This window comes from Narcine bancroftii, chromosome 4, assembly GCF_036971445.1.
Source record: "Narcine bancroftii isolate sNarBan1 chromosome 4, sNarBan1.hap1, whole genome shotgun sequence".
In the NCBI taxonomy this organism is placed as follows: domain Eukaryota; kingdom Metazoa; phylum Chordata; class Chondrichthyes; order Torpediniformes; family Narcinidae; genus Narcine; species Narcine bancroftii.
The window spans coordinates 202,452,264-202,596,442 of NC_091472.1; the positions used below are offsets into that span (position 1 = coordinate 202,452,264).

The 144,179-nt window shown below is 41.3% G+C and overlaps 1 protein-coding gene and 2 long non-coding RNA genes across 4 annotated transcripts in view; 1 reads left to right on the forward strand and 2 right to left on the reverse strand.

The window, feature by feature from the left end:
- Window positions 1–18,101: 18,101 nt before the first annotated feature.
- ppm1f (protein phosphatase, Mg2+/Mn2+ dependent, 1F) lies at window positions 18,102–117,405 on the forward strand. Of its 2 annotated transcripts, none has more exons than XM_069933665.1 (7): window positions 18,102–18,574; window positions 66,902–67,023; window positions 80,140–80,339; window positions 85,313–85,501; window positions 88,113–88,256; window positions 92,061–92,154; window positions 112,564–117,405. In XM_069933665.1, the coding sequence occupies exons 1-7, from the start codon at window positions 18,387–18,389 to the stop codon at window positions 112,716–112,718; spliced, it is 1,092 nt and encodes a 363-aa protein (XP_069789766.1). In that variant the 5' UTR covers window positions 18,102–18,386; the 3' UTR covers window positions 112,719–117,405. The 2 variants fall into 2 exon arrangements, with proteins under 2 accessions (XP_069789766.1, XP_069789765.1); XM_069933664.1 differs by lacking the exon at window positions 112,564–117,405 and adding an exon at window positions 97,772–103,469.
- On the reverse strand, window positions 92,505–103,893 carry LOC138761473 (uncharacterized). Its single transcript, XR_011356338.1, has 3 exons — window positions 103,724–103,893; window positions 93,799–93,956; window positions 92,505–92,993 (listed from the first exon to the last, which is right to left on the reverse strand). It is a non-coding gene; the product is annotated as an uncharacterized lncRNA (long non-coding RNA).
- A 24,021-nt stretch (window positions 117,406–141,426) lies between the features above and the next one.
- Window positions 141,427–144,179, reverse strand: part of LOC138760027 (uncharacterized) — a 19,319-nt gene continuing 16,566 nt past the window's right edge. Inside the window, exon 3 of the long non-coding RNA XR_011355343.1 lies at window positions 141,427–141,531. This is a non-coding gene — a long non-coding RNA (uncharacterized lncRNA). The remainder of the gene's footprint in view (window positions 141,532–144,179) is intronic.

The following is a 144,179-nucleotide window of genomic DNA, read 5'->3' on the forward strand; positions in this document are numbered from 1 at the left end:
AGCAGCGTCTTCATTGTTGAGGTCTTTCATGGCTTGGTTCAGCATCATGCTGAAGAAGATTGAAAAGAGGGTTGGTGCGAGAACACAGCCTTACTTCACGCCACTGTTAATGGAGAAGGGTTCAGAGAGCTCATGTCTGTATCTGACCCGACCTTGTTGGTTTTCGTGCAGTTGGATAACCATGTTGAGGAACTTTGGGGGGCATCCGATGCGCTCTAGTATTTGCCAAAGCCCTTTCCTGCTCATGGTGTCGAAGGCTTTGGTGAGGTCAACAAAGGTGATGTAGAGTCCTTTGTTTTGTTCTCTGCACTTTTCTTGGAGCTGTCTGAGGGCAAAGACCATGTCAGTAGTTCCTCTGTTTGCGCGAAAGCCGCACTGTGATTCTGGGAGAATATTCTCGGCGATACTAGGTATTATTCTATTTAGGAGAATCCTAGCGAAGATTTTGCCTGCAATGGAGAGCAGCGTGATTCCCCTGTAGTTTGAGCAGTCTGATTTCTCGCCTTCGTTTTTGTACAGGGTGATGATGGTGGCATCACGACAAATAGTTACACAACTAAGATTTAAAAAGAATATAATCAGGAAATAGAATGGTTGGAAAAAGAGATAGTAACTATAGAAAAAGATTAAACAACATTGCCTGAAGAGGGCGCACAAAATCAGTGAACCGGTGCGGACTCGAAAGGCCAACATGGCCTGTTTACGTTCCGTATATGGTTATATAAGAAGGGAAGATCTTGAGAAGGAGAGAGAATTGGCAGAGAAACATTACAAACATACAAAGAGTAGAAAAACATAATGAAAACAAAGCAAAGATATGAATTAGGAGAGAAAACCCACAAAATATTGGCTTGGTAACTTAAAACAGAACAAGCAACAAGAACTATCTTAGCAACAAGGAAGGAGGATAAACAGATCTCATATAACCCATTATAGAATCATGGAAATTTTAAAAAAAATTATAAGCAATTGTATCAAATTAAAAATCCAGGGAAGAATGACAAAATAGATAAATTTTTATCAAACATTGAATTACCCTAATTACAATTGGAAGATCAAAATAAATTAATAAAACCCTTGAAAATTGCAGAAATACAGGCAATTTTTAATTTAATGACATTACCAAATGTTAAAACTTCAGGTGAAGATGGATTCCCTACAGAGTTTTATAAGGTATTTAATAATCTATTAAAGCTGCCCGTTTTAGAGGTAATGAAACAGGTGGAAGAGACCCAGAATTTGCCTGACTTGTGTCTTTGTCTTGTCTTTGGCTTGGCTTCGCGGACGAAGATTTATGGAGGGGGTAAAAAGTCCACGTCAGCTGCAGGCTCGTTTATGGCTGACCAGTCCGATGCGGGACAGGCAGACACGATTGCAGCGGTTGCAAGGGAAAATTGGTTGGTTGGGGTTGGGTGTTGGGTTTTTCCTCCTTTGCCTTTTGTCAGTGAGGTGGGCTCTGCGGTCTTCTTCAAAGGAGGCTGCTGCCCGCCAAACTGTGAGGCGCCAAGATGCACGGTTTGAGGCGTTATCAGCCCACTGGCGGTGGTCAATGTGGCAGGCACCAAGAGATTTCTTTAGGCAGTCCTTGTACCTTTTCTTTGGTGCACCTCTGTCACGGTGGCCAGTGGAGAGCTCGCCATATAATACGATCTTGGGAAGGCGATGGTCCTCCATTCTGGAGACGTGACCCATCCAGCGCAGCTGGATCTTCAGCAGCGTGGACTCGATGCTGTCGACCTCTGCCATCTCGAGTACCTCGACGTTAGGGGTGTGAGCGCTCCAATGGATGTTGAGGATGGAGCGGAGACAACGCTGGTAGAAGCGTTCTAGGAGCCGTAGGTGGTGCCGGTAGAGGACCCATGATTCGGAGCCGAACAGGAGTGTGGGTATGACAACGGCTCTGTATACGCTTATCTTTGTGAGGTTTTTCAGTTGGTTGTTTTTCCAGACTCTTTTGTGTAGTCTTCCAAAGGCGCTATTTGCCTTGGCGAGTCTGTTGTCTATCTCATTGTCGATCTTTGCATCTGATGAAATGGTGCAGCCGAGATAGGTAAACTGGTTGACCGTTTTGAGTTTTGTGTGCCCGATGGAGATGTGGGGGGGCTGGTAGTCATGGTGGGGAGCTGGCTGATGGAGGACCTCAGTTTTCTTCAGGCTGACTTCCAGGCCAAACATGTTGGCAGTTTCCGCAAAGCAGGACGTCAAGCGCTGAAGAGCTGGCTCTGAATGGGCAACTAAAGCGGCATCATCTGCAAAGAGTAGTTCACGGACAAGTTTCTCTTGTGTCTTGGTGTGAGCTTGCAGGCGCCTCAGATTGAAGAGACTGCCATCCGTGCGGTACCGGATGTAAACAGCGTCTTCATTGTTGGGGTCTTTCATGGCTTGGTTCAGCATCATGCTGAAGAAGATTGAAAAGAGGGTTGGTGCGAGAACACAGCCTTGCTTCACGCCATTGTTAATGGAGAAGGGTTCAGGGAGCTCATTGCTGTATCTGACCCGACCTTGTTTGTTTTCATGCAGTTGGATAATCATGTTGAGGAACTTTGGGGGACATCCGATGCGCTCTAGTATTTGCCAAAGCCCTTTCCTGCTCACGGTGTCGAAGGCTTTGGTGAGGTCAACAAAGGTGATGTAGAGTCCTTTGTTTTGTTCTCTGCACTTTTCTTGGAGCTGTCTGAGGGCAAAGACCATGTCAGTGGTTCCTCTGTTTGCGCGAAAGCCGCACTGTGATTCTGGGAGAATATTCTCGGCGACACTAGGTATTATTCTATTTAGTAGAATCCTAGCGAAGATTTTGCCTGCAATGGAGAGCAACGTGATTCCCCTGTAGTTTGAGCAGTCTGATTTCTCGCCTTTGTTTTTGTACAGGGTGATGATGGTGGCATCACGAAGATCCTGAGGCAGTTTACCTTGGTCCCAACAAAGCTTGAAAAACTCATGCAGTTTGGCATGCAGAGTTTTGCCGCCAGCCTTCCAGACTAATGGCAATAATCACACTAATTCAAAAAATGGGAAAAGATCTGATGTCACCAGCATCATATAGACCAATATCTTTGCTAAATACAGATTATAAATTAATTGCAAAATCACTATTAAATCGATTTTCAGACTGTGAGCCGATATTAGTGAAGCTAAATCAGACAGGACTTGTTAAAAATAGAAGAGTGGCAGATAATGTCTGTAAATTTATTAATTTAATCCATAGAGCACAAATAAATAAAACACCAACAGTGGGAGTAACTCTAGATGCAGAGAAAGCTTTTGATAGGGTGGAATGGAATTATCTATTTAAAGTAGTACAGAAATTCAAATTACTGGAAAAATATATTAATTGGATTAAAGCATTGTATAATGGGTCTTTGGCAAAAGTGGTAATAAATGGGTACATTTCAGGTCACTTCAAATTGAGTAGGTTAACTAGGCAGGGATGCCCATTATCACCTTCCCTGTTTGCTTTGGCTATAGAACCATTGGCAGAGCTGATAAGAAGAGAACCTTTGATAAAGGGAATAAAAGTAAAAGAGGAAGAATTTAAAATTAGTTTATTTGCAGACAATATTATAGTATATTTAACAGACCCAGACAAATCAATAAAAAGGTTATATATAAAACTGAAAAAATATGGAGAGATATCAGGATACAAGGTTAATATTAATAAAAGTGAAGTGATGCCAATGAACAAAGTCAATTATACAAGATATAAAAGGGAATCCCCTTCTAAATGGCAATCACAGGCTATACGTTACCTAGGTATCAGGATAGATAATAATTGAAAACATTTGTATAAATTAAACTACCAATTGTTAATTAAAAAAAATACAGGAATATTTAGAGAAATGGAAAGATTTACCATTAATTTTAATAGGGTGAGTAAACTGCATCAAGATGAATATATTTCCACAGATACAATATTTATTCCAAATGCTACTGATTCCCTTGAAGGGAATTTTTTTATGAGACTGAACAAATTAATAAGAAAGTTTATATGGAAGGGTAAAAAAAATCAAGAGTAGCTTTGGAAAAATTAACTTGGGTGTATAAACAAGGAGGATTGTAGTTACCAAATTTCAAAAACTATTACAGGGCAGCATTGTTAAAATATCTATCAGATTTTTATCAGACAGGAGAAAAACTGGCTTGGCTCAAGATAGAATTATACAAATTAGGAGAAAAAGTCCCAGAACATTTACTCTATAAATGGGATGAGAAACTGGTGCAACACAACAATTCACCAATACTACATCATATACTAAAAAAAATGGAAGAAAATACATCTGGAGTGAAAGATGATAAATGATCTAATACCAAAAATGTTACTAATGCAAAACCCATTAATTCCTTTTACATTGGACAATTTATTTTTTAAGGAATGGGCTAGAAAAGGAATTAAAAAAATAAAAAATCATCTTTTGCGAAATAATTTATTAACATTTAAACAATTAAAAGACAAATATGGAATATCACATGGTACAATATTTTCATACTTATCAGTTGACAACTTATTTAAAAGAAAAGTTGGGAACGAGTCTACGATTACCTGAGAGTAGCTGCTGTGAATACTTAATTACAGTGCGATACTAAATTTGTTACAAATGTACAGCAAATTCCAATACAAGGAAAATGATGAAGCAATGTACAAACCCAAACAAGGTTGGGAAAAAGATTTAAATATACGAATAAAAAATGAAACATGGGAGGAACTATGCGCAGGTACCATGATTAATACAGTAAATACTCGGTTTTGTATGATACAATACAATTGGCTACATAACTGTATGTTACACCTCAAAAGTTAAAAGAATGAAATCCAACAATATCAGACAGATTGTAAACAAGAAATTGGAACAACATTACATGCAATTTGGACATGTACGAAAGTGAAAACTTTTTGGGATTATTTAAACTTAATATTAAATAGAATTACGAAAAGTAATATATCAAAAGATCCAGAAATCTTCCTGTTAAACAACACAAAAGACAAAGAATTCAGCGTAAAATTAGACAGGGCTCAAAGAAGATTTATTATGATTGCGCTCAAAAAAGTGCATAATGACAACTTGGAAAATGGATCAACCTTAAAAATACAACAATGGTACATAGAAATGAAAAAGTGTATTCCATTAGAAAAAATTACCTACAATCTAAAAGACAAATAAACTTTATTTGAACAAATTTGAGAACCATACATAGTTTATATTAGAAACAGCCAATTTCAGACCTCCATCTCTTAAAGTGTTAAGATACAAGTACAAAAATACTTAAATATGGAATTTTGGACGGCATGATTCCTTTCTCTTTTGTGTTCTTCTATTGTTTATTTATTTTTCTTTCTTTTTATTTCTTGCTTTATGTTATAGGGGGTGGGGAGGGTGGGAGGAAGGGGGGGGGAATGAAAATGTCACTGTATATTTAAATGATGAATATTTGTATATATTGTTATTCACATGGTTCACAGTGAAGTATTAATTTTTTTTAAATTAAAAAAGGTAAGTCAAGGACCCGGTTGGATCCAGTCGGGGTTGACCAGGTCAGACCCTTTCTAACTGCCATATAACTGGGGTGCTAACCAGGAAAATTGCCTGGTTAGCCCCATTTTACATGGCAGTTTGAAAGGATCCAGTGATTCTGTGGGGATTCTTACTTCTCTTTCTCTGTAAGACTAAAATCAATTTTTTTTCAATATGACAATAAAGGTATCTTGATTTTTGTTTTGCTTTGGGGGGAGGTCTTTGCAGAATTTTTTTTGTTATCAAATTCACAATCTTGTTATGTATCAGTAATATTTGTCTTCACATGGACCACCTGTAGCCCACGGACCACCAGAGACAGTGTAAAGACAAATGGAACAATTCCTTGATTCTTTTTACACTAATAAAGACTAATATCAGCTTCAGAGATAGAATGAAACAAAAAAAATCTTATCCCATTCATCTTGTATCAGGGAAGCAGAGAAAACCCAAGAACTCGTCTGTAACAGGCCAGTTCTGTTATTCAGTTTGAGGATGGGAAGCAAATAGATCCATGTCTTTTTGAGAGAATAATCAGGGTTCAACTAACAGCAAGGAAGGGTTGAGAGAAAAAAAATACCATCCTCATGTCAGCTATCACATTAAAGTCACTGTGGTGGGGCAACACTGTTGGTGTAGCGGTTAGTGCAATGCTGTTACAAAGCCTGCAATCGGCACCGGGGTTCGAATCCCACACTGTCTGTAAGGAGTTGGTATGTTCTCCCCATGTCTGTGTGGGTTTCCCCAGGGGCTCCAGTTTCCTCCTACCCTCCAAATCCCTGGGAGCTAATGAGGATCTTGAAGAGTACAGAAAATACTTAAGAAGGAAAGCAGGAAGACAAAAAAAAAGACACAAGGCTGCTTTGGCAGATAATGTGAAGGTAAACCAGCTCCCCACCATGACTACCAGCCCCCCCACATCTCCATCGGGCACACAAAACTCAAAACGGTCAACCAGTTTACCTATCTCGGCTGCACCATTTCATCAGATGCAAGGATCGACAATGAGATAGACAACAGACTCGCCAAGGCAAATAGCGCCTTTGGAAGACTACACAAAAGAGTCTGGAAAAACAACCAACTGAAAAACCTCACAAAGATAAGCGTATACAGAGCCGTTGTCATACCCACACTCCTGTTCGGCTCCGAATCATGGGTCCTCTACCGGCATCACCTACGGCTCCTAGAACGCTTCCACCAGCGTTGTCTCCGCTCCATCCTCAACATCCATTGGAGCGCTTTCATCCCTAACGTCGAAGTACTCGAGATGGCAGAGGTCGACAGCATCGAGTCCACGCTGCTGAAGATCCAGCTGCGCTGGGTGGGTCACGTCTCCAGAATGGAGGACCATCGCCTTCCCAAGATCGTGTTATATGGCGAGCTCTCCACTGGCCACCGTGACAGAGGTGCACCAAAGAAAAGGTACAAGGACTGCCTAAAAACATCTCTTGGTGCCTGCCACATTGACCACCACCAGTGGGCTGATATCGCCTCAAACCGTGCATCTTGGCGCCTCACAGTTTGGCGGGCAGCAACCTCCTTTGAAGAAGACCGCAGAGCCCACCTCACTGACAAAAGGCAAAGGAGGAAAATCCCAACACCCAACCCCAACCAACCAATTTTCCCCTGCAGCCGCTGCAACCGTGTCTGCCTGTCCCGCATCGGACTTGTCAGCCACAAACGAGCCTGCAGCTGATGTGGACTTTTACCCCCTCAATAAATCTTCGTTCGCAAAGCCAAGCCAAAGAAAGAAACCAGAAAGGTTTCTACAAGTATATTAAGACTAAAAGGATAGTAAGGGACAAAATTAGTACCCTAGATGATTAGTGTTCAACTATGTGTGGAGCCTCAAGTAAAGGGAGGGATCTTAAACAGTTTTTTTTTTACATCATTATTTTCTCAGGAAACTGGCATAGGGTATAAGGAAGGAAAGGAAACAAACAGAATGGTCATGGAACATATGGAGATTAAGCAGGAGGAGGTGCTTGCTGCCTTACAGTGAAATTTCAGGGGTCCTGGGAGATATATTCAAAATGTTCTTAGCCAAGGGTGAGGTGCCAGAGGATTGGAGGGTAGCTCATGTTGTCCCATTGTTTAAAAAAGGCTCCAAAAATGAACCAGGTAATTATAGGCCGGTGAGCTGAATGGCAGTGGTAGGTAAATTATTATGAGATCTGAGAGATAAGATATATAGGTATTTGAACAGCCATGGGATGATTAAGGACAGTCAGCATGTACATTGTACATTCATGTTTAATAAATCTTGTAGAATTTTTTCAAGGAGATTACCAAAAAGGTTGATGAAGGAAAAGCTGTGGATGTTGTCTACATGGACTTTAGTAAGGCCTTTGACAAGTTCAGAAATTTAAGACACTGGGAATCGATGGAGAGGTTGTAAACTGGATTTGATATTGGCTCTATGAGAGAAGGCAGAGAGATGGTTGCTTATCAGACTGGAGGCCTGTGACCAGTGGTGTGCCTCAGGGATCAGTGTTCGGACTATTGTTGTTTGTTGACTATATCTATGATCTGGATGATAATGTGGTAAATTGGATCAGCAAGTTTGCAGATGACACTAAGATTGGAGACGTTGTGGACAGCGAGGAAGGGTTTCAAAGTTTGCAGAGCGATCTGGACCAGCTGGGAAAATGGGTCAAAAAAATGGCAGATGGCATTTCTTTCTTTTTTTAAATATCTTCATTGCTATTTACAGTGTAAACAATTGAATGGTAAAATTATACAATGTGCCACAAAATTAGAAAAAAATTGCAAATATGATCATAATTAAGGAATCTAACACATATTCTTGATAATAAAATAAGTATATCATAAAAAAAAACAAAAGGAATAATGGGGAAAAACTCCTTCCTCAAATCAAGGTTGAAATTTGACATGGATGAATTAAGTAACACCTTGGAGAGGGACAACACAGTGCCAAAATTCCAGAACAACACTAAATCTTATAGCAATCCATAAATGAGCCCCGTGTCTTTTGGAATTTAATATCTGAATCCTTTATAACATATCTATTTTTTTCTAAATTCAGGCAAGACATAATATCATTTAGCCACTGTGCATGTGTAGGTGTGGTTTTGTCTTTCTATTTTATAAAAATTGCACATCTGGCTAACAACGAAGTAAAAGATAAAATTTGGCTCTGAGTAGAAGTCTGGAATACATCATCCTCTTGAGATATTCCATAAAGAGCAATTAAAGTACAAGGGTCCAATTTTAAATTTAAAATCACTGATAAAAGTTTGAAAAACATCCTTCCAAAACTTTTCTAAACAAGTGCAGGCCCAGAACATATGAAGCATCACCTATTTTATATTTGTCATATAAAAGATTCATATCTGAATAAAAATGGGAGTGTTTAACTTTAGACATATGTGCTCTGTGGACTATTTAAAATTGCAGCAAACAATGTACAAAAGGAAGTAATGTTAATCAAATTAAAAATAGAATCCCAAACCTCATTGGAGAGCAAAAAGTTCAAATCCTGCTCCCAGGCATTTTTGATTTTGACTAACGGGGCTTGTCTTTGTTGTAGATAAGAGATATTAAGCCTTTATAAGGGGCTTGTAGTTAAAAGATATTATCAAGAACATTGCCCCCAAGGATTACAGGAAAATCAGAAATCTGTGATCGAACAAAATGTCCAATTTGTAAATATCTAAAAAAATGAATTTTGGGTAAGTTGAATTTTACTACCAATTGTTCAAAACATGCAAAATTGTTGTCTATAAAAAGGTCTTTAAAACATTTAATATCCAATCTGTGCTCCTCTTTAAAGACAGAGTCTTGAAAAAAGGGTTGAAAAAGGTGATTGGATATAATTGGGATGGCAAAATAAAAACTTTGAAATAAAAAAAAACCTTCTAAATTGTGCCCCTATTCTCAAACTATGTTTAATTATAGGATTATCAGTTAATTTATATGGAAAAGAGAATAATGAAGACCCTAAAATTGCCAACATGGAAGTATTCTGAACAAAATTTAGTTCCATTTCTACCCATGGAGGGCGGTCAACTCAAATATCAAATTGTAACAAAAGAACCAAGTTACATATATTGACCGCCCAGTAATAGAATCTAAAATTAGGAATCACCAAACCTTTCTGAAGATGAACTTTATTTAAGCAGGGGAGTTTTCCTTGCCATATATAAGATATAAGTGAATCAAAAAAATATTTAGGGATGAAAATTGTTATAAATTGGAAAAGACACAAAAATGTAGCTAAAGGATTCATTTAATAGAATTAATATGATCAATCATAGAAATAGATAAGGGTGACCATCTCGTTAAGAGCAATGTTATTAGATTAAATAAAATAGAAAAGTTTTCCTTTAAAAGATGTAATACCTGTACCAAGATAAGTACATTTGTCCTTCATAATCTTAAAAGAAAAATTAAAATACCTTGGAACAGGACCATTTAAAGATAAAAGATCACTTTTATGCAGATTCAACTTGTACTCTGAAAACTGATGAAATTGTGATAACATAGATAGTATGCTTGGTAAAGAAGCATCTGGATTAGATATGAAAAGCAAAGGATCATCTGTACATAAGGAAACTTTATGCTCAATACCCCCTTTAGATCGCTGAAAAATATCTACACTCACGAAGAGCCATTGCTAGTGGTTCCAAAACCAAATCAAAGAGCAGTGAACTTATAGGGCAATGTTGCCAAGTACTCTATTGAAGATTAGAAGGTTTTGATTGTTGAAGATTAGTAAGAATTGAAATGGTAGGACATATATATAATAATTTAATAAAACTTGGTCCAAAATTAAATTCTTCTAGGATCGCAAATAAATAGCCCACTCCATCCGCTCAATATAAAATATTCAACAAACAATGTATATTAAAATAAGAATAACGAATAACCAGTTTGATCTTCAGGAATGATTGGTGGTAAAATATTATCCAATCTATGGGCCAGTACTTTAGATAAAATCTTCATGTCAACATTCAATAAAGAAATAGGCCTATGAGAAGTATATTCAAATGGATCTTTCCCCTTTTTCACAATGAGAAAAATAAAAGCTTCATTAAAAGATAGTGGAAGATTGCCTTGTTTAAATTAATCATTAAGGACAGAACTTAATTGAGGCACAATGAATTTAGAAAAAGATTTTTAAAATTCCATGGGATACCCATCAGGTCCTGGGGATTTACCTGATTGTAAAGAAAAAATCGCAAAAAGTATTTCCTCAGGTGCCTCCAGACTTGTACATTTATTCTGGGAAAGTGTGGGAATGTTTAGGTGGCCCAAAAACTCCATCATTAAAATATTATCAATAATGGATTCAGAAGTATACAATCTGGAATAAAATTCTCTAAAGGTATAATTTATTTAAGAATTAACTGTGGTAACCGTACCATCATCCATCTGAATCTTAGTAAGTTCTTTCAATTGATTGACCAAAGGTTTACTGGGTTTTTCACCATGAATGTAAAATGGACTTTTACCCCTCAAAAGTTGCTGTTCAATTGGATAAGTAGAAAGGAGATCCAACTTAATCTTAAATTCAACTCTCTTTTTATATAATTCAGGTTTTTTTTTAAACCTGTGCATATTGTAAATCAATTTGTTTGATCTGATTAATTAAATCTAATCTTTCCTTATTAGTCTTCTAAATATTTGCTGTATAAGAAATAATTTGTCCTCTAAGATATGTCTTCATAGTATCCCAGACAATCAAATTAGAAAATGTTGAAAAAGAATTTGTATAAAAGAACATTTTAATTTGGTTTTTCATAAATTTCTAAAAATCATTATCTGAAAGTTTCTTTCTTTTCTTTGGCTTGGCTTCGCGGACGAAGATTTATGGAGGGGGTAAAAAAGTCCACGTCAGCTGCAGACTCGTTTGTGGCTGACAAGTCCGATGCGGGACAGGCAGACACGATTGCAGCGGTTGCAGGGGAAAATTGGTTGGTTGGGGATGGGTGTTGGGTTTTTCCTCCTTTGCCTTTTGTCAGTGAGGTAGGCTCTGCGGTCTTCTTCAAAGGAGGTTGCTGCCCGCCAAACTGTGAGGCGCCAAGATGCACGGTTTGAGGCGATATCAGCCCACTGGCGGTGGTCAATGTGGCAGGCACCAAGAGATTTCTTTAGGCAGTCCTTGTACCTTTTCTTTGGTGCACCTCTGTCACGGTGGCCAGTGGAGAGCTCGCCATATAACACGATCTTGGGAAGGCGATGGTCCTCCATTCTGGAGACGTGACCCATCCAGCGCAGCTGGATCTTCAGCAGCGTGGACTCGATGCTATCGACCTCTGCCATCTCGAGTACTTCGACGTTAGGGATGAAAGCGCTCCAATGGATGTTGAGGATGGAGCGGAGACAACGCTGGTGGAAGCGTTCTAGGAGCCGTAGGTGGTGCCGGTAGAGGACCCATGATTCGGAGCCGAACAGGAGTGTGGGTATGACAACGGCTCTGTATACGCTTATCTTTGTGAGGTTTTTCAGTTGGTTGTTTTTCCAGATTCTTTTGTGTAGTCTTCCAAAGGCGCTATTTGCCTTGGCGAGTCTGTTGTCAGATGGTCAGAACAATTCCAATCTCTTTTCAGTGCCAACCGCTCAGTCCAAGATTCCGCCCTGCTCCAGCTCCCTCAACAGCCCCCAAGGCTAGAGCTGGATGAGGTTCCCACCCTGGATGAGACATATAAGGCAATCGAACAACTGAAAAGTGGCAAAGCAGCAGGTATGGATGGAATCCCCCCAGAAGTCTGGAAGGCCGGCGGCAAAACTCTGCATGCCAAACTGCATGAGTTTTTCAAGCTTTGTTGGGACCAAGGTAAACTGCCTCAGGATCTTCGTGATGCCACCATCATCACCCTGTACAAAAACAAAGGCGAGAAATCAGACTGCTCAAACTACAGGGGAATCACGTTGCTCTCCATTGCAGGCAAAATCTTCGCTAGGATTCTACTAAATAGAATAATACCTAGTGTCGCCGAGAATATTCTCCCAGAATCACAGTGCGGCTTTCGCGCAAACAGAGGAACTACTGACATGGTCTTTGCCCTCAGACAGCTCCAAGAAAAATGCAGAGAACAAAACAAAGGACTCTACATCACCTTTGTTGACCTCACCAAAGCCTTCGACACCGTGAGCAGGAAAGGGCTTTGGCAAATACTAGAGCGCATCGGATGTCCCCCAAAGTTCCTCAACGTGATTATCCAACTGCACGAAAACCAACAAGGTCGGGTCAGATACAGCAATGAGCTCTCTGAACCCTTCTCCATTAACAATGGCGTGAAGCAAGGCTGTGTTCTCGCACCAACCCTCTTTTCAATCTTCTTCAGCATGATGCTGAACCAAGCCATGAAAGACCCCAACAATGAAGACGCTGTTTACATCCGGTACCGCACGGATGGCAGTCTCTTCAATCTGAGGCGCCTGCAAGCTCACACCAAGACACAAGAGAAACTTGTCCGTGAACTACTCTTTGCAGACGATGCCGCTTTAGTTGCCCATTCAGAGCCAGCTCTTCAGCGCTTGACGTCCTGCTTTGCGGAAACTGCCAAAATGTTTGGCCTGGAAGTCAGCCTGAAGAAAACTGAGGTCCTCCATCAGCCAGCTCCCCACCATGATTACCAGCCCCCCCACATCTCCATCGGGCACACAAAACTCAAAACGGTCAACCAGTTTACCTATCTCGGCTGCACCATTTCATCAGATGCAAGGATCGACAATGAGATATCTGAAAGTAAAGTCGAATTAAAATGCCAATGCCACTTAATAAAAGGAAAATCAAGGAAATTCAAAGACAAACTAATAGGAGCATGGTCAGATATCACTATTCCCTGATATTCACATGATTTGGCCAATAAATTCAATTGATTATCTATTTAAAATAATCAGTCCAAGAATAAGAATGATGAACATTTGAGAAATAAAGAGTACTCTCTACTACTATTAGGATGAAATAAATGTCACACATCAGAAATACCAAAAGGAATACTAAAAGGAATGAATTACAGCAGCAGATTTACTCAGGGTGGCAGTTAGGGGATGATCGATCCAAAACATTATTTAACCAACAATTAAAATCACCCCCCAACACTAGTGAGTAATGACTTAAATCTGGTAAGGCTGAGAAAAAACTTGCAAAAAATTCTGAATCATCAATGTTAGGGGCATGTATATTAGCAAAAACTACCACTTTATTGTATAGTTTACTTGTAAGAATAATATAATGACCCTGTTTATCTGATATATTGTGTTGGATAAAATGAATATTTTCATTAAATAAAATAGACTCCCCTAACAGAAGAAGAGCGGAATTGTTGTCCTTTCCACTTTGACATAAGGCTGGCATTTTCACAATTTCTGATACGAGTTTCTTGAAAAACAATTTCAGCTTTAAGTTGCTTGACATGCACAAACACCCATCTGTGTTTAACTGGGTTATTTAAACCTCGTACATTCCAAGAGATTAGTCTAGTAAGAGTAGTCATGAGTTTAAATTAGTATTATGAAAATAACTAGGCACTGTGTGTCATCATTTCCCAAGCAGTTACCTTGAATCTATGCCAAAATACAGCTTGTATTGAACTTGAAGCCAAAACAACCTTGCAATTCTATGAGCCTACATACCCTCCCAAACTTCCCTGGACTGAAGATTGCTAAACCAAGCAGCAATGAGCTGAAAAAAGAAACATTGTAAATCATTATGCTTCTGCTGAAGGTCTCAAGTATAACTCCTTATTTTAAAAGAAAAGAAAACCAAAGTGAAAAAAGTATACAATAAAAATAAACAATACTTGCACATGCGTAATGAGTTCACCTCTCCTTTCCTATTATCAGCAAGAATAAAAATTCACAAGCATTCAAAATATATCGTAGGATTTACAGTTAGAAAAAACCCAAAAAAATCTAAAGATCCATTTTATACTTTTCAACTCAAAAGAAGAACAGGTATCTAGAATCTATATATGGTTAATAGAAAATTGCCCACACTTGAATAAACTATGCGTGAATACAATCATTTAACGTTAACCTTATTTTCTCACGGTTGTATTTTTCTTTGGCTTGGCTTCACGGATGAAGATTTATGGAGGGGTATGTCCACGTCTGCTGCAGGCTTGTTGGTGACTGACAAGTCCGATGCGGGACAGGCAGGCACGGTTGCAGTGGTTGCAAGGGAAAATTGGTTGGTTGGGGTTGGGTGTTGGGTTTTTCCTCCTTTGTCTTTTGTCAGTGAGGTGGGCTCTGTGGTCTTCTTCAAAGGAGGTTGCTGCACGCCGAACTGTGAGGTGCCAAGATGCACGGTTGGAGGCGATATCAGCCCACTGGCGGTGGTCAATGTGGCAGGCACCAAGAGATTTCTTTAAGCAGTCCTTGTACCTTTTCTTTGGTGCACCTCTGTCTCGGTAGCCAGTGGAGAGCTCGCCATATAACACGATCTTGGGAAGGCGATGGTCCTCCATTCTGGAGATGTGACCCACCCAGCGCAGTTGGGTCTTCAGCAGCGTGGATTCGATGCTTGCGGACTCTGCCAGCTCGAGTACTTCGATGTTAGTGATGAAGTCACTCCAATGATTGTTGAGGATGGAGCAGAGACAGCGCTGATGGAAGCGTTCTAGGAGCCGTAGGTGATGCCGGTAGAGGACCCATGATTCGGAGCCGAACAGGAGCGTGGGTATGACAACGGCTCTGTACATGCTAATCTTTGTGTGTTTCTTCAGGTGGTTGTTTTTCCAGACTCTTTTGTGTAGTCTTCCAAAGGCGCTATTTGCCTTGGCGGGTCTGTTGTCTATCTCTTTGTCGATCCTTGCTTCAGATGAAATGGTGCAGCCGAGGTAGGTAAATTGGTTGACCGTTTTGAGTTCTGTGTGCCCGATGGAGATGTGGGGGGCTGGTAGTCATGGTGGGGAGCTGGCTGATGGAGGACTTCAGTTTTCTTCAGGCTGACTTCCAGGCCAAACATTTTGGCAGTTTCCGCAAAACAGGACGTCATGCGCTGGAGAGCTGGCTCTGAATGGGCAACTAACGCGGCATTGTCTGCAAAGAGTAGTTCACGGACACGTTTAATAAACACATAACTCTATTTCCCACAGTCGAATTAAACTGAACATTCTAAGTGATTACGCTATTAATAAATAAGTAAGCAAAGTGGATAATTACTGTCAACATTAATTAACATTAACCCTTTACAAAAAACATTACCCCTTCAATTACATAGGCAACAGCCAAACTTCACCCACACAAAAAAAGATTCTCAACCACAGAAAAACCTCAGACAGCAACAATAATTCAAATTATTATCAGATTTGAAGTTAAAGAAATATAATTCTTTGTGCCTCTGCTACCAATTGCAGAAATTCCTCGTATGTTATCTGCAGATATGCTGGATATGATTACGCCGGCTTAAAACCTTTCCTATATAGCTCAACCATGACTTCTTTGTATTCTTTGCGCATCTTCAAAACTTCAGGACAGAGATCTTCAACATCTTATTCGTTGCCCCAGGTAGTTCTGATCTCTCTTCTGATGAGCCTCACAAATTGCATGGTCTTTAACTTGATAATGATGGAATCGGAGGATTACCAACCATAGTCTTTGCCCAGAAGCTCAGGATCAATATGCTCTGTTGAGCTCGGGTTTGGTAAAAAAGAACTCCCTTCCAAAAACCTCCAAAAGTAAGTGTGAAAAGCCTAAGATTTGTATGTTTTGACACCTGCTTCTACCCTCCAAATCAACCACTTTTGAAACTAACTTGGAGGTGTTAGCAGACATTTCAGAGTATAGAGTCTATAGGTTTACCACACTGACTCCAAGCCAGCCTCCACTCTTCCCAAATCGGCATCAGTTGCTGAAATTGACTGTTGAACCTTTTCAATTGCAGATGTGATTTCTTTAACGTCAAGTCTCTTTAAGTGCTGCAGTTACTGTGCATGAATATTCAGCTAGTCAGTAATGAAGTCTGCAGTTAAAATGGCTGTATCTTCATCCTTTTTGCCTTCTTTGCCATTTTTAATCACTTCTTGTAGCTGCCATATCAAAGTGCACAGCAGTATTAATTATTAAAGGGACAAAATAAAACACTTTGGTTGCATTTAAAGATGCATAAATAGGAGAAGTTTCAAAAAAGAGCAGGACCACCTAACAACTGCTGTTACTCCATAAGATGGAGTTTAATGCAGACAACTGTGAGGTGATGTATTTTGGAAGGGCAAACCAAGGTAGGACATACACAGTAAATGATAGGGCAATTTTTATGGTCATGGTTTCCGTGGTCGTGGTTTTCATGCCATTGTAATTAGCTGAAGATCGTGTTACTGAGACAAAGGTGCACCAAAGAAGAGGTACAAGGACTGCTTAAAGAAATCTCTTGGTGCCTGCCACATTGACCACCGCCGGTGGGCTGATATCGCCTCCAACCGTGCATCTTGGTGCTTCACAGTTCGGCGTGCAGCAGCCTCCCTTGAAGAAGACCGCAGAGCCCACCTCATTGACAAAAGACAAAGGAGGAAAAACCCAACACCCAACCCCAACTAACCACTTTTCCCTTGCAACTGCTGCAACTGTGCCTGCCTGTCCCGCATCGGACTTGTCAGTCACCAACGAGCCTGCAGCAGACGTGGACATACCCCTCCATAAATCTTCGTCTGCGAAGCCAAGCCAAAGAAGAAATAATTAGTTGGTGAATTGAATATTTATTTAGATTGCACATTTGAAAAACAATGGAACAACAAACACAAAAGACTAGATACTGGACAAGAGAGTCATCTCACAGAATAATAATGGGTTGGAGAAACACATGGGCAGCGACAGACCACCTAAACTCACTGGTCCGGCTGACTCAACCCCGTGCCCTACAAGCACGAACTATCTGGGTTGGCAGTGCAGTTCCCTCGACAACCATGACGAAAGCGAAGCCAGGCTTTTATCTGAGGTCAAGGGATCAATACAAATTCGAACCTTATCATCATTTTTTAAAGTTCCACAGTTATGAATCCTGCCAATAAACACTTTCCAAAGTGCATCACATTTAACATGTGATTTAATGAGACATTTTATTTAATGTTTTCATTAAATTAAATCGGTGGTTCTCAAACTTTTTCTTTCCACTCACAAAACACTTTAAGTATTTCTTATTCCATAGGTGCTCTATCATGAGTAAGGGATTGCTTAAGGTGGCATGTGGGTGGAAAGAAAAAGGTTGAAAACTACGGTTTTAATCAAACCTCACTGACTCATTATGTGGATGGTTTCATAACTCCAAAGGAAATGGGCCAATGACAATTTTTCTCAAGCAAAATTTTTCAGTAACAAGTGGGTCTGGAGCAGTGGTTCTCAACCTTTTTCTCCCTCTCACATACTGTATTAAGCAATCCATTACCAGGTAATCATCGGGCACCAGTGGTGTAGGGATTATTTAAGGTGGAATATGTGGAAAGAAAAAGTTTGAAAACCACTGGTTTAGAGGAATATGAGGCAGAGGAAGACAAATGGGACTAACTTGTGTACGCACTTGGGTCAGCATTGACCAGTTGGGCCGAATGGCCTGTTCAGCGCAGGATCACCCCCTGACCCGGCTCCTCACTCGCCAGGGGGCGCCATTTTCTTGCGCATGCGTACCGACGTTCGGCGGGGAAAGGCTGTAATCGCCAGTGTTTGAAACTCAGTCCATGTTTTCTCCAGCCGGGACGACGTGTCGCGGCACACGGAGCAAATTATTGAAATATCAGGAGACGATAAGCGGGGCCCGCGAGAGAGAGAGAGCCCGAGAGAATCTCTCTCACATATACAGACGGGGCGCGCATGCGCGTAGAGAGGCGCCCAGCGCTGGAGTCGCGCATGTCCGGTGTCGCGCGCCGCCTGTCTGGCCGTTAGTCCGGTACTGGCAGCGGCCGGAGGAGGCAGCGGATGATGAGCGCTGCGCCGGAGAAGACAGAGCTCGAGGCGCGCCACGTCCTGGACTCCTTGCTGCGGGAGTTCCCGACGCCGCTCGGCCCCGAGGACTCGTGCCCAGCGCGGCTGCAGAGCACGGGGTTGAGCTGGGAGGAGGTGGAAGGAGAGGGCGTCGAGATGGGGCTGAAGCTGCTGCGGGACAGGTGAGGAGGCGGGGGTCGTTCTCTGCTCGCCCCGTCCCTCTGATGGAGCAGTAGCAGTCCGAGCCGCATTCATGGGCAGCCCCATCAGCGTGCAGGGCAGAGGGGCCGCGTCAGTAACAAGTGTCCTCTCTCCAGAGTCCAAACTTAGTTAAATTATAACCAACTTTCGTGTGGAGAAGCAGTGAGGGTGATCACTGTTCCTTCCCACTCACATCCCACTGTAAGCAATCCCTATGCCAGAAGTGCTTTGTGATTAGTTAAGGGGTTGTTTAAGGTGGGATGTGGGTGGGAAGGGAAGGTTGAGAATCACTGCTCTAGACCCAATTGTTATTGAAATATTTGGCTTGAGAAAAATTGTCCTTGGCCCATTTCCTGTTGAGTTATGAAACCGTGCACATAACGAGTCAATGAGGGACGATTAAAACCGTGGTTTTCAAACTTTTTTCTTTCCACTCCCATCCCACTTTAAGTATTCCCTATGCCATCGATGCTCTGTGATCAGTAAGGGATTGTTTAAGGTGGGATGGGAGTGGAAAAGTTTGAAACCTACTATTTTAATCATCCCTCATTGATTTGTTATGTGCATGGTTTCATAACTCTAAAGGAAATGGGCCAAGGACAATTTTTCACAAGCAAAATTATTTCAGTAACGATTGAGTCTAGAGCAGTGGTTCTCAACCTGTTCCCCCCACTCACGTACCAGTTTAAGTAGTCCCTTAATAATCACAGAGCCCCTGTGGCATAGGGATTACTTAAGGTGTAAAGTGAGTGAAAAGAAAAAGTTTGAAAATCACTGATTTAAATCAATGCAGAGGACATGTAACTAGAATGCTACTTGGGCAAGAGATTAATGGTAGTGAAAAAAAAGTTCAACAGAAATCTTTAAAATTTAATTCTAAAGTGTGTTGAGTTGCAAGTTTAATTCATAAAAATGTGTCTTTTACATTGGATTCAGTATTGGAAAAGAAGGGTAGGGTATTGATGGTTAACTGTAAGATTTTTTTCTGAATTATGGACGTTGTTAAATGTTTATGCTCCTAATGTAGATGATGAAAAGTTTATTACTGAAGCTTTTTTGGGATTGAATCAGGCAAATGTATTGGTGGGAGGAGATTTTAATTGTTGTTTAAAACCTTTATTGGATAAATCCCCAAAGTCTGTAAGAAAATTAAAGATGGCGGATTGTTTGGCGAAAGTTATGAAGGACTCAAATTTGGTGGAGATTTGGAGAAGGATGAATCTGACTGAGAAAGATTTTAAAAAGTATTTAAAATCATGTACTGTTTTGGTTGTAACCTGAAGAGGCCAAAAATATTGGAACTGCTTAGCAGGACTGGTGACAACCTGTGGATTTGTCAGATTTCTGATAACTGCAGCTATTCCTTTCCAACCAAAATTCAGTCGCTAGCATGGGATAAATGACAGGAGACCTGAGGGAGCCTATTTTACATTGGGTTGTGATCTGAATTACACTGCAAGGAGAGCATAAATGTTTGAAAGGGAAATTAATAACTTGTGAAGAAATTGGCAAGTGTAATGAGACTTTGAGAAAACAACAAAGTTTGTGACTTGTTAATGACGTTCTGATTCTGAAGTATATGCCAGTTTGATTTTTTTTTAATTTTAAAAATGTACCATAATTCATTCTTGCAGCCGACAGGTACTTCAGTTGCACCAAGTACAGTAGTGTAGCATAAAATTGTTGTCAAGTCAGAAAAAGTTATAGTAAATATAACATGATAGATATTCACAGTTATGGATAGTGCACGGAAGAAAAAATACAAGTGATGTCTCTATTGTGCAAATGGTCCTTTGGTAGTCCTGAACTAGTTTATTGTTAGGATAGTACTGGGAGGTTCAAGAGCCTGATGGCTGTGAGGGGAGGTGGGGAGAGGTGAGGGGAAATCTGTCTCGAAACTTGGGATGCTTAACTTCAGGCTTCTGCATCTTCTGCTTGAATGGAACAGCAAGAGGAGGGTGTGCTGAGGGAGATGGGGCCTTAAAAAAGTTGGCTACCTTCTTGAGGCAGTATCTCCCATAAATATCTCAATGGATTGCTTCTCTGTGGTTGGTCGAGAGGTTATCATGAGAAAAATAGCGAGTATTGGAGGAGATGAAAGAATGGTGCAGGGAGTTGTAGGAGTGCACCTTACTTTTGAAATGCAAGAGAGATTGTGGCAGTGGTTTCTCTTTGAGGGATGCAAGTTATAGAATTTGGAGGTTGGTGTGGTGGAAGGTGAGGAGAAGTGAACCCTATCCGTGTTCTGTGAGAGATTAAGAGCAGAAATGCGTGAAATGGCATGCAACTGGGTACTCTCAACTGTGGTGGAGGGCAAGCTCTGGTGAAGGAGAAAGGAAGCATTTGGAAGCACCAGTGTTTAAAGTCATGCCATTAGAATGACAGCTGGAGAAACTTAGAAAGGAATGGAGTCCTTTAGGGGGAAAAAGCACAGGAGGAGGCATAATCAAGCAGTGGAATCTTTAGACTTCTAATGCATATTGGTTGCTAACCTATCGATGGAATTGGAGGTCAAGAAAGGGCAGTGACAGAGAGGTGGCATTCAGCCTCTGCAAGGTAAAGGAACTCCACGAGTAGATCTGAAAAGAGCTGGTACAGACAGTGAGTAATGTCGTGCATTGTATAATTCAGAAGTTGATTTTTTTTTAAACAATTTCTAGCTGTACTTAAGGTGTTTGACTTTTAGTCCTTGTAGTTCATTGCTTAGTGGGAATGATCGTTAAAGATTAGAATAGCTTTCAGTTAACAGCTTTTATATTTATATAACTATATAATTAGCTGCATCTTCCAATCTGGTTGTCTTTGCTTCAGCAGTTTCCAACTGTTTCTTACATTGTTGTTTTCTACAACACCAAGCTGATGTTTTGCATGATTAATGCCAACTACACTTTTAAAATAGGGTTACCAGACTCGAGCTTTGAAAGCTCAAAATGATGAGTGCTAACAACTACGTGGGACACTGTCCTTGTTATTAAAAAAAATTTGAATCTTGAGGAAACTTTTGTAACTCTTTCCAAATATAAATCCAGTTCTAAAAGGGTCTTAATTTTGAACAATCTCATGTAGAATGTAGAAAAGTACCTACTTCTTTATTGCATCTAAAACATTTATTTGAAAAACTAGAATATAATCCATTTAATTTCTGTGGAGTAAGATATAGTTGATGTGAAAAATTATATTGTACCATTCTGTACCGGACATTAATTGTTGTAGTCATATTATCTATCCTGACAGAGTTCTAACAAGTTTCCTCTTGAATATTTATTTTTGTCTTTCTCCCATTTTTTTTCTTGACTTATGAACTCCTGATTTATATATAAATGGAATGATAGGTTCTTTACTGGAAATAAAGATAGTCCTTTGTTAAAACGTCTTTTTAAATTGTGGAGTAAAATACATTTAGAAATGGGAATAATAAATTTTCAGTTACCAGGAAAGATAATGAATCAGAATCAATGTTCCTTTTTCAATAAATAATAAACTTTTTTATATTTGGTTTAACAAAGGAATTAAGACAATAAAAGTTTTAACTTTAATGATATTTGAGCAATTGAAAAGTAAGTATGGAATGATAAACAGTACAATATTTTCTTATTATCAATTAAAGGCATATATAAGAGAAAAAATTAGGTCCAGATGTGATCATACCTGAACAAAATTATTTGGAACTATTAATCACAAATAAAAATATTAAAAAGTTTATTTCATTTATGTATACAATTTTGCAAAATGAAAACTGCCATTCTTGATGGGGCTCTGTGAGACACCATCCCCCCCTCCCCCAACTACAGGGGGCCACAGCACGTTTAACTAAAAGCCTTGTTTTCTTTACGCCTCCTGTAACGGATGTTTTTATGTAGTTGGTAGGAGAGAAATACGGAGCAAACCAATTACGGTATACTTGATGGCCTTATAGGGAAGGGGACCAGTGAAATTTGAGCAGAGTCCAAGAGGGGACAAAGCTGAAAAAGGTTGAGAATGGCTGCAATAAAGTGTTCAAATAAAAAGATATTTGGTTTTCACTCATCCTTTTAAATTAAGGAGGAATATAAAACCCTTAAGTTTTTACTTTGGGCTCGTACCTAGTGGTTCGGGTGAGGAATCTAAAGGTGTCCAGTAGAGGAGGAACGAGCAGAGAGTGACGGGGGTAAGTACTTAAAAACTAGGTTACTTACTGGGGCTCGGGACTAGTGGTTCGTGCGCAGAGTTGAAGGCGTCCAGTAGAGGAGGAGCGAGTGATGGGGTAAATTGGTAGAAGGCCAATAAAAGGAGGATAAGGTAAAGGAGCGGCCAGAGAGTGAGTGGGGCACCAAGGCTTTGGCTCGAGAGGCATAGGCACAGGTAAAAGAGGTGAGTTTTTCATTCTTTTCATTTAATTTAGGAACAAAAGTTTGCTTTAGGCATGGCAGGTGAGCTCAGACCTGTGTCATGCTCCTCCTGTTCTATGTGGGAACTCAGGGCTACTGTCAGTGTCCCAGGGGACTACGTGTGCAGAAAGTGTGTCCGGCTACAGCTCCTGATTGACCACATGACAGCACTGGAGTTGTGTGTGGACTCACTTTGGAGCATCTAGGATGCTGAGATGGTGGTGGACAGCACCTTTAGTGAATTGGTCACACCGCTGTTTCAGAGGGTAGAGAAAGATGGGGACTGGATCACCCTCCAAAACAGATATGCCGCTTTGGATATTGTTGGGGGAAGATGACCCACCAGGAGAAGGAAGCAGTAGCAAGGATCATGGCACTGTGAGTGGCTCTGCTGTGCAAGAGGGCAGGATAAAGAATGGTAGGGCAATAGTTATAGGGGATTCCATTGTAAGAGGAATAGACAAGAGTTTCTGTGGCCACACAGATTGTATTGGCTCCCAGGTGCGAGGGTTAACGATGTCTCGGAGTGGCTGCAGGACATTCTGGAAAGGGGAGTGTGAACAGCCAGCTGTTGTGGTCCATATTGGTACCAACGGTATCGGAAGAAAATGGGGTGAGGTCCTACAGGATGAATTTAGGGAGCTAGGAAATGAGGAGTAGGACCTCAAGGATAATAATCTCTGGAATATTATTGGTGCCATGAGCTAGTTTGAGTAGAAATAACAAGATAGTTAGAATGAATATATGGCTTGAACAGTGGTGTAGGAAGGAAGGTTTCAGATTCTTGGGACATTGGAATAGGTTCTGGGGTAAATGGGACCAGTACAAACACATTTGGGCAGGGCTGGGACTAATGTTCTAGGGAGTTTGTTTGCTAGCACTGTTGGGGAAGGTTTAAAGTAATGCATCAGGGGGATGGGAGCAAGTGCCATATCAGGGTGGAAGAAAAAAGTAGCAAGGTGAAAAGCAAAAGTGGCAGGCAGGTAAACCCAGGACAAAAATTAAAATGGCCACTTTTCAACATGATGGTGAAAGGAATTACAGTGTGGCAAAAACAAGCCTGAAGGCTTTGTCTCAATGCAAGGAGCATTCGTAATAAGGTGAATGTGCAGATAGCTATTAATGATATAGTTGGGAGACATGGCTTCAGGGAGACTGAGGCTGGGAGCTCAACATCCAGGGATATTCAATTTTTCAGAAGGGGTGGACAGAAAGGAAAAGGTGGGGTGGCATTGTTGGTTAGAGAGGAGGTAAATGCAATAGAAAGGAAGGGCATTAGCTTGGATGATGTGGAATCAATATGGGTCGAGCTGCGAAACACTAAGGGGCAGAAGACACTAGTGGGAGTTGTGTCCAGGCCATCTAACAGTAGCAGTGAGGTTAGGAATGGCATTAAACAGGAAATTGGAAATGCATGCAACAAAGGTACAGCAGTTTAATCTACATGTAGATTGGGTGAACCAAGTTGGTAAGGGTAATGAAGAAGAGGATTTCTTAGAATGTATGTGGGGTTTATTTTCTAAACCAGCATGTCAAGGAACCAACGAGGGAACAGGCCATTTTAGACTGGGTATTGAGTAATGAGGAAGGATTTGTTAGCAATCTTGTGCGAGGCCCGTTGGGCAAGAGTGACCACAATATGGTGGAATTCTTTAAAATGGAGAGTGACAGAGTTAATTCAGATACAAAGGTTCTAAACTTAAAGAAGGGTAACTTTGAAGGTATGAGACATGAATTGGCTAAGATATATTGGCAAATGATACTTAAAGGACTAATGGTGGAAAGGCAATGGCAATCATTTAAAGATAGCTTGGATGAAATACAACAGTTGTCCATCCCAGTTTGGAAAAAGAATAAATCAAGGAATTTAGTGCATACGTGGCTAACAAGGAAGTTCAGGGAGAGTATCAAATCCAAAGAAGCAGCATATAAACTAACCAGAAAAAAAAGTATTCCTGAGGACTGGGAGAAATTCAGAGTTCAACAGAGGATAAAGGGATTAGGTGAGTGGATATAGGAAAGGTAAAAGTGATTTGTGAGAGAAAGCTGGCAGGGAACATTAAAAAAATAACTAAAAGCTTTTATAGATGTGTAAAGAAAAAGATTAAGACAAATGTGGATCCATTACAGTCAGAAACAGGTGAATTGATCATGGGGAACAAGGATATTGCAAACCAATTGAATAACTACTTTAGTTCTGTCTTCACTAAGGAAAACAAATAATCTTCAGGAAATAGTAGGGAACAGAGGATCTAATGTGAGGGAAGGACTGAAGGAAATAAATGCAAGTCGAGAGGTTGTGTTGGATAAATTGAAGGGATTAAAGGCAGATAAATCCCCAGGCCCAGATAGTCTGTATCCCAGAGTCTTTAAGGAAGTAGCCCAAGGAATAGTGAATGCATTAGTGATAATTTTTCAAAACTCTTTTAGATTCTGGATTAGTTCCTGAGCATTGGAGGGTGGCTAATGTAATCCCACTTTTTAAGAAGGGAGGGAGAGAGAAAACGGGAAATTATAGACCAGTTAGCCTGACATTGGTAGTGGGGAAAATGCTAGAGTCATTTATTAAAGATGTGATTGCAGCACATTTGGAAAATAGTGATATCATCGGACAGGGTCAGCATGGTTTTATGAAGGGAAAATCATGCATGACAAATCTTACAGAATTTTTTGAGGATGTAACTGGTAGAGTGGATAAGGGAGAACCAGTGGATGTGGTATATCTGGACTTTCAGAAGGCTTTTGATAAGGTCCTGCACAGGAGATTAGTGTACAAACTTAAAGCACATGGTATAGGAGGTGTGGTATTGAAGTGGATAGAGAATTGGTTGACAGGAAGCAGAGTAGGAATAAATGGGTTCTTTTCCGAATGGCAGGTAGTGACTAGTGGGGACCGCAAGGGTCAGTGCTAGGACCCCAGTTATTTACAGTATATATCAATGACTTGCATGAGGGAATAGAAAGCAGCATCTCCAAGTTTGCAGATGACATGAAGCTGGATGGCAGGGTTGGCTGTGTAGAGGATGCAGGGTAACTTGCAGACAAGTTAGGTGAGTGGGCTAATGCATGGCAGAGGCATTATAATGTGGATAAATGTAAGGTTATCCACTTTGGAGGCAAGAATAGGAGGGAAGATTATTACCTAAATGGTGTCTGATGAGGAAAAGGAGAGATGCAACGAGACCTGGGTGTTGCTGTGCACCAGTCATTGAAAGTGGGCAGGCAATGAGGAAAGTGAATGGTATGTCGGCATTCATAGCAAGAGGATTCGAGTACAGGTTCTACTGCTGTTGTACAGGGCCCTGGTGAGACCACACCTGGAGTATTGTGTACAGTTTTGGACTCCTTATCTGAGGGAAGACATCCTCGCCATAGAGGGAGTGCAGAGAAAGTTCACTAGATTGATACCAGGGATGACAGACCTTTGAAGAAAGGCTGGATAAACTAGGCTTATACTCACTGGAATTTAGAAGATTGAGGGGGGATCTTATGGAAACTTATAAAGAGATTGGACAGGCTAGATGCAGGAAGGTTGTTCCCATTGTTGGAAAAGACCAGAAACGGGTCAGAGTTTAAGGATAAGGAGGAAGTCTTTTAGGACTGAGATGAGGAAAAACATTTCCTCTCAGAGATTGGTGAATCTGTGGAATTCTTTGCCATAGGAAGTAGTTGAAGCCAGTTCCTTATCTACATTTAAAAGGGAGTTAGATTTGGTCCTTGTGGCTAAGGAGATCGAGGGCATGGGGAGAAGGCAAGTACTGGGTACTGAGTGGATGATCAGCCATGTCATAATGAATGGCAGAGTAGGCTTGAAGGGCCAAATGGCCTACTCCTACACCTATTTTCTATCCTGAATTCAGGAAAGATAAAGGATATGTGCTGAGAACTTGGAGCTAAAAAAGAACCAGAAATATTTGAGACCAAGTTTCTATTTTATAAAGTGAAGTATCAGTAGAATGTCTGGTATACCTAGAATTCTGGATGCAGACTGAAGGTTGGGTTGAATTTTGACCATCTGTTTGTCCCTTTATCCAAATCTTGTTTATGGTGGGCCTCATGACAGTTTGGCAGCCTATTAGGAACATGCTTAACTAGATTTTCAAGAAGTATAAAGCTATTATTGGGAAAGCACAATGAAATTACATTAAACCTTCCTGATCATGCTTAAATCTTTCCCAAATTGCTGGAACTCTATTCCAATACCGAGTCCAATAGAAATGACAGTTACTTGCAAATTTTAAATTTAGACATACAGCATAGTAACAATCTCTTCCAGCCCACAAGCATGTACTGCTCAATTACACCCAATTAATTCACAACACCCCCCTCACCCCCGTATGTTTTGAAGTATTAAGTAAATTAATATTGTTTAGTAAATTTACTGTCAGACTTTTGTATATTGTACTCAAGATTCACTCTGCAGATTATGTATTGTGTTCATACTGTTTCCTCAGTTTTGACTTAAATGGATAAGCAGCAGGTAGTGCTCAGTCATAAAAGAATTTCCATCCCCCTTACAAGTTTTGTTAGGGTTGGAGCCCTGCTATTTCCTTTGTATATTGTTTATTCTTATGTTCTAAAAGATAAAGGAATTTACTTCCTTTGGGTCAGGTGGCTTTTTTGTCTCAAAAGTAGCAACTATTCTATTATTTCCTTTTTCTGAACTGTGCTTGCTTGTAATCCACGTACTGAGTGCCACTGTAATCAAGAGTTTGAATAGCCTATGAATAAAGTTTAGCTGGAGAGGAAGGGATTTGTGTAACTTGCAATTTTATATCTCTGATTATGATGTTGGCAAAGTGATGTGTCACATACAGAAGTGAACCAAAGTGTTAATTTCCAAATATTTATTGTGTAGTGCAATTTCCAGGAATGTTTACTTTCGAAGTGCTGCCCATTCAATGTTTGACCTTGTGCTCAGAAGCAAATCAGCAGTGGTTAGCTCAACTGATATGAGTGAAAATGCAAAGCAAGGTTAGCAAAACCCCACTAATTTATTGAATTAATGAAAAACATAAACTCAAAAATTCTGTTGATCTAAAATACACAGGATTACCTAACATAAATATAAACAATCTTAGCTGTGCAGCTCTTAAACTGAGTGCTCAGATGTGTTCTTCACGTTGATTTAAAAATTGTGAATTGAGAGGAGTCACGCGATGGAGTAGTGGCCGGACGGTGAACTCCAGCCCTCTCCAGAAAAGTCGGGAAAAACAAGAGAAAACACAAAGGCACAGAAATAAAAGTTACAGAAAAGTGAGTATAAAGGTGGAAAGAAGATGGCGACAAAAAAAGAAAAGTCGAAAGCAACGGTAAGAAGAGAGGAAGAGAAGACAAAGGAGGAAAAAGGTGAAGGCCTTACCTGTCCGAAGAGGCCCGCTGCGGAGAGAGAAACCCGCTCCCTCAGGTCGGTAAATAATGGACTACAAAAATGGCTCGCAGAGCCGAGTAAAAGTGTGCAACCGCGCATGCGCGAAGTTTCGCGCATGCGCGATGCGAATGAAAAAAAACACACCGACGGGAGGGGGGACCAGCTGGGGAGTCGATCTCCACAGCCGGCAACGACAGCCGCAGAACACCTGCAGCAAGAAGAGACCACAGAAGACAACAGAAACAAGAAAGAAGAGGAGGAAAGGGCAACAAAGAAACAACAGATGGCCAACCCAGAGGAAGAAGAAGAGGAAGAGTATGGTGAAATAGAAGAAGAAAAGAAAGGCAAGGTAAAGGATATACTTGCTCTTATTAGAGGATACATGGAATCATTTAAAGAATGGCAAACACAGGAATTTAAGGATTTAAGAAAAAGAATAAACAACACAGAAGAGAAAATAAATAAAATGGAGATGACCTTAACAGAAATGGGAAAGAAAATGGACAAGATGGAAGAGCGGGCAGTAGCAGCAGAAATGGAGGTAGAAGACTTAAAAAAGAAATTGGAGAAATCTAATAAAAAAACTAAAGAGACACAAGAACTACTAGCTCAAAAAATAGATACAATGGAAAACCATAACAGAAGAAATAACATAAAGATAGTGGGCCTTAAGGAAGATGAAGAAGGCAAGAATATGAGGGAGTTTATAAAAGAGTGGATCCCTAAGACCCTAGGATGTCCAGAACTACAGCAAGAATTGGAAATAGAAAGGGCACATAGAGTATTGGCCTCTAAACCACAACCACAACAAAAACCAAGATCTATTGTAGTAAAATTCCTAAGATATACTACAAGAGAAAAGGTACTGGAGAAGACAATGGAAAAAGTAAGAGAGGGCAACAAACCACTGGAGTATAAAGGGCAAAAAATCTTCATTTATCCAGATATAAGTTTTGAACTCCTAAAGAAGAGAAAAGAGTTCAATACAGCAAAGGCGATTTTATGGAAGAAAGGGTATAAATTTATACTAAAGCATCCAGCGGTATTGAAAATATTTATTCCAGGACAACAAAACAGACTATTCTCGGATCCAGAAGAAGCACGAAAATTTGCAGAACAATTACAAAAATAGACTGAGGGAGGAAGACGGGTAATGAGAGTTAAAATGATCACAATTGATATGTATGTGGGTAAAGACAAAAATAGACTGAGGGAGGAAGACGGGTAATGAGAGTAAAAATGATCACGATTGATATGTATGCGGGTAAAGAGGTATAAGAGAGAATAGAGACAAGGAGCATACGTGAATGTATCTGTACTTAGAGGAAAATATAGATAGTATAGACAAGAATTAATAAGGGAAGGTAATGGAATAGAGAGAATAAGGAGGGAATTAAAAGAGTGACCTTTGTGACATATGAAAAGTGAAATCTTTTCTGGGGGAGGCGGGGTGGGGGGAAATAGCGGTCACTGCAAAATCAGTTGACGCTTGCGAGTGGATTCGCAAATCCAAATGGAGAGGGGAGATGTGGTTGTCCGACAAGGGATAAAGGACAACTCAGGAGGTGAATGGGAGATTGGGGATAAATAAGATAGAAATAGGAGAATAAGGAAAATGTTGGATGTTGTAGGAATGTTGTCTTATAAAGAGTTGAAAATAAGAAAACAGAAATGGAAAAGGAGGAAAGGTAATGATGGAAAAACGGAAAGAGAAGATAAACAAAATATAAAAGGGCTACGCTGAACTATATGTCTTTAAATATTAATGGAATACATAACCAAATTAAAAGGAATAAACTACCAAATTTAAATGAATAAATGTATTCCATTAGAAAAAATAACATATTGGTTAAGAAATAATATTGAAATATTCGAACAAGTATAGGAGCCTTACATTAAATACAATAGCGAAAACCTACCGGGGACAAACATTACCTAAGTTGATGGAAGGAGAAGGAAAGAAAAGAATGGACTCAGTAGAATTTCTGGTGTAATTTTGTTGAATGACAACATTGTCTGACTGGATTAATGCAACCTAGATTGTATACCTAAAATGGATGAGAGGGGGGGTGGGGGGGTGGTTTGGGAGGAAAGGGGGGGGGGGGAGAAAAAGTCACTGTATATGTGTGAAAAAGAAATTGTGTATATCATGGCTAATGTGATTTATGGTGTGAAAAATAAAAAAATTTAAAAAAAAAAAAAAAAAAAATTGTGAATTGACATGGACCTGTGGGCATCTGCTGTCTGAGTGTGCCATGAATGCACCTGCTAGGGTGAAACTAGTCAAGCCTAATCAAAAATCTCAACTCTGAATTCGTTATAAACACGCAGTGCAACCAAGGAATCATTACGAGTATGAAGCTCTATAAATGACATAAAGTAATGTCATGAGCCCAGAGGACCCTAAAACCCAGCAGCAATAGAAATGGTTACTTAAACAAAAGTTACTTTTAATTATCTTTAAACATGGAAACTGGATCAAACTTTAACTTGTTGCTATTAACTTAACCCCCTTCTAATTCTAAGTAAGTGTACGTAATGTGTATACAAGTTTTTTAAAAAGTTCTTTGATTCACAGTCCAATCTCACTTCTCAGTCCTCCAAGTATCAGGCAATTCTTATACAGTGCATAGAATTTAACATTTATGAAGTTCACGAAAGGTACAAGAAGGTTCTTGTCGGTTTTCAGAGAGAGGTTTGTTGCTCATTGGACACCCACAACTGATTCCTTCTGATCAGCCACTTCAGTATCTTGCCGAAGAAACTTTCCCCATCAGGGTTTTCCAGAGGATAACTGCTTTCTTTCAGGTGACCACAGAATTCCTTTTCTGTTTCCCTTATTTCAAATTAAACATTATACAGCCAGCCATCTCCCCTTGTATGGACCACAAGGGCTTTGACCAGGCTGAACTAAGAACTCACAACCAGTCTTCAAAATGGGGTTTTTCCACAAGCTTGCCATCTTTGCATGTTTCAGTTCCAGCTGCTGAACTGTAGAACTGAATTCTCTCTCTCACTCAGAGAAAAAACCACATGACCCTCTGAGAACAGCCAACTGTACTCTGACAGACTGCTGCTCCGGACCTAATCTTCTGAGTTTGTTCATCTATTGCTTTCCAAAAGAATAATCCATTACTCCACAGCATGTTGAATTAACACCTACTTGTGAAGTTCATATACACATTCTTCAAAGTTTGTGCAAAGGCACCTGGAGTTTGAACTGTCTGGCTTGAGCAGAGCTCTGGCATTTTAAATGAGATCTGTTTTGAAGGGTTTGTATCTATCTGACCTAAACTAAAAAACCTGCCACAATTTATCTCCTTTAAAACCTATCTTTATACAATATAAAATATAACATAATCTGTCACAGTACTACACAAAATTATGAAATTGCAAAATATACAACATATTGTGCACTGATTTCTTCACTAATGACATGAAACTAATAATGTAGCCTCAACTTCCTTGTACCTCCCCCTAATTCTGATTTTTGAAGACAACTAATTCCAATGATCATTCTCGGTTCAAATTTTCAAGTTTACATTTATTGTCACATGAGCTGTACAATGAGAAGATTTGTTTTGCTTGCTATCTGGTATGTGTAATGCAGAAGAATAAAACAATACAGAGTCAAGTTAATCTGTGATCAGTTCGAATGAGGAAGGCAACATTATTTTACTCAGGTCAGGATCATTCTGTGGTTTGATAATGGAGGGAAAGGAGCTGTTTTGGAATCTAGTGGGTATGATTTCAAACTCTTGAATCATCTTCCCAGTGGGTGGAGGGAAAAGTGTTGTCTTTGGTGGTATGTTGGCTGCTTTTCTGAGGCATTGGTCGAGGTAGATAGAGACAATGGAGAGAAGGGAGGTTTGTGTGATGCTCAGGGCTTTATTTGTAATTTTCTGCAGCTCACCTTGGGCAGAGCAGCTCCCGTACCACCCAGCAATGCGTCCTGACCAGATACTCTGGTCAATCCGTAGAAGTTGTTGAGGAATGTTGGGGACATGCCAAATTAACTCAAACTCCTGAAGAAGTCAATGTACCGCCTTGGTGTTGTATTGCTATGGTTTGTCTCGGACTGGTCTTTGGAGATATTTACATAGATGCTCGATTCTGGCCACAGTCCCTTGCAGGTGCCCCAAAAGCTTTACTATCAAACCTTTTTGTATTATGAAAACCACGTCCATGTTCATTGATAGGAAACTTCTCCCTTCTGACTGCCATCGATGTCATCTAAATAATTTAATATGTTGCTTGGTTTAATTTGTCCTCGTAATCTATTTTAACACATTGTTTTGATGTGGAAGAATTCTTTGCTTATCACCACCTTAAAAGTCCTTGCTCGAGTGAAAACTTGCCTGTTAACTTGAGAATTGACTTGCGGGTAATCTGAGCAGGTAAGTAAACTATCTTTGGGAGCCCACGAAGTGCAGGAGGTTCTTTGTGCCTATGCAGTAGAAACTGAAATGTGATACTGTAGAAGGATGCTTGTCCAAGTTTCAGTACAATGAAAAATTAAACAAGTTAGGACTTTATTCCCTGAAATGTTGATGTGATAGAGGTTTACAAAATTATGAGGGGGTATACATAGAGTAAATGCAAGAAAGCTTTTTCCACTGAGGTACAAACTGGAGGATATAGGTTAAGGGAAAGAGTGGTGGGAGTGTGGAATGAGCTGCCAGCTAAAGTGGTCAATGTGGGTTCATTTTTAACGTGCAAGAAGAATTTGGACAGGTACATAGATGGGAGGAGTATGGATGGCTATGGACTAGGTGCAAGTCAGTGGGGATAGGCAGTAAAATAGTTTGGCACAGACTAGAAGGGCCAAATGTTCTGTGGATGCTGCATGACCTGCTGAGTCTCTCCAGCACTTTAATGTACTGTACTCAACCTCAGCATCTGTAAATTTCTTGTTTACCAATTTGCTATCCTTGGGAAGTCTTGTTTATTTACATTCATTCCCTCTTTGCAGATTCTTCAGCTTGCAGTCTAGTTATAGTTTCTTTTCAAGGTCCTGATGCATTTGTGGGATCCAAGTTTGGTTGATGAGCACGAGTATACATAGCTTTAGACCTTGCTGAGCGAGAGAGGTTTCCTTTGTAGTTTGTCAAGCATGTACCCCTGTGGATTTTGCTGTGATTTTATTGTGTAGAGGGCATATGTTTTATTCTATATGTTGAAAAAACAAAATATTAATATATTGAAAGGCTATTGAATGTAGATGCATTTGAGTTTTTTCATACTGGTGAATGTGTACTTGGCAGTTTAGACCAAATGGTTGAACTGGGACTGAGGAATTAGAATTAGCCTTCTGTTTTGTTAATTTTAACAAAATTCTGTTATAATTCTAGAGTTAGGATGTCTTAACAGTTTTTTTTGAAATTATGGGAAAATGAGTTCTATACTTTGTTTTTGATCTGTGATGATTGAAGCAAGATGTGATGTCACTTCATAAACAATCATATGACATAACCTTATAACCAAAGTCACTACTATGTGTGTGATTGCATTGTAGCCAGTCAAATTTTTACCTCTTCAAAATTTGATTCCTCTATTGTCATACAGAACATTTAATATTACACAAAATTGCCTGCAAAAACATCGTCAGCCCAAGCTTCAGATCCAAACCTCTGATGCAATCAGGAAGCCTTCAGCGCTTGAGGCCCTTCGGGAGCCCTGTTTGTCATCTTGAACTCTGGCTCTGATACCTGGATCCTATGCGCTAGTCTCCAACAGTCCACACCCTGTGTGGATCCCCTGTCAGCAAGTAGCCTGCAGCCTGTGTGGGTCCTTTGGGCACTGAGGCACTTTAGAATTTTATTAAAAGATCAATGGATTCTTTTATATGTCAACATTTTTAAATTCTGGAACCATTAAAACTGATAATACAGTACATTCCCGATCATCCAAAATGCTTGAGACCAGATGTTTTTCAGATAATCGAGAAATGACTTTAAGCACCCCAGTAGCATCAGCAGAATACTTGTATTGGCTATCATTGACCCTCGTTGCTAATTCCCTGACACCTCCTCACCACTGTTGCCAATCCTGCGCGGGAGCCCAAGGTCCCCTTCCTGTCACCGATCCCTGACACCTCCCCACCGCCATCACTAATCCTGCCTGGGAGCCCGAAGTTTCCACTCCTGCCACCATCACCGATCTCTGAGACTTCCAGTCACCACTCCTGCCCGGGAGCCCGAGGTCCCGCTCTTGCCTGGGAGGAATTTCTCCTTGATACCAGGACAAAGAACCAAATACAGTGGAGGGTAAAGAAGAAATGGAAAGAGAGATGGAGGGAATTACCTAAAATGAGGACAATCTCCCCATGCATTTGGCTGCCTGACCCGCCAACTACTTCTAGTCGCTTACTGATGGCTTGTGATTCCAGCCTGCTCCTTTAAGCCGGCATCCAGCATCTCTCTTTGCAGCTGGTTCTGTTGTTACTGAACTGCCGCTAACTGTTTTACAGCTCCACGGGAGCATGTTCGGTGAATATTTTTTCAACTGTGACGTCATGTTGCCACTGAAAACATTTCAGATAACAGATTTTTGATTGTGATTTTTCCGATAATTGGTATTGTGTTCTGCGATTAAAAATGTTGTATTGGTAGATAAGCCTAAGTTTCAGTTTTGTGTGTTGGAATATTTAGGTAGTTTCAGAAATATATAGTCAGAAAACAGTCCCTGTGATCAACCAAGCTTACACAGTAAAAGTCCTAAAACTGCTCAGGGATTTGGCAGGTCCAAAATCGCTGGCAGTACTTTTAAAATTCAAATTTAAGGAGAATAAACAGGTAAATTTTGATAGTTTATTAATTAAATATTTTTTTCATATAAAATACAAAGTGTCAAGATACAAATAAACATTTTTTTCTTACATTTCCACAACTTCAGCATGGTCGCTTGCTGCTGTGCATCTGTGGCACTTAACTATGCACGTATGCAAAAGCCTAGAGTTTTTGAGAAGTCTATATTCTCTGGATTTCTGGCATTTGGATTTTGGACTTTTACTGTAACAACTTTCAAGTATTCATCCTTGTAAACTAATCTTATATTAATACCACTTTTTAAAAATCCACCCCATATTCCAACAAACTCCCTGAATCTACCACTTGTAGGAGCAAATTACACAGTTGAATTAACCTGCCATCCTGCATGTCTTTGGAATGTGAGAGGAAGTTCATGTCGTTACAATGGAAATAATGCAAACTCTGCACATCATCATAGGGTTGAACTGTAGCTGCTGTCCTTGTGCATCCCAGATAAATTGCCCTATCTAGATCATGCTTTTTATTTCCTCATATTACACTTTTTTATAGTCACTAGATGCTGGAAAATCCTCCAGATGTTGGTGGTAGCCAAATCAGTTTCTAGGTTCCCCTATTAAGGGAAGAACATGATGGATTTGAAGTAATGGAGTTACAGGAAGGTGGTAGTAGGTAGAGGAGGGGATGTATTTTTATAGAGGAAGGAGAAGGCAGAGATTTGACTTTGGCAGTAAAACAAAATGCTGAACATATTCAGCAGGTGAAGCAGCAATGTGGTGAGTTGTTTCAGGTCAGTGATTCATACTGAAGTATGACCATGTGAAAATTGAATGTTCATGAATTTTTGTTGCACAGCATAAATTAAATTTTATCAATTTATTGAACTCTGTGCACACCACACACTATTCAATAAAAATCTTTTTGACTTCTTAACTTGACCATGTGGTATAGTTTTTCAGACAACTGTGACAGATTATGTTATATATTGTATATAGATATGTTTTAAAGGAGATAAATTGTGGCAGTTTTTTTTAGTTTAGGTCAGACACAGAATCAAACCCTTCAAAACAGATCTCATTTAAAATGCCGGAGCTCTGCTCAAGCCAAACAGTTCAGGCTCCAAGTGCCTTTGCACAAACTTTGAAGAATACCTATAAGGACTTTATAAGTAGGTGTTAATTGGACATGCTGTGGAGCAATGGATTATTATTTTGGAAAGTAACAGATGAACGAACTCAGATTAGATCCAGACCTGCAGTCTGTCTGAGTGCAGTTGGCTGTTCTAAGAGGATTGTGGTTTTTTTCTATGTGAGAGAGAGAATTCAGTTCTACAGTTCAGCAGCAGCAGCTGGGACTGGAACAGGACAAGCTGGCAAGCTTGTGGGAAAACCCCATTTTGTTTAGTTCAGCCTGGTCAAAGCCTCTATACAAGAGGAGATGGCTGGCTGTATAATGTTTCACTTGAAATAAGGGAAACAGAAAAGGAACTATGTGGTGGCCTGAAAGAAAGCGGTTATCATCTGGAAAACCCTGATGGGGAAAGTTTCTTCGGCAAGACACTGAAGTGGCTGATTAGAAGGAATCAGTTGTGGGTGTCCAATGAGCAACAAACCTCTCTCTGAAAACCGACAAGAACCTTCCTGAGCAGTAACCATTTACCCTTCAAGCACCAAAGCCTGGTGAAATTCATAAATGTTAAATTCTGTTCACAGTATAAGAATTGCCTGCAAACAGTGAACTTGGAGGAATGAGAAGTGAGATTGGACTGTGAATTAAATAACTATTCTGAACTTGTATGCACATTACATACAAGTGTGCTTAGAATTAGAAGGGGTTAAGTTAATAGTAATAAGTTAAGGTTTGATCCTGTTTTCATGTTTAAAGAAAATTAAAAGTAACTTGTTTAAGTAACCAGTTGTCTTGGTGAATTTCTATTGCTGCTGGGTTTTGGGATCCTCTGGGCTTGTAACATTTGGGGATATTGCTGCTGGGTTTTGGGGTCCTCTTGGCTCATAACACATCAAATATTTTGTATAGACCATATGACCAGATTCATATTTTGGCATTGTTCACTGATAAGTTGATCACTCATCTGTACACTATTCTTTCCTCACCCAATATCTACAAAAATTTCAAGCTGAATCACTGAATAAGAATGAAGAGTGGGAGTCCTACTGTTTGTTGTATTGGCTAGTGTTCTAATATGCTCCTGAACTTGTTTTGGATGATGAAAAAGCCTCAGAGTTTCAGTAAGTGAGTTGCTTGTTGCCGGATACCCAGCCTTTTGAACTGGATTTTCAGTAACTTACTTTCATTCCCATTCCAGTTGAGTGTGATCAGTGGTGACATCAAAGTTTTGGTACTGAAAGAGTTGCAAATGCCATTCAATGTCAAGGGTGGGTTCTTCGATTTGCAGGATGGTGATTTTTTAAAAATCTAAGTAACTATATGGTTTCAGTGTGATTAGCATTTTACTGTCCATTCTTGCCCATTTATAAAGTTGTTTTCAAATATGTTGCTTTCTGGAATTTGGATAGGTAATTGGATGGGAGAAGAATGGAGGGCTGTAGCCCAGGTGCAGGACATTGGGGCTGGGCAGAATAATAGTTTGGCACAGTTGAGATGGGCTGAATGGCCTGTTTCTGTGCTGTTGTGTTTTATGGTTCTATGGCAAAAGAATGTTGGTGTAAGTGATAGCCGTATTTATTTTTTAAAAAGTCAAAAGAACTGAGCTCTGCCTTTATTCTGGAAATGAATTTCTGCAGAGGTACTCAAAAATGTTGAATGGTTATGATTAAGTAGAGAGAAACTATTTATTTTCATTAACTGGAAGATGCAACTTTAATCATTACCGATGAAAGGATTTTAAGGCTTGGAATGATGTCAGAATCAGTAGAACAGAGAATGCCTTCAAATATTGGAAGAATTTATGAGTACGTGAATGAAGATGTGGTGGATAACTCTTTCAGAAGCTGATTTTAGTGCCATGGAAGAACTGACCTTTTCCTATCTTTAATCTTATTTTGCAGAGGAAATGTTTTAATGGAGATCCTAATTTTATCTTGCTTTGTTGGTGCTATTGTGAAAGGGAAACCTTAACTAATTTATCTTTCACTTGCCTGATGTCAAGCATCTCAAGGTTCAAAAACTGTTTTTCCGACAGCTATCAGGCTTGAACTACGATAACCACAAGCTACTCAGATCACCAAAATATCTTTCTGTCACTTTTATTCTTGAACTTGATTCATCCTTTTGAATTGATTTCTTTTTGTGGGATATTGTTGTAATTTAATTTGTCATTTGTAGTTGATGTATCCTATGTACCTATTTGGCTGCAGCAAGTAAGAATTTTGGTTCGAGTTATGGGGAGAAAGTCGGGGAATGGGGTTGAGTGGAAAGATGGATCAGCTCATAATTAGAATAGCAGAGCAAACTTGATGGGCCAACTTGTGCTCCTATATCTGTCATCTTTGTATTGAAAAACTATCAATCACCATGATCTTGGTACAAGTTTTCAGCCACCATGTTGAGCACAGTTTTTGGTTTAATGAATGGAGTAATATGGTCTTGATTAAGATGCATGCTTCAATGACAGTTTACATTTTTGTTTTCTCACTTCCAAGCACCTGTGTCAGTCACTTCCCCTTTAACATGTGCTGTATATTGCTTTTGCATACATCAAGAGAGAACGTCCACACACAGCTGAGTGAATATCACCCTGTGCCTCGTTGAGAAATGCTGATTACTAATCCTCAATTCAGTTTGAGGCATACAATGTGGTATGGGTTTATGTTGCGATAGAACCAACCAAGCAAGGCTTGTAATTTCCATTTACAACTGATGGTGATAAGAGACTGATAGCGTATACTGTGTTTAATGTTGGCTGCTTGTTTTAATTTATTACATATTTTTGAAAGGATCATCTGAATTGTGAGATCCAGATTACTATTTGCTGGCATTCATTTAGAGTTGGCTTTGACAGGTTTTAGGAGAGCTACATGTATTCTTTTACATGTCCAATGTGTTTATGAAACTGTGGCCATTTTCATTGTTACATCAGACTTTTGATAGTTGCTTTGTGATATGTATTGGTGTCAAATTGTTCTATTGAACACCACTTGAGTCCTTGCATTTAGAACCATAGAGCATTACAGTGCAGCCATCTGCTACAAAGAAACACGCACTCTCAGTGAGGGAGGTTAAGCTCTGACTCTATTGAGGCTGGAAATGCTCCTTTTATACAATTGGAGTTCTCGCTGTTTGGATGATTGGCTGACATCAGCCATATGAATAACAAAAATGGATTCCCGCCTGCCGGAACATTCTTGCATATGAATAGCCTTCTTCCCTAGCCTGGTGTTGGTCTGTTAGCTGGGCAGCCTGGCCAGCACCATTTTAGGGCTGCTGCGCTTATACTGCCCCAGCTTCCAATCGTACTGGTTCTCTATGCTAGGGATTGCGTTAGTGAGTTATGCCGCTGTTTATTACTGCACGTTGTGCCGGCCCGATCTCCACGGTTGCAGGCCACCACAACACCACAGAAACAGGCCCCTTTGGCCCTTCTAGTCTGTGCCAAACTATTTCTGCCTAGTCCCAATGACCTGCACCCAGTCCATAGTCCTCTATACCTTTTCCATCCAAGTACCTGTCCAAATTCTTTTTAAATGGCAAAATTGAGCCCCCATTCACAATTTCAGCTGGCAGTCATTCCACACTCCCACCGCTCTGTATGAAGAAGTTCCCCCCTAAATTTTTCCCCTTTCACCCTTAACCCACGTTCTCTGGTTTGTATCACACCTACCCACTGTGGGCAAAGCCTACCTACATTTACTCTGTCTGTACCCCTCATAATTTTAAATACATCTATCAAATCTCCCCTCATTCTTTTACATTCCAGTGAATAAAGTCCTAAACTGTTAATGAGCAAAGATGCAAGAAATGAACATCTAATGTTTCATTCGTTTGATTCAATGCCCAATGCAAATGGTGCTAATGTATTTGTATAATTGCATTTGTGTGATTCTATTAGTTCTCACAAGGGAAAGGGGTATGCTAATTAAAGCCGCATCTTCTCACTTATCTGAGAATGAAAAAAGTAGGTTATGTGTCAGGTTGAAAACAAGTGAGAAGTAGATTATAGAAAGTTCAGATAGGACAGTGCAAAGAAGATATGAAAAAATGACTCAGCTCAGGTCATTTTTGGATTCTCTTTATTTATGGAAATACAGTCAAAAGGCCATTTCATGTTGGGCCTCTGCCTTAAGACTGGCTATGGACAGATGAAAAAATGGGAACTTACCTTTCAGACAGCAGCCCTAAAAGGCTGCTCCAGCACCCCATTCATATCCAGAGGTGCCTCCTAGCGCCCTCTGGATCTGACGGAGGTGGGGCAGAGCAATGGCTGTCTTCCTTACCCATAATCCCCCATGCAGCTGAAACTGCTGTATGGTTCCCAGAACCGTTCCAGCTGCGTGGGGGATTATGGGTAGGGAAGGCAACCATTGATCTGCCACGTTTTGAGCCACAGAGTGGCCCCGAAGGCTGAAGCGGCCCAGTGTGGCTGATTTAGCCCGCACCGACTGCCCCCTAATGGTCCCTGCTGTCCCGACTGCTCTGATGGTCCTGACGGCCCCAGTTGATAGCCCCCCACTGCCCCTGACTTGGAGGGAGAGGAGTGAATGGGGAGACAGATTGAGGGCTGATGGGCAGCATCATCCTGCCCCTAACAGCCACTTAGCGCGACTGTACATTCAGATTGACAGGCAGAGGGCTGTGCTGTGGAGATTATCCCTCTTGGAGAGTGGTTAGAATGTGTAGCTCAGAGACTGCCTCCGCACATTCAGAAAGGTAGGTGATTGTGTTTTGGTGGAGTTTCTCCACCTTTGCTTCTTGGCTTCTAAAATGGCCTAAAACACACATGTCAAACTCTGGCCCGCGGGCCAAATTTGGCCCGCGATATAATTATATTTGGCCCGCAAGATCATTTCAAAAATGTATTAGAGGTGGCCCGCTGGCCGCCGCGCCAGTATAGCGCATGCACAGTAATACAACATCCCAGAATGCATTGGCGTCAGCCTCCTCCTCTGTTTACGTTGCAGGGTCTCACTGTGGACTCTGGTTTTGGGGCATTGTCGGTGTCAGGGGAAGCCAAGGCCGCTTCCCAGTGCCCAGAACCGGAGGCCTCGGGCCTGACCTCGCCAGGACCGTTGCCCACTCCCCCTCCCTGCCGCAGGCCGACCCGCGACTCACGGTGACGGGGCCGCTGATCCCCCGAGATGCCGCCCTGCAGCGAGAGCCGATGCCCCCTCACTGTCGTGCCCCCCCGCCCGCCCCCCCACCGCAGCGCGGCCTGGCCGGTGTCAGGGGAAGCCAAGGCCGCTTCCCAGCGCCTGGAACCGGAGGCCTCGGGCCTGACCTCGCCAGGACCGTTGCCCACTCCCCCTCCCTGCCACAGGCCGACCCGCGACTCACGGTGACGGGGCCGCTGATCCCCCGAGATGCTGCCCTGCAGCGAGAGCCGATGCCCCCGCACTGTCGTGCCCCCCCGCCCCCCCACCGCAGCGCGGCCTGGCCGGTGTCAGGGGAAGCCAAGGCCGCTTCCCAGTGCCCAGAACCGGAGGCCTCGGGCCTGACCTCGCCAGGACCGTTGCCCACTCCCCCTCCCTGCCGCAGGCCGACCCGCGACTCACGGTGACGGGGCCGCTGATCCCCCGAGATGCCGCCCTGCAGCGAGAGCCGATGCCCCCTCACTGTCGTGCCCCCCCGCCCGCCCCCCCACCGCAGCGCGGCCTGGCCGGTGTCAGGGGAAGCCAAGGCCGCTTCCCAGCGCCTGGAACCGGAGGCCTCGGGCCTGACCTCGCCAGGACCGTTGCCCACTCCCCCTCCCTGCCACAGGCCGACCCGCGACTCACGGTGACGGGGCCGCTGATCCCCCGAGATGCCGCCCTGCAGCGAGAGCCGATGCCCCTGCACTGTCGTGTCCCCCCGCCTGCCCCCCACCGGAACGCGGCCTAGCCGGTGTCAGGGGAAGCCAAGGCCGCTTCCCAGCGCCCGGAACCGGAGGCCTCGGGCCTGACCTCGCCAGGACCGTTGCCCACTCCCCCTCCCTGCTGCAGGCCGACCCGCAACTCACGGTGACGGGGCCGCTGATCCCCCGAGATGCCGCCCTGCAGCGAGAGCCGATGCCCCCACACTGTCGTGTCCCCCCGCCCGCCCCCCCACCGCAGCGTGGCCTGGCCGGTGTCTGGGGAAGCCAAGGCCGCTTCCCAGCGCCCGAAACCGGAGGCCTCGGGCCTGACCTCGCCAGGACCGTTGCCCACTCCCCCTCCCTGCCGCAGGCTGACCCGCGACTCACGGTGACGGGGCCGCTGATCCCCCGAGATGCCGCCCTGCAGCGAGAGCCGATGCCCCCACACTGTCGTGTCCCCCCGCCCGCCCCCCCACCGCAGCGTGGCCTGGCCGGTGTCTGGGGAAGCCAAGGCCGCTTCCCAGCGCCCGAAACCGGAGGCCTCGGGCCTGACCTCGCCAGGACCGTTGCCCACTCCCCCTCCCTGCCGCAGGCTGACCCGCGACTCACGGTGACGGGGCCGCTGATCCGCCGATATGCCGCCCTGCAGCGAGAGCCGATGCCCCCGCACTGTCGTTGTCCAACCCAATCGCCCGCAAACCCCGCCCTCCTGCACACAGGCTTGAGTAAGTATTATGAACTTTAATCTCAGGATAAAACGATCTTCCAATAGTTTCATGTCACAGTGATAAATATATTCCTGGTTAAAAATGGTCCTGCACCTGGATACAAGCTCATTAGGCATAAAACTAAAAGTGTGTAAATCAAAGGATATCTGTACCAATGGAAAAAGGGCATGGCAAATAACCCTGCTAGAGTTCATGCCCACAATCAGTCACCCATTTGATTGTTTCAGGAATCATGTTATTCTCCCACATTCTCAATAGCCCTCAGATTTTACTATTCGACAGCACACTAGCAACATTTGACAAATCCTCTATAGAGAAATGTTATTTATTGAATATTTTATTTCTCATTTGTTAATGCTTCTGGAAAGAATTTATCCAAAACTATTATTAAACATTTATTTTAATAAGAAAAAGTTTAACATTACATATGTTGAAAGAAGAGAAAACATGCAGATGTTGTTGAAAATTTTCAATAAATATTTAGTTCGGCCCTCGACTTATTCCAAGTTTTTAATTTTGGCCCTCCGTGAATTTGAGTTTGACACCCCTGGCCTAAAAAGGGTGCCATTTATCAGAAACCCAAAAAAGAGGACAACTTGGGTAGCTAGAGGACATTGCTAAACAATCACAACATAAAGCAACCATTATCAAGGGGAAAAATGGTGCTTTCATTGAGAACTGGGTGGGCTAAAAATTAAGAGAAATTATTGGTCAGCTGTACTCAGTGGATGAATCACCCTAGTTCAGATGGTTGCTGAGGGAAGTAAAATCATTCAGGTGCCTTGATGAAGCACTCAAGCCTGAAACACTGGTTATGTATCTTTATTTTTACTAAATAAGGTATACTTTGACCTGCTGAGTTTCTTCAGCATTGTTTTTTGACTTCAACCATGTTGTCTGCAGACTTTGGTGTTTTACCATCATCCAGATATTAAGGGGTAAATATGTAAATACTGAAGAATTCGAAATACTACACCCTTGTACATACAGGGTTGTTAGAATAACCAAACCATTTAGTTTAACCTCATTGTTATTGCTGCTTCAGACCATAATCAAGGACATAATTAACAGTTTCTTGGAAACTTGGATCATTGGTTTTTGTTTCTGGGCAAACTGTTTTTATGAACTTACCAGTAATTGAATCTATTGGTAAAGTAACCATGGGTTGGTTTTTATGCATGTACTTTCAAAGTTGTTTGATAAAGTAGCACACAACAGACAAAACAGGACACTACATATAAGAACATCAGAATTAGGAGCAAGAGAGGGCCTGTTGGGCCTGCTCAGCCATTCATTAAGATCATGGCTAATCTGGCCATGGACTTGGTTCCATTTATCTGCCTTTTCTCCATAATGCTTAATCGTCTGACTACGCAAAAATCTATCTGTTTTAAATGCAGAAAATTGAAGGAGACAGGCTCTACTGCAACCCCTCCCCTCACTGCTCCCCCTCCCCTCACTGCTCCCCCTCTGTGATTTCTACTGCTCTCCATTTTTGCGTTCACTTCCTGATCTGTACTTGCTACAGTCACCTGTCTTATTTTTAATCATTTGACCTATATCGTCTCAAACTCAAGCTGACCATTCTTTTCCTTGCTCTATTGCTGCTTGACTCACCTGAGAACCTCAGTAGATTATGTTTACATAATAGACATATTAAGTTTTGGACATGCTAGTTGAGCTGAAGTCTCACAGGTCCTACTCCCTGGATCCCATCCTGACTTTCAGTGCTGTCTGTGTAGTTTTGCACATTCTCCCTGTGACTCTGTACATTTCTTCCAGGTGCTTTAATTTCTTCCCAGATCCCAAAGGGTTTCATTATTTTGATGGTCCACAATAAACTACCCTAATGTGCAGATGAGTGGAATTCACAGGCAAATGGGGCAAATAGTGATTTGTGTAGTACAATTGTAAATGTTCAATATGAATTCACTAACCAAAAGCATCTGTTTCTGTCTGAGTAAAAGGATTACTAGATGAAGAAATAGTTACTTTCACACTGGAATTGTGGACAGCGCTGTTCCTTGCATGTCAGAACCAGGAGCCATGTTTTGATTAATGTACAGATTGATGTGGACCTGGAAGTGCTAGGCATAATTTCACATTCTGCAAGGAACACAAATTTGGAATTGTAGGAAATGGTGATGAGCAATAGAGGCTAAGATGATATTGCCAAGCTGGTGGAATGGATAGACAAATAGCAGGCTAAATTTAATGCAGAAAAATCTAAAATGTTATATTTTGACAAGGAGAGGGAAAAGAGTCAGAATAAACGAGAGGACTCAATTCAAAAGGGCAGAGCTACAGCGTAAGAGATAGAAGTCTGGGGGTGGGGGAGTCTGGAATTCTTTGCTTGAGAAAGTGATGGAGGTAGATGATCTGGGGAGTGGTGATTCCAAGCAGATTTGATCATGGTAAAGCCATTAAATATTAAGAATTTGTTTCTTCTCACCATGTCGAACAACCAAGAGTAAAAATCACATCTGCTTGATTTATGTTTAGCCATCGTTAGAATGTTGTGCGTTTTTGCTCATGTTAAAATTAGATAACGACCCTTGTTGGAGAAAGTACAGAAAATCTAGAATTGTATCCTGGCTGGGATCTTTATTTGTAAGAAGATGAAAGAATAAGGTTTCTTCTTTAAATTAGAATCTGTTGAGGGATTCAAAACAGTGAAACGTGATTGGTGGAGGTGTGATCAGGTGACCAGTTTTAAATGCCAGAAAGCGTTTAAGAAAGTGGTTGGAACAAGCATACAGGTGATTGGTGGAGGTGTGAACTGGTCACCCGGTCGGTGTTCAATCGGAACATCACCATAAAAGTGAGGAATTATGGAGTGGTACGGTCGTCATTGGAGTGGTTTGAAGCAGAGTGGTAAGGCTTTGGCTCAAAAGGCTTCTTGAGCAGGTAAAAGGTGGGGGTTATTGTGTGGGTGAGTATATTGTTCAATACTTATTAGTGCTAATAGATTAAGTACTAGAACTGTAGGGCTAGTGTGCTTTGTGTCAAATGTGGGGTGCCTCAGAAACTCCAAGCCTCCCCAATGCCCACATCTGCACCAGGTTGCAACTCCGAAGAAACCATGTTAAGGAACTAGAGCTGCAAGCTCTAGGTTCATTAGGGAGAGTGAGGAAGTGATAGTTTGGAGCCACAGGGAGTATGTAAAGAACATTTCTGTGACAATCCCCCCTCACAACTGGTTTATCATTCTGCGTAGTATTGGGAAGAATGACCTGACAAAGGACAACCATAGGGACTGGGTCTCTGAACTGAGCGTGGCTCTGTAGTGGAGAGGGCGAAGAGACATGCAATAGTGATTGGAGATTTTATTGTGAGGAGAACGGACAAGAGATTTTGTGAACCTAATAAAGACACCCAGATGGTGTGATTCCTCCAATTAGGCACAGAGCATTCTGAGGGGAGAGGGCGAACACCCAGAAGTCCTGGTACATGTTGGTGCCAATTACATAAGTAATATGTCAGGAAGTCCTGAAGAGGGAATACAGGGAATTAAGGAAGAAGCTGAGGATTACTGCCTGTGCCACGTGCTAGTGAGGGCAAAAATAGTGAGAACAAGCGGATAAATGCATGGCTGAGAAACTGGTCCAGGAGGCAGGGCTTCAGATTCTTGGATCATTGGGATCTCTTTTGGGGAAGGCATGACCAATACAAAAGGACGTGTTGCACTTAAATCTAAAGGGGACCTGCATTCTGGCAGGCAAGGTTAAAATAAGTGTTCGGGAAGGTTTAAACTAATTTGGAAGGGATGAGAACCAGATTAAAGAAGGGGAAATCAGCTTGGTTTACAGCAAGGATGACAGACAGATAACAAAGCAAAATAATAGTCGGAGGGATGACAGAGACACAGTACATTCAAAAGCTGATATGAAGGTATTATACTTAAATTCATGCAGTATTAGATACAAGGTGGATGATCTTGCTGTACAGCTACAGTTGGAAGGTACGATGCTGTGTCCATTACTGAGTCGTGGCTAAAGAAAGGATGTCATTGGGAGATGAACGTCCAAGAATTCATGTTGTATTGCAAGGATAGGCAGAGAGGTAGAAGAGGAGGTGTGGTTCTGCTGGTAAGCAGCAATATTAAATCATTGGAAAGAAAGGATAGAATCTCAGAAGAGGTAGAATCCTTATGGGTTGAGTTAAGGAATGGTAAAGGTAAAAGGACACTAATGGCAGTTATATACAGGCCCCCAAACAGCAGCTGGGATGTGAAGTACAAAATACAACTGGAAATATATAACCATATAACCATTTACAGCGTGGAAACAGGCCATGTCAGCCCTTCGAGTCCGCGCCGATTCACTTGAACAACTCCACTAGCTTTCCCCCTCCCGCTCTCTGCCCATAATCCTCCAACCCCCTCATATCCATGTACACATCCAACCTTCTCTTAAATGACAGAAGGGACCCTAGTGCAACTATCTCCTCTGGAAGATCATTCCATTCTACCACCACTCTCTGAGTGAAAAAGCACCCTCTAATATTTCTCCTAAAGTTTTGCCCCCTTACCCTTAACTTATGCCCTCTTGTTCCAACCTCCCCTGTCCTCAGGGGAAAGAGTCTATTTACATCTAGTCTATCCATTCACTTCATAATTTTAAATACCTTTGTCAAATCCCCTCTCAGCCGTCTACATTCCAATGAATAAAGTCCTTAATCTTTCTCCATACTCTAGATGCTATAAGCCAGGCAACATCCTTGAAAATCTTCTCTGCACCCTCTCCACCTTATCTATATCCTTTCTATAATTTGAAGACCAGAACTGAACACAATACTCCAAACCTGGCCTCACCAATACCTTAAACAGCCGCAGCATCATATAAGCCATGTCAGATATCTCAGATCGAGTTCATGGCATTCTCAGGAAGGAGGGTAAGCAGCCAGATGTGTTAGTCTATATAGGGACCAATTGCATGGGTAGGAAAGATGAGGAGGTCCTGCAAGGAGAGTTAATGGAGTTGGGCACTAGGTTGAAGGACAGGACCTCCAGGATTGTGATCTCAGGATTGCTAGCAATGCCACGTGCCAGTGAGGTTAGAAATAGGAGGATGATGCAGCTTAACATATGGCTAAAGACGTGGTGCAGGAGGGGGGGGGGGTCTTCAGGTTTCTGGATCATTGGGCTCTGTTCCAGTGAAGGTGGGACCTGTTCCGATGGGACGTTGGCATCTGAACTGAGAGGAACTAATATCCTGCACGAAGGTATGCTAGTATTATAGACCGCCCAATAGTCAATGAGAATTGGAGGAGCAAATCTGTGTAGAGGGATAGCAGACAGCTGCAGGAAACTCAAGGTTATTTGTGGATTTTAATTTTCCACATATTGACGGGGACTCCAGGGCTGGATGGCTTGATCTACTTAATCTATTAGCACATGTCAAATGTGTGCAGGAAAGTTTTCTAAATCAATATATAGAGGTACCAACTAGAGAGAGTGCAATACTGGGTCTCCTATTAAGGAACGATACAGGACAGGTGATAGAAGTATGCAGGGCAGTGATTTTCAAACTGCCTCCCTTAACACACATTCCACCTTAAGTGATCCCTATGCCATAAATGTGTTCTATAATTAGTAAGTGATTACTTAAGGTGGTTTGCGAGTGGAACCACTGTTTTAATTGTACTTAATTGACTTGTTATGTGCACGGTTTCATAACTCCAAAGGAAATGACCAATGACAATTTTTCTCAAGCAAAATATTTCCATAACAATTGGGTCTAGAGCAGTGGTTCTCAACCTTTCCTTCCCACTTGCATACCACCTTGCACTTGTGGCTTAGGGATTGCTTAAGGTGGAATGTGAGTTTAGGGGGGCAGTTTGAAAACCACTAGTTATGGGGAACATTTTGGGTCCAGTGATCATAATGCCATTAGTTTCAAGTTGATTATGGAGACTGACAAATCTGGCCCTTGGGTTGGGATTCTACTTTGGAGAAAGGCTAATTTTGAGGAAATTAGAAAGGATCTGGAATGCGTGATTGAGATGAGTTGTTTTCTGGCAAGGATGTGCAAGGTAAATGGGGAAGCTTCAAAGGTGAAATTTTGAGAGTATGGTCTGTCGGGATTAAAGGCAAGGTAGCAGCCATTGGGGTACCTTAGTTTTTGAGCAATATTAGGGATCTGGTTCGAAAGAAGAGAGGTATATAGCAGGTATAGGCAACATGGAGGAAATGAGTATGTGAGGTGTATATTTTTAAAAAAGCAAGATAAACCTCAAAGAAATGATGAACGCTAAAAGAAGGCATGTGGTTGGCTTTGTATAGAGCCAAAAGAGACGGTGGAGACCTTGAATCAGTATTCGCTCAGGAAACAGTGGTGGGAAGTAAGAAAAACAAGCTGTGAAGTCATGGAATCTATACAGATTAAAGAGGAGGAAGCAAACCAGGTGTATAAATCCCCAAAGCTGACAAGATACTCCATCAGACCTTGAGGGGGACTAGTGTAGAAATTGCAGGGGCTCTGGTAGAAATATTTAATGTTCTTAAGCTTCGGGAGTGGTGCCTGAGCATTGGAGGATAGCTCACGTTGTCCTAAAGCTTTTTTTTCAATATTTCCAAAAGTAACCCTGAAAATTGTAGGCCGGCGAGCTTGACGTTAGTATTAGGTAAATTATTGGAAGGTGTTCTACAATTATTTGGATAGCCAGAAACTGATTAGAGATGGTCAGCATGGCTTTGTGCTTGGTAGGTTGTGTTTTAACAGTTTGTAGAGCGCTGTGGATGTTGTCTGCATGGAGTATACTAAGGCTTTTGACAAGGTCCCACACGAGAGGTTAGTCAGGAAGGTTCAGACACTAGGTATTCATGGTGAAGAAATGAACTGGATTCGACAATGGCTGGATGAGAGAAGTCAGAGAGTAGTGGGGGATGATTGCTTCTCAAACTGGAGGCCGGTGACTCGTGGTGTGCTTCAGGGACCTAGATGATAATGTGGTAAATTGGATCAGCAAGTTTGCAGATGACACTAAGATTGGAGGCATTGTGGACAGCAAAGATTTTCAGAACTTGCAGAGGGATCTGGACCAGCTGAAAAAATGGCAGATGGAATTTAATGCAGACAAGTGTGAGGTGTTGCATTTTGGAAGGACATACACAGTGAGTGGTAAGGCACTGAGGAGTGGTAAAACAGAGGGATCTGAGAATACAGATACATAATTCCCTGAAAGAGGTGTCACAGATGCATAGGGTTGTAAAGAGAGCTTTTGGCATATTGCCCTTCATAAATCAAAATATTGAGTATAGCAAGTGGAATGTTATGCTCAAGTTGTGCAAAACATTGGTGAGGACACCTTTGGAGTATTGTGTGCAGTTTTGGTCACCAAACTACAGGAAAGATATCACTAAGACAGAAAGAGTGCAAAGAAGATTTACTAGGATGTTGCTTGGACTTCAGGAACTGAGTTACAGGGAAAGGTTAAACAGTTTAGGACTTTATTCCCTGGAGTGTAGAAGAATGAGGGGAGATCTGATGGAGGTATTTAAAATAGGTATAGACAAGAGTAAATGTAGGTAGGATTTTTCCACTGATGGTAGGTGAGATACAAACCAGAGAACATTGGTTAAGGGTGAAAGGGGAATAGTTTAGGGGAAACTTCTTCACATAGAGTGGTGGGGGTGTGAAACGAGCTGCCAACTGAGGTGATGAATACAGGCTCAATGTTAATATTTAAGAAGACGGGACGGGAGAGATATGGAAGGCTATGGGCTGGGTGCGTGTCAGTGGGACTAGTCAAAAAAAGTTTGGCACAGACTGAAAGAACTGAAGGGGATTATTTCTGTCCTGCATTGTTCTGTGGTTCTAAAGACAGCGTTAAGATAATCATGGGGGATTTTATTATCAAAGTAGATTGGGGAAAGTCAGGTTGGTATGGATCTCAGGAGAGAGAGAGAGAGATAGATAGAGAGAGTGTTTGTGGAATATCTACGGGATGGCTTTTTTGATGAGCCCACCAGGGGATTGGGTGCTGTGTAGGTGATTAAAGAGCTTAAGGTAAAGGAGCCCTGAAGAGGCAACGATTACAATATGATTGAGTTCACTTTGAAGTGTGAAAAGGAGAGGCTAGAGTCCAATGTGTCAGTATTTCAGAGGAATAAAGGGCATAACAGTCGCACGAGAGTGGAACTGGTTAAAGTAGATTGGAAAAGCATACTATAATGGGGAAGACAGCAGATCAGCAACGGCCAGAGTTTCTGAGCAAAATGAGGAGAGTGCAGGACAGGTACAAACCAAAAAAAAATAGTGAATGGGAAAATGAGACGGTTGTGGCTGACGAGGGAAGTTAAAGCAAAAGAGAGGGCAGACAAGGAAGGAAAATAGTGGGGAGGTAGAGGAGTTGAAAAACTTTTAAAACTTGGAGAAGACAAATAAGAAGGTGATTAGGAAGAAAAGATGAATTATGTAAGGAGGTTAGCAAGTCATTTCAAAGAGGATGCTAAAAGCTTTTTTAAATATATAAAGAGTAAAAGAGTGACCAAAGTTGACATAGGACTAATATAAAACAGTGCTGGAGAAGTTGTAATTGGGACAAGGAGATTGTAGAGGAACTGAACGAATATTTTGGATCAGTCTTCACTATGGAAAAGATTAGTAGGATATGGACTCTCTAGGAAGAAAACAGTATGGTCAAGGTCACGAGAGAAAGTAGTCAGGAAGCTAAATGGTCAAAGGGTAGATAAGTCTCCCAGATCGATGGAATGCACCCTTGAGTAGAGGTTGTGGAGGCATTGGTGGTGATCTTCTAGGAATCAATGGAGTCTGGCATTGTTTTGATGCACTGGAGGATCACAAATGTCAGTCCACTGTTTAAGCAGGGAGCGAGGAAGCAGAAAGGATATTATAGACCTATTAGCCTGATGTCGGTGGTGGGGAAGCTGTTAGAGTTGATTTGTCAAGGATGAGGTTACAAAATAGCTGGAGGTACACAAGAAGACAGTCCCAAGTCAGCATGGTTTCCTTAAAGGAAATTCATGCCTGACAAACCTATTGAAATTTTTGAAGACTTGCAAGTGGGATAGATAGGGGAGATGCAGTGGATGTTGTGTATTTGGACTTTCCAAAGGCCGTTAATAAGATACCACACACAAGGCTGTTAAACAAGATGAGAGCCCATGAAATTACAGGAAGGATGCGAGCACAGGTTGAGCACTAGCTGATAAGTATCAAACAGAGTTTAGGAATAAAGGGGATCCTATTACCAGTCATGTTCCGCAGGGGTAGGTGTTGGGGCTGTTTATTTTTTATATTTAATATAAATGATGTGGATTATGGCATAGATAGCTTTGTCTAAATTTTGAAAAGATACTAAAATAGGTGGTAGGGGAGGTGGTGCTGAGGATGGTGAAAGGCTGCAGAGAGATTTGGATAGATTAGGAGAATGGGCAAAGAGGTGGCAGATGAAATATAATGTTGGAGAGTGTATGGTCATGCACTTTGATAGAAGAAATAGACGGGCAGACTATTGGGTCGGCACAGTTGGTGTAGCAGTTAGCACAATGCCTTAGCAGCATCAGCGATTGGGACCTGGGTTCTAACCCTGTGCTGTCTCTAAGGACTTTGTTCGCTCTCGGGGACTGCGTGGGTATTCCCTGTGGGCTCTGGTTTCCTCCCACCATTCAACACATACTGGAGGTGTAGGTTGATTGGATGTAAATTGGGTGGCATGGATTCATGGGCTGAAATGGCCTGTATCCATGATGCATGTAAAAATTTGAAAACAACATTTAGATGGGGAGATGATTCAAAATTCCGAGGTACAAAGGGACCTGGGAATCTTTGTGCAGGCTATTCTAAAGGGATAGCATACAAGAACAGGGATGTAATATTGAGACTCAAAAAGCACAGGTGAGACCTTGCATTGTGTACTGTGTACTGTTTTGGGCACTTTATTTGAGAAAAAATTGTGCTGGTGTTGGAGAGGGTTCAGAGAACATTTCACCAAGTCAGTACCGAAAGGGTTAGCATGTAAAAATGGTGGCACTGCAGTCACAGCATCACCTCCGCTGGTGTAGACCAGTGGGGAGTGGAGGCACAGCGCTCCTGTAGGTCCAACTGTCCAGTCCAACTACTGCCAGCTCCATGCAGGCTTAAAAAGGCCTGTTAAAGGACCTGACGATGGTTTTATTTAAAATTTTGTGACTGTGTTCTGCACCCAAGATGGCAGCACCTATGATCGGCAGTAGCCACGAGGGGTTGCAGACTCCAGGAAAGTAGGAGGCTAGCACAGGGCACCAGAAAGTGGGGAGACTAAACCCTATCTGAGAAGAAGCAGAGAAGTCTCACAGGATGACAACTATGGCAGCGGATCAGTGAGGGGTTCTGCAACTGAAGGACGCATATAAGCAGCTGCCCATTGTTGACTTTGAAGCAAGGAACCCACGTAGGCTGTGAGCTGCTGGAGACTGCAGTCAAGGAGCTCGCTCCAGGCTGCAGACTCTGGGAGACTAGCTTGAAACTGGCTGAATGGATACCAGGAATCAGAAGTGGGTTTGAGAGGGTATAAAGATCATTGAAAGATTCTTAATTGTATGGAAGGTTTGGATCTGGAACTTGGGTTGCTGATGTTCAGACTGGACTCTGTGGAGGCTGCAGGAGCGCTAGAGGCAAATCCACAGACATGCAGTGACTCTTGGGGGTGGGGGGGAGACACTCTCTTTTGCTCTTCTTTCTCTAAATGCAAGAGGGACTTCAGGCAATTTCTGTTGATTGCGAATCTGTCTGCCTTACAGCAGGGAAAGGCAATTTTGTGTCATATGACAGTTTTAAAAATTGTATTATAGTAAATTGAATCTTGATTCTTGCATTAGTATCTGAGGAATGATTGTTGGCTCTTCGACTGTACTCGTTGGAGTACTGAAGGATAAGGGGGGAGGGCGGAACCTCATGGAGGCATTTAGAATGCTGAAAGGACTGGACAGGGAGTAGATGTGGCATGGATGTATTCCATGGTATGGAATTCTAAGATAAGAGGGCATTAACTTCAGGATAAAAGGGTGTCAATTAAAAACAGATGTGACCCTCTGACTAAAGAAATTTTTCCACGAATCTGTGGAACTTGTTGCCGCAGGCAGCGGTGGAAGTGAGGTTGATGGGTGTATTTGAGGCAGAGATTGAAAGGTATTTTCAGGAACTGAGTTACATGGAAAGGTTAAACAGGTTACGACTATTCGCTGGAGCATAAAAGAATGAGAGGAGATTTGATAGAGGTATTTAAAATTATGACGGGGATAGACAGTAAATGTAGATAGGCTTTTTCCACTGAGGGTAGATGAGATGCAAGCCAGAGGACATGGGTTAAGAGTGAAAAGGGAAAAGTTTAGGCGGAACATGAGGGGGAAATACTTCACACACAGTGGTAAATGTTGAATGAGCTGCCAGCTGAAGTGGTGAATGTGGGCTCAATTTTAATATTTAAGAAGAATTTGGACAGGTACATGGATGGGAGAGGTATGGAGGGGCAAAAATAATGGTTTGGCATTGACTAGAAGGGCCAAAGGAGCCTGTTTCTGTGCTGTTATGTTCTGTGGTATTTGATTAGTCAAGACATCAAGGGGTATGTGGGGAGAAAGCTGTGGAGTGGGGCTGAGTGGGAGGATGGATCAACTCATCATTAGAATAGCAGAGCAGACTCAGTGGGCCTACTTCTGCTCCTATATCTTGTGATCTTGTTTTGATAATGTAAAGGGAGAAGCCTCTTTCCATATTTCTTTTCAGAGAGAATGCCAATTTTAGATAATTACTATGTAAGAAAGGATTAGAGAATTTTAGTGCTTGGAAAACATCTCAGAATCAATGATTAAAGTAGTATCTGATTGCCTTTGACAGCAAAATGGGATAATTGAAAAGCAGGTGATTGGAGGTTAGGTTCGCGTCTCCTTGTAGAAGCTGACAAGTGCATAAGGCAGTGACCTCTTCCAATGTGGAGGCAATGTATCAGTAGCTTCAAATTTTTTTTTACATTGAATTGTCATTTTTCTTGTAAATCAAAAACATTGATTAGTTTTTGTATAAAGACTGGCTGCTAAGTTTTCACAGTCATGGTGATTTTTTTGTTTGTTTTTGGCCTGGATAGTGATTCAGGTTTTTCACTTCCTTGTTCCTGCACCACTTTGGTCATAATGTAATCACAACTGTTGTGGGAAAAGTTTTGGGTCAAAACATTTAGAATTGGTGAAAGGCCTTGAAGTATTTTAACTCTGTGGCTTCCACATGCAGCCTGACCTGCTGAGTGTTTCCAGCATTTTCTATTTCTATTTCAGTTTTACAACCTTAGCAGTTTCAAATTTTGTACAAATGTTGGATTATTCATCAGGGTAACTGCAACACTTGATGTCACTCTCGAATGAATGCAGAGTTTGTTATGTACACAGGTACAACGTACATATGCATTGAAAATCTTACTTGTTTCAACTTTCCACGTAGACAAAACACACTAACAACGATTTAAGTATAATTATCACAAGACACCACATAGAAGGAAAAATAAGTAAATATTCACATTTTGTGCAAATGATAATTTCAGTAGTGCATACAGATATTTGTCCTTAAAGTGGTAAAGGTAAAGTTTCCTTTTATTGTCACGTAAAAATGGAATGTACATGATGTACTTCAACTTTTGTCTGCTGTAAGGCAAAGTGCTGCCATGAGCGTTGCCTGGCACCTCGAACAGTAGAAGAAAGAGAGTCCCTTCAGAGTCTCTGAGTGTGGATTTGTCTCCATCCTTCCTGCAGCTGCACAGACTCCTGTCAATCTGAGCTCCAGGTCCAAACCTTCAATACGATCAGGAAGCCTTCAGTACCTGAGGCCTCAGCACCCACTCGAATCTCAGTTCCAATACCTGGTTCCCATGAGTCAGTCTCCAGCAGTCCAAGGCCCTTCGATGATAAGTTGTCAGCATCCTGTGTGAGTCCTCCGACTGCAAGTTGGCTAAAAGACCACAGCCTGTGTGGCCCCTTCAGCCTTTGAGCTCTCACTGGTCCACTACTGTGGTCACCTTCCCTGTGGGGTTGTCTCTCATGCTTCTTCTCAATGGGGTGGGGGTTGGTGGGGGTGGGGGGGGGAGAGGGAGTGTTCTTCTTGTTTCTGGTGCCCTAGTGCAAGTACACTATCCTTTATCCGGACACCTAAAATCTGGAATGCTCCAAAATCCAGCAAGTGGGGAGGGAGATGGCAGCATGAGTCGAGGTGGGGGGGGGGGGTGTGAGAGACCGGCAGCGCGAGTCGCCGGGGGGGGGGGCAAGAGACCGGTAGCGCGAGTTGTGGGGGGAGACCGGCAGCACAATTCGAGTGGGCTTAAATCTGGGTTTCCGAAATTCGGAATACACTGTTCCCCAAGGGTTCCAGATAAAGGATCATGTACCTGTAGTACACTGCACAGAACAAGTGCTGGGATCCTGGGCACAAACCTCTATGGTTATAGGATTTTAAAACACCACCAGTTGTTTAAAGACTATACCAAGCCATCGGGATCAGGACCAGGCAATTGGACTCTGCGGAGCAGCGCTGTGTCTCCGCTCCCTACTCTCCAGATCTGCGCCAGTGGCAGATTGCCAAGTTTTTAATCTGGTAATGGAAGTATCGGCAGTTTCAAGAGCTCAGTAGCCATATGGGGGGTAGTCTTGAATCTAGATGTGCCAGACTTCAGACTTGAAGGTAGCGGCAAGAGGAAAGCATGGTAATGGGGGTCTTTATGGTATAAGGAAAAAAAATAGTGACGAATGGCCAGTTCTCTTTGCAAAATACATGATGGTATGAGTTTCTAATGCCTTGGAACAAACTAGGGAAGAGATTTTCTATTTCCAACTGAAGCCAATAGCAGTTTCACAGCTGGCAGTCAGTTTTAAACAAATCTTTTGTAGATTTAGAATCTGGGATATTATGAACCTTCAGTGGTTGTGGGGGTTGGGGGAGGTAGTGGAGGACTGGGGACAGAATAATCTGACATCCAGTTTAATTTGTCAATATTTGGTTAGTGTTAGGGCCTTTAGCGGTTCTGATAAAACCATTCTGGTGCTTCCTTTGTAATCCAGTGTAATGATGAAACTAACCATAGCAAGAAGTGGTATTTTGATTGTCACTTTTTTGGCAGATGCAATATGTTGAAAGAATGCCAACTATGCTACTTGAAAGCTCAATCCCTTTTGCTCAAACTCTCCTTTGAATTCTGCACAATGGCCTGCTTTGACATCAGTTGTTAATTGGCAGTGGTTAAACAGTTTGCTAAATTAGTGGTATTCAGGATAAGTGCTCAAATAATCTGTAACATCTGGGGTAGCATTAATAAATTGCAACTGAACAATATGATTCCAGCTGTGTAATGCCAGTTCCCTTACAGGATGGTAGCATTAAGGACAGCATGCTTGGAAAAAGTAAAATAAAGCAGGGTGTGCCTCTTCCCCCACCCCCCAAGAAGCCCACCCTCGCTAAAGAGTAGTTTTTAAAAAATGGAAGAGCTGGAGATAGTGCGGTGTTCTGACAGCCGCTGGGCCTCCCCGCCCCACCCCGCATCCCTAGAACATGGTACCGAAGCCCATCTCAATAAGACCACTACACCCGACAGATACTTGTGCCCCATATCCAAACCTTACTGCTAACTTATAAGGGGCACAAGTATTTTCAAAAGTCGACCTCATCAGGGGCTCTCACCAGATTCCCGTCCATCCCAATGATGTCCTTAAAACTGCCATCGTTATCCTTTTTGACTTTTCAAGTTCCTGAGAATGCCCTTCAGACTTAAAAATACAGCCCAAACTTTCCAGAGGCTGATGGATGCGATGGGCCAGAATCTCACATTCGCTTTCATCTATTTGGACGACATTATCATTACCAGCTGCAATCACAGAGAGCATGTGGCCCATCTAAGGCAACTGTGTACCCAGCTGAAGGAATTCAGATGAACTATAAACCCTGTTAAGTGTCAGTTCAGACTGGAAACGATTGACTTCCTGGGGCATCGAATCAACAGGGCTAGAGCAAAGCTCCTGCCTGAAAAGGTAGAGGCTGTTCAACACTTCACCAAGCCCCGTACAATGAAGGGGCTGCAAGAATTCGCCGGAATGATTAATTTTTATCACCATTTCATATTGGCAGCAGCCCGCATCATGTGCCTCCATTCACACTCATGGCAGGGAAAGGTAAAGACATTACCTGGAACAATTAGGCCTTGGTGATGTTCCAGAAGGCTAAGGATGTACTGGCCAGTGCCACCCTTTAGGCCAGATGCACCATCCACTCTCACAGTAAATGCCTCCAGCACGGCAGTAGGAGATGTATTGGAGGGAAATGGCAGGGTCTGGCCTTCTTTAGCAGGCACCTCCAGCTTCCCAAACTCAAATACAGCGCCTTTGACTGTGAACTATGGGCGCTGTACCTGGCAGTCAGACACTTCGGGTATTTTTTGGAAGGTAGACAATCCATATAATTTTGTAATTTGTTATCTGAGATGATAACTATAAATTTTATATTGAAATGGATTGTGTAGATTGTAATAGATTTCACAGTAGTAAATAATCCTGAAATAGTAATATGTTTATTTTAAATTATATCTTTATATAGATGTGATTATTATGTGCTGTGTATTTTGTGTGTTTGTGTGTGTGTACTGTAGTATGGAGAAATGTTTTGTCTGGCTGTGTATACAATCAGCTGATAATGAATTTGAACTTGAATCCAGGGCATGATCTTCAGAACTCTAGCAAACATTCTCCAAAGGAAGTGGGAAAAGCTAGAAGATGAGCAGTAAACCAAAGTGAGAGAAGCAGGGCTATTGATGCCAATGTTCTTTAACTGATTTTAATTGAACAAATTAATTGGCCAAAGGTAGCATGTTTGTAATCAGGGCAAAGATAGATTAGTTGAAGTTTCATGATGGGCAATGTTTGCTAATGAAGCATTTGGGGAAAAGCATAATGGATGAAGAAAACATAGATGAGTTGCTTTCAGTCAGAATTCAAAAATGCTGCTGTTAACAGTGCCAGTGATCCAGGTTCGAATCCAGCACTGTCTGCAAGGAGTGTACGTTCTCCCCGTGTCTGCGTGGGTTTCCGCTGGTTGCTCCGGTTTCCTCCCACCCTTCAAAAACATACAGGAATTGTTGATTCATTGGTGTATTTCAGGGCATGGACGTGGGCCAGTAGGGCCTGTTACTGTGCTGTACATCTAAATTTTAAAAAAAAGATATCTTTAGGCAGACTGAATATTGGCTGAAATAAATAGAACATACAGTGCATCATCCTATTAAATATCCAAATGGCTTGATGGGTGAATGAGAGGGCAATATTAATTGCAAGGTCTAAACAGAATGTCTTCAGTTTAACCATTAGCAAGTACTGGAGTCACAAGGCACCCATAATTTAATGTTGACTGTACAATTAGTATATTGACAATGAGGGCAAAGGTGGACAACATTGTCAATTGCTTGGAGGCAAGCCTTCCATTGTGGACATTGCAAACATGCAGAAATCATGAATATTACCAAAGGAGTGCACATATGATAATTAAAATAGAAGAGACAATAAATGCATGAGAGATTGTGATCAGGGTGGTGGAGATTCTTAACAATGTTGACTGCCTTCTTGAGGAGACACATCACATGGATGTCTGCTGTGGTTGGAAGGTCAGCCTGTGATGAGCCTGGCTTGCTTTGTTACCTTCTGCAATCTTTGCATTCCTGGACATGTGCATTATCAAATCAGGCTTTGATGGAACAAGTTGGTATGCTTTCCATAGTGCACCTGTCGAAGTGTGACAAAGTATCTGACCCATGCTAAATCTCGTCAGACTACTTAGAAAGTCGAGGCTTTGGCGTGCTTCATTCATAGTTGCCTCTGTGCATACTCCAGAAAAATTCTTCTAAAATATGGACTCCCAGGAACATGAAGGTTCTGACTCTCTTCACCTCCACACCGTCAATCCTGACATGTACTGTACAAGGTCCCTCGGGCCTTGATCTTGGTGATATTGAGAGCTGGGTTGTTTTTTTTTGGAAAGTTTTATTTTCCATTTGCATCAAAACATATACAGTATGTATCCATAACATAAAAATGATAATATTATGACACAAAAATAATACAATTTTATATATTTTCTTCCCACCCCCTCCCCAAAAAGTAGGAAAAAAAGAAAGAAAAGAAAAAGCCTGTCAATTAATTAATTGCAATTTACATAACAATCTTAAACCATAACTAATTAGGGCTGGTTGGATGGGGGCATGGTGGACACTGCAGGTAAAGTCATAGCAATAAAATCCGGAGGGTTTCCAAATCTTATCAAAATTTTCTGGTTGATATCGTAAATTATATGTTATTCTCTCTAATGGTATACAATTTAATAGTTCCATTCGCCATCTATTCAACCCCACAATAACACCAGATTTCCATGTTCCAGCTATAGATTTCTTTGCTATTGCTACACTTAAAAACTTTTGATAATTATACACTGGAATCCTTCAAAATTTGCATCTTCAAAACTTGTCCCAAAAAAATACGTATCCTTCCAGAACTTACCTACCTTTTCACATTTCCAAACTGCATGCAAAAAAGATCCAACTACTTTATTACATCTAAAACTGGGGTTCCTAACCTTTTTATTCCTCTGTACCCCTTGGGCATTTTTATAGGTTCCCGTGTACCCCTAAAAATTAAGGATAAAAAAACATGACATTGTGCAATCTGACTGCAGATTACAACACCATGTATTGTACAGTAGTGGTTATTCTCTCAGACCCAATGTACCCCCTGAAAAGTAGGTACCACTGGGGGAACATGTACCCCAGGTTGGGAACCCCTGATCTAAAACATTGATCAGAACAATTTGAATGAAGTGCATGCAATTTGTATGGAGTATAATACATTTGATGTAAAAAAAAAATATTAAATTGTACCATTTGATATCTAACATTAATTGTATTAGTTACACTTTCGTAACATAATTTTGACCATATCTCATCTTGAATCTGTATATTTAAAACTTTTTCCCCATTTAGATTTAAATAAATCCTTTTTCTGGGTAGTCTCTTGTAATTTGATATACATTTTAGTAATAAATCTTTCAATATATGTATCCATTATTAGATATTCAAGTGGACTTTGTTCTGTCGATTTAAAATTCCTCCCTCATTTTTAAAAAAATATGATTTAAGTTGATAATAAGAAAAAATAGTATTATGTGGTACATTATTCTTTCAATTGATCAAAAGTTTAAAAAATCTCAAAAAACAATCCCTTTTTTATTCCTTCTTTTTCTTTGGCTTGGCTTCGCGGATGAAGATTTATGGAGGGGGTAAAAGTCCACGTCAGCTGCAGGCTCGATTGTGGCTGACAAGTCTGATGCGGGACAGGCAGACACGGTTGCAGCGGTTGCAGGGGAAAATTGGTTGGTTGGGGTTGGGTGTTGGGTTTTTCCTCCTTTGTCTTTTGTCAGTGAGGTGGGCTCTGCGGTCTTCTTCAAAGTAGGTTGCTGCCCGCCGAACTGTGAGGCGCCAAGATGCACGGTTTGAGGCGATATCAGCCCACTGGCGGTGGTCAATGTGGCAGGCACCAAGAGATTTCTTTAGGCAGTCCTTGTACCTCTTCTTTGGTGGACCTCTGTCACGGTGGCCAGTGGAGAGTGGTATAATTCCACAATTATACCAAACATCGAAATAATGATTATTAAACATAAAAGGAATTAAAGGATTTTGATTTAATATAATTTTAGCCAACTGATAATTCTTCATTCCTCTTTCTACATGTTCTCCATTCTATACTTTAAATATATGCTCAAAATTGGTGTTTCAGATTTTCCTTTTAATAATCCCTCATGCCATTTATATAAAACGTGTTCAGAATTACTTTCTCCTATTTTATTCATTTCAATTTGCACCCATGTAATCTTTTCATTGATCTGATAACAAGTAAGAGGATAAAAATCTAAGTTGAGCCACTTTATAATAATTTTTTTTAATTAGGCAATCGAAGTCCCCCTTGATCAAATTTCCATGTGAATTTTTCCAATGCCGTCTGAAGCATTTTATCCCTCCAAATAAATCTTCTTGCACTTTTATTTAAATCCTGAAAAACATTATTGGTAAAAAAAAACAACTGGTAAAAATTGAAAAAGGTATTCGAGGAAAGTTATTCATCTTTACACAATTAATCCTTCTATCTTAATAAATCTTCTTTAATTTTCCCCAATAAAGGTATGTAATTTAATTTAAATGAATTAGTTAAATTCTTATTAAAATTAATTCCTAAATATTTAATTGCACCAGTCTGCCATTTAAATTTTGTCATTTTCTTAACTTGAACATAATCTGTCTCAATCATTGGCATCACTTCACTTTTATCAATATTTACTTTGTAACCTGATACTAACCCATACTCCGCCAACTGATTATTTACCTTTTGTAATGAACTTTCAGGGTTTGTAAGATATAATATCAGATCATCTACAAAAAGACTAATTTTATGCTCTATATCATGTATCTTAAAACCCTCAATCTCATTATCACTTCTAATCACCTTAGCTAATGCAAATTAAAAAAAAGGAGATAATGGACATCCTTGTCTAGATTATCTTTCCAACAAAAAGGATTTTGAAAATTGCCTATTTGTAATCACTTTAGCCTTTGGAGAATTATATAATGCTCTTATCCAATTTATAAAATTTGTCGGAATTCCAAAAACCTTCAGGACTTTAAATAAACTATTCCATTCTAATCTATCAAATGCCTTTTCTGCAAATAAAGCTCAGGCCACTGATGGTATTTGTCTTTTCTGAGCCATATCTATTAAACTTAAAAATCTAACAATATTATCAGCTTATCTTTTATTTTTAATAAAACCTGTTTGGACCATATTAATCAATTTAGGCAAACATTTAGCTAATCTATTTAGCTATTAGTTGGACAAAATTTTATATTCAGTATTCAATAATGAAATTGGTCTATATGAAGATGGAAGTCAAGGGCCCTTCCCTTTTTTTGGAATAACTTATTAACACAGTTTTAAACGACTCAGGTCCCAAAGATCTTCCATTTGATCAAACAATCTCATAAATATCGGAATTAGTAAGTCTTTAAATTCTTTCTAAAACTCCGGAGAGAAACCATTCTCCCCTGGAGCCTTATTATTTGGTTAGGATATCAATATGTTATGTAATTCTGTAAATGGATTTGTCAATTCTCTTCTATACTTAACTGAGGTAAAGTAATTTTGGACAAATACTCATGTATTTTATCCCCATCCTTCAAGGATTCTGATTTATATAATATAGAATTTCATAAACACATCATTAATACCATGTGTAAGATGCCCAGAATCATCTTTGAGAGCTATTATTGTTCTCGATACTTGTTCACTTTTCAATTGCCATGCTAAAACTTTGTGCTCTATCTCCCAATTCATAATATTTTTGTCGGGTTCATCTAGTATCCCTCTCTAATCTATATGTTTGTAACCTTTTATAACCTTAGCCATATAACTTATTATTTGTCCTCTTAAAAAAGCCTTCAAAGAATCCCATACCACAAACTTGTTAGTTACAGAATGTTCTTTCAGGTCCATAAAAATTTTATCTTTTGCCTTACAAAAATCTTCCCTTTTCAACAATGCTGCAAAAAACCTCCATCTATAACCTATATTTTGCTTCTCCTCCAATAAAACTGACTTAACTAAAGGTGAATGGTCAGACAATATCCTCACTTGATATTCAGTACTATGCTATGAGCTGGACAAAATGTTATAATGGGTATTCAATAATGAAATTGGTCTATATGAAGATGGAAGCAAAGAGTCTGAAGTTGAGAGGCGATTAAAAACATATCTATACGAGAAAATGTCTTGAACCTATATGAATAAAATGAATAATCCCTAATATCAGGATGCAACTTCCTCCAACTATTAAGTTTCATTTCATTTCATAAAATTTTTCACATCCTTTGTCACCTTATTTTTAACCATAATTCCTCCTGATCTATACAATTTGGAATCAAAAGTAAAATTAAAGTCTCCTCCCATAATTATTTTCCTTTTTCCATTAGCTAACTGCATAAAAACATGAGTTTCCTGTATAAAAGCCACATCCACTTTAATTTTTTTTCCATATAATTCAATAACCTTTTTCACTTTATTGGATTGTGATAGAATATAGATATGTTTTTGGGAGATAAATTGGGGCCGGTTTTTTTTTAATGTAGGTCACATACAAACACTTTAAAACAGATCTTTTGAGAGCGAGGTATTTACCTTCCTCCAGTGGGTTGTGGATCAGGTCATCCACCCTGGCTGTGGTTTCTTTATCGAGCGCACTCATGATGTGGTTGAACATTATGGTGTGTTTGAAATGAAACTGCGCCTCTGCCTGCCCGAACCAGGTGCATGGCGATCCATCCAGGGGGGTGGGGGGGGTTTCACCGTGGTCGTGTTAACTGCTGCTGAGTCCATGTCGGGAGGCCAGAAACCGTCTGGACTCGCTGGTGTTACCAATGTAGCAGCAGCTACTAACTGAAACACAGAACAGGACGCTGAGGGGTTTCAGTTGAACTGATTTATCTGATTTATTCAAACTTCGCGTGCGCCCTTTAAGGGCAGTGTGAGCTCAGCCCCTGTGCTGGCAGTGACATCATTATGTTCTCCCGAGGCGCGCACTTTGGCCTAAGCCACAAGATACTGAGGTCCCCCGACAGCGCCATCTTCCCGCAGCTGTCCTGCCGGTGCGGCAATACAAGCAGTGGCAATTCGCCACGAGAGATGTGGCTTGCCACATTTCCATTATAAATCAAAGTTGTTTGTCTTTCTTTCGCTTGTTTCGCTGCCAGCTCCAATAGCTTCTCTCTTACTTAATATCAAAGGAATCTGACAAGTATTGGATGGGATCTTTGGTTAGGCCAAGGTTTAGGTCTCAATGCCCTATGGGCTCATTCTATCTCCAAATCCCCTTGAAATGCAGCCTGACCCAAAGATTCCAGTATCCACCATTGGAGAAATTTTTTCAAGTCTTGACCTTCATCCCCTTAAGTCCAACAATCTTGATAGTGTTCCGTCTACTGAAATTTTCCGAAATGTCTATCTTCTGCTTGTACTTTCTTCACTTGCTCATTCAGATTTTGAATCTCGCATTCATTCCCTTTCATTTTTCCATCCACTATTTCAAATCTAATGTCCACCTGTTGCATTAATCTTTCCATCTTATCACCATTCTTCTTGACTTCATCAGTTCACACTTCAATAGATTGTTCAAAAAAAATCGAACATTTGTTTTAATTCACCAGAAGACAAAGAAGCTTCTGTACCTTTTTCTGCTTTTTTCTTGATTGTAGGTCCTTCTTGTTCTTTGCTTTTCCAGGTCTTCTTCTTGATCATTGGAGCTGTGGGTGTCTGGAATCTCTTCTAAAACTTCCTCTTTTTTTTGTGCTCTGCACATGCGCGACTCCTCATGTCGGCGGCCATTATCGGGGGAGACCTTGTGCAGCAATATCGAAGGTTCTGGCCTCTCTCCTTTGGATATTACCTTGCGGACAGCTCCAGCATCCTTTCTTAAGATCGGCCTCTCTTTCTTTTCTTGTTCTTTTCCTTGCTGAGTTTCTTGTATAATAGTAAGTCATTTATCCTTCTTTGGTGGCCTTGTTGATGTCTTCTCTATGTCTTCAGACAATTCTTTCATATATTTTCTGTAACTTTTATAACCTTTTCCTCAACTTTTTCGAGGAAAGCAGAGATTATCAGTCTAACCCCACGTCATCACGTAGCATGCCCCAGCCAGGTGGTGGTTGTGGCACAAGTCAACCAGGTTTTTGATCTCTGTCCTGCATTCTGAGTCATTTCCAGTTATTCAGCCAACAATGGTGGTGTCAGCGATTTTCTAGATCGAGTTGGAGCTGAAGTTAACTGCCCATTCCCAGGAGTACAACGAATAGAGTGTGGACGAAGCACAACGTTGGGGTGCTCCTGTGTTGATGATCAGTGAGGAGAAGGTGATGTTGCCAATGAGCAATGATTGGGGTTTGTTGATGAGGAAGTTGTTCCAGTTGCAGAGGGATTGACCGAGTCCCAAGTCCTTTCGTTTAATTGTGACTGTTGCTGGTATGATGGTGTTGATCGCCGAGCTGAAGTCAATGAACAACAGCCTGATCCAGGTGATTAATGCAGAATGGAGGGCCAACGAGCTGGCATTTGCCATTGATCTGTTATGATGAAGTTGGTCTTGGTCCATCCTGAGAAGAGTTGATTTTCTCCACAGCCAGCCTCTAAAAGCATTTCATTATGGTAGATGGCAGTGGCCGATAGTCATTGAGCACATCACCCTGCTCTTCTTGGACATCGGAATGATAGATGCCCTTTAGAAGCAGGTGGGGACGGACCTCTGGCTATGGTAATGAGAAGTTGAAAATGTCTGCAAAAAAAAAATCAACCAGTTTGTTCACACAAGTTTTAAGAACCTAGCGAGGTCCACTGCCTGGGCCAGATCATTTCCAGGGATTCACCTTCCTGAAGGCTGTGTTCACCTTTGCCTTGGAGACTGGGAGCACAGAGATTCTTGGGGGGTGGCAGGGAGGGGAGGTTTGCAGGGGTTCATGATTTCTCTTTTGTAGTAGACATAGAAGGCATTGATAACATTCAGAAGAGATGCATCACATTTAATTATACTACCTTGTTTCGTCTTGTAGGATATAATTAATGCATACAAGCCCTGTCACAGCTGTCAGGTGCCTGTATGAGACTCCAGCTTGGTCCAAATTGACTCTTTGCCTTGTCTTCTGGAGGTTGTACTGGACATTCTGAATGCATCTGGATTTCAGTCCTCAACACTGCAGATCTGGTCTTCAGCAGTTTGTGGATCACTATTGTAATAAAGAGACATCAGAAATCTATCCCTATTTATTGTCATGGGATGAACAAGAAATATTTTGAGTTGAGTGAGTTATACTGGAAAACAAGACATTGCAAAAAATAATTGGTACTCATTGTGAAGGTGCAAATTTATTTAGACATTATTTCCCGCCCCCCCCCCCCACCAACCCTGATAGTCTAATGCAATTGAAAAATTAAATTTTCTGCATGTCTGTTTTAAATGTTGAAAAATAATAGTCTTATGTAGCTTTTTGTTCCTCCAATAGAAATCTGCTACCCATCCTTGCTACTACTCTGATGCATTCTGCCATCATCCACATACATCAGCTGGATATCTCTGCCTTTAGCAACAAAGAGGAACCTGATCAGGATGAGGAAGAAGTTGTCTGTAGGTATTTAGATTTTTCTGTAATATTAATTCAAACTTCAGATGCATATCTTTGCAGCCAACATACAGCAAAATATCAAAACAGAAAAGCTGCAGATGCTGAAACTTGAGCAAATCATTGCTGGAGGAACTCAACAAGTCGGACAACACCCATGAATAGAAATTGACTGACTATTTCTACTCATGGATGCTGCCCGACCTGCTGAGTTCCTCCAGCAATTCTTTGTTTTTAAATTTTTTTTTATTTTTCACACTATGAACCCTATTAATCAAAATACACACAAACATTTCCCTCTTGAATATACGCAGTGTCATTTTCTCCCCTTCCCCCCCCCTCCCTTCCCTCCCTCCTTCCCAACCCCCTCCAAACCCATTAAACAATGTCATCACACAGTGAAAATAAACAAGAAAATGGTGTAATCTACTGGGTCAGTTCATTTCGTCGTCTTCTCATTCTATCATTTTAGGGGGTGGAAGTCCGCGGTAGGCCCTCTCTGTTGTGTTCCATGTACCGTTCCCAAATTTGTTCAAATAATGTGACTTTATTTTTTAAATTATATATTATTTTTTTCCAATGGAATACATTTATTTATGCAGTACAAGGAAATAAGACGCCAACAGTGGTTGTTGCTTTAGATGCAGAGAAAGCCTTTGACAGGGTAGAATGGAATTATTTATTCAAAGTATTACAGAGGTTCAACCTACCAGAGAAATATGTTCGCTTGAGCAATAGAAGCATTGGCAGAACTGATAAGAACAGGGAATAAAAATAAAAGAGAAGGAATATAAAATCAGTCTATTTGCAGATGGACATCATAGTATACTGAACAGAACCAGAATTATCAATTAAAAAATTACATAAGAAATTGAAGGAATATGGAGAAATATCGGGGTACAAGATCAACGCAAATAAAAGTGGAGCGATGCCAATGAATAATGCGGATTACACAAAAGTTTAAAAAAACTATCCATTTAAATGGCAAACACAAGCAATCCGATAGCTAGGTATTAGGCTAGATAATAATCTAGGCCATCTATACAAACTAAATTATCAGCCATTAATGAAGAAATTACAAGATGACTTAGAACATTGGAAAGATTTACCACTAACACTGATAAGAAAGGTAAATTGCATTAAAATTAATATCTTCCCAAGGATACAATACCTATTTCAATCATTACCAATGCCCTTAACAGAGAAATTCTTCAATGAGCTAAAGAAAATAATAAGGAAATTCTTATGGAAAGGGGGGAAACCGAGGATAGCACTAGATAAATTAACAGAATGGTACAAACAAGATGCTTTGCAGCTACCAAACTTTAAAAATTATTATAGAGCAGCACAATTAAGATATCTATCAGATTTTTATCAAACAAGGGAAAAACCAGATTGGACCAGGATAGAGCTAGATAAAATAGGGGAGAAGGTACTAGAACATATACTTTATAAGTGGGATGAAAAACTGGTGCAATATAGAAGTTCACCAGTACTGCATCATCTGCTCAACATTTGGAAGATTCACGTAGAAAGGAAAAAAACAAATTACCAACTACCAAAATTATTATTGATGCAAAATCAACTAATCCCTTTCACAATAGATAACCTTTCCTTTAGAGAATGGGAGAGAAAAGGGATTAAATGAATAGAAAATTGTTTTTTGGGAAATAATTTATTATCATTTGAACAAATGAAGTCTTTGTCTTTGGCTTGGCTTCGCGGACGAAGATTTATGGAGGGGGTAAAAAGTCCACGTCAGCTGCAGGCTCGTTTGAGGCTGACCAGTCCGATGCGGGACAGGCAGACACGATTGCAGCGGTTGCAAGGGAAAATTGGTTGGTTGGGGTTGGGTGTTGGGTTTTTCCTCCTTTGCCTTTTGTCAGTGAGGTGGGCTCTGCGGTCTTCTTCAAAGGAGGCTGCTGCCCGCCAAACTGTGAGGCGCCAAGATGCACGGTTTGAGGCGTTATCAGCCCACTGGCGGTGGTCAATGTGGCAGGCACCAAGAGATTTCTTTAGGCAGTCCTTGTACCTTTTCTTTGGTGCACCTCTGTCACGGTGGCCAGTGGAGAGCTCGCCATATAATACGATCTTGGGAAGGCGATGGTCCTCCATTCTGGAGACGTGACCCATCCAGCGCAGCTGGATCTTCAGCAGCGTGGACTCGATGCTGTCGACCTCTGCCATCTCGAGTACCTCGACGTTAGGGGTGTGAGCGCTCCAATGGATGTTGAGGATGGAGCGGAGACAACGCTGGTGGAAGCGTTCTAGGAGCCGTAGGTGGTGCCGGTAGAGGACCCATGATTCGGAGCCGAACAGGAGTGTGGGTATGACAACGGCTCTGTATACGCTTATCTTTGTGAGGTTTTTCAGTTGGTTGTTTTTCCAGACTCTTTTGTGTAGTCTTCCAAAGGCGCTATTTGCCTTGGCGAGTCTGTTGTCTATCTCATTGTCGATCCTTGCATCTGATGAAATGGTGCAGCCGAGATAGGTAAACTGGTTATATGGAATAACTCATGGTACAATGTTTGCATACCACCAACTGAAAACCTACTTAAAGGACAAATTGGGAAGCAGACTGAGATTACCAGAAGGAAGCAGCTTTGAATATGTGATTTCAGACACAATGATAATTAAAAGATTTATAACAAACATGTACATCAAGCTGCAAGAGAAAGAAAATGATGAAATAAGCTATAAACCCAAACAAAAGTGGGAACAAGATCCAAACATAAAGATAAAAAATGAAATATGGGAAAAGCTATGCGCCGGAACTCTGAGAAATATAATAAACTTGAGGTTACAAGTGATACAATATAATTGGTTAAACAGGCTATATATTACGCCCCAAAAGTTAAATAAATGGGTCCCAACAGTGTCAGGTAGATGTTTTTGCTATAAGAAGGAAACGGGAACAACAGTACATGCAATTTGGGCATGTGAGAAAGTGAAAAAGTTTTGGGAAGATCTAAATCAGGTATTAAATAAAATCACAAAAAGCAACATACCAAAAAATCCAGAGATCTTTCTTTTAAGTAATATAAGAAGTAAAGAACTTGGACTCAATTTGGATGGAGCACAAAAAAGATTTATTATGATAGCCTTAGCTGCAGCAAAAAAATGTATAATGTCAACTTGGAAATCAGAAGAGAGCCTGAGAATACAGCAATGGTACATGGAAATGAATAAATGTATTCCAGCAATTCTTTGTTGACATCAACAATTACCATTTTTCTTGGGATGATGGGTGACTGTTTATTGTGTGTCACATTCTACCTGGAAAATAATTAAAACATAGCAAATCATTTAATCATCAAGGCTATATGATCTACTTTACTTTATTTCTTACCTTTTATTAGACAATTTACATTTGTATATTGAGTTATGGAAAATATTTCTTCTACCTTCCAAATCCCCCAAGTCATTCTGCTAGCTGCATGACAGTATGGTGATGCACGTTCTGCACATGCCAGTTTGAGAGCAGGTTCATGAAGCTCAACATGGACAAGTGCATGTTCCTCTCCCTCCCTTCCTAAAATCCACAATAAACTTCTTGATCTTGTTGATGTTTATTGTTCTGCCACCTTCTAACCAGATTCTTCGCCTCTATCCAGCATTTTGGCATTTCCTGTTATTCAGCCAATGATGGAGGTGTCGTCAGCAAATTTGTAGATTGTGGGGATTAGTGAGAATTGAGCACGTTGCCTTGAGGTGCCCTGTGCTGGTCAGCAGCAACGGGGAGGTGATGTAATCGATCTTCACTGATTTGGGTTTGCCAATAAGGAAGCTGAGGATCCAAAGGCAAAGGAATTAATCTTTAGTTTGATCATGGGTGTTTCTGGTGTGGTAGTGTTGAACACTCTGCTGTAGTCAAGTGAAGAACACCTTGATGAAGGTGATCTAACGTGGAGTGGAGGGCACTACTTTGCATAAATTATTTTTATATGGCGATCAGATTAGTAGTGGGAAAGGATGGGAGACCCACATTTGATATGTTGCTTGTTCTTTAAATGGAGTTCAATTTCTGCATTAAAAAGCACCTTACCAAGTCACGTGATGGAGTAGTGGCCATTCGGGGAACTCCAGCCCTCTCCAGAAAAGTTTAAAAAAAAGACTGAAAAAACAAAGGCACAAACACAAAAACCAAAATAAAGTGAAAGTAAAGGTGTGGAGAAAATGGCAGCGAAGAAAGAAAAGCCAAAAGCAACGGGAAGAAGAGAAGAAAAGACGTCAGAAGAAGAAGGTGAAGGCCTTACCTGTACGAAGAGGCCCGCCGCGGAGAGAGAAGCCCGCTCCCTAAGGCCAGTTGAAGCCCCGAACTCGGGACTACAAAAATGGCTCACGGAGCCAAACAAAAGTGTGCAACCGCGCATGCGCGAGGAGGTGCGTGATGTGCAAGACAAAAATAACACTGACGGGAGGGGGGACCAGCTGAGGAGTCGATCTCCACAGCTGAAATTGACAACCACAACAAAGCAGCAAGAGGAAAACATAGAAAATAACGAGAACAAGAAAGAAGAGAGTAAAAAGAAATCAAAGAAACAACAGATGACCAACCCAGAGGAAGAAGACCAGCATCAAGACACTTCTAGTAAAAATAAGAAGACCAAAAATACCCAACAAAATAAAACAAACAAACCAACAAGAAAACCAGAAGAGACAGGTAAAGGACACAGATCCTGGAGTGGACTCAGAAGAAGAAGAGGAAGAACACAGAGAAATGGAAGATGAAGGGAAGGGCAAGTACATGGATATATTTTTTTTTAAAGAATATATGGAATCAGTAAAAGAATGACAGTCACAAGAATTCAGTGAAATAAAAAGAGTAAAAAGTACAGAAGAAAAAAATGAATAGATTAGAGATGATCATGTCAGATATAGGAAAAAGAGTGAACAAGGTGGAAGAATGAGAAACAGCCATAGAAATGGAAGTAGATGACTTAAAAAAGAAATTAGAAGAATCTGATAAAAAAGTTAGAGACACAAGAGTTGTTAGCTCAGAAGATAGATATAATGGAAAATTATAATAGAAGAAACAATATAAAGATAGTGGAAGATGAAGAAGGCAAGAATATGAGAGAATTTATAAAAGAATTGATCCCCAGGGTCCTAGGAAGACCAGAATTACAGGAAGAAATGGAAATAGAAAGGGCACACAGAACATTACCTCCTAAACCACAACCACAACAAAAACCAAGATCCATTCTAGTAAAATTCCTAAGATATACAACAAGAGAAAATATATTGGAGAAAGCAATGAGGAAAATAAGAGAAGACAAAAAACCACTGGAATACAAAGGTCAAAAAAATTTTTTCTATCCAGACATAAGTTTTGAACTCCTGAAGAAGAGGAAGGAGTTTAATGCAGCAAAAACGATCCTATGGAAAAAAGGATATAAATTTATGCTAAAGTATCCAGCGGTACTTAAAATAGTTATTCCAGGGCAGCAAAACAGACTATTCTTGGATCCGGAGGAAGCAAGAAAATTTGTAGAACAACTACAAAATAGACAGAGAGAGGAAGATATGTAACGAGAACAAAAATGACCACAAACTATATATATGTGTGTATGTAGGTATATATATGTATATATATACACACACACATACACACACACACACACACACACACACACACACACACACACACACACACACACACACACACACACACACACGTGTGTGTGTATGTGTGTATGTATATATAAAAAATAGAATATAGGTAAGAACTAAGAAGGGAAAGAAAGGGAAGAAAGGAAGTATGGGGGAAATTAAGAGAGTGACCTTTGTTGTATATGAAAATTAAAATCTTTTCTGCGGGGGCTGCGAAATCAGTTGACGCTTGCGAGTGAATTCGCAAATCCAAATGGAGAGGGGAGATATGGTTGCCTGACAAGGGACAAAGGGCAACTCAGGAAGGGGAGGGGATAGTGGGGTTAAAGGAATTTTAGATAGGAGAATAAGGGAAATATTTTATGTTTTAGAAATGTTGTCTTTTAATGTGTTCAAAAAAAGAAAGCAGAAATGGATAAGAAGGAAAGGTGATGATGAGGAAACAGAAAGGAAAGATAAACAAAGTATGAAATGGCTATGTTGAACTATATGACTTTAAATATTAATGGAATACATAACCAAATCAAAAGGAAGAAACTGCTAAATTTACTGAAAAAAGAAAAAATTGATATAGCATTCGTACAAGAAACACACTGAACTAAAGTGGAACACAAGAAATTAAAGAGAGATTGGATAGGACATGTAACAGCAGCGTCATATAATTCAAAAGCTAGAAGAGTAGCTATATTAATCAGTAAAAATGTACCAATCAAAATAGAAGAGGAAATAATAGATCCAGCAGGGAGATATGTAATGATAAAATGTCAGATATATTTGGAGTTTTGGAATTTACTCAATGTATATTCACCTAACGAAGAAGATCAAAAATTTATGCAAGATATCTTTTTGAAGATAGCAGACACGCAAGGGAACATACTAATAGGAGGGGATTTCAACCTTAATTTGGATTCAAACATGGATAAAACTGGGAAAAAAATTAACAGAAAGAACAAAGTAACCAAATTTATAATTAAATCGATGCAAGAAATGCAACTTTTGGATATATGGAGGAAACAACACCCAAAGGAAAAGGAATATTCATATTATTCGGGTAGACACAAAACATACTCAAGAATAGACCTATTCCTGTTATCAGCTCGCAAGCAAGAGAGAGTTAGGAAAACGGAATATAAAGCTAGACTATTATCGGACCACTCAGCCCTGTTATTGATAATAGAGTTAGAGGACATCCCACCAAGAATGTATAGATGGAGATTAAACTCCATGCTACTTAAAAGGCAGGATTTTAGAGAATTAATTGAACGACAAATTAAAATGTACTTTGAAATAAATACGGAATCAGTGAAAGATAAGTTTATACTATGGGACGTAATGAAAGCGTTCATCAGAGGGCAAATAATAAGTTATGTAACTAAGATGAAGAAGGACTACAATCAGGAAACAGAGCAGTTGGAAAGGAAAATAGCAAATATAGAAAAAGAATTAGCAATGAAGGAAGACACAACTAAAAGAAGAGAATTGGCAGATAAAAAAATAAAATATGAAACACTACAAACATATAAGGTGGAGAAGAACATAATGAAGACAAAACAGAAATATTATGAACTAGGAGAAAAAACGTACAAAATTCTAGCGTGGCAGCTTAAGACAGAACAAACTAAGAGAATGGTATTGGCATTAAGGAAAAAAGACAAGCAAATCACATATAATCCAACGGAGATTAATGAAAACTTCAGAGAATTCTACGAACAATTATATCAAACTGAAAACGAAGGGAAAGAAGACAAAATAGATGAATTTTTAACTAAAATTGAACTACCGAAATTACAAACAGAGGAACAAAATAAATTAACAGAACCATTTGAAATAGAAGAAATACAGGAGGTAATAAAAAAACTACCGAATAATAAAACACCAGGAGAGGATAGATTCCCAATAGAATTCTATAAAACATTTAAAGATTTATTAATTCCTCCCCTTCTGAAAGTAATCAACCAGATTGATAAAACACAAAGCTTACCAGATTCATGCAAAACAGCAATAAATACAGCAATACCAAAGACAGGGAAAGATCCACTCGCACCAGCGTCATATAGACCAATATCTTTACTTAACACAGATTATAAGATAATAGCTAAACTATTAGCAAACAGATTAGCCGACTATGTACCAAAAATAGTAAATCTAGACCAAACTGGATTTATTAAAAAAAGACAAACAACAGACAATATCTGTAAATTTATTAACTTAATTCATGCAGTTGAAGGAAATAAAGCTCCAACAGTAGCAGTTGCTTTAGACGCAGAGAAGGCCTTTGACAGAGTAGAATGGAATTATTTATTCAAAGTACTACAAAAATTCAGCCTACCAGAGAAATATATTAATTGGATTAAAGCATTATATAAGGGGCCATTGGCGAAAGTGACAGTAAATGGATATATATCAAAACAATTTAACTTGAGCAGATCAACAAGGCAGGGATGCCCACTATCTCCCTTATTGTTCGCATTAGCCATAGAACCACTAGCAGAACTGATAAGAACAGAAAATAAAATAAAAGGGATAAAAATAAAAGACAAGGAATATAAAATCAGTCTATTTGCAGATGATGTTATAGTATACTTAGCAGAACCAGAAATATCAATAAAAGAATTACATAGGAAATTGAAGGAATATGGAAAAGTGTCGGGGTACATGATTAATGCAAATAAAAGTGAAGCAATGCCAATGAATAATGCGGATTTCTCAAAATTTAAGAAAGAATTACCATTCAGATAGCAAATGCAAGCAATGCAATACCTTGGTATACAAATAAATAAAAACCTCGGCCATCTATATAAACTCGATTATTATCCACTAATGAAAAAAATTACAAGACGACTTAGAGCATTGGAAAGACTTACCACTAACACTGATAGGAAGGATAAACTGTATTAAAATGAACATTTTCCCAAGGATACAATACCTATTTCAGACATTACCAATACGCTTAACAGAGAAATTCTTCAAGGAGTTAAAGAAAATAATAAGGAAATTTTTATGGAAAGGGGGGAAACAGAGGATAGCACTAGATAAATTAACAGAATGGTATAAACAAGGAGGCTTACAACTACCAAACTTTAAAAATTATTATAGAGCCGCACAATTAAGATACCTATCAGATTTTTATCAAACAAGTGAAAAGCCAGATTGGACCAGATTAGAACTAGATAAAATAGGGGAGAAGATACTTGAACATATTATATAAATGGGATGAAAAATTGGTACAACGTAGGAATTCTCCAGTATTGCATCATTTGCTCAACATTTGGAAGAAGATTCATGTAGAAAGGAATAAAACAAATTACCAACTACCAAAACTAATACTGACGCAAAATCAGCTAATCCCTTTTACAATAGATAACTTTCCTTTAGAGAATGGGAGAAAAAAGGGATCAAAAGAATAGAAAATTGTTTTTCGGGAAACAAATTATTATCCTTTGAACAAATGAAGGATAAATATAGCTCACGATACAGTGTTGGCATACTACCAACTGAAATCCTACTTGAAGGACAAATTGGGAAGCAGTCTGAGGTTACCAGAGGGAAGTGATTTTGAATATGTGATTACAGGCACAATGATAATCAAAAAATTTGTAACAAACATGTATATTAAACTACAAGAAAAGGAGAATGAGGAAACAAATGGTAAAACTAAACAAAAATGGGAACAAGATCTAAACATAAAGATAAAGAAGAAAACATGGGAGAAGTTATGCTCAGGAACTATGAGAAATACAATAAATACGAGGTTACGTATGATACAATATAACTGGATACACAGGCTATACATTACACCTCAAAAGTTAAATAAATGGGACCCAACGGTATCTGACAGATGTTTTCGCTGTAAAAAGGAAATGGGAACAACAATTCATGCAATTTGGACATGTGAGAAAGTGAAAAAATTTTGGGAAGATCTAAACCAGATATTAAATAAAATCACAAAAAGCAATATACCAAAAAACCCAGAGATCTTCCTCCTAAGTAACATAAAAAACAAAGAATTTGGACTCGATTTGAATGGAGCACACAAAAGATTTGTTATGATAGCCCTAGCTGTAGCAAAAAAATGTATTATGTCAACCTGGAAATTAGAAGATAACTTGAGAATACAACATGGTATTTAGAAATGAATAAATGTATTCCATTAGAAAAAATAACCTATAATTTAAGAAATAACATTACAATATTTGAACAAATATGGGAGCCATACATGAAACACAATAGAGAAAACCTACCGTGGACATCTATCACCTAAAATGACAGAAGGAGAAGAGAATGAAAAGAACTGACTCAGTGGAATTTCTTATTTATTTTTATTGAGTGACAACATTGTTTGACGGGTTTAATGTATCTTATATTCTGAACTTTAAATAAATGGGAGGGGAGGGGAGGAGGGAAGGGGGGGAGAAAACAACACTATATATTTAAGAAGGAAAATGTATGTATCTTGATCAATATGGTTTATAGTGTGAAAAATAAAAAATATATATAAAAAAAAAGCACCTTACCTAACATTTTGTTTAAAACTTCAATTCTATACTGCCTTTAAATTTTAATGGATGGTCATTTACTCAGGAACAACGCATCATGTGAAACAAGTGGACATGTAACAGCACAGACGTCAGTTTAACATGGAAGTCACTTCCTGTTATATACTTCAGTATCTGAGTAACTTAAATCATTTTATCCAAGTATTTGCTTCTGATAAAATGAAATAATGTAAGGAGCAAATTGGTGATCTCTTTTGATCCAGGATATGAAGTGAATTAGAACTTTTTATGTTTAGGTCAGAGAAACCAGACAGCTATTGCTGGAAAAAATGCTTTTTTTTTAAATTTTGCATGCCTTTCTACTTTTGACAGCATCTCTTTTGTTGCTAGTGTGCAATAATTCAAGTGATACACTATACAGTATTCAGCTTCCTGGCTTTACATCCCTCCCTACTGCTGAAGCTTTATTTTGTCCTAAATATGGCATTTTGAAAGATGTACAGGAGATTGCACAAAAACTGATGATTCCTGCAAACCTATGCTCAGTTGGGGTTATGTATGCATACTGCATCCTCTGGTAGCAAACTGGTTCCATTTTTACAAACATCAGTAAGTTGATTCTGTCCGTAAGCTCCAAAAAAACCCACTTTATTATGGTAACCATACTTGATAGCTTACAAGTTTGTTCCTTTGTGTCTACTTCTTCAAAGTGGGCATATCAAAATCGGCAGAGTTATTCCAGCACCAGTGACCCGGGATCGAATCCAGCACTGTCTGTTAAGAGTTTGTGCGTTCTCTGTGGGTCTCTGGTTTCCTCCAACCATTGGGTATTTGGGTGACACGGGCTCGTAGGCCAGAAGGGCCTATTAGTGTGCTGTATGTCTATTTTTTAAATTCTAATCATGGAATGTACATTTCAAATCTAAATTACTGAGGTATACCATGAAAAGCAAGGAATCTGTTATCGAACCCCTTTGTATCCCTCTTCATGGAGCCTTCTGGTCACCAAAACTCTTGTCAACCATTGTGTTTCCTTTCTTGCTTTTGGATCCAGAATTTTCATGATTCAGTGGCTTTAACTTCTGATCAGTCTGCCATATCCTTCCTTATCAAATATCTTTCTAAACTTGGACTTTATTTAAATATTATTTTTAAATTGCTCAACAGTATTTTTGTGATAGCATGGCTACTATATTGCAAGGGGGGAATGCCCATTTAGACCCTGTGGTACCTCAATTGGTAGATACTATGGAATGATTGTAGAAGCTTATAGGGGTTTGATAGCTGCTTGACGATAACATTGGTTTTAAGTGGAATATAAAAGTAAAGGAAAACTTGATGGATAATCCACCATTTTCCATATGACCATTGAGTGAACATCATATTGCACAATAGGTTCAAAGAATATGAATGAATCTTCACACATTGAGTCCAGTCCATACAATAGTAGTATACCCACTGTTATATGTGGATTATGGAGGAAATTGTGGTCTCCCTGACTGTCTGGAATATTGTGGATTGTGGGTGGTTACGTGTCCTCCCTGTCTGAAAATTATCCAAAAGTCATATCACTTATCAATCAAGGTTGGACTCTGGCCACCCATTAGTGCATACTAATTTAAATTACCTAGGGTCATTATTGGCTAAATGCCCAGATCAGAACTGTACAGTACATAGATGCATAGTATATTTTTTTCTCTTTGCCTCGTGGACCATGCCCCAGACATCACTCCGTGCCAGGTTGCTACAGTGGATATCACTGGAAGTGTCAAGGTTAAGGTATGCACTACACTGAAGCTGAGCTGTAGTCCTGCAAATAGATTAGTATTTGCAGAGAGCTGCACCCCTGCTGGTAAAGTGTGTGTGTGGTGTGTGTGTGTGTGTGTGTGTGTGTGTGTGTGTGTGTGTGTGTGTGTGTGTGTGTGTGTGTGTGTGTGTGTGTGTGTGTGTGTGTGTGTGTGTGTGTGTGTGTGTGTGTGTGTGTGTGTGTGGAACTCCCTGTCTGTACAGTGTGTGTGTGTGGAACTCCCTGTCTGTACAGTGTGTACTCAGTGTGTGAGCGTGTAAAGTATAGGCAGCACTGGTATCTGACTCCAACCTATGTTTGTCTGATTTAAGTAATATAGTAATCGAGTACCATTTAACGTTCTCCACCATTAGTCTCCTGTGTGTTAATTAAAGTTACGTGTGATGTAACACTTGGGTCCAGGCTCATCTCTCTGTGAACCCATCAAACCTGATAATCTTCCCAACATGACATCAACGAAGATATTAGTTGACAAGGAGTAATTTTACTGTGTTTGTAATCGAGAGGTTGTTTTAAGTGAGAGCACATTAAAGCTATAATCAGTAAATCTTCCCAAATGTATGCTCATTCCAAAATATATATTTTGTGTTTAAAAGATACCACCCATATATTGATACTAGCAGAATGATAAAATGTTCCTCAAGTTAGTTAATTTCTTTACATGTTTTCAATGTTCACAGAATACTCTTTTCATCACTGAAGGTAGAAACAAGGCCAGTGCAGTTCAGGAGTTGCCTTTATACACATTTTAGCACTTGAGCATTAGTCAAGGTGTTTCAGATATTAATCTTATTTATTAATTTACCCAGTTATGAGAATCGGTTCAAAGACTGAGAATTGTATTCACTTGGCATGATGGCCTGTGGAAAAGGAGCAATAGTAGCTTCAACATAAATTACTCCAGTTTATTAAATTTGAGCATTTTTTATGATAAATTGAGAAGATTTTCCATTGATGCGCTTGTCTTTTGCCTTGCTATGATTGATCAAAATGTTTATTTTTGTAAGTGTTGCATTCAGGATACCTAGAAAATGCTTTTACTCGTCAGGAAGACTATATTTTAAGAGGTTATGTTTGTCAGTTTCAACCCCTTTTACGAAAAGGGGGATCTTCCAGTCTTTGTAAGCTAACTTTACATTGACTTTTCCATTTACAATTAATTTGCGTATTGGTTAGATGTATCTAATTGTTTTTCTCTCTTTCAGTGCTGGATGGAGAATTGGTGGCTCGATCAGTGTTAAACAAATTGCTAGAGGTCTGTCGTAACTGGATAAAAGAACCACAATTTCTTCAATTGCCAAAGCAGTACTTAAAAGTTTCTAGTCATGCTATTCGTAACACACGGAGAAAGATGGAGGACAGACATGTGGCATTACTTGAGTTTAATGCTCTATTTGGCATGAAGGCAAGTTGTTTAAATGTCAGCTCCAGAAGTGAATGAATGTAGACTCAACTCATCAAAGTACCTCACCCACAAAAGCTCTAAAAGAGGCAGGTTACTAAAATATTTGGCGCTTTTCAAAACTTTGAGATGTAGTAAATTGCCTTGGATTTTTAAAAAAAGTACTTTGAAATATGTGTGAACAATTTTTCATTAAATATATGGTTTCATTCCCATTCACACCATAAAACTGACACAGATCATAATTGCTAAAGTTGTCAGTACCTTTCAAGTAGGACGTAAGCAAGCTCTACAACTCTGAAATGTGTGCTCTCTTTGTGAGAGCATATATGGCCATCACCAATTCAGGATTGAAAGGTTAGAATTGGCCAAGAATTGGGTATTTTGAATGTCTTAAAGCTAATGCATAGTTCTCAGCATCTAAACAGTAGATGTGTTTCTACAATTATGGTGTAGAAGAGAAGTGTCACGATAATTGATGCAATCTCTTTGTCTCCCTTATTCTTGACGATGGTCACAATTGATATGTCTTCGTAGTCTTGTAATAGTTCTGCAGTTCCTCACAAGTTTGTGAATAGCTGGTGCAGGCATGATGTCAGTGTGTTACCATCCTACTGGTAGATCTTGGCTGCAATACCATCAGGCACCTGGTGCTTTGTTTGGTTTTAGCTGTTTAATGGCTTTGATGACCTCGTGAAGAGTCGAGGGTGCATCTAGTTCAAACAATATGGGTCTGCCCAATGCCTCATCATTAATGGTTCCTGGTCTATTCAGCAACTCGTAGAAATGTTCTTGCCATCTTTTCCTATGCTCTGATTTCTCAATGAAGATGGATGTACTGGCTTTGCTCAGGAGTTGTAAGGTACTTTGCTTTGATGGACCATACACAACCTTGATTGCTTCATAGAAGCTTCTTGAGTCATTACAGTCAGCGAAGGCTTATAATTCCTTGGCCTTGTTTGCCTACTACTGATCTTTCATAGCTCTGAGCTGCCTCTGCAAAGTTGATATGGCACTCAAAAAGACACTTTTTTTGGAATTTGAGTTTGAATGCCGAAGAAGAGCTTGGTGAGCAACTGCCTTAGCTCTTAGAAGGCCTTGCGCAGATTTGTTGTTCTCATCAAACCAGTCCTGATGCTTGCGCTTGACTTTCCCCAAGGTGTCCTGGGCAGCGCTGTAAGCCATTTCTTTGCAAGCATTCCAGTGCTCAGTAATATCATCAGGTAGATTCTTAACCAGTCTTTTTAGCAGTTTCCATAGAGGAGTTCAGGGCATCAGCACACTCACAGTGCTTCATTTTGGTGGTGTTCAGCTTTTTAGGGTTGTTTTGCAGCAATCAGTCTGTGTGGAGGTTTGATCAATAAACATAGATCTGACCACACCATTTGATGATCAGTTGAACATTTGACTCCTCGCTTAACTCTAGCTTAACGTCAGAGATGTCTCGTCGGGTAATAACATAATCAATGAGATGCCAGCTTTTAGGTCATGGATGCATCCATGTGCATTTGAGCTTCTTTGGCAATCTGAACAGTGTGTTAATAATGCACAGTTTGAATTCTGTGCACGTCGAGAGAAGCAGTGGACCATTACTTTTGCCAATCCCTTGGCATCCGATCATACCAGGCCACACAGCATTAAAGACTCCCAGCAGCTTATCGGAAGTTGCCACACTACTGATGGTGGTTTTCAGCTCACTGTAAAATGCCTCCTTGATTTCACTGGGATTAGTCAGAGATGGGGTGTAAATGTTGACTATGGTGAGGTGGCACTTTCCTTGCAGAGGTATTTGCAAGTTCTGGATTCGATCATGTACAGTAACAGGCAGGGTTGGAAGTTTTGCTGCGAGGCAGTTCTTGATGGCCAAACACACACCAGATTATTTTTTCCTCTTGGGCCTGCCAAACCAGAAGAATGTGTACCCTCCTTTCTCTTCACACAGGATGCCCTTGCCAATGAGTCAAGACTCCTGGAGAGGTACAATGTCCACTCTACTCCTTGAACACATGAGCAACAAGTGCAGTACATCTCTATGGGCAATCAGAGATAGCACTGTATATTCCATCAAATTGTGCTTGTGATTCTTACTGCTAACGTTGGACGACATGGCAGACTGGCCAGGTTGGTGTGAGCAGGCTTGTTTGAACCACTTTTTGTAGGTTGAGCAATGGCTCCCTAAACATAGCTGCTCAAATGCAGAGGGTGCTGCCTTACCAGATCTCCACTCTGTAATCCATGTGTGACCATTTCCCCCTGTCGCCTGCATGCAGACTCCTGACTACGGCTCACAACTGGTCCATCACTACAGGCCTTGGGAGTGTTGAAGATGCCCCACTCCTCAGAAAGGAATAGCATGTGTGTGAATAGATTCTAGGTGAGTAGGGGGTTGCACAGGGCCAGACCCACCCTTTCAACATCCCCTCTTGGATTCAGCGGCATGGTGAGATTCAAGATATTTGGGGGGAGGTTCTGTTGTAGTGAATGGCCAGACCAAGCTTCAATGCAAGGGATGCCCTTTCTGCACTTCACGGCACACGTGTGCTAGATGGCCATTGACTTGACAAGAAGGTTTGTCCACCCTTTGACAGGTCTTTCTTTTTCATCCTGCAGGGTGTCCAGACATCCTCTGCACCAGCTGAGCGGGGGGGGGGGTGAGCCAATTTAGTTGCTGACCACCCACACAGATAGTACTGGGTTACGTGGTACCTGTAGCACTCAGATGAATGACCTGGGTGTGTGTAATACAACCATAGAATGATAGTTTGACTTCTGCTGAAAGCTAATCATTCTATCCTGGTCATTGAAGTGCCCACCCTTGTGCATTCATGAGGGAGAAAGAGTTGGAGGAATTTCAAAGCAAAGTAAGAAGGAATTGTTGGAGTAAAAACAACAATGGAAGAACTCAACAGGCCAAGCACCATTGATGGAGACAAAATAATATATGTTGATATTCCTGCTTGGAGAGAAGTATATAGAGGGTCAGGACTGTAGGTAATAACTGCAACCAAATGAGATGCTGGTGGGGGGGAGAGAATGTTGGGCAAAAGGAACTAGATAGGGGGAGGAAGAGGGGAGAGGGAATGGGAAAGAAACCAAAGGAAGAAGAAACCTCAGTGAAAATCAAAGGAAGAGGAAACTTCAGTGGATGTGTGGGAGAAGAACGGAGATGTGAATTACTGTAAAACCCTTGATCTGGCACCTATGGGGATTAGTAGATGCTGGATAAATGTATTTTCCAGTTGCTTGACATTTATTCATTCACTGCCTAACTAATATACCTGCATTAAGAATAAACAGTCCAATAGTCAAAAGACAAAAATATTACACCGTACTTACACTGAACAAACTTCACTTGCATGAATATATAAACCTTAAAGCATTTTACTGTATTTTCAGTCACATTCTTTGAAAACATTTAAACGTCGCTGAATCTGCAGGTTTCTCACCCTCCATGGAGCTACCTGAAACACGAAAAATAACATTATAGATAATTAACCCCCTTCCCCCACCCCAAGTTTACAGATGAAGCCTCTGACAGGGATAAGGAGACACTTAGAGTTACCCCATCGGCAAGCAGCTCTTCATGCTGGCAATACCAATGCTGTTTCACACAACTTTATTCAAACAACTGCTCCAAGCACAGCATGACCAAGGCGCTCCGCTGGCTGAATATTTCCTCCCATCTTCACCAAATATTTGTGTTACTTCAGAGAATATTTACTTTCACAATTTTAAACTTGCTTTTTTTTTTCCCTTTTTTCTTACCTTAATTTTTAAAATTTATTTTTCTCTTTTTTTGCCGGTTCCTTGAGGCTGCCTGTTCCTTGAATTCTGGATACCTGGGGTTTAACTATATAGTAAAGGGGAAAAATAATTGCTCATACCATCGGGGTAAATGCTACCCAAGCAGAGGTTTTTTTTAATGTTTGGCCAAGCTGTAGCAGAGGAAAAGGGTGAGGACAGACAGGTTGGTATGAGATTGGGAAAGAGAGCTAAAATGAGATGTAATCAGAAGCTTGCGATGGCCAAGACAGACAGTGGAGGTACCCTGCGAAACGGTCGTCTATTCTACACTTGATTTCTTTACTGTAGAGGTGGCCACATTGTGAGCACAGAATGAATGAGGTGCAGGTGAATCTTTGCCTCACTTGAAAGGACTGTTTAGGACCCTGGATGGTGGTGAGGGAGGAGGTCAAGGATTGGTGGTCTGTTTCTCTGGTTGCAGCGGAAAGTGCAAGGGGGTGGTGCAGGATGGGAGGGAAGGGGTAAGCAGACCAAGGAGTCACAAAGGAAGTATCCCCGCCAAAAAGCAGAAAGGGGAGGAGCAAGGAAGATGTAACTGATAGTGGGATCACATTATAATGCTGTCACACTGCATGCTTCAACTGTATTGAAACTCCACTCCCTTTTTAGTTCTGTAGACTTAATTTAGACTTAACTGTGATAGTGTTTTTATAAAATGAGCCAAAATGTCACCAACTGAAAATATGAATTAATCTGATTTGATATATTTCAACCATGTATCTCCATGATCTTTGTCTAACAAATACCCCATTTTATCCTCTGTACTTGAAAAATGGTTTTAAATGAGCTTGTAGTACTCTAGTAGATGGCAGTAGAGGTCACTGCTTCCTATGCCCTGGGACTTGTTACTATCGCTTTGGCAACATTTATTGACTTGAGAAATATGGCACTCGAAGTTGCACATTGTAATACAGGGCCATCCTGTTTCTAATTAACCTCTTATAGAATCGGTATGTCAAACTGTTTAAGTTCCTGTAATTTTGTTTGAGAAATGAGGACAACGGTTACTAAAAAAATCCTGTAAATTAAAATTTTAATGCTTTATTTTTGTGCTTGTTTTTCTTAAGTGAAAAGTAAATGTTGAGCTGTGAAACCTAATTCTGCTCAGTATCAACAGTGAATGAGACTGGAGAAAATACAGAAGAGAGTCATGTTGTTCTTCTCCATTCTAGGATGAGAAAGAGAGGGCATACTTTGCTGTATTTGATGGACATGGTGGAGTAGATGCAGCTATCTACGCTGCGACACATCTTCACGTCGTTCTTGCTCATCAGGAACAGTTTTCAGCACAGCCTGCAGAAGCGTTAAGGAGAGCCTTCAAGCAGATCGATGAGATGTTTCTACAGAGGGCCAAGAGAATGGTAACTGCAGTGAGGCTAAGCAGAGTTGTTGGGATGTTGGTACCGGGCTTATGACCAATTATTTTTCAGAGAGAATTCTTTACCATAATATAATTTGAACTCATTACAGCAGCAGCACAAAATAGGAAATAATTGGCACATCTATTTAGATAATGATAATGAGTTTATTGTCATATACAGAGTACATATGCAGCAAAATTATTGCTGCAGCTGAACAGGTACTCCATAATTTTTTTAAAAACTCAAATAGTACACGTTAAATTGAAAGTGATAGATGCTAAATATTCACACAATAGTGTAAACAAAAGTGGTGTTACAATAATGCAGGCAGGTCTTCTTGTGGGATCAGTGTGGTTATGATTAGGGTTGCAAGGGGAGGTTTAGGAGCCTGATAGCAGTTGGAAAGAAGCTGTTCTTGAACTTGGTGGTGTTGGACTTCAGGCATCTATACCACTTTCCTGAAAGTAGCAGAAACAAGAGGTTGTCATGTGGGCATTTACATTTGCAGCCTTCTTGAGACAGTGCCTCGCATAGATGTCTTCAATGGATGGAGGGTTGGAACCAGTGCAGGTCTTGGGTATGTTTGCCACATTCTGTAGTCTTCTGCGTTCCTGGGTGCTCAAGTTACCAAACCAGATTGTGATGCAATCTGTCAGTATGCTTCCCACAGTGCACCTGTCAAAGTTGGATAAGGTATTCAGTGACATGTCACATCTCTGAAAGTAGAGACATTGGTGTTCCTTCTTCATGGTTTCATCAACATGGTGGCTCCAGGGGAGAAAGTCTGATAGAGAAACTCCCAAGAAGTTCAGACTCTCTCCACCTCCGTTCCATCAATGCAGACAAGAGTCTCTCAGCCTCCCCTTCCCAAAATCCACAATAGGCTCCTTGGTCTTAAGAGTAAGATTGTTGTTTCTTTAACCATATAACCACTTAAAGCACAGAACAGACCAGTTCAGCTCTACTAGTCCATGCCGTAACAAATCCCCACCCTCCTAGTCCCACTGACCAGCACCTGGTCCATACCCCTCTAGTCCTCTCCTCTCCATGTAACTATCCAGTCTTTCCTTAAATGTAACCAATGATCCCGCCTCAACCACGTCTGCCGGAAGCTCATTCCACATCCCTACCACCCTTTGCGTAAAGAAATTTCCCTCATGTTCCCCTTATAATTTTCCCCCTTCAATCTTAAGCCATGGCCTCTGGTTTGAATCTCCCCCATTCTTAATTAAAATAGCCTATCCACATTTACTCTGTCTGTCCCTTTTAAAATCTTAAAACACCTCTATCAAGTCCCCTCTCAATTTTCTACGCTCCAGAGAAAAGAAGCCCTAGTCTGCACAACCTTTCCCTGTAACTCAAACCTTGAAATCCTGTCAACATTCTCGTAAACCTTCTCTGCACTCTCTCTATTTTGTTTATATCTTTCCTATAATTTGGTGACCAAAACTGTACACAGTACTCCAAATTTGGCCTCACCAATGCCTTGTACAATTTCATCATAATCTCCCTACTCTTGAATTCAATACTCCGATTTATGAAGGCCAACATTCCAAATGCCTTCTTCACCACACCATCTACCTGAGTATCAACCTTGAGGCTGATACTCCTAAATCCCTTTATTGCTCTGCACATCTCAATAGCCTACCATTTAATGCATATGACCTATGCATTCTGGTACCCAGCCCAATTCTCAATCTTCATTCTGTATTCTGCCTCATCATTTCCAGTTATTCAGCAACAATGATGGTGGAGTCAGCAAATTTATTAATTGCAGATGTAGCCCAGTTTTCCCTAGACTAATAACCAATGGCTCTGTTTGTCCATCGCTTTTGCCAATGCAAAGTGCTTTCAGATGGCTTACAATGTGGATTAAAGTTATTGATTTTGTTTATTGTCAATGCTCTGAAACGTCCAGAGTCATTTAATACATAAGGACCCATAAATTTGATGGCTTACTTGACAAATGGAGCATATTCAGTGTCACATTGGTTCAAATTTATAGTTTTAAACACAATATGTAAGAAACATAAGCTTGCTTGGAGGAAAGTCATTGTGTGGTAATGTACAGAAATGATCCATTTTCTCAATGCACGGAGATATTCAATCAATACAGCTCTATTAGATAACAAAATAAAAAAAATTCTGGAAACACTCAGACATTTTGTTTGATTTTCATTTCCTGGGTTGGTGAAAAAACTTCAGATTCCAGAATTCCAAAAACAGAAATGCTCAAAGAACTCGGCAAGACAGGCAGCATCAATGAGTAGAAAAACGCAGCTGACAGTTCATCAAGAAGTGATGAGAAAAACACATTTTAAGTCGCTTCTAGTGTCTTCTATTTTTGTTCTGGATTGGGTAAAGTTGAGTTTAAAGCTGAAAAAGCAAGATGCTACAGATGCTGGAAATCTGAAACAAAAGCAAGAAAATGCTGGAACTGCTCAGCAGGTCAGTTTGTGCCTGTGGAAAGAGAAAGGGTGAAAGTTTCAGATTGTTTGTATTAAACAGAGACCGGATTCTGTTGGCAATAAGTGTGGTTTGACAAGAACTGAAATCGATGAATGTGTAACCAGCATAGTGCAAATGTTTTAAATGTTCATCTGTGTTGCAGAAGCTACGGAGTGGTACCACTGGTGTGGCAGCCTTAATTGCTGGCCAAACACTGTACGTGGCTTGGCTTGGAGATTCGCAGGTGATGATGGTGCGACAGGGCCAAGTTGTGACCCTAATGGACCCCCACAAACCTGAGAAAGAGGTGGGTGTTCGATAAAGGTAAGGGGACCAATGCTGCTGAATGATTTCAATTTTGACTTTTAAAAGCAGACAAAACTATGGTTGATAGCACAGGTCAATAATGTTCGCAGCTCACTGTTCATGTACACGAATGCTACAGTATGCTATTTATTAGTCATCGCGAGGGGTGCACGGGTGAAATATTCATCAGAGACTTTTCGTTGCAAAATGAGTTGATTTGCAAATCCTGAGTTTCTGTATTAAGATTATAGATGAGGTGTTAAGCTAACATTTTTTTTAATCAAACATGTTGTTTAGGAGTTGCAGCAATGCAGGATCACTTTTGAAATTCAAAGAGACCAATAAAGTCGGGATGAGACATTTTTCTTTTTGGCCACAACTAATGTTAGGCAACCCAATCTCCAGTTTTGCTGCTGTCACCGTATATACTCATGTAATAGTCAATCCTGTGTATAGTTGACCTCCTCCCCCTTTTTTGGCACAAAAATCATTTGTTTTCGGTATGACCAGAGTAAAAGTCGACCCCCTTATTTTTGGCCTTGGCTGCCCAACCATCTGAGCTCCCTCTTTCCTCACAGCGAACCCTCGCCTCGGCCGCCTGCCCATCTGAGCTCCTGACGGCTTAACTGCAGAACTTCATGCCAGCCAGATTGTTGGGACCTCAATGTACAGCAGTACAAGTTACTGATGAGACCTCACTTGGAGTACTGTGTGCAATTCTAGTGACCAGGCGATAGAAAGAACGTCTGTAGGCTGGAAGATGTGCAGAGGACTTCCAGATTAGCATGTTGCCAAGATTAGAAAACTTTAGATGTAGGGAGAGTTTGTATAGGCTGGGTCTTTATTCCCTGTAGAGTCAGAATCTGAAGGATGCCTATATAAAGAATCCTCGTGTAGACGATTATAGAACTGGAGGGTTCAAGGTGAGATGGGAGAGATTTGAGAGGAACCTGAAGGACACCTTTTTCAGTCAAAGTACAGTAAAACTTCTGGTATCAGCAGCGGCGCATCCAGGTAAAGTGATGCCCTAGGGCAAGCACTGACATTATGCCCTGCTTCCCCCAGTTTTAAATAAAACACAAAAAAAACCACACCAACCATGCCACCTGACATATGATATGAGCAGCTGATCAGGTACGGTCACAGAATGGCCGGTGGTGCTGTCAGTGGGCGGCGGACTGCAGGGCTATCAGGGGGCGGCCAGCAGTGACCGGGGCAGGGCCTTCAGGAGGTGGCTGCGAAGGTCTGTGACAGCCCACCAGCTGCCCGGCCTCCAGCACCTCACTGGGCCACTCTGGCCTCTGACACCTCTGGGTCGTTTCAGCCTTTGGGGCCGCTAATAGGCGCAGCGGCTCAATGTGAGATCAACGGGAAAAATGGCCGTCTTCCTTACCGATATTCCCCCACACAGCTGGAACCACTCTGTTTCCCTGGCTGGCACTGGCAGAGCAGTACCAACTGCATGGGGATTATGGGTAGGGAAGACGGCCATTTTGCCCATTGAGCCACCGCCAGTGCTGCTTGCGTGTTGGAATGGCCCCAGAGTAACCTGATGACCCTGGAGCGGTGCTCTGGGATGCTCAAGTAAGTGGGATGGAATCTGTTTTGGGTGAGCCCGGCTCGGGACCCAGATAATGGGTGGGCAAGGCGAGGACAGTCATGCCCCCTGCAAGTGGCACCCAGGGTATGTGCCCTAGTTGCCATACCCTAGATACACCTATGGGTATCAGGCACATATAGGGATTGGTAAATGCCAGATATGTAAATTTTCCAGTTGCTTGAATTTGATGTTGCGAACTAAAGGCGAGGCGTGCCAATTTTCAACCTCATCTTTTTTACATATTTATATTCTGTGTATTTTTTTTTATTGAATTCGAGAGAAGTGGTTTTACTTCAGACAGTATGTAGAACGAGCTGGCACAGGAAGCTATAGAAACAATTTAAGACATCAGAATCATAACATGTCACGAAATTCATTGTTTTGGAGCAGTATATCAGAGAGCAAAATTGCTATAAATTACATATTTAAAAAAATAAAATAGATTAGTTCAAAGAAGAGAAAGTGAAATAGTGTCAATGGTTCATTGTCCATTCAGAAATCTGATGACAGAGTGGAAAAAGCTGTTTTTGTAGCGTTGGATGTTCGCCTTCAGCCTCCTGTATCTCCTTTCTGATTGTGGCAGAATGTGAAGACGGCATGGCTTTGATGCTGGGGCTCCTGAAGGATAGAGGCTGCTTTCTTTAGACACCTCCTCTTGTCGATGCCCTTAATGGAGTGAAGCGCACAATGGCGCTAGCTGAATTCAGAGCTCTTTAGTCTTTTCCTGTCCTGTGCATTGGCACTTGACTCTGACACTTCCTCCTCTGGCAGCAAATTCCAGATTGAGGTATAAATCTTTCTCTTTAAAAGTAAACTTTCCATTCAAATTCTTTCCTCTTATCTTCAACCTATGCCCACTTGTTTTTGATACCCCAACCACAGTTAATGGACAGAGAATGGGAGATCAGTAGTCTCTCGTACATGATGGGCAGGAAGAACAGAGAATGGATATCCAAGTATTACTTCATTGCATAACACTGTCTCAGACTAATTTGCAGACTAACACACCACATAAACTGGCCCTTCAGCCCAAGTTGTACATATTTATATTTAGCCTATATCCCTCAAAACCTTTCCTATTCATGCACATATCCAAACACCGAATTTCATATCTTGTTCAAGACAATAAATTCTGATTCAGTTTTTAAATGTAGATACACAGCACGATAACAGGACTTTCTGGCCCACAAGCCCATGCCGACCGAATACCCCAATTAACCTACAACCTTTGGGGGTTTTTTTTAAAGGGTGGGAGGAAACGGGAGTACCCGGAAGAAATCCATGTAGGCACAGGGAGAAAGTACAAACTCCTTATAGACCGTGCTGGACTCGAACCTGGGTTGCTGGCATAGCATTGTGCTAGCCGCGCTGTGCAAATGTCTTTGAAACTTTGAAATTGTACCTTCTGCTCCCACCACCTCGGGCAGCTCGTTCCATACACTCACCATTCTCAGCGTGGAGAAACTTGCTCCGCAGATCCCATCTCAATCTTTCTCCTCTCATCTTAAATCCATGCCCTCTAATTTTAGTGTACTACCCAAGGAAGAAGAATGTTACTATCTACCTGATCTATGCCCCTCATAATTTTAAAAATGTCTGTAAGGTCATCCTAACTTTATTCTTTGGAAACCAGTTTCAACCTATCTCATCTCTCTCCATAAATAAAGTTGTCCAATCATAGCAACATCCTGGGGAATCTCCTCTGCACCCACCAATGAAACCACAACCTTGCTATAGATTGGCAACAGGAACTGTACATAATTCTCCAAATGCTCTCAAACCAGTATGTTGCAAAGTTGGAACATAATGCAAGAATGCTGTCTTTATAGCCTATCTACCTGTATTGCCATTTTCAGGAAATGGTGGACTTGAACCCAATGTCCCTCTGTTCAGTTACATCGTGCAGACAATAGCAAGAGCCATGGGGCATTAATGTTAAATGGTTAGAGTTTGATTTATTGCTCTTCATCTTCCAATCATTGTTAAACATGAATTCATCAGGTGAGAGAGGATGATCAGTGTTAAAGCAACCAGCTTTCTTTGCCCTGCCGCTAGAATTAAATCCCTCACTTTGCTGCAAAATCTCATTATTCTGAAGAACATTTGAGTTGTTTTTCTACAATAAAATTCCTGTCTTGTTGACTTTCCCAAATGAATTTTGTTTAAACTTCAATAAAAACAAATTATTGGTTATTCCTGCTTTAGGATGAGAAGCAAAGGATTGAAGAGCTTGGAGGATGTGTGATATTTCTAGGATGTTGGCGGGTAAATGGAACACTTGCAGTCTCCAGGGCAATTGGTAAGTTTCTGACTTATTTTCTCTGTGCTAAATCTTGGAGCTGGCCATTTTGGACGCTCAGTGAACGAGACATAGCAATTTTAGCAAAACTAACTTGATTAAAATGTAATTTTTTATTTCTTTGATAAACTGAGGTTAAACGTGAAGTCTGGAGATGTTAGAGAAAGGTGTTGGGGGAGCTCAGCAGTTCTGGAAAATGCTGACTGCCTATGCTTTCCATGGATGCTGCGTGACCTGAGGCCCTGCAATGATTTGAGCAACTACTACTGTAAATCTCTAAAACTACACAGTAAGCAAAAATTCAACCCACAAACGTCAAAGGTTGCTACTAAGATTTTAAATATACAAGTACACAAGGAAACAGTAGAGGCTCCCTCATTAAATATAAGACACAGATAGGATTTTGCATAACAGGGAAATTTAAGGTTCTGGAGATAAGGCAGTAAATGGATCCTAGTCCACTGCCAGATCAGCCATGATCATATTGAATGGCAGAGCAGGCTTGACAAATCCTGCTCCTGTAAGGTACCCAGTTTGGCATCATCGTATAAAGGACCTGTTCATTACAGCAGACTTTACCCTCCAATCTGAACACTCGCTCGCAGATACATTCACTACCTTTTCTTTGAAAAGGAAAGTCCTCTGCTTAACCTGTGCACTGCTGTCCCAAAATCCTCATGTGAATCCTTGCCTTTTTGGGCAACACGTTTGGCAATGCCTTTACAGCGCCAGCAATCGGGACCAGACCTGGGTTCGAATTCTGTGCTGTCTGTAAAGAGTGTGTATGTTCTCCCCGTGTCTGCATGGGTTTTCTCCAGGGGCTCCAGTTTCTTCCCACCCTTCAAAAAAAACATACCGGGGTATAGGTTAATAGGATGTAAATTGGATGGCACAGACTCATAGGGCCAAATTGGCCTGTAACAGTGCTGAATGTCAAAAACATTTTAAAAATCTGCTGGCAGGGATTCACTTTCAGCTTGGTGAAGGGAGGCTGTCTGGAGGGCTGATGTTGAGCAGTCTGGGGGAAGCAGTGTTGCTTCTTGTGCTAAAATGCATGGCATGGGATCCAGCAACTCCTGCTCCATGTGCTGGCCAACTACTGTCAAATGCTTCTGCTGGATATGATAGAAGCCATTGGCTGACTCTCTTATTGTTCGTACAAACTCAAAGATCGCCAATAGCCACTGAGCTGATTCATATAGAGCAGTGGTTCTCAACCATTTTCTTTCCACTCACACACCACTTTCAGTATTCCTTATGCCATAAGTGCTCTGTGATTAGTAAGAGATTGCTTAAGGTGGTTATTGGGTGGAAAGAAGAAAGGTTGAAAACCACTGTTTTAATCATACCTAATTGACTCATTATGTGCACGGTTTCAGAACTCCAAAGGAAATGGAGCCATGACAATTTTTCTTAAGCAAAATATTTCAGTAACATTTGGGTCGAGAGCAGTAATTCTCAACCTTCCCTTCCCACTCACAAACCACCTTAAGCAATCCTTTACTAATCACAGAGCACTGATGGGATAGGGATCACTTAAAGTGGTGTGTGAGTTAACAGCAAAAGGTTGGGAACCACTGATACAGAGAAAACTCTGGGCTAGGTAAAGCTGTGGAGTCAAACAATGAGAGGAGTAGACAGTACCTTCTATTGTATCCTAGGGGCAGTGGTAAGGGAGAACATAGAATCCAGGTGATCTGTCAGTTCTAATCCCAGCAATACTCCGCATCTTGACACTGCTCTGGAGTGAACCAGTCCATGCTGATGTATAGATGATTCATTGTTGGAATTGCACCAGCTTCCTGCAAGGGAAAGGGCAGAGGTTAGGGCCAGGTTCCTGATGCAGAACTACTAACAGTAACACATATCGATAAATACCTTGTTTAAGCCCAAAATTCCAAGCTTTGAATGCTAAGCTGAGTTCCAGTATAATGTGAACTTCAAATTTGGGACTTCATATAAAATACTTAATTATAATATAAAATTTTAATTTTAAAATTCATTTCCAAGGTAGGGGATTTGGATGTTGAATACCACACTGTCTCCTCCTAAGTATTAGATTTTGCATAATACTAACATTGCTGAGAGGCATATCTCTTCACACCAGTATAAGTCTGTCTTTATGCTTCTCCAACTGTATTACAATTGTTTCTGCCATTTGTATAGCTTCTGTAATACAGCAAAATATCCCAAGCAACATTATTAAACAAATATTCACTGTCAGATTGAGCAGCTACCATATTAAATAGGTTCATTTTGTGGAGCAGCCTGAAGGACATGAGTACAGCTGCAAAAAGGTTTAACAAGGGGACTCCAGTGCTGAGAATCGTAACAGATTCCAGTGGAAGAGCACTGTTGGCATAGCTCTTTACACCGCCAGCAATCGGGACAGTGGTTCGAATCCTGAGCTGTCTGTAAGGAATTTGTACGTCCTCCCTGGGTATGCATAGGTTTTCCCTGGGTTGGGTGGGGGGGGCTCCAGTTTCCTCCCCCACTTCATATTGGGTGTAGATTGGGTGGCATGGACTTTTAGGCCAAAATGGCCTGTTACTGTGCTGTATGTCTAATTTACATTTTTCAAAATTAAGAGTACAGATGCATAAAAGACTAAAATTGGAGGCATGCAGAAATCATGAGGATTGTAGAGGATTATGCAGAGATCATGAGGATTGTAGAGGATCACGCAGAAATCATGAGGATTGTAGAGGATCATGCAGAAATCATGAGAGGATTGTAGAGGATCACGTAGAAATCATGAGGTTTGTAGAGAATCATGCATAAATCATGGGAGGATTGTAGAGGATCACACAGAAATCATGGGAGGATTGTAGAGGATCATGCAGAAATCATGGGAGGATCACGCAGAAATCATGGGAGGATCACGCAGAAATCATGGGAGGATCACGCAGAAATCATGGGAGGATCACGCAGAAATCATGGGAGGATCACGCAGAAATCATGGGAGGATCACGCAGAAATCATGGGAGGATCACGCAGAAATCATGGGAGGATCACGCAGAAATCATGGGAGGATCACGCAGAAATCATGGGAGGATCACGCAGAAATCATGGGAGGATCACGCAGAAATCATGGGAGGATCACGCAGAAATCATGGGAGGATCACGCAGAAATCATGGGAGGATCACGCAGAAATCATGGGAGGATCACGCAGAAATCATGGGAGGATCACGCAGAAATCATGGGAGGATCACGCAGAAATCATGGGAGGATCATGCAGAAATCATGGGAGGATTGTAGAGGATCACGCAGAAATCATGGGAGGATCATGCAGAAATCATGGGAGGATTGTAGAGGATCACGCAGAAATCATGAGGATTGTAGAGGATCACGCAGAAATCATGAGGTTTGTAGAGGATCACGCAGAAATCATGGGAGGATTGTAGAGGATCTCGCAGAATTCATGGGAGGATTGTAGAGGATCACGCAGAAATAATGGGAGGATCACGCAGAAATCATGGGAGGATTGTAGAGGATCACGCAGAAATCATGAGAGGATTGTAGAGGATCACGCAGAAATGAGGATTGTAGAAGATCACGCAGAAATCATGAGGATTGTAGAAGATCACGCAGAAATCATGAGAGGATTGTAGAAGATCACGCAGAAATCATGAGAGGATTGTAGAGGATCAAGTAGAAATCATGAGGCTTGTAGAGAATCACGCAGAAATCATGGGAGGATTGTAGAGGATCACGCAGAAATCATGAGAGGATCACGCAGAAATCATGGGAGGATCACGCAGAAATCATGGAAGGATTGTAGAGGATCACGCAGAAATCATGAGGATTGTAGAGGATCACGCAGAAATCATGAGGATTGTAGAGGATCACGCAGAAATCATGAGGATTGTAGAGGATCGCAGAAATCATGAGGATTGTAGAGGATCACGCAGAAATCATGAGAGGATTGTAGAGGATCACGCAGAAATCATGAGGATTGTAGAGGATCACGCAGAAATCATGAGAGGATTGTAGAGGATCACGCAGAAATCATGAGTTTTGTAGAGAATCACGCAGAAATCATGGGAGGATTGTAGAGGATCACGCAGAAATCATGGGAGGATTGTAGAGGATCTCGCAGAAATCATGGGAGGATTGTAGAGGATCTCGCAGAAATCATGGGAGGATTGTAGAGGATCACGCAGAAATCATGGGAGGATCACGCAGAAATCATGGGAGGATCACGCAGAAATCATGGGAGGATTGTAGAGCTGGAGAAACTGATATGGGAAGGTGAGGATATGAAAAGTTGATTTTTAAAAATCAGGGTGTTTAAGGTCTGCAATAAAAATGTATCAGGTGAATCATGCAGAAATCATGGGAGGATTGTAGAGGATCACGCAGAAATCATGAGGATTGTAGAGGATCACGCAGAAATCATGAGGATTGTAGAGGATCACGCAGAAATCATGATTGTAGAGGATCACGCAGAAATCATGAGGATTGTAGAGGATCTGTCTGTCAAATGAGAGAGGTCTGGTGAATGCTTTTTGACAGTCCATCAGATCAAGGGTTTCCCTCAAGTGTCTGAGGCCATTGTTGGACGTGCACACTGCACTACAGATGTATCACCTTATCATTGAACCACCTTCCAAGCTGCCCACGCATCTGATAGGTCAGGTAGGTGGGTCACTTGCAAGATGATCAGATTCTTCCATCATGTGATGTTCTTGGGTTTATGTTCTTGACAGCTCTACACCATCCCAGATGTTTGTTCTTTGTGGGCTCAGTCGTCAGCATGGAAATTGCATTTTCTTAATTGCCTCTAACCTCTTCGTCTGCCGACCTGTTAATCTCTTCTACTGACTGAGCATAACAATGTGGAGCTCAAGCTGGACAGCTGGCCAAAAGGTAGCTGACTAATTAGAATCTGGAGGTAACAGCAAGAGTTTGAGACCAAGAGAATCTCGGTGCAGTGCACACCAGCAGCATTCACTCATCTGATTTCGTCCCAGAACTAATGGAACCAAGAAGTACCGTGCCTTAGTTGTAATATTTAATTTTAGGAAATGTTTTCTCTTGAACCTAGGAAGATGGTTAAGTTGTGTGGCATCAAAGACCTGGGGAAAGGAGAAATGCATGTAGATTGAAGTATCTGCAAAGGCATGGCCTGGAGTCCACTAAAACCTTCAAAGCATTACTGGCTAAAGTTTTCTAGTTTAAGACTTCATCAGAATTTCTGAAGACCACATTGTGATTCTTGCTTCCAATTCCATGCAAATTTTAATATAATAAAATCCCTGGTATGTACCCCTACCGGGATTGATAGATAAGTGAATTTCACAGTTATTTGAGACTGCGGCTTGCATGAATGGGTGCCAATTTTAGACTTCCATATTTTTTACTAATTTATTTTCCGTAATTTTTTTTGCCAGTGGCTTGAATTCCGGATAACAGGGATTTTACTGCATCTGGCTGACATTTTTATATTGAGTTCATCTTGATTTCCTAATAATGAGCTATAGCTACAACAGGATGAAAACTTCACCTCTGGGTCAAATAAATCCATCTTTTAAAAGAGAGTAACATCTGCAGTGTACTGTGACGTGTGATCTTTTCTCTTGCCCACTACTGTGATTTTATTTTTAAAATTTCTAGGGGACATTGATCAAAAGCCTTACATTTCGGGGGATGCAGATTGTGCCACGTTCGAACTGGATGGCAGGGAAGACTACATTCTTCTAGCCTGTGATGGCTTCTTTGATGGAATTGAACCTTCCAGAGTTGTGCACCTTGTACAAGAGCACTTACGAGACCATGCAGGTGATGGCAGTTCTGTTGCAGAGACACTTGTGGCAGCTGCAAAAGAAGGTGGATCTAGTGACAACATCACTGTGGTGCTGGTCTTTCTACGAGATCCACAGATCATTCTCAAAGAAGGCCAGCCACAAGTGGGCAGTGAGAATGCTGGCCTGGACAGTAAATGCCCCCAAGCCCAAGGAAGCTCTGAAACAACACCACAGTTAATCTTCTCAAGTGTGGATAAAGTTAACCAAACAAAAGATTTGACTTGTTGACTACTGTCTACATAAAATCTGATAACAGTACTACATTCAGGGAATATATTTTTATTCAGTGACACCAAAGAATTAGAGGAAAAGGGGATTGGTGTTAAAATGCCTTCACGTCACGGCAGACCCATGCCTGCATAATACACAACAATCCATTTGAATTTGTCTCCTGTGGGAGCTTTACTAAAATGTCAAAACTCTAAAACTAAGGGTGCAAGAAACTTCATTCAGAAAGAATAAAATGGAGGTAGCTGAGAGTAGATTGATGTCTGTTTGACAGCACAGTCCCTTAAATGCCAGGTTTAAAGGGATAGCTCTTAGAATCAAATGCCATCAAAGGATTTTTGCCATATTGCTTTGAGATAGTTTTGTACCATGTAGTTGGAACACTTTCCTTAATTCAGCAGCCTAGTTTAGGAGAATGGATGACAGCATATTTGATCTGATTCCATAAATGAGCTGTGCCCAGAGTTTGAAATGTTTCTTTCAAATCCCTGCAAATGAACAAAGTTGGGGCATTTACATTCTCTACATTTTGCAATTTCCTCTGATGTCAACTTTCCACAGCAACAAATCTCATGCAGTTTTGGGAGCAAGCTATTTTGTTAGTTCCAACTGCTTGGAAGTTCTAAGATTGGGATAGTTAAAGCTCAAATCAGTGGGTTTTAATAATGATGACTAAAAGGGGATAATGCAAGATTAATAACAGGAAGTTATTCATGCCATTGTGCATTGTAAAGCATTCTACATTCTTTTACTGGCCTAAATGAACCATCAGTGATTATTAATGGGTTTTATTATTGGGCTATATGTTCCCATTTCTACCATGCTGACAAATTTTCCTCTGGTAGCTTTGCATAATTGTACATTATTGTTTGTCTCATATTCCTGAAGTTCTCAAGCACCCTTATACTAATTTTCCTCCATCAAAAAAAGCACACAGCTTGACTAGTGCCTTACTCTACTCTGCACAGTAGAAGCCAAGCCATCATTTGTACTGTTGCAAGGATCAATTGCAGGATGACAGTTTAGTGCCTTATACATCTCTGCAAACTTGCTGCAGTGCTCTCTGCTGTGCAGTGCAGTATTATTTCATCAGTGTTTGTCAGGAGAGGAAAAAAATAACATTATTCATCTATTGGATATTAAATTTTGGGTGTTCGCTCTGTTATGTTAAAAAATTTGAACAGATGTATTGTAGTTTTGAATAAAGTTAACAACTGGAATTGATCTGTTATAGAAATGTTAGGATTTTCTCCGTAGTTTACTAAACTGAATTTAGTGAATAATGGTTTTGGCTGCTGTGCATTTTGAAGATGTTTGCTTATGTAGAATTCTATCACCACGTAAATTTGCATAATAATTAGTAATTTGCTCAAGTCCTTAAAAAGAATCTGGATCCTCAACTACGTTTATTTAATAACATTTTAAACCTAATTTGCAAACAAGCCCAATGCACTCCCAACAAACTGAATGATCAATTTAATTTGAAACTGAAAACAAATTTACAATTGCCAGGGCCCCTTTTTAGCCAGGGTTCCACAAGAACAAAAAATAATCATGCCCTCTCTTTAATTATTCTTGTAATAATTTATAATGTGGTGTTTCAATAAATGTGAGTAAACTTCTCCAGTCCATTGCCCACCCCACCAGGGTTGCTATTTTCTATGTATTGGCTTATTTTAAGGCTAATGTCCTTTGAGAGCTTGATTCCATTCTAAGCAATTGCCATCTTTTGTTCCCTGGACATTGATGAGGGGAATCCCAAATAATTTCTTCTTCCTCTACTCTTATCCAAAATATAGCACCCAACAGTGCTGGCAAGGATGAACTGACAGGACATAAACCAAAGACTTTGCAGATCTATGATTTAAAGAACATAGAAATCTACAGCACATAACTGCCCCACTTTGGGCCACAGTGCTGAGCTGACATAATAGCAGATACCAACTACCTAGGATTTCCCTACTGCATTACTCTCCATTTTTCTCTGCTCCATGTACCTATCTAATACCTTTAAAAAGATCCTATTGTACCAGCCTCCACCTCTGTGGCCGGCAGCATATTCCATGCACCTCTTGCATGTTTCTTAGTATTATCCATTTCTGACCATTCGCACGATCCTGCCTCTCATCATCGTGTACACCTCTATCAGGTCACTTCTCATCCTCTGTCGATCCAAGGAAAAAAGACCAAAGGTTTAATACGGTGTCACGACACCCCATACCCATAAAGAATGTGAAAGTAGAAGCAGCCTCTCAAGCCTGCTCTGTCATTCCAGTGAAACTTCTCTTGGTTATTTTCTGGCACTTGATCTCTAATTGGTAGAAATTTACCAAGATGACTATCTTCAATCTGTGGCAATGGTTTGAAATGCTATTGTAAAAGTCAGGTTCTTGTTGCCCCAGAAAGTGCAACCTCAAGAGGGGAAGGCCTTTGATGTAGAACTTGGTTGTGTAAATTGACATTCCTCTCTTATCCAATGACAGATCTTGGCTCCAAATCCAGAAGTTCATCTTGCTTGAACTTGTTTTTTTTCCTCATGGTGTTGTGAAATAATTGGAAATCTCAAATGTTTAAATGTGGCCTTTTGTTGCTACTTCCACCTTTTGCATTCTACTGCCTGAACTTTGTAGTTGGTGTCTCAGTTTTATTTTGCCTTTTTTTTTAACCTTGTCATTGTATAAATCAAGGTTATCAATAGGTCGACTTGCTTTTGTTATTGCATGATTGCCATTATGCTAAATCTGCCTACAAACTATTTTAATCAGATCATCTGAATGGTATCGCAGCCTCCCATGTTCTTGTCCGTTAAGAATCTGTGGATTTGCACCAGCATAGATTTTGTACATTCTGAAGCCTGTTGGCTTTTTATATACATCCCATCATTTGGCCATTCATCAAAAATATGACCTACTGCTAGCTGAAAGCATCTTTTCTGACTTGCTGGTGTATCTAATTATCTTGGCAGGAAGGCAGTGCTGCACATCTAAAGATGTTTAAACTGATGCACAACCTTGTCAATAAAGGGCAGAGGGCTCCTCGCTGCACGGTGATGACATGAATGCTGTTTATTCTCAGTTAATTCTTGGATTTGTTTGTCCTTTTGGTCTGATGAGCATACTCAACCAATGAGTCAAATAATTTATCAATCAAACATATCAGAAATTTTAGAACCTTGTTTAATGTTACATCTGAATTCCTTGTGACCCATTCTGAGAAAAAAATATATTCATTTAATATTAACAATTTATATCTGAGTACCCCCATTTTTGTGAGGGTCATTACTGAACCCATAAATATTTTTGCACTGTATTTTGGAATGGCAGAGCTAGTGCCTTGCATTCTTCGTTTATTTCTTTTTACTGTTGCACATTTATATGCATCTTTGCAACCCTAACTTTATAAGCTGAGTATATTATTTATTCACATTGCTTAATGTGCACATATGTATTTGTTATAAGTAAAGCTGAAACTTGCTATGTTGAGCAGTGATGCTTGATGCGGTTTTGTGCAGATTTGAAGTGTTGTGCAGTTGTTGCAAAAGCCCTGGATGTCATCTTGTGCACTCCATGAGAAGAGTTTTTACTTGCTAGCCAACTGGTTTGTGGAGTTCAGCCTGTAACATTGGAAGCTACTTTAAAATCTTGGAAAGCATGGCTGAAGTCATCTTAGCGAGTTGCTACAGTATATTCTGAGGTTATTCAAGTGCTGGGGTTATATAATTCAGTGGGATGGATAAAACAGAGAGTGCCCTTTCCTGGATGGGTTTGAGCTGTTTGCATTTTTTTTTACTGACCCGAGAGTTTTTAGTTCTGTACAAACTTCTAAAGTCCCACTTTATATATTTTGCGGTATCTGTATTTGCCAAATCTCATTAAATGTTTTTTGAAGCTTCAAGATTGATATCTCAAAAGCAACATTAGCTCACTCCACTTTGGTTTCCAATTTAAGTTTCAAAATATACCAAATGGATTTTATTACGGATCTGTGACTAATTCTAAACAAACAAAATGTGATGTGCTATGGGCTAATAGCTCTGACTCGATGTTTTTGGGCTACTTCACTCCTGGTTTATTGAATAAGCCCCCACCACACCTTAAGGTGAATGCTGCATCTCAAATTTCATGATCTGGGTTTGACTTGAACAGGGTTGCAACAAGCCCTTGCTTGAAAAGTACTTTCAGGTAACAATGGTGATCAAGAGTAAGTTAACATCGCCAGTTAAAAGCATGTGTGAGATTTGGACTGACTGCATTAACCTTGAGACTGGGTAGATAATTCTCCATCCAAGTGACCACATTCACATTTTTCCTTAGTTTTGCATTTCTAAATCTAATAACAAATACATATTGTCCCTCCAACTGCTTCCATTGCCAAGATCATTATATAAATTAGTCATTGCTGATGGGAACCTCAAACAAAAGCTCCCAGAATTGGCTTGCTGGGAAAAAAGAATGATGTCAGTAATCATGTACACGTCCACCTTATGTAAAACAAAAGTTGCCTTGAATGGCTCCACTCTTGGCAGCCATTAGTACACCCACAGCCAGCTTGAGTAAGGAGGCACTTGTAGGGTTGTTATTATTTTTCAAAGGATTGAGCTCCCAATTTTTGTTTTCATAAATGAGCCAATTATAGTTTATCTGATCATAGAATTTAATATGAGGCTGTAAAATGGTACAGATGTAACTGCCGATGGTAAAGGATTTGCATCCTGATTGTGAGTAATGGAGTTCCATTTAAGCGGCAGAAAAGAATGGAAAATGAAATAAAGCTGGAAGGACCATGTGATTTTATGATCTCATAGGTGGATTAATAAGAGATCTTTTTATTCTGCCAAATCTTGTCTTGCTACACTTGATCTCAGCCAAAAGGCCGAGATTGTGGTGTTAAAATACAATCATTTGTAGGGAAAGCCATAATAATCAGGTGTGTCACAAAGCATAATAAAGTATCTTAGCCCTCATAAAGCATCCCTGGAAGGATGTCAGTGAAGATCCCATTCCCACCACTATCCTTTCAGGCTATTCACTATACGAACCTGTTTCATATGCTTGGCTTGGAGCTTTTGCCAGGACTCCTGTGAGCTGTTCATCTGAACAACACTGCACAAAATCAATAGGAAGCAATATTTGATGTCAAACACTTCTCAAACATCGTTCCTGGACGATCCGAACAATTTACTAAGCTACAAGTTTGAAACTGTTGTTTCTTTGCCTTATTCTGAAATACTTCTTTTATGTATGCAGTATTAATCTCATAATAAAACAATTTATGCATTATTTGTACTACTGAGTTGATTATTTTAACTAAAGAAAAAGTGGAAAAGCATGCAGTCTATTTTCCACACTGCATAAAAAAATTAAAGGATGCAAGAAATTTAACTCTGTGTGCCTGGGAGATGGCAGAAGGCCATTCAATACAATCCTGGCCAATCTTCAGTCCAGTCTCCGTGCCATGTGAGTGTCTAAAAATATCTATGTATTTCCTTAAATATATTTAGCCTCTACCACAGAAAATTCATCAGGTTACCCACCCTGAATGAAGAAATCTCTCTTTGGATCAGTCCAGTGTCTTCCATCCTATTACGAATCTGCAATCTATCGTTCAAAATTCCCCATCCAGAGTAAACATCCTCTCGACATCTAATCTGCCCAGCCCTGTACTTTACAGGCCTGAGTTAACCCAATCTCTTGTGTAACAGTTCCAGGAATTGAGCTGATGAACCTCTGCTGCACACCCTCTGTGATAAGTGCATATTATTACAGCTAACTTCCCTACATTGGTGAGAGTCAAGAAATGCTAAGCAGAACTAGTCTATGTCACGTCATGAGATATTGCGGTGATGGGTGTCACTTGGGAAAATGGCGGGAAATTAGAAAAACTAAAACTGCATTCCTTGTTAGCTTTTGTTATGTTGTACATGTTCAAGTATTTAAGATCAGAAAGTAGTGTCACAAAGAATAACATCCTGCATTTAATGTCTAACATTAAATATTCTTAGGGACTTTTAGTCCAACAGGCCCATGAGCCCGTGCCGCCCAATTTCATCCAATCATCCTACGCCCCAGTGAACGATGGGAAGAAACCGGAGACCCTGGGGAGAACATACAAACTCCTTACAGGCAGTGTGGGATTCAAACCCTGGTCATTGGTGCTGTAACAGCGCTGTGCTAACTGCTGCCTTTATCAAACAAAATTCTATACATTAACATATTTGGTAATGCATTATTAAATGTAACAAGTGGTATTTGGAGCAAGTGATTAAGGCCATTTTAAGTGGTATTTTAGAGAGATGAAGCTTTATGACGAGACATGTCCAACAGAAATGGTAGCACAATAATTTACATTCATGAAGAAGCAACCCTGGGAGTCACATGGACTCTGGATTCCATTGAAGCTTCATGACAAATGTGGGGAAAAAAAAAACCAATTTTGTTCAATTGACAATCGGTGGCACTCCACTATGGAGGAGGCACTGAGAGGAGAAAGAGCAAGGAATGGACTCGGGCAGATCAGTGTAAATCGCCAGGAGTTCCTTAGTAACATCACTGCTGACCTCCGACCTGAAGGACCTAGCTGCCTAGAGTGATGTGCCTTGTGAGATAAAGCTAGTCTACATATGACAGCTGCATCTGTCCATGAATGTGTCCATGCATTCACTCGACTTGTGGAGACAGCTCAGTTTTCACTGTGGTACATTTCTCCAGGGTGCATGTTGCATTGAAGAAGAAAACGTAATTTCTGACACGAAAGTTGGAAGAACTGAGGGACTACTTTAAACTACCTCATTGCATTTGGATGGGTTCCAGTACATTTAAAAGGAAGAGCAGATTCAAATAACTGCAGTTAAGGCAAGGGAGAGTTTATTTGATGGTGTTATGAGCCCAGAGGACCCCAAACTCCAGCAGCAACAGATATTCATCAAGACAAATTGTTACTTAATCAAAAGTTGCTTTTAATTATCTTTAAACATGAAAACAGAATCACACTTTAACTTACCACTATTGACTTAACAAACCTAACTTAACCCCCTTCTAATTCTAAGCACCCGTGTCCGTAATGTGTGTGTAAGTTCAGAAAAGTTCTTTGATTCACAGTCCAATCTCACTTCTCATTCCTCCAAGTTCACTGGTTGCAGGCAATTCCTCTACTATGCACAGAATTTAACATTTATAAAGTTCACCAGACTTTGATGCTTGAAAGGTAAATGGTAACCATTCAGGAAGGTTCTTGTCAGTTTTCAGAGAAAGAAATTTGTTGTTCCAGGACATCCAAAACTGATGTACTTCCATCAGTCACCTCAGTATCTTGCTGACAAAACTTGCCCCATCAGGGTTCTCCAGATGATAACCTCTTTCTTTCTGGTCACCACAGAGTTCCTTTCCGTTTCCCTTATTCCAAGTGAAACATTAGACAGCCAGTCCTCTCCTCTTGTATGAACCACATGGGCTTTGACCAGGCTGTCTTACAACTAGGCTTTCCATAAGCTTGCCAGCTTGTCCTGTTCCCGTCCCAGCTGCTGTCTGCTGCCTGTAACACTGTTCAAATGATTTCTCTCTCTCTGACTCCCTGAGAGAAAGCCTGTTTGACTCTCTCTGCTTGCAAAACCACATGACCCTCTTGGAACAGCAAGCTCTCTTCCAGACAGCAGCGGCTCTGACATGCTCTTTCATCTGTTGCCTTTTGCAAACAACAATCCATTAGTGAAGTCTCCTGAGCACTCTTCAAAGCTCTGGAGCCGATACGTCTACCAGTATTTTAAATAAGATTTGGACTGTTTCATTTGTACTTGCTTTTGAAGTTCCTGAGCAAAGCATTTCCAAAATAGTTTTTACTGTCTTTGGAAAGGGTCTCAATGCCTCAATGTTTCACTTTCAGCAAAGCTCTTGCATTTGAAATGAGATCTGTTTTGTGAAGTGTTTGTCTGTTAAGTGACCTATACTAAACCCCCACAATCTATCTCCTTTAAACATATTTATGTATAATAAAAAAATATATATCTTGTCACAGTAGCTACAAAAAGTTGAAGCCCCAGCATCAATCCTTATTGAACATCACTTATTACATCTTGCCAACGAGATAAAGGCCCAGTTATGCCTGTCTTCTGTATCCCATAAGATCTGTATCTCACACCAACGTGTTCTCACTTATGCCATCAGCTGTTGGTCAACTCAAGTTCATTGTCATCTGACTGTACATGTACAACCCAATGAAATAGTTTTCTCTGGTTCTCAGTGCAAAATATGCAGACACACAACCAGACATAACACATGCAGGACAAGTATTATATCCATAAAACTAAATAAATAAACACGACAGGATATATGTACAAAGTTAGGGGAGGGAAGTTTCGGGGAGACATCAGGGAAGTTTTTTTTAACGCAGAGAGTTGTGGGTGCCAGGATTTCCTTGCCGGGGATGGTGGTGAATGCTAAAAAAAATTGGGGGCATTTAAGAGATTTAACAGGTACATAGATGAAGGAAAAATAGAGAGTTACAGGGTAGGGAGGGTTTCGTTTTTTTTCAAGAAAGATAAGGGTTGGCACAACATCAAGGGCTGAAGGGCCTGTACTGTTCTATCATGTTCTATGTTAAATATTGTTTTGTACATATGAGAGTCTCTGATTGTTAGAGTGAGCAGTTCCTTTGGTCATTCAGTTTTCTCACTGCCCATGGGAAGAAGCTATTCCTCAGCCTGGTGGTGCTGGCTCTGATCCTTCTGTATCTCTTCCCTGATGGGAGCAACTGAAAGATGCTGTGTGCAGGGTGGAAGGGGTCCTCAGTGATTTTGCGCCCCCTCTTCAGTTAACGATCCCAGTAGATCATGTCGTTGGTGGGGGGGGGGGGTTGGTATTGGTGGGGAAGGAGACTCCAGTGATCCTCTCTGCCTCTCCTACGGTCTTGTGGATTGACCTCCGATCCATTTCTCTGCAGCAACCGTACCACAGCGTGATGCAGTGCTTTATCCTCTGCAATAACCTTTAAGGTGGCATCTTATCAAAATGCCACCTGGAAATCAAAGCATAGTACAACCACCAGTTCCCCTTTAACCACACCACATTTTCAGAAAGGAAAACCAAATAAATATTCAACAAGTTCTCACTTGACCCTGGAATTTAGATTAGAGTATCATAAAATTCACTTCTTTGCCACAGATCATATTTGATGAGTTCCTTTGTCCGACCCAGACTGTTCTTGTCGTACTCTGAACTGAGCTTGGGGTCATGTTCTGACGTCTGTACTCTTTCTCTTCCCCAACGTGGATGATATCATCTCTGTGCTATTGAAACTCTAACTCCTTGAGGAAGGGCTGAGGCCCGAAACATTGGTAAAACGTACCAGGGGGGTGTAGGTTGATGGGGTGTGAATGGGGTGGCATGGACTCGTGGGCCGAAATGGCCTGTTACTGTGCTGTATGTCGAAATTTAAATTTTTAAAAAATCTTTACCCACAATGAATGTTGCAAGAGTAGCTGGCTGTGTTGTTACTACAATCACAGCGACTGCAAACTTTTGTGTTTTACTCCTATCTCTGCTATCCCATTAAAGTTGGTGGCACACCACTTTTTTTTCTCCATTAAGACCACATCCATCATTATTTTCTATATATCCTGACCTGGACTCAAGGACATGCATTCCACTGCTTGTTACTTAAAATAAGAAAAATGTTGGAAAAGCCCAGGCATTATCTGTTGGGGGAAATAAAAGAGCCTATGTTTCAGTTCAAAGACCCTTATTTGTCTGACATATACCTCCAGGTTCTACAATGTCACATATTTTCCATACATTCCTTTAGCATTCTCAGAGTTAGATTTATTGTCAGAGTACAGACACAACATCACAGACAACCCTGAGATTCTTTTTCCTGCGGGTGAGGCAGAATTATAGTGCAAAAAAAAAACTACGCAATGTACAGATGTAAATAGATAATAAATGTAAACAAATTGACTGTGCAATATAGAGAGAATAGAAAAATCAATATTAAGTAAGAGTCCTTAAATGAGTTCCTGATTAAGTTTGTCTGATGGTGGAGGGGTTGCGGCTGTTCCTGAACTTGGTGGTGTGAGTCTTGAGGCACCGATACCTCTTTCCTGATGCCAGCAGTGAGAACAGAGTGTGTGCTGGGTGGTGAGGGTCTTTGATGATTGCTACTGCTCTCCGACAGCAGTGTTCTCTGTAGATATTCTCGATAGAGGGGAGGGTTCTGCCGGTGATGTCCTGGGCTGTGTCCACTACCTTTTGCTGGGCTTCATGCTCAGGGGCATTTATGTTCCCATACCAATCCGTGATGCAGCCGGTCAGCACACTTTCCACCACACCTCTGTAGAAATTTCCCAGGGCTTCTAGTGTCATACCAAGCCTCTGCAAACTCCTGAGGAAGTAGAGGCGCGGACATGCTTTCTTCTAGATGCCATTAGTGTGTTGGGTCCATGAAAGATTCTCCGAGATAGTGACTCCCAAGAACTTAAATTTGCTCACCCTCTCCACCTCTGATCACACAATGATCTTCCAATATTATGGAGAAAGACCTCTTGGGGAAGTGCGATCGTAATGTAATAGAATTCTTCCTGATAATGGAGAGGGACGTAGTTGATTTTGTGACGAGGGTCCTGAATATAAAAAAAGGTATTATGGTATGAGGTGACAGTTGTGTAAGAGATAATGAGGAAAGTTACTTACAAATTTGATGGTAGATTGACAACGCTAAACATTTAACTATGATAATTATTCATTCCTGTACGTGAGAAAAATAAATCAGGAAGGATGTTCAACTGTGAATAGCAAGGGAAATTGGACCTAAGGAGGAGACACATCAATCGGTCCAAAGCAACAGCAAAACTGAAATCAGAGCAGATAAGAAGGAAAGCCAAAGGATTAATTAAGAGGGGAGAGTAACATTTGAGAACAAGCTTGCAGGGAACGTTAAAATAATTGCAAAAGCTTTTCAAGGTATGTAAGCATTAAAAGATTTGTGAAGTCAAATGGAGTCTCCTAACAATCAGAAACAATCATTTATCTTGGGGATGAAAGAAATGACCGACTAAATGAAAAAATATTTTGGTTTAGAAGTAAAACACGAAAGTCTTCAGACACCGTGGTTGAAGTAAAAACAAAAAGCTGGAGAAACTCAGCTAGTCAAACAGTACCCTTTATTTAACAAAGATAAAGATGCATAACCGACATTTTGGGCTTGAGCCCTTCACCAAGATGTGAGTAAAATGTAGACAGGTGCCTGAACAAGAGGAGGAGCAGGGAGAGAAGCACAGTCTCACAGACAGATGGATAAGGGACACCAGCAAACAGGGGGAAAGGGAATGGCTCTGTGAATGGAGAGGGAAGGGGTTGGAGAGCTGGAGGAAAGGAGGGAAAACATAGAGTAGGCTAGCAGAAACTAAATGCCATCTGGTTGGAGAACGCCCAAAAGGAAAATTAAGGGTTGTTCCTCCAATTTACTGTAGGAGATCAGTTTTGGTTGGAAAATAATGTTGGGACTGAAGGCCAAGGAATTGCCAAGACCCACTAGTCTGCATCCTGAAGGACTTGACGAAATAGTGAATCAGTTTCCAACATTCTTTATACTCTGAAAGTTCCTACCTTATCCAATCCTACCATCACAATCAAAATCAGAAGTTATTGCCATTAAATTTGTTGTTTTGTGGCAGCATCACAGTGAAATATTGATATAAATTATATTTCAAAAATAAACAGGGCAGAAAATAGGACGAAGTGAGGCAGCAGGGAAGAAGCTGTCATTGTGCCGCTGAGTGCTCGTCTTCAGGTTCCTGTAACTTATTCCCCAATGGTAGCAGAGTGAAGAGGAGAAACTGGGTGGTGGGGCTCTTTGAGGATAGAGGCTGCTTTTTTAAGAAACAACCTCATGTAAACATCCTCGATGGAGGGTAGTTTGGTACCCGTGATGTTGCAGGCTGAGTTAACAACCCTCTGGAGTTTTTACCTGTCTTGTTCATTGACACCTCCACACCATATCGAATCCTCTCCACAGAACACCTGTGGGGATTTTTGAAAGTCTTTGGTGACATCCTCAAACTCCTTGAGAAGTTTAGCCGCTGGTGAGCCTTCCTTGTGATTGCATCAACATGGAGGCTCCAGAACAGATTTTCGGAGATGTTGACACCCAGGAATTTGATGTTCTTGACCCTCTCCACTACTGAGCCCTCGATGAGGACTGGAAAATTGGAAGGAGAAGAAACGGAATTATAGACCAGTAAGTCTGACATCAATGTTGGGAAATATTTTACACTCTTTTATTAAAATGGTCGAGCTCAGTAGTTCTCAACCTTTTTCTTTCCACTCACACACCAATTTAAGCAACCCTTTTGACATCACTGCTCTGTGTTTAGTAAGGGATTACTTAAAGTGGGATGTGGGTGGAAAGAAAAAGTTTGAAAACTTTTGTTTTAACCATCCCTAATTGACTCATTATGTGCACAGTTTCATAACTCCAAAGAAAATGGGCCAATGGCAATTTTTCTCAAGCAAAATATTTCAATAACAATTGGATCTAGAGCAGTGGTTCTCAATCTTCCCTTCCCACCACATCCCACTTTAAGCAATTCCTCACTAATCACAGAGCATCGATGGCACATACTTAAGGTACCTTGAGATCCAATGGTCTAGCAGGTTTCTCCTACAGCCTTTTTAAAATGTTGTTTGGTCTGATTCCATCTGGATGGGGAAATCAGATGAGACTCACACAACAGCTCACTTCTGATCTCTGTTGAACAGTTCAATCATACCAGATGATACACCACAAATAAGAGTATAAATACAAACACTACAAATCCGGTTCTATCCAGAAATTACTATCTAAAAGAATGGGACACAAGAGCATACATGTGATGCTGAGGCTTTATAAGGCACTGGTGAGGCCTCACTTGGAGTACGGGGTACATTTTTAGGCTCCTTATTTAAGATGGTGCAGCGGGCTGGGTCAACCTTGCATATGACGGGCCGAATCGCTGTAGTGAACAGCCAACGTGGCAGGGTACAGGCTTTTCCCCCCCCACCGCGCAGAATTTCCAGGCTACAGGAGCGCGTTGCCAAGGGAATGGCTAGGCCTCACAGCAGCATTATGACATCACTCCCATGAGCCTGTCACCTCCCCTAAAAAGGAACGCACGAGGTTTGAATAAACCAGCAGTTACTGGTTTACTTGCTTGGTGTGGACAGGATTTATTTCAGCCTTTAGCAGGATGTGCTGTGATGGGAAAGAGTTCAGAGAGAATTCACAAGAATGCAGGGATTAGCACATGAGGAATGTTTGATGGTTCTTGATCTGTATTACCTGGGTTCAGAAGAATGAGGGGACACTTCATAGCAGCATTTCAAATGTTGAACAGCCTGGACAGATGTGGCAAAGTTGTTTCTCATCGTGGGAGAAGCTAGGACAAATGCGCACAACATCAGGATTGAAGGGCGCTCGTTTAAAACAGAGATGGGGAGGAGTTTCTTCAGCCAGGGAGTGGTGGACTTCTGGAATTTGCTACCACAGGTGGCTATGGAGGCCGTTGTTTAAGGCAGAGATTGATAGGTATCTGAATAGTCAGGGTATCAAAGGTTGACGGGAGAAGGCTGAGGAGCGGGGTTGAGTGGGAGAATGGATCAGTTCATGTTGGAATGGCGGGGTGGACTCAATCAGCCAAATGGCCTACTTCTACTCCCGTATCTCCTGATATAATTTAAATTGAAGTTTTGCTTTCTTAATGTTGATGAATATTCCACTTCTGCTCTTGTATCTTGTGGTCAAAATGCTATTACAGACAATGTTACATTACCAAATGTATGATAGAAAATGTTACTACCATTGTACTCCATGAGAACTTCGATAGCCGGTATCTTGTGTACATTAACTCTTGTATTAACTGAGGTATCGAAACTGGGATGCAAGAAGGTTCTGGAGGCTTCCTGACCATGTCGGAGGCTCGGATCTGGAGTTGTCGATGGTTCGGACTGGACTCTGTGTGCCTGCGGGAGCACTGGAGGTGAATCCACAGACACTTGGTGACTTTGCAGAGGACTTCTCTTCCTCTGACTATAAGGGCGCCGGGCATTGCAGATGGCGAATCTTTGTCTGCCTTACGGTTGACTAAAGGAAATTTAATGTAATATCACATTTTTTTGTTTTATTACATGACAATAAAATAATCTTGAATAGGTAGTACTTCCAAAGGACGGTGACCTCTGTTTGCTGCTGCCTTATGAGCTACACTTTTAACGCCAAATATACTTATTTTCTATAAATAGAACTCTCCCATGCTGACCGCTCAGGTCATTCTGTCTCTGACACCTTGCAAAGTGTACCCTTCAACTGCGCAAAGCCCCAAAAACGTTAACCATTCCTTTTCTCCCACAGATGCTGCTTGGCCAGAGGGTAGTTTCCCTGCTCCATGTAGGAGCTTGATGACCAACCACTGCCAGAAAAAAGATGCTTTGGAGGTTTTTAAAAAAAATGTTATCAGCAGTCTAAAAGTGTTTCCATCCATCATCACACCCGCACACATCCTTTGAAGACAGTAACACACCACATGTTATCTTGCTATTTCGTGGTTACTTTTCGCTTTTATGACGTCTGGATAAAAAGTTAGTCTTCCAAATAAACAAATATTTCATGATTTTCTTTGAAAGGTTCAGCAATGACACTGGTCCCCACAGCACCACGAGGGATAGGCATTTCAGTCAACCTTCTACTCAATGTTCGGTTCATTATGGGGTATGCATTTGGAAAACAGTGGCAGATTTGGTCAAAGTGAATGTTGATTTATGAAATGGAAATTGTGCTTAACAAATTTATTGCGATCTTTTGACGATGTAACTGATGGAGTGGATCAGCAGCCATGATGCCTTCCCAATTATTGAATGGGACTTCAACCAGGCCAACCTGAAGAAGTGTCTAACAAACTACCACCCACACTTTACCTGTGGAACCAGGAGAGCCAAACTACTTGACCACTGCTGCACCATCATGAAGAACATCTACCGAGCCATGTCATGACCACACTCGGGCAAGTCTGATCACCTGGGTACCCTTCTCGTCCTGGCTACAAGCAGAGACTAAGGTCTACGGCACCAGTGGTGAACACAGAGAAAGTATGGTGGAGGGAGGTGAGGAGTGCCTGCAGGATTGGACTGGACCGTATTCAAGGACTCGTCTTCAAACTTGAATGAATACGTCACAGCCGTTACTAAATTAATCGAGACGTGCATGAACAAGTGTGTGCCTATGCACACATACCGGGAGTTCCCCAACCGGAAGGTGCAGTTGAATCAAAAGATTTTCAGTTTACTGAGGGTGAGATTGATGCCATTTAAGTCTAGGTATGACCTGTAGAAGGCTATCCCAGCAGTAGAGAGAATAAATTCCGAGGGAAGCTGGAGAGAGAATCAGATACTCGACAGCTACAGCAGGGACTGCAGGTCATTATACCCAACAAGGCGAGGCTGGACACCATAAATGGCTGTGGTGCTTCAATCTCCGATGAGCTAAACACCTTTTATGCTCGTTTTGAGGAGTACCAATGAAAATCCCCGCAGAAGCTGATGATCCTCTGATATTTGTCTCAGAGGCCAACATCAGAACATCTTTCAAGAGGGTAACCCTCGCAAGATGTCAGGCCCTGTCGATGTACCTGGCAGTGAAGGAAAAATCTATGGCAACAAACGAGCCAGAGTGCTCATGAGCACTTTCACTCACCCATTGCTGCAGTTGGAGGCTCCTACCTGTTTAAATGACTATTGCCTAGTAGCACTCACATCTACTATGATTAAATGCTTTGAGAGGTTGGTCATGGCAACTAAAGACTTGTGAACCCACTGCAATTCACCTACTGTCACAACCGCTCCACAGCAGATGCAATGTCAGTGGGTCCCATTCAGTTCGGGATGACCTGGACAACAGCAACACGTACGTCAGGTTACTCTTCATCGACTACAGCACAGCCTTCAACATCATCGTATCCTCAGTGCTGGGTCAAGAAGCTTCAAACCCTGAGGTCTCTTCACCCCCCTCTGATTTCCTCATCAGAAGATCACAGTCAGTACAAGGACCTGTTTTATTTAGTAGTATCTCTTTGCAGGTTGTTGCAGGCTGAAACATCCACAATTCCCACAACATTTACAGACTGCATGGCACTATCAGGTCCAAGCTACAAACAAGGTTGATGCCAAGAACAATGGTTGTTTATTCATGGAAAACTGATAGTGAGAGAGGGTCATGTGATCATGACACTTAAATAAACAGAATTCAGTATTGATCAGCCAGCCACCTGATAAACACAGAGGTGGAATGGTTTTGTGTGGAAATGGACATTTCTGCTGATTCTCTTTGTCAGGAGAATTATTGAGGCACTATGACTATTGTAATGGTCATTTTGATTGACCCATGTCTGGTAAAGGAAATAGGAGAAATCCTGAATTGAATCATGACTATTGTGATGATCATTTTGACTGACCCATGTCTAGGTTTTGGAAGCATCGTGGAAGTCACATGTTTCATTTCCCCTGTGCAAGGAAAAGGGGAGTTGTGACAATCATTCATGCAAAAGGATGTTTCTCTGGAAGCAACTTGACAAGGATTTGTGAGTTTTTGGCCGTCTGATCACTCAGTCTCTCACCTCCTTTGTAATTACTTCTGAGCATCAGTTTAAAAGTCTAAGTTTCAACACAGGATTTCTAAGATTGAACTTTGGAAATGACTTTCCAGAATTGTGCCTAAGCTGTAATGGTTTGGGAATTCCACACACACACATACACACCTAAGAATCCATGTATTGTTAGAGTAGATTTAAATAAGATGTTATATCATTATTAATGAATATATTTTAAAAATAATGGTCTCTTGGTGAATTTTCTATTGCTGCTGGTCTGTGATGTAACAAATTGGGGATTCGTCTGGGATATAACCAAAATTGGAGTATATTGATCGATGGAATTTTGATTTGATTGGTTAAATTCTTTTTTGAAAGCCAATTAAATGGCTGTGTGTGTGGAAAAACAGCAGCAATGGATATTGATGAGTTTTTGAGATCACCAAGCTCTGCAGGTTTGCAGAGGGTGAAAATGGAGTTGGTGACTATCGCCCAAAAGTCGACGATGAAGAAGGCAGAAATCCAAGAGAGTTATAGTTAAACACTATATAGCAATGGGGAAGTTTAGAGAGGAAAAGACAGTTTCAGTTAGAAAAATATAAACTCTAGGAATCAGAGAAAGAAAGGCAATTTGAGAAAGAGAAGAGGAAAGGAGTCCACCTTCTGGTCCTAGTGAGAGGTTTGCGACCAGTAAGGAGGTTATATTAGATCCTCCATTTGATGAGGCTGAGAGTGATAAATACTTCCAGCATTTCGAGAAAGTTGGTGAGAGTTTTAAGTAGCCAAAAAGTCATTTGTCCCTCATGTTACAAAGTGTGATTAAAGGGAAATCCCAACAAGCTTACTCTGCCCTTACAATCGGACAAGCTGCTGATTATGAGACTGTAAAGCAAGTTGTGCTTAAGGTTTATAAACTGGTTCCAGAAGCTTAAAGATAAAAACATTTGAGAAAATTGGTGAACCAGTCTTATATGGATTTTGCATATGACAAGGCTGTGTGCTTTGACCATGGTGCTCATCAAAAGATATAAATGGTGACTATAGCAGACTGGGAGAGCTGATGTTAGTTGAGCTACATTCCTAATGACATAAAAGCATACTTAGATGAAAAGGGAGTGGAAACCTGGCAGAAATCTGCTAAATTAGTGGATGAGTAGGTTTTAACCCACAAGGTTAAATGTGTACCAAGTAGAACTTTCCAAAGGGGTAATATGGACTATCCAAGTAAGTTAGAAAATAGATCAGGAAGAAGTGCTGGAGGTGAAGATGAAGGGAAGCAAGAAAAAGAAAAGTGTCATATATAACAGTGTCCCCTTTGCCACTGTTATAAGAAACCTGGTCACATTATAGCAAATTGTCTGAGCTGAGAGAAAAGGAGGCAGCACCAGATACTCGGCACCAGATAGAAAACATAGAAATCAAAAAGGTTCCAACCCTGCTGGTAACGTTTAGGATAAATTCAAATATTATGAGTCAGGGGGTTTGATTTTGGTAAAGGAAGCGTCTCCATAAGTGACAGTGAAAATCTTTAGAGATACTGGGGCTAACCAGTCACTCAAGTTTGACAGTATTTTGGAGATTGGCGATGAGATGTCACGGGTGAAATTAATTTGATTCGAGGTTTGATAGAGTTGATACTTCTGCACAGGATAATGTTAAAATCACCATTAGTTGATGGACCTGTTATGATAGGGATCCGATCAAGTTTTCCATTTGAGGGAGTTTTGTTGTTATTAGGATATGACCTTGCAGAGGGTAAAGTTGTCCCTGCAGTGAGTTTGATAGCTAATCCAGTTATTGAGGAGACAAAGAGAGATTCTGATATATATTCAGCCTGTGCAGTGATTCGAAAAATGGCTAAGAAGCTTGCCAGTGTGGATGAAGCTATGCAGACTGATTTAAAAGGGACCGGATTCTGTGGTAGTGTAAAACAGCACTTGGGTTGTAATGACTGACCAAAGCCTTTATTTCATTCTTTGTTGGACCAGAGTTCTGGTGTTAAACCCAAGTGTAAGGATTTGTAGTAATCCCAAAAAGAGTTTAGAGCAGGGCAGAAAGAGATCCCAATCCTACTGAAGTGAGAGATACAGCTCTCTCTGATGATGAAATTAAGAAAGTGCCAGTTGGATATTATTTAAAGGAATGGGTGTTGATGAAGACATGGAGACCCCCTGATATCCCTGCCAGTGAAGGACGGGCAGTTGTTCACCAGGGTGTAGTTCCTGAAGCCTAAAGGGATGAAATTTTAACCTTGGCCCATAGCACGCCCTGGAGTGGTCATCCTGGTGTAAGGAAAACTATGTATAGGATTATGAAGCAATTCTATTAGACGAGTTTAAGAAAAGATGTGACATTTTTCTGGAGCTGTCACATTTGTCAGGTTATGGGTAAACACAATCAGGGTCCCCGCCAGTGGGTCCATTACAACCCACTTCTGGTTTTAGCGAACCCTTTTCTAAAGTTATTGTGGATTGTGTTGGTCTATTGCCCAAGATGAAAGCTGGGAATGAGTATATGTTAACTGTCATGTGTACAACCTCCAGGTTTCCACAAGCAATATTACTTAGAAATATTAAAGCTAAAACTGTGTCAAAAGCTCTTAATAAAAAATTTCACTTTAGTTGGTTTGCCTAATGAGATTCAGTCAGTCAGACCAGGGGCTGTTTCAGCAGACCGTTTATAAATTGGGAGTTAACCAGATCACATCATCTGCATATCATCTAGAATCACAAGGGGCCTTGGAGAGGGTCCATTCAACCCTCAAAGCCATGATGAGAACCTATTGTTTTGAGAATGAGAAGGTCTGGGATGGGGTTGTCTGTCGTAAACCACTGTCATGTCTAATGATCTGTTAAGCACACCTATTGGCCAGTTGTAACTGTGACCCATCGCCACAGGCTCCTGGATAAAGGTGGCCATTCCACAGCCCCCTGCAACTCAGTGCAGAACAGTCAAACAATAAGGATATGCTATGTTCTCAAGTGAATGAAAGCCTATTGGTTTCTCCATAATAGTCTCCTGAGTGCATGTCCTGGGTAAACTTGTACCTCTCACTTTGTTCGTTTTAGATTGGTCACAGTGTTTGAGCTACCGAAAGAAAACAGACACACACACCAAGAGCACTTCAGTTTATACAAGTCTTTATTACTAAATCTAAAGCTGAATTCAAACTACAATATGCAAGCCCTTCCCAATTATACTTATCAACGCCTGGACTGGTCCCAACTGCCAAAGCGAAGCAACGACTGCATACTTGCAGTAGGTTGTCTGGGCGCCGGTAGCAGCTTCTCCACTTCCCCCGACCGGGACGTTGGTTGGAATCTAGAAGTTCTTCTTGCTGAGAAATGTTGCTATCTCTCGGAGAGTCTCAAACTTCAGCAGTGGGACCATGGCACAAGTTGTTTACTCATGCAAAAGCTTTATGTTCCTGTTAAGTTAAAAGGAGGGGCAAAAGGTTTGAGAGAGCCGTGGTTTTCAAGGAATATTGGAAACTTGGTTCGAAGAAAAAGGGAGGCATACATTAGATATAAGAAGCATGGAGTTAAGGAGATGTTTGAAAGATACATTGAATGTAAGAGGAATCTTAAGAGAGGAATTAGGAAAGCTAAAAGAAGGTACGAGGAAACAATGGCAAGCAGGGTGAAAACTAATCCAAAAGAGTTCTACAAATATGTTAATGGTAAAAGGAAAGCTAGAGACAAAATTGGTCCCTTAGAGAATCAGAGCGGAAAACTGTGTGTGAAGCCTAGAGAAATGGGGGAGATATTGAACAGTTTCTTTTCTTCGGTATTCACTAAGGAGAAAGATATTGGGAGAAGTGAGATAAAAAAAAGCAAATTGGGTAAATATGGGGAATATAGAGATTACAAAAGATGTAGTTTTAGGGCTTTTAAAGAATATAAAGGTGGATAAGTCTCCGTGACCAGATGGGATCTTCCCCAGGACATTCAGAGAAGTGAAGGAGGAAATAGCAGAGGCTCTGGCGGTAATTTTCCAAATGTCATTAGATATGGAGATAGTGCCGGAGGATTGGTGCATTGCGCATGTGGTTCCGTTATTTAAAAAGGGTTCAAGGAGGAAGCCTGGCAACTATCGGCCTGTAAGTTTGACGTCTGTGGTAGGTAAATTAATGGAGAAAATTCTTAGAGATAGTACTTATAAACATCTGGATAGACAGGGTCTGATCAGGAGCACTCAACATGGATTTGTGGGAGGAAGGTCATGTTTGACCAATCTGATTTAATTTTTTGAAGAGGTGACTAGGAATGTGGATGAGGGTAGGCCAGTGGATGTTGTCTATATGGACTTCAGTAAGGCCTTCGATAAGGTACCACATGGAAGGTTAGTTAAGAAGGTGCAGTCTTTAGGTATAAATTTTGAGATAGTCAAATGGATTGAACATTGGCTGAAAGGGAGAGGCCAGAGAGTGGTAGTGGATAATTGTCTGTCAGGTTGGAGGCCGGTGACCAGTGGTGTGCCTCAAGGATCTGTATTGGGCCCATTGTTGTTCGTTATATACATTAATGATCTAGATGATGGGGTGGTAAATTGGATTAGTAAATATCCAGACGATACTAAGATAGGTGGAATAGTGAATAATGAAGAAGGTTTTCAAGGATTGCAGAGGGATTTGGGCTGCTTAGAAAAGTGGGCTGAAAAATGGCAGATGGAATTTAATGCTGATAAGTGTGAGGTGCTTCATTTTGGTAAGAAGAATCAGAACAGGACATATGTGGTAAATGGGAGAGCATTGATGAATACAGAAGAGCAGAAAGATTTAGGAGTAACGGTACATCGTTCCCTGAAGGTAGAAACTCACGTGAATAGGGTGGTGAAGAAGGCTTTTAGTATGCTGGCCTTTATCAATCATTGCATGGAATATAGGAGTTGGGAGGTGATGTTGAGATTGTATAAGACGTTGGTGCGGCCTAATTTGGAGTTCTGTGTGCAGTTCTGGTCGCCTAATTATAGGAAGGATATAAACAGAGTGGAGAGAGTGCAGAGAAGGTATAGGGAGAGATTGGACAGATTAGGTCTTTATTCTTTGGAGCGTAGAAGGTTGAGAGGGGATTTGATAGAAGTATTTAAGATTATGAAAGGGATAGACAGAGTGGATGTGGATAGACTATTTCCGTTAAGAGGAGGAAAGATTAAAACAAGAGGACATGAGTTAAGAATTAAGGGGCAGAGGTTTAGAGGTAATATGAGGGGGAACTTCTTTACTCAGAGAGTGGTAGCCGTGTGGAATGATCTTCCGGGAGAAATAGTGGCGGCGGAGTCAATTGTATTATTTAAGAAAAGGTTGGACAGGTATATGGATGAGAAGAAGATGGAGGGTTATGGGCATTGTGCAGGGAGGTGGGACTAGAGAGGGGTGTTTGGTTCAGTGCGGACTAGAAGGGCCTAATGGCCTGTTTCTGTGCTGTAAATTGTTTTGTTATGTTATGTTATAGCTTATCTCCTTGAATAAATTATTTAATTATCTTCAAGGTCTCCTGACAGTCTGCGACCAACAAAAGAAAACTGCATCTCTGGGCCTCATGGTGGAACTTAGATGTGTCTACTAATTAATATTCATCCCTGGGCCTCATAGTGTAAATTAGATTATGTCTGATTCAACTGCATCCCTGGGCCCCTTGGTGGAATTTAGGTTATGTTTTCTGATGCAACTGCATCCCTTCTTGCATAAGCTGGTCTAAATCCTCCATTTCAGTGCATCAATGTCCATTTGCTTTTGTTTGCAGTAAGAGAGTCTGTGCAAGAAATGAGAATCATTAGGCTTTAGCCCTTTTGAGCTGGTGTGTGGACATCAAGTTAGAGCACACATGTCAAACTCTGGCCCGCGGGCCAAATTTGGCCCGCAAGATCGTTTCAAAAATGTATTAGAGGTGGCCCGCCCTGCAGCGAGAGCCAATGCTGTTTTTTGGTAATGTCACCCCCACCATCCTCCCCCTTCATTGCACATCCTTCCCCATTGTAACACGAGAAATTGTAACACAAGAAGTCTGTCGATGTCATCAGCCGGCAAGCCAGTTGGAAGGTTCCCCGCACAACCAGTCACTTCTCCCACCTGTCGAGCGGTGCGGCGGATGGGCGAGCGCCTGTGATTTCCTGTCGGCGCGACGGGCATGGCAGGCTGCGCACGGCCCCCGGGCAGCGCGAGCCCCGTGCGACTGGCACCAGATGTCCCTTCCACAGCACGAGCGCACTTCTCCTGGTCGCCACGGCCTTCAGCGCTTGCACCCGCACGGACCCCAGGGACGGCTGGTTCGGCCCTGCACATGAAGAGAGATATGGTGGCTGTCCGCAAAGGCTGATCGGCGGCGCGCTGGGCCTGAGTGGGTGGGTAAGCAGGGGTGGGCAGAGGGTGTAGGTGAGGAGTAATGGGCAGGGGAAGTTATGGTGATGCGAGGGGCAGTTAGAGGGAGGGATGAGTAGAAGGAGGGGTGGATAGGGAAGAGGTAAAAGGGGAGGGGCAGGGCGAGTAGGGGAGGGGTGATTAGAGGGTGAGAGATGGGTAGAGGGAGGAACAGGTTGAGGGGAGAGGCAGTAGAGGGGTGTGTATAGGATGGGGTGGGTAGAGGCAGAGCGAGTGGAGTGAGGGGTGAATAGAGGTTGGGTAAAGGACTGGTCAGGTAGACGGATGGTGGGTCGAGGGTGAATAGAGGCCTAGAGCCTGAGGAGTGAGCAGGAAATGCTGAGTCCTGATGCAGGCCAAAATGGACACAGCCTGTGAATGCTGACTACATCTCCACAGGGACCAAATATGTTTCCCTCAGGTCAAGCAAAGGGTGAACTTGAGCTACCTACTCCTGACCTGTAACATTATCCTCCTAAAGTTATATCCTAAAGTTTAACATTACATATGTTAAAAGAAGAGAAAACATGCAGATGTTGTTGAAAATTTTCAATAAATATTTAGTTCGGCCCTCGACTTAGTCTAAGTTTTTAATTTTGGCCCTCCGTGAATTTGAGTTTGACACCCCTGAGTTAGAGGATCTTTCATGTTGTTGAAGAAACAATGGGTTCATGTGGATGTGCAGTTGAATTTGTTAGATTATGCTTTTAGCCGCTTTCAGGTGAAATCGACGGGAGAATGCAGCTCCAGAACGGCTGTGGGTGTCTGCGAAGGGATGTTCAGGTGGCAGCGCTGAAGGCGGTGTTCTGCCACCTGAAAGGTCCAAAGTGGGGAGAGGTGCCACGGAGCAAACACCAGCTCCTGAGTCGGGACGGGGCAGCCATCTGACAGCTTGCCTCCCCCTGCCAACAGCCCCCTCTTCGCTGCCTGACAGCCCCCTCCTTGCTGCCTGATAGCTTCCCAGTGAGGGACTACGGGACTGGGGCGGCCGGCACAGGACTACAGGGCTGGGGTGGCTGGCGTGGGACGTCAGGGCTGGGGTGGCCGGTGCAGGACATCAGGGCGGCCATCCATCCCTGTGGTCCAGCCCCGGCGTCCCACGCCGGGGGACTGTCAGGTAGCTGGGAGTTGGGTCGCTGGCTGACTGTTAACAGCCCGGCCCCCTGCTTGGCACCTGAAAGCTGCAAGCCATTTTACCTTCCTGCTTTCAGGTGTAATGGGAGATTCTCCGAGCCAGAGAATATACCTACAGGAGGAAGGTTAGGTAAGTGCTCCTCCTGGCTGGGTTCAGGTGGCCACCTGACAGCCACATTGGGGTAGAATAGGCGGCTTTACAGTCGGGTATTCTGGCCACCTGAAAGCGGCAAAAATTTAAAGAGAAATTGTTTGACAAACTTTCAAATTCAAACCTTACTGTTAGCGAAAAGTGACCTTGTCCATACTCCTGTGACCTATCTTGGTTATGTTGTTGGTCAAGGCAAGTTGGCGCCTGTCCAATCGAAAGTTCAGACAGTTTCTGAGTTTCTCATTCCCATGGGTAAGAAAGCTTTTAGGTGGTTTTTGGGAATGGTAGGGTATTATAGAAATTTCTATAAAAGTTTTGCTGATACCACCCTTTCTTTGACTAGCCTTCTGAAGTTTGTTTGATCAGAACTTTGTCAGGAAGCATTTGATAAACTGAAAGCCATTTTATGCCACCAGCCTGTGGTTAAATCACCTGACTTTGAGAAGACATTTTCTTTAGCAGTAAGTGCCAGTGATGAAGCTGCGGGAACAGTGTTATTACAGAAGAATGGCTGTGATGATATTGATCATCCAGTGGCTTATTTATCCAAGAAATTCAATGAATATCAGAATAATTATTCGACCATAAAGAAAGAAATATTATCCCTTCTACTGGCTTTGCAGTATTTCGATGTTTACATCTGTACAGGTCAGACCATTCGTGGTGTAAACTGACCAGAATCCCTTAGTGTTCTTGAGTAAAATGAAAAACAAAATTAGACGTTTGTTAAATTGGAGTTTAATTCTGAAGGAATATGATTTAATGATAATCATATTAGAGGTAAGGATAATGTAATTGCTAATTGCCTTTCAAGATGTTAAGTTTCAACATTGCTGAAAAATGTTATATTTGTCTGTATTATTATATCATGTAACAATAATGGATATAATATTTCAAACATTGTTGGTTACAGTTAAAATTTTGCTCTAACAGCTCAAAGTTTTCTTTGTTGGGGGAAGGTATTACAGGCTCATGTTTTAATTAGTAAACGTCTCTTTAGGGGTTTGGTGCAGGCTGAAACATTCAAAGTTTCCACAACATTTACAGACTGCATAGCACCTTCAGGTCCAAACTACCAACAAGGTTGATGCTCTCAACTAAAGCCAAGAACAACAGTTGTTTATTCAGGGAAAACAGATGGTGAGAGAGGGTCATGTGATTATGATTCATGTGATTAGGACACTTAAAGAAAAAGAATTCCATATTGATCAGCCAGCCATCTGATAAACAGAGGTGGAATGACTGTGTGGAAATGGTCATTTCTGTTGATTCTCCTTATCAGGGGAACTATTGAATCACCGTGACTATTGTAATGGTCATTTTTATTGATCTATATCTGGGAAAAGGAAACAGGAGAATTCCTGTATTGGATGATGACCATTGTGACCCTTGTCTGGATTTTGGAAGCATTGAGGAAGTCACATATTTCGTTTCCCCTGCACAAGGTAAAGGGGAGTTGTGACAATCATTTGTGTGAAAGGCCATTTCTCTGGAATCAATTCGACAAGGATTTGAGAGTTTTTAGCAGTCTGATCACTCATTCTCTCACCTCTTTCGTAGTTACTTCTAAGCATCAGTTTAAAAATCAACACAGGATTTTTGAGACTGAACTTTTGAAATGACTTTCCAGAATTGTGCCTGAGCTGTAATGGTCTGGGTACTTAACACACACACACACACACACACACACACACACACACACACACACACACACAGAGTTTAAGTAAGATGTTATATTATTAGTAATTATCAATAAATATATTGTTTTAAAAATAATGGTATCTTGGTGAATTTTCTATTGCTGCTGGTCTGTGACGTAACAGTACGAATCGGAAGCAACATCTCCTCACTGACAATCCACATAGGTGCACCTCATGGATGCATACTTAGCCCACTGCTCTATTTACTATGCATCCATAAGTGTAGCCAGGCACAATTCAAATGCCCTTGACAAATTTGCCATTGACACCACAGTAGTCAGCAGAATCACTGAATGCAATGAGGAAGTGTACAGGGGTGAGATAGATCAGCCAGTTGAGTGGTGCCACAACCACAACCTTGCACTGAACATTAGCAAAACTAAGGAACTGATTGTGGACTGCGGGAGGGGGAAATCAGGAGAACAGGAACCAGTCCTTATTGAGGGGTCAGCAGTGGGAAGGATTAAGAACTTCAAATTCCTGGTGTCAACATCTCTGAGGAACTGTCCTGAGGCCTCCATGTCGTTGCAATCACGAAGAAGGCTCGCCAGTGGCTATACTTTCTGAGAAGTTTGAGGAGATTTGGTATGTCAACCAAGGAACCTTGCAAATTTCTACAGGTGTTTTTCTGACTGGTATGGAGATGCCAAATGCACAGGACAGCAAAAAAGTACAGAGGGTTGTGAGCTCGACCAACTCCAACATGGCCATCAGTTTCCTTTCCATCAAGAGGTGGTGTCTTAAGAAAGCAGCCTCTATCCTCAAGGACCCCCCACTATCCAGGCTATGCCCTCTTCTCACTGCTCCTGTCAGGAAGGAGGTATAGGAACCTGAAGGTGAACCACCAGCAGCACAGATTCCTGAATGGCAATGAACCATGGACCTTCTCTTATTTTACACTATTTTTTTTATTTTTAAATGCAATTTACAGCAAAATTTACAGCACCTGTGGTACTGCTGCAAAGCAACACGTTTTGTGACATGTTCACGACAATAAATTCTTACTCTGAGTAAGAGCCAGTGGATGTGGTCCACTTGGACTTTACAAATATTTCAACAAGATCTCACGTAAAACGTTAATGTGCAACATTAAAGCACGGGCTGGGGATAATGTGCTGGCACAGATAGAAAACTGTTTGGTGGAAGGTAACAAGAAGTAGGAATAAAGAATTAGTTTGGATTTAATTTATAGCCAAATATACAGGTTGTGGTCACCTCATTATAGGAAAGATGTGGAAGCAATGGAGAGGGTGCAGAGGAGATTGACCAGGACACTGCCTGGATTGGAAAATCAGTCTTGTGAGGCAAGATTAGCAGAGCTGGGACTTTTCTCTTGGGACCGTAGAAGGATGAGAGAATACTTGCTAGAGGTCAACAAGATTATGAAAGGCATAGATAGGGTGGACAGCCAGCACCTGTTTCTCAGGGCAGGAATGGCAAACACCAGAGGACATGTGTACAAAGTGAAGGGAGGGAGGTTTAGGGGAGAAATCAGGGGCAAGTCTTCTACATAGAGAGTTGTGGGGATCTGGAGTGCCTTGCCGGGGATGGTGGTGGAGGCTGAAACATTAAAAGCATTTAAGAGACTTTTAGAAAGGCACATGGATGGAAGTAAAATAGAGGGTATGGGGTAGTGTTTTTTTCAGGAATATATGGGTCAGCACAACATTGAGGGCTGAAAGGCCTGTATTGTGTTGTAGTGATCTATGTTCTATACCATTGGTTCTCAACCTTTTTCTTTCCACTCACATCCCACTTTAAGCAATCCCTTTGACATCAGTGCTCTGTGATTGCTTAAGGTGGGATGTGGGTGGAAAGAAAAAAATTTGAAAATCACTGTTTTAATCATCCCTCATTGACTCGTTATGTGCACGGTTTCAAAACTCCAAAGGAAATGGGCCAAAGACAATTTTTCTCAAGCAAAAATTTCAGTAATGATTGGGTCTAGATCAGTGATTCTCAACCTTCCCTTCCCACCCACATCCCACCTTAAGCAACCCCTTACAAATCACAGAACACCGATGGCAGAGGGATTACTTAAAGTGGGATTTGAGTGGAAAGAGAAAGATGGAGAACCACAGCTCTATACCAAAGTACTGAGAGAAAGTTTGTGTGCAGTCTGGCTAGCTAACCAATATATAGTACAGGAGTTAAAAACGCAGTATGGGGGTGCAGAATTACAGAGAGAGATAGTTAGTGTGGAGAAAAGGCAACATTTTACTAGTGTGAGGTCTGATAAACTAGAGATCTTTGCATGGCAGGCCCTGATCTGGAGAGGACTGCAGGGTTCAGTTTCTGAGGCTAACGCAACACTGGGCAGCAGTGCAGGCTATGAGAGGGATGCAGAGAGGCTCCAGTTGATTTGAACAGGTTGAAGAACATGGTGAGTGGACATTATAAATAAATTTGAGATTGTCTGCCTTGGAAGTAAAGATGGGAAGGCAGATAGTTAACTGTATGGCAGCAGATTAGGAAAGGAGTTGTCCTTTGATGTCCCTGATGAATGTAAGAGTGTGGGTGCAGTGGGCAGCTCAAAAAGAAAATGGTATGTTGACAAAAGGTCTTGAGTACAGAAGCTGGGATGACTTACTGCAATTGTGCAGGTGATTGGCAAGACTAAATCTTGTAAAATTATTGCATTTTGGTCTCTTTATCTGAGGAAGGATACTTAACAATGGATGGATTGCAGGAGCAACTGTCATATGAAGAAATATTGGAGCAATTCGGCTTAATTTTGGAAGAATGAAAGGAAATCTCATGGAAACTTATAAAATCCTGACTGGTCTGGTCAGATCAGGTGTAGAAAGGACATTTCCAAGGGTGGGGGTCTAGAAAGAAGACTACAGCCAAAGGATGCAGGGCAGTGATTGAGGATAAGATGAGGAGAAATTTCTCCACCCAAAGAAATGTGAATCTGTGAAATTGTCTCTTATGGGAATCGGTGGAGCAGGTTTATTAAATAGATTGAAGGAGTTAGATTTGGGTGACACCATGTAACCGTGCGTCCGTATCATTTTTTTTTTCTGACATAATGCTGGCTCTTCTGTGTAGACGTCAAGAAACGCAAATTGCAATAAAAAAGGTTGTGTTTATTTATCATTTTTATATAAATTCCAAGAGAATGAATTTTATTCCGTATCTCATCTGTAACATGAAGGGCGCGGGGGAGGGGGGGGGGAAAAATCACCTGTACAGTTCTTATGGTCAAAGGGATGAAGGGATAGAGGAAGAGGGAACTGGGGCTGACTTTGGGATGATCTGCCCTGTCAATATTAAAGGGGGAGAAGGATCGATAGGCTAATAGCCTACTCCTGCTCCCGTCTGTTCCTGTGTTCCGCTCATCATGCCGAAGAAACACTTCGACGACAGCAGTGGCACAATCCCCACTGCCTGGAATTTTGTGTCTCCTTTCCAAATCATTTTTTTTCATCGAGCCTTTGGTCTTTTCCATCTGAGAATTTTATGTGAAAAATATTTACCAATGTCAAATAAGATAAACAGTAAAATCGATATTGGGATATTGAAAATAAATATAAGTACCGCTTTAAATTTTGGGGAACAGGTTTAGGTGGCTTTTTGATTTCATAGATTGTTTTTATATTTGTTTTCCCCCCCAAAATAAATAAATTTGCGTGGCACAGTTAGTGCAATGCCTTCACAGCGCCAGTGACCGCGACTGGGGTCCAAATCCCACGCTGTCTGTAAGGAATTCGTACGTTCTCCCCGCATCTGCGTGGGTTTTCCCGGGGGCTCTGGTTTCCTCCCACAGTTCGAAATGTACCGGGGAGTTGTAGGTCATTTGGGTGTAATTGGGCGGCACAGGCTCATGGGCCGAAATGGCCTGCATGTCCAAATTTAAATTTAAATTACAATAAATTACATGCAAAACAAAACCATTCAAAGTCCTTTCAAATTGTCAGTGTCATACCCATACAGTTCCATCACTGAGCTTGTCTTCTTTCCTTCTACTTATAATGTACCAGCAGCATTCGAGATGGAATACGGACTCTTTAAGATGGTGCTGATAGCTGATAAAGAGATTTTTAACTAATCATTTGCTGCAGGAAAATAAATATTCCAGGGGCCTGTTCTTAACCACTCTGTGCCTTCTTTTTGATCACCTGAAGTGTCCTTCAGCTCCCTGCTAATCAAATCAATGCTCAAGGAAAGATGACTTAAAACAATTTCATTTTCAATGAAACTCTTCTGTTCGCCCACAACCAAGAGACCTAAAATACTAACTCTGTTTTTCTTTCCATGGCAGCTACCTGACTTGCTTTGTGTTTTCAGCATTTTTCAACTGTAGTTGTCTTTTTTTTCAAATTTCCAAATGGCCCAAAAACGTGAATGAGGTGTCACTGCATCCCATGGTAGATGATATAATGAGACCACAACTCATCAGGCCTTGTCTAAATGCTCTGGGACGGTTGCAAATTGTGCTTCATTTGCTTAGCCTTACATTCATTATTCAGCAGTCCAAATGAAATCAATTGGCCCCTCTCGGATGTGGTCTGAACATAAAACCCTGCCTCAACGCTGGTCACGCCCTCTTCACTCTGCTACCATCGGGGAAAAGGTACAGGAGCCTAAAGGCGAGCACTCAGGACAGCTTCTTCCTCTGCCATCAGATTCCTGAATAATCAATGAGCCAAAGACACTCCCTCACCTTTCACGCACTATTATTATTATTTTATTTTATATAGATGGTTATAAATATGAATGTTTGCACCATGATGCTGCCACAAAACACTGAATTTCATAACTTGTTCAAGACAATAAATACTGATTCTGATCCACAGAGAACGCTGCCATCATCAACACCCCACTCACACTCTGTTCTCACCATCAGGAAAGAGGTGTCGATGCCACAAGACTCGCACCACCAGGTCCAGGAACTGCTGCTACCCCTCCACCATCAGACTCCTCAACGACAAACTCAATCAGGGACTCATTTAAGAGCTCTTACTTTTGATTTTCATTTATTCTCTGTGTATTGCAGTCTGTTTACAGTTCTTTGACTTGTTTACGTTTTATGCTGTGACTAGTTTATCTTTTGCACTACCAATCACTGGTAATTCTGCCGCACCTACAGGAAAAAGGAATCTCAGGGATGTATGTGATGTCATGTATGTACTCTGACAACAAATCTGAAATCTGACAGAGCTGCTGTGCCAGGAAGCTGGTCCAAACCCCTGTGCCAGGAACCTGGATCACGTCTCAGACCTGCAAAGGTGCTTCTGTGGCAATGAAGTGGATAAAATGATCCATTATTACAGTGCCAGTGACCCTAATCAAATCTCATGGGAGTTTGTACATTCTCTATGCATCTGTGTGGGTTTCAAATTTAGACATACAACGCAGTATCTCGTCATTTCGGACCACGAACCCCTGCTGCCCAAATTACACCCAATTAACCTACAACCACAGGTACGCTTGAATGGTGGGAGGAAATCGGAGCCCTCAGGGAAAATCCATGCAGACATGGGGTGAACGTACAAGCTCCTTACAGTTAGCGCAGGATTCGAACCCTGGTCCCGATCACAGGCGCTGCTTCAGGGTTGCACTGACCACTATGCCAACCATCCATCCTCTGCGTGTTCCAATTTCCTCCCACATTCCAAAGATATACGGTATTTGTAGGCTAATTGGTGTATTTGGGTGGCATGGGCTCTTGGGTCGGAAGGGCCTGTTTCTTTAAAAAAATAGTAATCTTACTTCCTGCGTGGCCGGGTGTGGAATGAGCCACGGGGACAGGGTGCAGAAACAGCCAGTGTGGATCGGTGCTGGCTGGCCCAGGGTGAGCAGTTGCTCAGTACTAAGAAGTGGAGCTCGAGGCTCCAAGGTTCACAGGAACAAAGTGTCATCCATGTGTTTAGTCCAAAACATTGTATGACTGATCAGAATATGAACAGATTATTCTCAGAGTTGGAGTCAATGCTGTGCCCAGTTGCAGCTGCAGTAGAGTTCATTCAGAAAGAAGTCATAGTCAATAACGGTGTGTGATCAGGATTTAGATTGTTAGATATATGGTAAAATCCATCAAGAGTGCACTGTGTTATATCTGCTGTATCTGACAGGATGCCAATGTGCTCATAACCAGACATGTGTTGGATCACCTCATCACTGAGAGGTAGCTGGCTCCCTTCTCTGTATATTGGCGGAGCTTCCTCAATCTATTTTGAGTTGGATTGGCAGGCTCCTGTAGTAGCTACAGAATTGAAGTTTAACATGTCAGCGATCAAGAAGGACAACCCAGCTTGTGTTGCCAGGGAACTCAAGTTGGATAGTTGCCCGAGATCCATTCCAGAGTGTTGAGAGATCAACAGTGATGGTTCAAAGTTGTTTGATGTGAGTTAAAGACAGATTGGGGGTTAATGGTCCAGATTCCAAGCCTAATGCTGGGACCATTGTTGTTTGTCATTTCTATCAATGATCTGGATGATCATGTGGTAAATTGTATCAGCAAGTTTGCAAATGATACTAAGTTATGAGGCCATTGTGGACAGCGAAGAAGAGTTTCAGAGATTGCAGAGGAATCTGGACCAGATTGAAAAATGGGCTGAAAAATGGCAGATGGAGTTTAATTCAGACAAGTATGAGGTGTTGCATTTTGGAAGGACAAACCAAGAAAGGACATACACGGTGAATGGTTGGGCACTGAGGAGTGTGGTAGATCAGAGGGATCTGGAAATACAGATACATAATTCCCTGAAAGTGGCATCGCAGGTAGATAGGGCTGTAAAGAGAGCTTTTGGCATATTGGCCTTCATAAATCAAAGTATTGAGTACATGAGTTAGGATGTTATGGTAAAGTTGTATAAGACGTTGGTGAGGCCAAATTTGGAGTATTGTGTGCAGTTTTGCTCACCTAACTACAGGAAAGATATTAATAAGATAGAAAGAGTGCAGAGATTTACTAGGATGTTGCCCAGACTTCGGGAACTGAGTTACAGGGAAAGAATAAACAGGTTAGGACTTTATTCCCTGAAGTGTAGAAGAATGAGGGGAGATTTGATAGCGGAACTTAACATTATGAGGAGGACAGAGTAAATGTAGATAGGCTTTTTGCACTGAGGGTAAGTGAGATACAAACTGGAGGATGTGGGTTAAGGGTGAAAGGGGAAAAATTTAGGGGGAACGCGAGGGGAAAATTCTTCATACACAAAGTGGTGAGAGTGTGAAGTGGTGAATGCAGGCTCAATTTTCACATTTAAGAAAAATTTGGACAGGTACATGGATGGGAGAGATATGGAGGGTATGGACTAGGTGCAGGTCAGTGGGACTAGGCAAAAATGGTTTGGCACAGACTAGAAGGGCTGAAGGGACCTGTTTCTGTATTGTAATGTTGCATGGTTCAAATTCCAGGACTTTCTGTGCCACCTCTAGGAATGATAAAGTCATAAATGTACCTAAGTATCTCCTTTTGCCAATAACTATGTAAATCCGCCTGACCTAAAGCCTCTTATTTCTTGATTGTGTTGGGAGACAGCTCTGTTGAATTAAAATTGCTAAGGGCTTTAATTACACACAGAGTTCCAGAGATGTCTGTGGTTATTCTTGTATTGGTAACACATTCCTGCCATACTTTTGATATTAGCACATGTAAACCTTGGGCAAAAGATGAGCAGTCAACAGAAAAAGACTCACAAAAAGCTGCTGAGAGAATAAAACATCAAAAAAAAAATCTGCTCCTTGTTTAAAAAATGCTAAATAGCCAACTTTGATATCTTCATCACATTCTTCATCAAGCTCTTCTCTGCAGTCTGTTTTGGAGATTTTCATGAATTCATCAGATCTGTCACCTCACTCCTGCTGCCTTTGTTAATGTACTTTCCCTTCACATCAAAAAGCTCCCACAGTCCTTCCTCACATCCCTCTTCTCTCAGTTTGTCAGCTCTGATGATTCCACTTTCTGTACCCAGGCATCTTAAGTTTTGATTTTGCATTGTCAGGACATCCCATGTGAAAAAGTAAATGTGGGTGTCAATAGTTCTGGTTCATGCTCTATAATTCTTTCCATCTGTAAACATTCACTTGTCTTGATCCTCTGGCTTTGAAAGACTTTTACCATGGAGTGATCTTCCACGATGAATTCAAGCTAAAATCCTCCCAACACTTTCCCACGGAGCTAACTTGTAAATATTCAAAATCTGACATCGTGTTTCTCGTATGTTTAGGGTTTGTTCGAAGTTTCCAGCATTTGTTCTTCCATTTCCTTCTGTGTCTATTCAAACACAGAATGTGCATGCACATACCCACAGGCATATGTGCCTGCACGTGCGCGAGTGTGTGATTTTAGTCTCTGCATATCTGTATCTATGCACATGCATTGTGTGTGTTTGTGTGTTGGTGAATCTCTGTTTATGTGTTCATACACATTCTTGTGTAAGTGCGCGCAAATGCATTTAACGACTGATGCATGATCAATTACGTAAAGATGAAGTTACTGGAACTGAAGGCTTTTATTAGCAAGAGATGGATAGCATCCTCGATGTGTTGCTGGCTCACGCTGACCCGGGTTCGAACGGGGAGCAGGGTTGTGGCATGACAAGCTTTATGGGGGAGGAAGGGGAGGAGTCATGACCCGGCCTGTGAGAGCAAGGTCAAGCAGAAAAGGTCATGTCATTTACATACACAATAGTGGTTTCACCACAATGTCATGGAGTTTCATGGCACTGAAACAGGCCCTTTGACTCGACGTCCAAATTGTCTACCTAAACTAGCCCCAGTTGCCTGTGGTTGGCCTGCATACCTCTAAATCTTTCTGTACCTTGTCTACATCCATCATTCTCTGTGTGGGAAAAAAACCTTGTCCCTCAAATTCCCCTCAACTCTTTCCCCTCTCAACCTGAACCCATGCCCCTCTGCACCATAAGAAAAAGACAATGACCTTATCTCTGTTCCTCATGAATTTAAATGCCTTTATAAGGTCTCCGACACTCCAGGCAAAAAAGTCCCAGCCTATTCATCCTCTTCCCATAACTCAAGCCCTTCAGACCTGATAACATCCTCACAAATCTCCTCTGCACCCTTTCCTGCTGAATAGCTGTGACCAGATCTGCACCAACGTCTTGCACAGTTGTAACACAATGTCCTAACTCCCGTGTCATTGAGCTTACTGTTGAAGACCAAACATCAGCTTCGCCCTGTCTATCTTCATGGCTTTGTACCTGTAACACTAGGTCTCTTTGTTCCTCAGGCCCCTACCATTTACTGATAAGGTCCTGTCTTGTTTTAACATTCCAAAATGCCACACCTCACATTTGTCTGAATTGAATTCCATCTGCAATTGGCCCACTATTCTAGTTGCTCTCAGTGCTGTTGTAATGTTAGATATTTTGTGTCACCATGTAAATTTGGGATCTGTGTGTGTTTGCATATGTGCTTGACTACACCTGTATCTGCGCGCATATATTAGTGTGTGCAGCCTGTAGGCACGTGTTGGCGTACATGCACGCAAACTTGTGTATATGTGTGCAAAGCCACGTACACATGCATTTGCAACATGCATGCACGTCAGCATATGTGTCAGCCTCAATGTGTGTGTGTGAGGGTGCATTGCGTGCACACTTGCGCCTGTGTGTTGGTTGGTGACCTTTCAAAATCTCCAAGCTACCTTTGCAGTTTAGATGTCGAATTTAACCTTTTCTTTAAAATCCACTTCTGTTTTGTGGATTCAATTCATAAACTAAGAAATGCTCTTCCCAATTCTTCCCTTCTACTTCTTTCAGCTGCATGTTTTCCCCTTAATTATTCCCCTCAAATAAAAGCACATTCTCCCCTTCAAAGTTCAGGAACTTCCACCAGGTTACCTGTCTTTTAAATGCTGTCCATTTCCACCATTTCTGGATTGTATTTCATCAGCTGAGCAAAGAACCATCTGCTTATCCACTGATCTGACTTATTTTTCAGTATGAGTTCTCTTCTACAGAAAATGTATTAGTCATGGTTAGGTTTTTATTGGCCTTGCGTTATCATCTGCAATGTATGTCATATCTTGTCAGTTCACTGAAGGCATCTGAAGGATGCAGTCTGTTACAACCTCAGCAACATTTGAAGAAGAGGAAGTTTGCTCCAAGAAGGCTGCATCTGTGGGCTTCAAGGCCACAAAGTGATAAACAATTCATTGCCCAATATCCTGTCCTTAAAGCACACATACACACACGCACGCTCCTTTTAGTGCCATGATGTGAAGCTTATGGCATCTCGCTGTTTAGAACACAAGATTAGAAGGGGACTTGCTCTGTCATTCAGCAAGAATACTGCTCATTCATTTTCAGGTCCTGTGTCTGTCTGTGTTCATATCCCTCTGGGTTAGGGTTGATGCAATCACGAAGAAGGCTCACCAGCGGCTATACTTTGTGAGGTGTCTGAGGAGATTCGGTATGTCACTGAAGACTCTTGTAAACTTCTACTGGTGTACCGTGGAGAGCATTTATGGCTGGTTACATCACTGTCTGGTATGTAGGCGGCAATTCTCAGGACAAGAATAAACTCCAGAGGGTTGTTAACTTGGCCTGCAACACCACAGGTACCAGACTTCACTCCATCAAGGACGTCTACATGAGGCAGTGTCTTAAAAAATTAGCCTCTATCCTCAAAGACCCCACCACCCAGCTCATGCCCTCTTCACTCTGCTACCATTGGGAAAAAGGTACAGGAGCCTAAAGACGAGCACTCAGCGGCACAAGGACAGCTTCTTCCCCGCTGCCATCAGATTCTTGAATAATCAATGAACCACAGACACTGCCTCACTTTGACTTTTCATGCTCTATTTTTATCTATTGTTGTAAGGTGGTTTATATGATTGTTTGCACTATGAAGCTGCCACAAAACGACGAATTTTGTGACATGTTCATGACAATAAATTTTGATTCTCTTAGCATCTACTCAGAATCTTCTAGGTTTCAGCGAGACCATCTCTCATTGTATAGGAAAACTTGCCTCATATAATTTTATTTTATTTTAAAATTTTTATTTACATCGCAGTAGGAACAGATTCCAGCCATCGAATCCCGTGCTGCCCAAATACACCCAACCCCGTACGTGTTTTGGAGGGTGGGAGGAAACTGGAAAATCCACGCAGGACACAGGAAGGTACAAATTCCTTACAAACAGCGCTGGATTTGAACCCATATTGTTGGCGCTGTAATAGTGTTGTCCACTGTGCTGCCCTAAAACCACTCATCTCATGAATCATGCAGATTCTTCCTTCAGAACCAAACTTGCACACCCAAGTGGTCTGACAAAGCTTTGTACAGATGCAGCAAGACTTCTTCATCCACATACTCCAATTGCTTTTGCTGATTGCTTGTCGAACCTATATTTTGAATTTCGTTAACTAACAGGTAGATTACTCTCTATCTTAACTAGCTCCTCACCACTTCTTTTCCCACCACCTTTCTTTGCCACTTCCCTTGTCTTTAACCCACACATCCACCTAACTGCTCACTTTCGGCTGGTGCAGCCAGATGTGCCATCTCATAGCTCCAACTTCTCGGATTCAATCCAGACCTACAGCATTTCTACCAGTGAACCTGTGACTTTCGACCGACTTCTTCCATGCCTCAAAAATCCACGATTTAATTGGCCACCATAATTGGAGTAAAAGGGTGCTTGATGGTTGCATGACACTATTTCCACATCACTGTATATTAAGCTTCCCTTTTATTGTCACGTAATAATACATCAAAAATGTAACATACATGGTATACTTTGACTTTTGCCTGCTGTAAGAGTTGCCAATAGTGTTGCTCCTTACAGTACATAGAGAAGCAAACAAGAGTCCCTTCAGTCACTGAGTGTCCATGGATTCACCTCCAGCACTCCCGCAGCCTTTACAGTCACACAGTTTGATCCATGGGGAACACAAGCTCCAGATCCAAACATCTGACATAATCAGGAAGCCTTCAGCAGCCGAGGCCTTTTGGGGGCCCTTCTGGCCCTTCGTTCCCCCTCGAGTCCTGGTTCCAATACCTGGAACTTGTGAGCCAGTCTCCAGCCTTTGTGAGCTCCCCAACCAAAAATCACCCTTCATCTGTGTGGGTCCTTCAGCCGCTCTGCACTCGCTGGTCCACCGTCGTGCCACCGTCCTGTAGGGTCACCTCCTCTTCTTCTCTTTCACAATGGTGAGTGTTTTCCCCGTTTCTGGTGCCTTGCGCTGATCCGCTGCTCCCCGGAGTTGGCAACCCCTTGTGGCCGTTGCCAAGCACAGGCACTGCCATCTTGGCCACAGCCCCGCGTCATCAGTAGGTTGAGATGTTCTACCCTGAAATTTTTTAAAAAGTCACTAAATAGTTAATAGAAAACTTGGGGCCACCACTGACAATTCTTTATTTGTTTACATGCTTACGCTGCATACAGTTTTTTTCACACTATCAGTAGGTAGTAATCCTGCCTGGCTGCAGAAAAAGGAATCTCAAGGTTGTATGTGATATCGTGGATGTACTCTGACAATAAATCTGACCTGTAGGAAATCCCTTGAAAAGCAGACTAGAAATTTGAATATTCACTGTATATTTTGGCAAAAAAGTCAAGTCGTGAAGCCATAAAAATATTCTCAAAAAGGGGAGAGGGGTCAACTTATACGCCAGATATACTACGAGACCTTAACTTCACTGAAGAAAACAAACTGACTTCACTTCAGCATATAAGTCAATACTGGAAGCACCTCCTCACGGCCAGCACCGCCGCTCCCCGACACCTCCCTCCCACTGGGCGCCGCCATAACCGCTCCTGCCTGGGAGGCCGAGGTTCCAGCTCCTGCCAGGAGCATGATGTCGCCGCTCCAGCTCTGTGGGCCATCACTGCTGCTGTCTGGTAGGCTGAAGGTTTTTTTAAAAACTTAATTTACAGTTTTGTTACTTGTGATTGGGGCGTTTAAAAAAAATTTGGATTGTTCCTAGAAGGGCCAGACAGCCTGAAAAATGGGGGTCGATTTATATGCCAGATATTCCATAAAAACCTTTAAAATGTGGCTGAAAAATTGGGGCTTGACATACGACAAAATTTATGTGGCATAGGAAGCAGTTCAGTTCAAGTTTATTATCATCCAATTGTATAAATACAACTTGACGAAACATCGTCCTTTAGTCCTTGGTGTAAAAGTAAGCAAACATGTATATCAACATAGCACACATATTTACAAGTGTTTCTCAACAGTACATATATAAAAATAAATAATTTTTGTTCAATACATAGTAGAGTCTGGAGGGTTTGTAAGACCAGCTCATCAGTCATTCAGCAGTATAACTGCCCATGGGAAGAAGCTGTTTCTCAACCTGATGGTTCTGGTCCTGAAACTCCTGTATCTCTTAACCCTGATATATGTGGATGGTGGAGGCCCTTAATGATTTTGGGAGCTCTCTTTAGACAATGAGCCCGGCAAATCATGTCAATAGGGAAGAGGCAGGGAGACCCCAGTGATCCTCGCTGCCGCTCTTATGGTCCTGTGGATTGACCTACAATCTAATGCTCTACAGCAACCATACCACACTGTGATGCAGCTGGCCAGGATGTGCTCTGGTAGAAAGCTGACAGGACGGTCTCAGTCTTCTCTAGATGTGCAATTGCTGTTATGCCTTGCTGACAAGTGAGGAGATATTGTGTGCCATGATAGGTCACTTTGAAGTGGACTCCAAGGAACTTGGTGCTCTCCGCTCTCTCAGAGTTGTTGATGTGTAGTGGAGAGTTTCCATTGGGTCCAGTAGAATAATCTCATCAATCACTTTCTTTTTCTGTGGCCCTATATCTTTGGAGCTCATCTGCACCATGGGGTAATTTACACCAGATAATGCATCAGCGTGTCTTTGAGATATGGGTGGAAACTGGAGCCCTCGGGGCAAACCCACAGTCACATAAAGAACCAGGGATCATGAGTAGTCACAGGACCTTTTGAGGCACCACTCCCAAACAAAACTCTGTCCAAGTTCATATAACATCCAAAAGCTTAAGCCCTTTTATTCAACAGCCTGCGGTGCATTAATTAACTTCTTTTGATAGAAGATAAAACCCCTTTATCTGCCTTGCCAATTACAACCTCAAAAATAAAAACTCCATTAGCTTTTCTAATGGAATCTTCCCTCATAACCATATTGGCTCTGCTTAATGATAGCATGATCTGTTATCGAAACTTAATAATGGGTTCCCAGCAGTAAAGTAGCCTAACTGATATAAACCCATTGAGTCCTCTTTTCTGGAAGTCATAATGTCATACAGAACAGAAACAAGGCCTTCAGCCTGCTGAGTCCCATTTACACCAGAAGTCTTGAACCCTTTTCTTTCCACCCACATCCCATTTTAAGTAATCCCTATGCCACAGAGACTCTGTGATTAGTAAGGGATTGCTTAAAGTGGTATGTGAGTGGGAAGGGAAGGTTGCGAACCACTGCTCTAGACCCAATTGTTACTGAAATATTTTGCTTGGGAAAAACTGTCATTGGCCCATTTCCTTTGGAGTTATGAAACTGTGCACATAAGGAGTCAATTAGGTACGATGAAAACAGTGGTTCTCAAACTTCTTTCCACTCACGTACCCCCTTATGCAGCCTGTGAGGGTCCCTCAGCAACTGAGCCCAGGAATTCTGGATACAGCGCCGATATTTCTGTACTGCTCCTTGCTGTCATCAATTACCAGATTAATTCAGTTTGCTTGCGTTATAATATTTCCTCAGAGATGGATTACACTTTATCATAAATGTGATCAAAACTATAATGACACAAGATGTCACCAGTCTTGTATTGCCAATCAGTTTGTCAGCCTCCATGTTTAAAAAATTCTTCCTGGCTCAGGGCTACATTTACCTTGAGAGAGAAAGCATGCGCTCAGTGCTCACTGTTGGGAAAATTAAAGAGAGTAAGCGACTTCATAGAAAGAACCCATTGGACCTGTCACATGGAAGCCTAACTCCTTGGCTTATTTTTCTGTAACCTTGCAATTTTTGCTATTTTAGTGTGATTGCCCAATTTGTTTGTACAATAATCCACCCACCCATTTGCAAATTATTTTAAGTCTCTCTTCTTTGTTTCCCTGTTGCCAATAGAAACAGTTTTGAACTAGTTATTCAAACAAAATTCCTTGTAATTTTGAACATCTCTTAAATTTTCTCTTTAACCACTGCTGCATGAACATTTTGTTCCAGAGAATGCAACCTCCTCTCTCATCAATGAGTGCGGTAAATATTAACTCTATCTTCCCAGAACCTCAAATTATAATACATACTGTACCTTTTTCCTATTGGGTGGGAAGGTTGGTGCAGCATTTAGAACAACACTGTTACAGCGCCAGCGATTGGGACCAGGATTCGAATCCCGCGCAGTCTGTGAGGAGTTTGTACATTATGGTTTTTTTTCATAATGTTAAAGTTTAAAGATGAATGTATATTAACATAACATAACATAACAATTACAGCACAGAAACAGGCCATTAGGCCCTTCTAGTCCGCACCGAACCAAACACCCCTTTCTAAGAAGTAAGAATGAATACGGGGAGCTCAAGGAAAGGGAGGGAGGTACCAGTGGTAAATGGGTGCATTAAGCACGTCTCAGAATGGCGGGGAGATTGGCGTCAATAGCTTGGTTATTAGTACCCGGGAGGGGGTGGTAAAGACAAACTGGGAGGAGGAAACAAGGAAGGAGGTGAATTTAATGAGGTGTTTTTCATTTTTGTTATCGAGGTAATTTAATTGACAGTATTTTCAGTTGTACGAAGGTAGGGGAGATAAATAACAGACTCTGTATGTTACATGAATGTTAAAAAAGACTGTTTGTTTGAGGGTCTATGAAAATTGAAATAAAATATTCAGAAAAAAAGATGAGTTTGTACGTTCTCCCTGTGTCTGTGTGGGTTTTCCCCAGGGTCTCCGGTTTCTTACCACTGTTCAAAACGTACGGCGGGGGGGGGGGTGGGGGGGTGTGTAGGTTAATTGGGTGTAATTGGGTGGCACGGGCTCGTGGGCCGGAATGGCCTGTTACCATGGTGTATTTCTAAATTTAAAATAAAAGTTTCTCCAGCACTTTTATGTATACTTTCCAATAAGGACAGGATTCCCCTTCTCTTCTCTGACACCAGGGTCCACATCCAACATATTAACCTCTGCGATTTCTGCCAACTATGTGCTCCCACAACCAGACATATCTTCCCATCTCCTCCCCTCTCTGCTTTTCACAGATACAAGGACTCCCTCATCCACAAATAACCCCCTTGGTACCTACCCCTGCGACCACCAGTCATGGCCCCAAACAGTCCTTCCAAGTGAATCAATACTTCACTTGTCAATCAGCAGAGGTCCTCTACTACATCCAGTGCTCCCTTTGTGGCCTCCTTTCACCAATGAAACTGGATGCAAACTGGAGATCGTTTCATTGAGCACCTTCCCTTTAACAACTGTGGTAAAGGGGATCTCAAAGTGGCCAACTATTTTAATTCCACATTCTATTCCCACACTGACATGTCTGCCAATGGCCTCCTGCACTGCCAAGCCAAGGACACTCGCAAATTGGAGGAACAATACCTAATATTCCGAGCACTCCCCAAACAGATGGCATTAACCAACAGTTTCCATTATGCCCCTACCCCTCTCCCCCTCTTTCCCCATCCCTCTCTCCTCTCCTCCAGCTCTATCTGCATTCACTCCCGAATCCACTTATGGCCTCTTGCATGCTGATCTGTGTTCCTCCTGCTACCTCGTCTCTCCTCTCCTCCCTCCACCTGCCTGCTTTTTGCTCATAATCTGATGAAAGGCTCAGGCCTGAACTGTTCCTTGCTGTGTGGCTTGCTGAGTTTATCCAACCCTTCAGGGCAGTGGTTCTCAACCTTTTTCTTTCCACTCACATCCCACTTTAAGTAATCCCTCTGCCATCGGTGATTTGTCATTAGTAAGGGATTGCTTACTAATGAAGGGAAAGTTGAGAATCACTGCTCTAGACCCGGTTGTTACTGAAATATTTTTCTGGAGAAAAATTGTCATTGGCCCATTTCCTTTGGAGTTATGAAACCGTGCACATAACGAGTCAATTAGGGATGATTAAAACAGTGGTTTTCAAACTTTTTCTTTCCACCCACATCCCACCTGAAGCAATCCCTTACTAATGACAGAGCAACGATGGCAATAGGGATTACTTGAAGTGGGATGTGGGTGGAAGGAAAAAGGTTGAGAACCACTACTCTAGACCCAATTGTAATTGAAATATTTTGCTTGAGGATATTGCACAACTTTATCTATTTGTTCTGTTCTACTCATAAATTTATATTTAAACAATCAGTGCTGGAAACACCCAGCAGGTCATAGAATTTGAGAGCGAGAAGGTCATTGTACAACTTTAAGAAACACAAATGAGTACAGTTGCCCAGGGAAGCAGTGTTGCAGGAGTTCACCGGAGCGCCGCTTCATCACCTCTGTAAAAAAAAAAGGCAAAATAAACAAGCGAGGACTTTTAACTAGTGGGGAATTTAACAGTGGCCATATATTAAATACAGGCCCCTGCCACTCCGCTGCTGAGGCCTCTGGAGATACAAGGAACTTGTTTCTTCCATGACCAGTACACTTGTCCGTGTTCCTGGTCCTAACATGTGTGTTCAACTTATACCACGCCAAATGGCGGCCACCATGGCCAGGTCTCGCGAGACCTCCTTGTTGCCAGTTATTTTGATGCATTGGCCATCCATGCTATAGGCACTATTTTGCATAGATACACCTGTGACCCCCCACGATTACCCTAATGCCCCTCTATTAGATTTGCTTTGACACTGACTCTGAATACAGGGGATTTTCCGGAAGTGGGTGTCAGGCTGGGGAATGGGGAGAGGGGGTGGTGGCTGGCGGGGGAAATATACCACGAAGAACATTAGGACATATGATTATTTTTGGTGAGCTCCAGCACCCAAAATATTAGCACTGCCCCCCTGCTGTTGCCACACTCTTAAGGAGGATATGACTGCACATGAAAAGAGTGCAGATGAGTTTCACAAGGATGGTATATATGTTTAGGTGATGAGGAATGACCTAATTGGCTGGCTCTCTTTAACAAAGCACGGGAGGCAGAGGTGGGGATCTGCTTGAAAGGCATGAGATTCTGAGGGACATCAATAGCAGAGAACATTTCCCCATGGGGAGCTAACTAAAACTAGAGGTCATGGATTTAGGGTCTGGGCAAGAGGTTAAGAGGAGATTTGAGGAAGAACCTTTCCAACTAAATTTAAATGTTAGACACAAAGCACAGTTACAGGCCCTTTTGGCAATTATACCCAATTCACCTACAACCTTGGTATGTTTTTTGAAGGTTGAGAGGAAACCAGAGCCCACGAAAGAAACACACACAGACCCGGGGAGAACATACAAACTCCTTACAGACAGCGCTGGATTTTAACCCTGGTCACTGGTGCTGCAACAGCGCTGAGCTAACCGCTACACTAACCTCACTCCCACTAAAGGGTCAGAATTCTTGCTAACTGTGAATATGGCACAGCAAGTAAGCAGAATCTCGAAGACCAGTTGAATCACCAACACAAGGAAGGGTCATGGGCAAATAATTAACTACTTGATGCTGTTTTGGGCCCAGTGGACCCCAGAACCCAACAGCAATAGAAATTCACCAAGACAAACAGTTACTTAAACAAAAGATGCTTTTAATTATCTTTAAACATAAAAACAGGATCAAACTTTAATTTATTACTATTAACCTAACTTAACCCCCTTCTAATTCTAAGTGCATGTGTATGGTTCAGAAAAGTTCTATAATTCACAGTCCAATCTCACTCTCACTCCTCCAAGTTCACTGGTAACAGGCAATTCTGTGCACAGAATTTGACATTTATGAATTTCACCAGGCTTTGGTGCTTGAAAGGTAAATGGTTACCGCTCAGGAAGGTTTTTGTCGGTTTTCAGAGAGAGATTTGTTGCTCGTTGGGTCACCTACAACTGATTCCTTCTGATCAGCCACTTTAGTGTCTTGCCGAAGAAACTTGCCCCATCAGCGTTTTCCAGATGATAACCTCTTTCTTTCAAGCCACCACATAGTTCCTTTTCTGTTTCCCTTATGTTACAGAGTTCTCTGTTGTGTATTGGCCTATGTGTGGTGTGGTTTTATGTTAAAAAGTGACAGTTTGCCTCAGAGAGCCAAGGTGAAGGTGGACTGCTGAGAGAGTGGGAGACGGACTGAGCATGTGCAGAAAATGATCTAAAAATTTCTGGACTTGGACGATAAACCACCACTGGGGGTGCTGTGGAGTGGAAGAAGGCCCAGAGCATGAGTCATAGTCTGGAGGACAGTTTAGAATGTTGGGATTTCAAAAAGGATGAACATTCCGATGGCAGCCAGAAGGATCCGGACCAAGCAAGTTGTTCCTCTCTCTGCAAGCAACACAAGACAACTTTGAATTTTGTGCTCTCTCTCAAATATCTTTTGGCTTCAGTTTACCAAACAAACTGAATTTTGTTTATGATCTTTGCTTCAGTTGAGATCAAAGTTTTATGAGTCTTGTGTGCTTTGTGTCTAAGTTTTTCTGTGGGCTGGTTGGAGATATAAGACTTTAATTACATGTTATATTTAGGCTGGGAAATTTATTAGCTTTACACTGTTATAGAAATTTGCATAGTAACCAGTGGGCATTGTTATAAAAGAGGGGGGGGGATTTTGAATTAAAGCTTGAAGGTTAATTTTTTGTTAATAAAGTAATTGTTCATCTTTACCCCTGTGTGATATGCCTTCTTTGTGTTTGCTGGTTTGATCTTGTAACACTCATTTCAAGTGAAACATTATACAGCTAGCCATCTCCTCTTGTATGGACCACAAGAGTTTTGACCAGGCTGAATTAAGAACTTGCAATCCATCTTCAAAATAGGGTTTTCCACAAGCTTCCCAGCTTGTCATGTTCCAGTTCCAGCTGCTGCTGCTGAACGGTTGAACTGAAGAACTGAATTCTCTCTCTCTCTCTCTCTCAGAGAAAAGCCTGTTTCACTCTACGCTTGCAAAACCACATGACCTTCCTAGAACAGCAAACTTCATTCAGGCAGACTGCGGCATCAGTCCTAATCTTTGAATCCG

Coding starts and splice junctions, on each gene's coding strand:
- ppm1f (XM_069933664.1), top strand. CDS start 18,387: ATGATGAGCGCTGCGCCGGAGAAGACAGAGCTCGAGGCGCGCCACGTC. Junction 18,575..66,901: donor CTGAAGCTGCTGCGGGACAG/GTGAGGAGGCGG, acceptor TTCCTCCAATAG/AAATCTGCTACCCATCCTTG. Junction 88,257..92,060: donor CCCACAAACCTGAGAAAGAG/GTGGGTGTTCGA, acceptor TTCCTGCTTTAG/GATGAGAAGCAAAGGATTGA.